We start from the raw sequence: 115,440 nt of genomic DNA on the forward strand, positions 1-115,440 counted from the left end.
TTAAAATATTTAACTTGATGAGCTTTGACATATGCATATGTATAACAATCACACCGATTTCCCCCCACATGAAAAGATGCATAATTTCACATATAATTAGAAATGCCAAATACTAACACAATTTTTCACGTTTCAGATAGGCAAAAATTCAGGAGCTTTTCCATACACACCATTAAGGAGAAATGAACAGGGCACTCTCAAACTTTTTACATGGCACTACAAAATGATGTAATCTATTAGGAGGGTATTAGCAAATTGCATGTGCATTTATTCTTTGTTCCAGCATTTTTACTTCTAGGAATTTACCCTGAAGGTATACCTCACCCAAAACAAAAGGTTATTCAACATGGCATTACTGATAATAGTAAAATATTAGGAACGATCAAAATGCCCATGCATAGGAACCTGGTTGAATAAACAAGATGCAGTATTATGCAGGTCTAAAATTGAACAAAGAGCTGGGACTCCCTCACTCACAAGGTGCACAGAAATGTGAGAGACCTGCACAGAATTGTCTCTCTCCCAACACCCAGATCTTGGTGTCTAAATACCACCCCTTACTTTTAAATAAATACACAAATAATTTTTAAAATGAATTTCTTTGATTAACAGTTGATTATAAATTTTGAGCAAGGAAAGTTCAAGGTGAATTTGAAATATTGTATTGTGTTGGAAAGCAAAAGAATCCTGAAAAATTGATGGAGATGTTCAAAGGAACACTGGAGTCAGAACAATACCAAATTGGTAACATAATCAGAAAAAAAAGAGAATTGAAGTATCTTTATAGTACAGTAATGTGACTGCATCTTCAGTGTGATATACTGTAAGGACAAAAAAAACTGCAAACAACTACTGAACTTATAATGACTTTAGCATAATAATTCTAATCCCAATTTATGTGAAATGCAGGAAAGAGCAATTGTGTGAATATATTGATATTCTTAGGAACTGGGGCTCTCTCTGTTGGAGAAGGGAGATGTAAATATGGATTAGGGGAAGGAGAGGAAGAACTTAATGGCATTGTTTTGAAATAGGAGTTGTTAGTATCAACTTGTGATTTTTTAAAAATATATTCCTAGTTTTCTCCATTGAAAAGGCATGGAAGCAATGACACATCAGTAGCAGTAAACACACCCATTCTCCAGTGTCAAGAACCATACAGAGTCTGAGATTTTATCCTACTTGAAACCTGACAAGCTAGCCTGCCAGTTTCATGAATGCCAGCAGAACACAAGAAACTCCTGGGTCAGCAACAAAGGACTTTATTATTCATGGAAATAGAGTTCCCAGAGTATCAGCATTTGCTCTTGTTCTCCAACCTCAATTCCCACAGAGCAACATGAAAAGAACCAAGTGACGTCTGCACACGCAATGGGTTCTGTTATAGGAAAGAAACCCTGAACTTAGCCAAATCTTGTAGAATGGGAAGGCTGTCTGACATTTGCCCCAGAGAGAGACATTATCTTGATTACACTGGACAGTAAACAAACCTGGCCTTTGTTCTGGAGAAAGACATTATCTCTATCTTCCAAGGCTGTTCACTTCACAAACACCCTGGAAAAAGGAGTCCAGAACAAAGAGTTGGGACTCCCTCCCTCACAAGGTGCACAGAAATGTGAGAGATCTGCACAGAATTGTCTCTCTCCCAACACCCAGATCTTGGTGTCTAAATACCACTCCTTACTTTTAAATAAATACATAAATAATTTTTAATGAATTTCTTTGATAAACAGTTGATTACAAATTTGGAGCAAGGAAAGTTCAAGGTGAATTTGAAATATTGTATTGTGTCGGAAAGCAAAAGAATCCTGAAAAATTGATGGAGATGTTCAAAGGACCACTGGAGTCAGAACAATTTAAGCATCAAAAAGAATAACTATGGAATGGATTTTAACACATTAAATAGAAAAAGAATCTGCAAGGCAACAGTGATCCTTTAAAAAGGTAGAGGGAGTTCATCCTTAAAAGAATGCCAGCTAATAATATAAAAGCAATGAGAGAATGAGAAAATAGGTGTGAATCTTCCATGGACACCAAAACTCTTGGTTAAAAAGTTATTGAGGAACACAGACTCCAAACATCACTCCAAAGATTGTTTATTGATTACAAATGGGAAAAGTTACTATTACAGTGGAGAAATCTAGCAGACACCACCTTAACCAAGTGCTTAAACTCATCATTACCAATGATGAGGCAAGTTGACATTATATGCAACCTGGAGGGATGCATTGAAAGCAATATCACCTACGTATTATTCATATTAAAACATGTTTAACCTGATACAGTCATAAGGAAACTATAAGATAAATCCACATCATGGGCCAGGCATGGTGGCTCACATCTGTAATCCCAGCACTGTGGAAAGCAAGGTAGATCGCTTGAGCCCAGCAGTACAAGGCCAGACTTGGCAACATGGCGAAACCCCATCTCTAATAAAAATGAAAAATAAATTAGCTGGGTGTGGTGGCACATGTCTATAGTCCCAGCTACTGGGGAGGCTGAGGTGAGAGGATTGCTTCAGCCTGGGAGGCAACGGTGCAGCAAGTCGAGATCGCGTCACTGCACTCCAACCTGGGTGACAGAGACCCAGTATATATATATATTTTTAAAAATCCAAATTGTGGCCTATTCTACAAAACAACTGGCCTAGACTTTTCATAGATGTCAATACCAAAACCAGAAAAAAAAAGGACTGGTAGTATGTTTAAAATGAAAGATTAAAGAGACATGACAACTTAATGCACAAATAATTATTGATTGGCTTCTAGTTTTTTTAAAAAAATAACTAAAATATTATTGAAAAATTTGGAAATCTGAAAATGTGGACCATTTATTATTAGATAACACTAATGTGTCAGTCATATTGTGATAATAATATTGTGGTTAAATAACAGAATGTCTTTTTTCTTTGGAAACAGATGCTAAAGTATTAGGGAAAAAACAACGTGACCTCCGCAACTTATTTTCAAAGAATTTGGAAAAACGGAGATTATGAATGTAAAAAATGCTCATTGATGAATTCTAGGTGAAGGGCATATAGATGTTCATTTCAACTTCTTTGAGGGTTGGCAATTTTTCAAAATAAAAAAGTTGAGAAAAAATTAATAAATCACATTCCCTGGTCATCTTTCCAACCTGTATTCCTGATCTCTTACAAACGTTCAGCCCACCCATTTTTAGGATCATTTAAATTACCTCTTTGGAAACATTTTCCTATTTTCTTATTATCTTATTATGGAGTCTATTAAAACTATGCATGGAATTTTGCTATCAGAGCACATGACTTTGACCTAGGGTAGATGATAACCTTTATTTTGTATCAACATTTTGTTTAAAATCTTGAATTTCTAGGCTGTCCACACTGAGATTACACCTTAACTGATTTTCAGGTCTTTCACCTGGTCCATAACTGATAACACATAGATAAATCTAATTTGGATTAATTTTTCATATATTTTCAATCACTGAAATTAATATGCCTTTTTTGTCTATTCATGTAGTTACCAGTTTATTCCATAGTCATTAAAATTCCCAAAATAGCTTAGCAACAAGCAATATCTTCAAGTATGTCACTGCCTATTCCGACTTTCCAGTATTTATAAGTTGTTAAACCCATCCAGTTCTACCTTTCCTTTTGGAGGCCTCTATTGATCACAATTCTATTCCCAGAGACTTTTAATTTTATGTCTCTAAGACTTTTTACACCTTTTAAATTGTCTACCCACTTCATCTTTTCCCATTGCAACATTGATGGAAAATTTTGTGAAAGGCTTTTTGAATGATAAAACAAATTATGTCTATTGTTTCTGTGCATCCTTATTCATATATGCCCCCAAAATTAATATATGAGCCAGACACGATAACTTTGAATAAATTGTGCTGTCTTTCCCCTACAGAAGGCATTTGCTTAAAGTTACCAAATTCCCTTTAGTCCATTAAAGGTCAGAACACTGATTTTTTGTGCAACCACTGCCTTATCTCCTCTTAGGTTTCCTCTCACTTCCTTAATTATCAGTTATGTGAACACACCATCCTTATTTTTACAACTTCATTGTGTCATTAATTATATCTGGACCACGACAGAATAAAAGACACTTAACAAAGGCACCGCGTCTTTGTAGCATTTCACTGTCTATTCCTACCTCCTACACAGGTTCTTACACATTCTTATGCTTACCTTTCATCCGTGTGATGCCATTAAAAGGAGAGTGAAGGGTGATACCATGCATTATGAGACAGCATTACTGTTAGCAGCTCACACAAACACACAGCATCCACTTGAATGTTCAAAACACACTCCCGTACTCTAAGACTGAGTTGTATCTTTCAAATGAAGAAGTCAGAGGTTTCACCGCTGGTGCTCTATGCCATTTAACGAATTTCCAGCTCCTGAAGAGGGAGGCCTATGCCAGGCCCCAGAGAGAATAGAGCAAGGAAAGAGCCCTTTCCACCTATTTTGTTGTAAGGGTTTGCATACAGAAAGCATTTGGATCCAAGCAAATAAAACTTTTTATTTTTTTGAGGCGCAGTCTCACCTTGTCACTCAGGCTGAAGTGCAATGGCGCGATCTCTGCTCACTGCAACCTCCACCTCCCAGGTTCAAGTGATTCTCCCGCCTCAGCCTCCCGAGTAGCTGGGATGACAGGTATATGCCACCATGCCTGGCTAGTTTTTGTATTTTTAGTAGAGACGGGGTTTCACCATGTTGACCAGGTTGGTCTCATTCCTGATCTCAAGTGATCCACCTGCCTCGGCCTCCCAAAGTGCTGGGATTACAGGCATGAGCCACCGCGCCCTGCCCCAAGCAAATAAAAGTTTATCTACATATCTGCCTATCATCCTATTTATCTGTCACTCCACACACATATTATTATTCAATGCTAAGGATGAAAACACCTGAATATGCATTCAGGGGTCCAGGAAATGGCAAGAGTTTATCAATTGGGTATCAGATGGTGGTGGTATAAATGCTCCTGCTATGTTCTAGAGTGACAGCAGTGGGACAGCCTGAGACAGGGTAGAGCTTGGTACATCAGAGCTGAAAACTAACTCTTGAGAAAGTGGCCAAGATCCCTAACCCTGGAGGATGCCAAAAATCTAACAAGATGCCTCATCTGGTTAGGAAGATAGAACAAGAACCAAGTGACATAGGACATTAAAAGCATTTTTAATGGATGATATAGTGATTTGCATTTAATAATATTCATTAAATATTTATTAAATAAATAATATGCATGAGGAAAAGTCAGAAATGCTAAATTGTTATAACCCTGCTGTTATGCCTCTCAATGTCTGGAAGAGTATACACATATAGAACATTACCAAAAAGAACAGTCTTATCAGAATCCTATCATGAGCACAGAGTTCAGCAGGTAAAAAACATTTCTTTCCCGTCTACATTACACAGGCTGGTGTGTACCCAGAAGCTCTGTCTTCCGTATTCCTTCTCAGCCCCTACCTCACCTCCCACATATTCCAGCCTCCCCCTGCCAGATGACCCACCATTCTGGTGTCTTTTGTGGGCAAGGTCCTTTGAAGTTGACTTTTTGTTCCATTTTCCAGTGCAATGATGGATTCTCAAATTCTTCAGAAGGCTGAACCTAACTAAAAAACAAAACTTTTTATAGATAATTGATAATAGCTGTAACCCATTTTTAAGCTAAAAGACTCCTCCTAAATAACGATGTGTAAATAGAAATAGAGAAGCCTGCTCTGCCAACTATAAAAACTGAAGAAAGTTACTCTTTCTAAAGGAGTAATGACTAGATTAAGATATTTCTATAATTTTAAAAATCTAGACCTCCTATGTGCAAAGCAGTTTCACTGTGCACTAGTTATTATTTCAGCCCACTGCATCCCGGGCTGCACCTGTACTACTTGTGGGAGTCCAGTGAGACAAAACACTCACACATGTTAAGAAGGTACATGCAGGTCGAGTGCAGTGGCTCCTGCCTGTAATCCCAGCACTTTGAGAGGCCGAGATGGGCAGATCACCTGAGGTCAGGAGTTTGAGATCAGCCTGGCCAACATGGCGAAATCCCATCTCTACTAAAAATATAAAAATTAGCTGGGTGTGGTAGCACATGCCTGTAATCCCAGCTACTCAGGAGGCTGAGGCAGGAGAATCACTTGAACCCAGGAGTGCAGGCTGCAGTGAACCGAGATCGCACCACTGCACTCCAGCCTGGGTGACAGAGTGAGACTCCATCTCAAAAAAAAAAAAAAAAAAAAGAAGTTACATGAAGCAGATTTATTACTCACAGATAGTCAGCAAAGGACAACAAAAGCCTAGGATTCACGATGAGCCAGTCCCCCAAGACTCAAGAAAGCTACCCAAGGCTGATGGAGTCTCATCTCCATGTGCCCCACTTAAAATGCAGCTGAAGGACCCCAGGAAGCAGCCCATTCTGGGTTTTATACCCTGGCAGCTACAGGACGCACTGGGCTAAAGTGTTGGAGGGCATTCTGTTTCTAGGGCTGACTGAGCCGTTGTGGCCAATTCCTCCTTATCTCAGGCTACTGCATTCCTAGCACATTCTACAATTATTCTTGAGAACTACATGTGAGAAAGGAGGGAGAACTGGGCCAGTCCAAGGCCACCTGGAGAACTTTCCTGACTACATATGTACTGTCCTGAGGGTAGAAGAACACAATTAAATCCAATGTGTCAAGGGTAGTCAAGTATTAATATATCATTCCATACTTTGACTCATGCTATATCTTCTTCCTAGGGCAGAGAGCTCATAAATGGTCACTACATTAAAGCTGCAAGAGTGAGCCAGTGTTGGAATGGACACCTGCAGCCACTGGAAATGCCAGAGAATAAAAAGAATTTCAGAAATTCTCTAAGGACTCACACTCCACTTCATTTTTCTGTTCAATACTAGATTCCACTAGTGCAACATCCTTGCCAGGGGTCCTGCAACCTCTACTGATGAACCCCTTTAGTGACATAGAGCCCCATCACACTGGTGTGTCTTCTTTTACATCGTGTTAGATGCTGTGGAGCACATTGATCTCCGCCCCTTTCATCCCCGCCTTTAGGAGGCAAGCATTCATTCTTCCACCCAGCTGGGAATGTTGACAGCTGTGATTCTCAGCTGAGTTCCTCACCAATAACTTCCTTCAGCTGAAGATAATTACCTTGCCCAAGGTTATGCCTCTTTTCTAGTTTAAATGACTGGTTAAGAGGTTACAAGGACCTTTCCCTCTTGCTTCAACTCAGAACAACTCTGAGGGACCATCTCATCTGAAGCACATGGGGTCAGCTGAGGTCTTTGTTAAGCCTGCGTTACCATTCAACAGCTCCCTCTGCCCAGTCCTTCCTTCACTCCCCTATAGTTATTGATCCTAAGTTTATTGTGATCAATAAACTTCCTATATGGAAATCTCTATCTCAGAGTCAGCTTCTCAAAAAGCCCAACTTGCATTATATAGTAAGTATAAATCTGCCCTCATATAAAGTCTACTTGTCCTAATTCTAACTTCAGAATATATACTGAATAAGACAATCTCTGTTCCACATGGTGGCCTTTAAGATGTTTGAAGGCAATTACTAGATATGTGACTTCTGGTGAGAGCTCCAACCTTTAGAGTTTGGGAGAAGAGGAACCAAAAAATGCAAAAGAACTATAGTCAGAAGAATATGGTGTCTTGTAAATTATGTCTGCATCAGAGCTGCCAAGCACTGCTAGAGATTATTTCCATCCACAGGGCCTACTGGGTGGAATTGTTCATAGTCCATTGGCCATCACCATTCCTGAAAATACCCTGTATCAGTTTTCCATTGCTACATTTAAAAAATTGCCACAAACTTAGCAGTCTTAAACACACTCATTTACTAGCTCAACATATTGTAGGCCAGAAGTCCAGGCAAGCTCAACATGGTTCTCTGTTTATGGTTTTACATGGCAAAACCAAAGATTCAGCAGGACTAACCTCTTATCTGAAGGATCTGTGGAAAAATCTTCTTCCAAGCTTATCCAAGCTGTTGGCAGAATTTAGTTCCTTGTAGTTGTAGGATTGAGGTACCCTTGCCAGCAGTCAGCCAGGGGCCACTCTCTGCTTCTAGAGGCTGTCCCTCCATCTGCAAATCAGCAACGCCCCACAGAGTTCTTCTCAAGAGCATCTCTCTAACTTCCTCTTTTGCCATCAGCTGGAGAAAGCTCTCTGCTCTTCGGGGCTCATGCAATTAGATCTTTCCCACCCAGATAATCTCCCCATCTTAACATCAACTGTGCCATATAATATCAGATCATTACAGGATTGATACCTCAGCCCATTCTCAGGTTCTGAGGATTAGGGTAGAATGTCTTTTGGGGGCCATTTTAGAAATCCTGCTGACCAGTGCCCTGAACATGCCAGACAAGTTCTTTACATTTATTACACTGGTCAGCCCTGTCTTCCTCTCACTACATCAGCGTGATCTTTTCCATGCTGTTTTCAAACCTCCATCCCCTACCTGCCCTCTCATATTTAGCCGATGATCTTGTCTCCCATTTTACACACCCAAAAATAGAATCCAGCTGTCTTAGTTTCCTAGGGTTGTCATACCAAATTAATACAAACTGGGTGGCACAAAATGACAGAAATTTATCTTTTCACAATTCTGGAGGCTAGAAGCCCTAAATCAAGGTGATGAAAGGGCCATGCTCTCTCTGAAGGTTCTTGGGAACAATGTGTCGCATGCCTGCTCCTTGCCTCTGGTGCTGGCAGCAATCATTGGCATTCCTTGGCTTATAGATGAATCACTCTGATCTCTGCCTCTGCTGTCTTATGTCACTGTCTTTCTGTGCCTTCCCATTGACTTTCCTCTGTGTGTGTGTGTATGTCTCTCTTCTCCTCTCTCATAAGGACACCAGTTATATTGGATTAGGACCCACCCTAATTCAGTGTGACCTCATCTTAACTTGATTACATCTGCAAAGATACTCCTCCAAATACAGTCACATCCAGGTACCAGGGGTTAGGATTGCCATGTATATTTTGAGGGGACATGAACCAACCCATAATGCCCCCTGACTAGAAGACTCCATCTTCAACCATTTAACTTACAAACCTTCACACCTGCCCTGATTTGTTGTCCACAGGATACCAGAGAGCAGTATCCCCTCTTCTCTGTAAGACAACTCATTTTTCTTCCTTTTATGCTCAGCCTCTTCCTCTCAGTTATTTAATAGATTATCCTCACAGTTATTTTAACCTTACTCAAGCCTCTGACATTATAATAAGGTAAGGGAGGGAAGAATAGAAGAAGGAAGGAAGAAATCTGCCTTAACACCATGTTAACCCATAACTAATTCTCTTCTGATGCAAACTTTGCAGAAGAGCTATTTCTGCTCTTTGCCTGCACTTCCTCCCCTCCAACTCACTCTCCCAGCTGTCTCAATACATCTCCCCACCACCACTACTCCATACAATCAGCACTCACTAATGAACTTCTTGTGCCTAACTTCAAAGGACATATTTCAGGCTTCATCACCCTTGACTTTCCAGCGGAAATATTAAGTTCCCTTTGCTTCCGTGATTTAAGTCCTTTCTTTCTCTGGCCACTTCTGTGTGTCCTTTCCAGGCATATATTCTTCTATCCTGCCATTAAATATTGCTGTCCTTCAAGACTCACTCCATTCTAAAGGCAATGACAACAACAACTAAGACTCATTCTTGGCTATCCATTCTTCATAGAGCAAACCAGGGTGAATTTTTTAAAATAGCTCACCATGTCATCATGTCAGTCCTCTACTTAAAACTCTTCAATGACTTTATTTTGTTGCACTGAGGATAAAGACCATAATCTTTAAGGCAGTGTGTATAATCTGGCCCCTGCTTGCCATGTATACCTAGAGACAGAAGTTTGAAAAAGAGAAAAAAAATTTAAAGATGTGCCAGAAATTTCTATTATTAAAAAATCCAAAAAAAAAAAAAACCAATAGATATTGGAAAGGATGTGGGGAAAAGGGAATACTTTTACACTATTGTTGAAAATGTACATTAGTAAAATCTCTGTGGAAAACAGTATGGAAATTTCTCACAGAACTAAAAATAGAATTATAATTCAATCCAGCAATTCCACTTGTAGATATCTATTTTAAAAAATGAAATCATTATATCAAAAAGATACTTGGACTCAAATCTTTATCACAGCACTATTCACAATAGCAAAATCATGGAATCAACCTAAGTGTTAATCAATGGATGATTAAATAAAGAAAATGTGGTATATATACACCATGGAATACTATGCAGCCATAAAAAATGAAATTATGTGTTTTGCAGAAATATGGGTAGAGCTGAAGGCCATTATCCTAAGTGAAGTAACTCAGAAACAGAAAATCAAATACCACAACTTCTCACTTATAAGTGGGAACTAAGGGATGGATACTGTATTAGTCTGTTCTCACACTGCTATAAAGACATACCTGAGGCTGGGTAACTTATAAAGAAAAGAGGTTTAATCACTTCACAGTTCTGCAGGCTGTGTAGGCTTCTTCTGAGGAGGAGGCTTCAGGAAACTTACAATCATGGTGGAGGGCAAAGGGGAATCAGGCAAGGTCTTCACATGGCTGGCAAGAGAGAGAGAGTGAAGGGGTAAGTGCTACACACGTTCAAACAACCAGATCTCATGAGAACTCACAATTATGAGGACAGCAAAAGGGAAATCCAACCTCATGATGCAATCACCTCCCATCAAGTCCCTCCCCCAACATTGGGGATTACAATTCAACATGAGATTTTGGTGGGAACACAGAGCCAAACCATATCAGGTACACATGGACATAGAGAGGAGAATAATAGACACCAGGGATTCCAAAAGCAGGAAGAGTGGGAGAGGAGTGAGGATTGAAAAATGACCTATTGGGTACAATGTTCCCTATTTGGTTCATAGGTTCACTAAAAGCCCAGATTTCACCACTACACAGTATATCCATGTAACAAAACTGCACACATACCCCTTAATGTATAAAAAAGAAAAAAATGATGTGTCAAGAATTCTTGGACAATGCTACTGAATGAGTTTTTTCCTAACCACCTTTCATGTAGCAATGCTCAAGTATTTCCAAGAGGGTGATGGACCACAGAAGAAAGTAAAAACAGGAGATTTATGACAGATTGGTGGGTTTGATGGATCCTAATCCACTCCCCTAGCAACAATGTGTTTGTTAAAATCTGGTACACAGAAGACAGAAATTTATATGGTACTTGAGTAGTGTACGATGGTAGCCACTTTAACACTGTTCATATTGCAATTCAATAATTTGCCTGCATCTTTTATGCTTGAATGGCTGCTAAGCCTGCTTGTTTTCCTTTCCTGATCTATTATAATTATTTTTTAAATATGTGCAAAAATACACACACAAAGCTTTTCCTTTTTGAGTTAGGGTTTCCAGACTCCAGAAATTTTGTAAGAGCCAACACATTTCCAATTTTTCATCCACTGCAATTTTGGCAAGCATACTTTCCCTATTTTCATTAAAGTCATTAATTAAATTATCAAATAGAACTAGGTCAAGTATAGAACCCTGTAGCGAGCCAGTGAAAACAGCTCTCTCAAACTTCAAGTCAATATTGAGTTGACCCAGGATTTCACCTTCAGAAGCAAGCATGATCCAGGATGCAGTCACTCAACATATATGGATGCTTGAGGTCAAATCATGTACTACCTAATAGATTCTAAAGCCTCTTGACATCATTTGACCTCAAAAAGCTTTAGAATCTATTAGAGGAGATCAGTTAATTCATGATGCATTAAAAATAGTACCAATATTCCATGAGCCTAAAACTAGGGTGGGTTTTTTCTTTTTTATAAAGGTATTTATTTCTCTAAGGCAAAAGTCTAAAAATCATTATGGAAACCATTATTGATAAAGGTCAGAAAGGATAAGGACACCTAAAATTAGTGAAAAGGTATGGCTCTGTCCTGATTTCTCTGGTAGCTGTCAATTTTTATTTAAAAATCTCTACTATGAAATGCAGAAAATTATGGTAATAATAATAATGAAGTGTGCCTCTTCTAGTCCAAGGCGAGACCTCCAGTTGTGCACTAATATACCATTTTCTCCTAACTCTGGGACTTGGCAGTACCAATGATCTCGTTTTTCTTTTGCATCATCAACCTCTCCCTCTGTAAAGGTTGTTCATCTCAAAATACATGTTGCAAATATTTTATCTTATTTTCCTTATAAGTTGCTATAAGGAAAGTATGATTGAAACAATCCAATTAATATACAAACATAAAAACATGGTGAGAATCTTTAAGTGGTAAAAGTTTCCATGTTAAATGAATTATTCTGTTATGAGATATAAGTTGTCATTGTCTAGAATAAATTTGAAAGTATAGAATATTTTCTTGCCCACAAGTAGCTATAGATAAATCCTACTTTAAGAAAACGTATGTAAATGAAGATTTATTTTGAACACGTAATTGAATAGCGGTGTATAACATCATAAACTTTTCACACAAAACATTTTTAATGTTTACTACTGACTTCTTTTTCGACTGTTATTTTACATTCAGTGGGTACATGTGCAAGTTTGTTACCTGGGTATATTACCTGATGCTGAGGGTTGGGATAAGAATGATCCCACCACCCAGGTACTGAGCATAGTACCCAACAGTTAGTTTTTCAACCCTTGCTCCCCTCCCTCCTTTCCCCATCTAGTAGTCCCCAGGGTCTATTGCTGCCATTTTTATGTCCATGAGTACAGCATGTTTAGCTCCCACTTGCAAGTGAGAACATGGACTTTTCACAAAATCTGAAGTCAGACGGAAAACTTATGTAGTAGTTTCAAACAAAAGATAAATTATTATAGTAAAAAAATAGCAAATATCTGATTTACAAAATAACTATTCTCTATATAAAAGATTTGTAATGGTCCTTTTTTAAAATGTAGGCTACCCTTGTACCCTTAAATGATAAAATATTTTGCAAAACCACTTATGTATATCTGAGAATGGTAATCTGAAATCGATAATAATTGGAAATTATTACCCACAAATTCAGTTGCCACCAACTATTCTTCAAATCAATCTGGATTTTGTTTTGTTTTTTGTTTTTAAGAGAGGGGGATCTTGCTATGTTGCCTAGGGTGGTTTTGAATTTCTAGGCTCAAGGTATCCTCCCACTTCAGCCTCCCAAGTAGGACTATAAATCATTCTTTTCACACATTTACATTCCCACAATGGATTGAATACATTCTGATTAAAAATATATATATTTATTGTAAAAAATGTAACATGGAAAACTACAAGAAAAAAACATTCATAATTTTACTTCCAGATATAATCATTTTTAAGATTTGGTGCGTGTCCATCCAATCAATTTCCCAATTTTTATATAGCAACAAAAAACTGAATATACAATTTTGTCTCCTGAATATTTACTAAAGTTTAAGTCATAAATATTTTTCTTATGCCATTAAGCATTTTATTTAAACTTCCTTTTAATAAATATATATTAGATCACTGTATGAATGAACTTTAATCTACGTAGATAGTTATATTAATTTGGGACATTTATACCTTTCATATTTTTGCTGTAATAATGTACTGCAATGAACATCACGACCCTCACTTTTTATCATTTTCTTGGGGTTAATTTCTGAATCAAAAGACATGAACATTTTCAGATTCTTGATGCAGTGGACTCAAGAACACAGGTACAGTGTAGACCAGGGGTAAGGCAACTTACTGAAAAGAGAGGAATTAAGTATAAGTCTATATGCTAAGAGATGGGACCTCCATCATTCACCCTCTTAACCCACTTGGCAGCCAGAAAGACATCCCTGATTGGAGAAATGGACCTAAGAGAAAAGATCTGCAGATAATGACATTTAGAGGTCCTACAGTAGTAGCCAAGTCCCAGCTAATTACCCTAAAGTTTAAAGTTAATCTATTACCATTTATCATTAATCTGTAATCTATAACCTATGGTAGCTCACATTTTAAACTATTACGCTCCAGTTTCTCCATTTATTCTCCTTCAGTGGTTCCCCTTACCATTCTGGCCGGTTCTGACTTAGGGACAGTCTACAGTAGGAAGTCACACACGCGTCACTTTTCCCACGATGGAAAAACCACCAAGCCAATTTTGTCTTCTCTTTGACCACAGGCCATAGAATAGTTCACTGAAATACCTAATGCCCTAGAGTAGAGACTGTCTCCTGGGGTCAAGTATATTTTAAAGCAAATAAATCCCCCCAAAAGAGAATAAAGCCACACTAGACAAGTCAGAGTCCACCTTTTATTCACTCTTGTACCTCCAAGGACTAGAACTCGGCCTGGCACATAGCAAGTGGTAATACACATTTGCACGGACGGATGAATGTATATGGCTTCTTTAGGCTGAATTAAAACTCCCACCAAGAACAGACAACTACCTTGCCTCTTCCCCACTCGTTTTCGGGTCTTCCACAGAGCAGCCAGAGCCTCAGAGGCCCTTGAGAGTTTCCTCCACTCCTCCCTTGTTTGCAGCGCTAGAAGCTGCAGGTGGTAGTTCCTACACTGGGGGCGGCGCCTGGACGCGGGTGTCCCTGGCCAAGGCGGCCTCGCTGTCCTGGAAGGGAGGGTGAAGAGCTGCATCCCGCACTAGGCGGCGAAAGAGGGCAGCGCCAGGCGGCGGGGTCCGGAGGCGCTCGACGGCTCGCGCCCAGCGCCGGAGACGGGCTGTGTGTTGGGCCAGTGGAAGACACCGGAGAAACCCAGACGTGGAAGACCGGGCAGCCTGGACTTCGCGAGCCCTGGTGGGGCTGGCGGCCCACAGAGCCCCCACCTGCCCCGGGCTCCCACAGCGAGAAGTGGCCGCGCCGCCCGCCAGTGCGCCGGGCTCCGAGACCGGCAGGGGAGCACGCGGGCGAAGGAGGGGCCGCCGTCGCTGACACCACCGCCTTCAGCCCTTGGCTTCCGCGCGTCGGAGGCTGGCACCTCCAGGTTCACCGCGGCGGCCAGAGCTGTGCGGGGGCCAGACGGTTCGGCGGGAGCCGGGGCTGGGACCTGGGTGACCTGTCGTCCGCCCCTGTAGCGAGTCTCCAGTGGGCATGTTTCAGGTGGGCAGGTCCAGCATCCCCAAACCTGCCCCCCGCAGCCTGGAGGACCTGGACTCAGTGCAGCGTGTCCTGTTACACAGGTCAGTGCAGGGCCCCGGGACGCGGGGCGAGACCGCCCTCTTGCCCCGGGAATGTTGGCGAGGGAGGGGCCGCTTTTCTTTCTGGGGTCTTTCTGGAAGCATCTGACTTGGGATTCGCCTTAGTGCGGCGCTGGCCACGAAGGGCCGTTGGGACCTGCACCCCACCCTTTCCAGAATCGGGTGCCAGAGATCCACCCTGTCCCGCTGCCGAGACTGGCCCCGCGCGGGTCCCGGTCACCCATCTCCTCCGGAAAACGCTACCTTAGGAAGAAGAGAAAGAAAGATTAAGCGAAGCTGTCCCTTAACACCTCCAGGCTTCTTCCAGCAAGCTAAGAGTTTTGTTTGAACTTTAGTTGTGACTGGAATGGAAAAGAGCTTCTTTTCTAACAAATCTAATTCTACCCCACCCCCCTCCCACACACGCGCGCGCATGCGCTTGCGCCCACACGCCAAAAACTGCACAAAGGAAATTTAAGAGTTTCTCTAGGAAGAATGAGAACCCTAACTTTCTGTAAGCTGCTAGTGCATTAATTTTCACTGCTGGTACTTTCGTCCAACCTTATCCTTTATGCAAAATAGACTAACAAATATTAAATCCTGTGGTTACAGTGATGGGTTTATAGAAGGGAAAGAAATAGTCCACATGAAGAGCAAATTGTCTTTCAATTTTAAGAGAGGATGGATGAAATACCAAGCAGTTAATGCTGCTTTAGTTCTAGGAAGGCCTGGCCTTCATAAGACGTTGTAGGGAAAAAGAACTCTTAGAAATGTATCTAAAGTGTCTCTTGAATACGTTTGTGGCGAGAAAGAGTAAGTGGCGCTTAGTAAATATCTGTCAGGGGGAGGTTTATGTGAGCCCTCTCATCTGTAAACGTTTCAAGTGGCCCTTTTAAGTCTTTGTACAAAACCATATGAGCTGTAGAAATCCTGTTCTATTGGAAGTGTGAGTAAAAAAGAAAGACAGTGTGCAAGGGAGAAATTGGGTGTCTGCGATTTCAGAGCTGTCTTCTGAAACCTGCAATTTTCTGCAGCTGGTTTCCCCCAACCCCCAAAGAGCCCCTGCCATATAAAATAAAATATTATTAAACGAGCGGTGAAAAGGATATTCTGCTAAATTCCCAAAGACAATTCCCCCTGCATTTGATAAAATTATAGTCCAGGAATAAATCCCAAGAAGCATTAACTAAAAACTCATTCACAGCATGACTTTGTTGTAAAGCCGGGAGAGGTGCTAATTTTAAAAGCTTAAGACCTTGCTGCAACAGAATTTCTTTATATTTCTCATGTTTTAAATGTCAAGTGCCAAAAAATTTCAAACTGATGAACACTTTAGGGTTTCAGATCCAAAGCACAAACCTGTCCGAATAAACCAGGCAAAAGAATATGTTTAAGCTATAGTCATCAAGACTGAGGTGATTATTTCGGAAGTAGTGGAATATTTCTAGAATAACCTGCTCAGTATTACAATGAAAAGCTACTTTATCTGAATTACAAATAACTTCTCCCATATGCTGGAGGAACCAATGGAATCTGGAACTATAAATGTGTTTGTCAGTATCATGGCTAACAGTGCTTTCTTTTTAACATTATACGAAAATCTTTTTGCTACTGCAATGCATTACTCTTATTAGTGGTTATTTATTATTTAATGTTTTCAAACAGGCACTTAAAAAACTTAGACATCTGTAGAGGTTTCTCTTTAATTTAATGCATCTGTATTTCACACAAGTTCACATCTAATCAAATGTCTTTTGCTTGTATATATACAGATTTGTTTAGGCATAATATTATAGAAATTAGGGAGATTTGATAACCCTTAAATCATTCTTGTACTTATCATAGTTCTCATGAACTATATCAATGCATGGCCTATTTAAAAAGTATTACTGTTACAAAACTTTTATGTTTTTCCTTTAAAACATCCATTGTAAATTATATACAAAATTTTGGCAATTGCATTCAAGAGACTAGTAGCCATGTTATTAAGAGAAAATAACAGACTGTTTTATTTTAACGTCTTACTTTAAAGGGTAAGTCTTGTGAGTGTGTCCTTTTTTAAATTACTTGTATATTTTCCATTGCAAATATGGTTTTTAAAATGTAAAGCATTAAATTGCTGTGCTTTTGAAAAAGATACTTCAGCCAAACCAAAATTAAAGCAAAGTTGCAAACTTTTCTCTGCATGAGGTGCTAACTTCAAAATGTCAATTGTAAAATAACAATAGCTCAGCAAAATAAATTTAACTATTCTGCTTTTTGAAAAAAGTTACACATAAGTTGTCTGAGTCAAGGAAAAGCATCAGTATTGTATTTCTCAGTTACTTAAGTTATTTTTGTGTCATCTTGATTATAAGAAATAACCAAACAATACTATTAATACTCAGTATTTTGCAATTTTTTTTAAAAAAACATATGCACAATACTATTGCAAATTAATCATTTCCTTGGAGTCCGAATTTTCTGTTGCACAGTAGTTGTGTGACTTGGCAAGACTTTTAACTTATTTGTATTTTCCCCTGTTCTTTCTGTAATATAAAGGGATAATACCCACCTCACAAGGTGTTGGTGTGAATTTCTGATGATATGGAAGTGCTTTATAAAACTAAAGTTCTGTCAAATATAAGGGATTATGGTAACAACTGTTCTATAATAAAAAACTAAAACAAAACACAAAATGATAGTTCCTAAAGATTCTGAGAAGATTCAGCCTGGTGACTTTGCCCAAGGCCTAATAGCTAATGAATGGTGCTGGTCCAGGCTAGAGTGCTGGTTTTTTGACCCCTAAGCCAATGGAGAGAGTGAACTAGAGGTGATTCTCAAAATTTTTGACAACCCAAATTTCATACTCTTACCAAAGGTGAAAATATGCAAATTCAAAATACCGCAACTATCCAGAATTCTCAGGGGCTATGCCCAATTAAGTAATATTCCTGTTAGTAAAAGAGTATGTAATATCTTTTTAAGATCTAAAAATAAAAACTAAAATGAATAATTAAAAAAACAGCTTTTGAAAATATAGTATAAAGTACACACTGCTCTGTTTCTTAAGGTATAAGGCATTAGATTTCAAGGGTTATCTCATTTGATTTTCAGCAACCCTATAGAGTAGGCAGAGATTCTTATTGCTGCCTTCAGATGAGGAAACTGACTTTGTCCACTTCCACTTGGTTATTGGTGCCAAAATCAGGATGAGAACTTGGATCCCCTGACTGGAGAATGCATGGCACTTACAGATTATCAAGTATTTTTAACAGTCAATGTCAAATTATTGTAGGATTCAACAATGCTGTGAATTTTTTTGTTTTAGGTGCTACTTAGGGCATTTGGCAGTCATTTATAAACTATGTTTTTTTGTTAATTCTCATGTCTGCCTTTTGTTTTCTACTTTCCTCTTCATCAGCAGATTGTCAGCCATCAACAATTTCCAGGGTTGTTGTATTCCTGTTTTAAGGGAGCCTTCTTTCCTTCTGATTGGCAGCTATTGATCTATAGTGGTAGAACAGCTTGCCAAATTTGTTATAATTTGTAAATGAAGATATAAAATGAAAAGAAATAGGAGTAAATGAATTGGGTTTTGGGCTTGAGCTTTGTGCCATCTATTTTAGTCTCACTTGTGCTTCTGGATTCTCATCTGTATTCCATTACTATTCAAATGTGGAATATATGGTCTTATTGCAGGTAAGTTGTATGCATTTTAACAAGTAATTCAACTTCTATAGAGGGAAATGAGAATTTTAGACCATAATGCAATTCTGTACATTTAGGATTGCTGAAATGTTATTTTGATATATCAACTCTGAAATTTGAAATCTTCTACATAATAAAGTCTCACTTTCTAAAATGCTATTTTGTTGGTCTACCAAGTTATTTATTCATATTTTAAAAATAATTATGGCTGTCATTATTACCACATAGTTCATAAAGTATTATTATTTCTGTGTTCACAATTAAGGCAATATTAATTTCTAACAAAACTCTTACATAATTTTTACCTTGTAGTTTAAATTTTTAATGAATATGACCTCATGTGGCCCTATTTTCATTTACTTCTCATTGCTAGCTTCTATTACTACTAGAGAAAGAGCTCCTGAACCTGCTAACGATACTAAATATTTAATTATGTCCTTATCTGGTGTATTTTATGTCAGAATTGTATTGTTTGCCTAATCAAGATGGTAATCTATGGAAATAAGGATGTCAAGTCTCATATGCATTAAATTAAACATATTTGGGCTTCAGAAGATGGCTGGTCATTTTGTAGTGGAAAAGAGAAAATGAAAATATACCCCAGTCTAAATCTCTTAAATCTTCTTGCAATTGCTAATTATGAAACATACAGAATATTCTTATAAAGGCCCTGAAAATGGCATCCTATTCCTTTCCTTTCTTCATCCTTTCGAAAATATCTAAGCTTATTAAATATTAGTAAGGTTAGTAGAAATATGATATGTAAATTTAGAAATATGACTAATTGATACTACAACCTGAAAATTAAAATAAGGATAAAAATGATTGCTATTATTTCTTCTTTGATGAAAGATAAAGCGAGGTGGTAAATTTTGTTGTTGCTCACTTTTATCCATTTAACTAACACATGGAAGTAAATTAGCCAAGGGAGTTAACGTAACTCAGGGATATAGCTAACGTCCTAGCAGGTATCCTTTCATGTGGCATTTTTTGCTCCAGTTCAACCTTGTGACAAGTGAAAGACTGAAGAGAAAAAAAAAAAAAAAGACCCAGTCAGGCTCTCCAGGAGATTGTCATTTGGTGGCAATGATAGATGTATTCCTATTTAATTTAGATATAAGACAGACTGATATTAGTTATAACCTAATTTTATGGGATAGATTATGAGGAAAGAGTAGAAAAAGGAATTCTTACTGAGGCAGGAGATGCGTCTAGGAGGGCTTTTGGGAAAAGGTGCTGTTTGAATTGGATCTTGAAGAAAGGTGTAGTATTTCAACAAATGAATTTTGGGTAAGTATCATTCCACAATAAGAGAACTGTGTGAGTAAATGAGATAAAATAGCTGTTTTATTGATGCTTTATGTGCTAGGTATTTTACATGCATTAACTCATTAGATTCCAAACAGTCCTGTGAAGTAAGTACCATTTTCTGAATTTACAGATAAGGAAAGTGAAGCTTGTGGAGGTCATTTGCTCAAGGTTACGTGGATGATGGATTCTAGAACAGGGAGAGAGGTCTGTCTGCCAGGCTTAAATTCAGGAGGTGGAAGTGGGTTCCGGCCTATTCAGGGAATGACTAGTGGGCCCGTATGCATGAAGCACAGAACTGAGGGAAAGTTAAGGGCAGTTTCCCAAGTTTGCTGAATCACTGGGGGCACTTGTTTAAAATAGAGATTTCCAGGCCCCTCTCCTGGAGATTCTGATCCTGTTGATGTGGAGCAGGGCCTCAAAATCTGTATAACAAGCTCCAGTTGATTCTTTTGAATAGACAAGTTGATCAGCTTGATTAACTTACGATGTAACATGGAATAAACCATTTAATTCTGAATTGGTGTTCAATTGTTTGTAGAATTGGAGAAAAAAATTTAAAAGAAGCTACACAGTTTGGACTTTGTTCTCTATTTAAGGAGGTGCCATGCAAGGTTTATGAGGCAGGGTATGAAACTATTAGATGCTTACAAAAAAAAATTGATGAAAAATTTGTAGGAAGAAAATGTGATATTTTCCTAAAATTTGTAAATGTCCTTTTTTAATTTCTTATTTTATTTTTTACTTCCAATAAGTTGCTTTTAAAACAAGGAAAGGTTAACTTATTAAAGAGGTAACTAAAGCACTTTTTATTTTGAAATGGAATCTTAAATCATTTCTAATGTTTAAGATTGTGGTGAAAGTAAGCATGTATATTTTACCATGAAACTCAAAATAATGAGTATAGTTACTCCAGCTTTTTAAAATAATATTGTTTCTCTGATTTTAAAAGTAATACATTTTTTCTTGGATCTCAATGCTAATGGAAATATTTGTTTCCCTTCCTTCCTGTCTCCACTTTCTTCAAACTTCTGACCCCATTACTTCCTCCATCACTTTCAGCTGGCAAGGTTGCAGCCTACTTACCAGACGATAAACACTGTCACATGGAGACTGCCTCAGCTTCCTGCCTGAAACTGGCAAGTCACCATCCACACCAGCGCCCTTCTTTGGCTCTTTCCTCTAGTTTTAGGGAAGAGGTGTCCAGGGAGGTCATATCCCTCCTTCTGTGCCTTGGATGCTATCCCCTCCTACCACCTCAAGGACCTCCTGTTACCAGAAAGGGGTCCCAATCCAGACCCCGAGAGAGTTCTTGGACCTTACCCAAGAAAGAATTCGGGGCAAGTTCATAGAGTAAATTGAACGCAAGTTTATTAAGAAAGTAAAGGAAAAAAGAAGGGCTACTCCACAGGCAAAGCAGTGGCATGGGCTGCTTGACTGAGTATACTTATAGTTATTTCTTGATTATATGCTAAACAAGGGGTGGATTATTCATGAGTTTTCTGGGAAAGGGGCGAGTAGTACCCAGAACTGAGGGGTCTTCCCTTTTTTAGAACATATTAGATAACTTCCTGACATTGCCATGGCGTTTGTAAACTGTCATGATGCTGATGGGAGTGTCTTTTAGCAACTAATGCTCATTATCCTCACTGCTCACTGTACTCTAATTATGATTCGCATATAGTGAGCAGTGAGGATGACCAGAGGTCACTTTTGTAGCCATCTTGGTTTTGGTAAGTTTTGGCTGGCTTCTTTACCGCAGCCTGTTTTATCAGCAAGGTCTTTGTGACCTGTATCTTGTGCCGACCTCCTATCTTGTCCTGTGACTAAGAATGCCTAACCTCCTGGGTAGCAGCCCAGTAGGTCTCAGCCTTATTTTACCCAGCCCCTATTCAAGATGGAGTCGCTCTGGTTCAAATGCCTCTGACACTCCTTTTGCCCATTACCCCTTTACAAACTCCTCCTCCTGTTCTTCAACTTTAGTAACATATAGACCTCTTTTAAGGAAAAACTATTGTGGATTTCCATGGATGACTTAAGTTTTTTAATTATAATTTTAAATAAATGAGGTATAAACTGTGCTTTATAGCTCCTATATAAGATGAAAACAATTTTATGAATTAATACAAATAAATTACAAAATGTAATCGCTGTTATAACACTATAAAAACACATTTAGAAATTAAAACCATAAAACCTAGGAAATTCAAATGTATATAGTTTAATGTACATTTGTACATGTAATATACAAATTCAAATGTACACAGTTTAATGTATATTTGTACATGTAATGTACAGTTAATGTAAATACAACTAAACTTCAGCTTAAAAGTATAAGCTGCATACTGCAGCTTGTTTGGCTGTGAGGAAGGTAAAATATACTATCCTGGCCATTTAAGTTTAATACACTTGAAAAACAGCAAGTGCCTTTGTGCTGCTTCTTAAAAGCAACAGATGAAGCTCCCATGTGAAAGACACCCTCCCTATACTAGAAAAATGTAACATTCTTATTCTCAAGGGCATAGAAGTGAAACCAAGAGAATTCTGTACAGACCTTGTTAAAATAACTTATCTTTTAAGCTTCCCAATTTAGTTTAGTTGCTTCTTCACAACTAACTATTCTTTGTCCAATCCAGTATATAAGTTAACTGACTCTAACTGCTTCTTTGGGTCTTCATTTCTTTATGAGGGCTCCCCTGCCATGTAAAACTTGGATTCTAGAGCAAGGAGAGAGGTCTGTCTGCCAGGCTCAAATTTGCGAGGTGGGAGTGGGTTCCAGCCTATTCAGGGAATGGCCAGTTGGCCTGTATATGTGAAGCACAGAACTGAGAGAAAATTTAGGGCAGTTCCCCAAGTTTGCTGAATCACAGGGGGCACTTGTTTGAAATAGAGATTTCCAGGCCCCACCCCTGGAGATTCTGATCCTGTTGATGTGGAGCAGGGCCTCAACATCTGTATAACAAGTTCCAGTTGCTTTTCTTTTGTTAATCTATTTTAGGTAAGTTTAATTCTCAGGCCCAGCTGGGACCCTAAGAAGATGGAGGTAGAGTTTTTCTGCCCCTGCAACAGCTACAATTCAGGTTCCTTTGAGTTCTCCGTGCATATACCCATACCGGCCATGTGATGACTCATCTCCCATTACTCTTTCTCTGTTGGAACCATGCCATAATAACAATATAAATTAATACTTCCTCTAAGAAATTTGTCATGGCCCCACGTATACTACTTTGGTTTTTTCTGGATATTCCATTAGAACCTTGTATTTATTGTAATACTTATCACTATGTTATAATTGCCCATTAGAGAATCCCCAGCACCCAGCCTTTTAGATCATAAAATAACATTATATCCTTTTTTTACACCCTGCAACATGAACATTTCCCCCATGCTTTACTCTTTGAACACATGCTAGTTAAAATCATAATCATCATATTTTATATATATTTAACTTTTCCCCCATTATTTGACATTTTAAGATTGCTTTCAGCTTTTCACTTTTACAAATTTTATAAACTTGCATCCTTTCTCAGAGTAGATATCTAATAGTTGAATTACTGGGTTTTGAGGGAGGAAATTTCATGTAATGGTTATTGACTTAGCTTCATTTCTTGGTTGACTTTGTTGACTGCTAGCCATGTAACCATTAGTAAGATGCATAACTTCTCTAAAGCTTAGTTTCCTTATTTAATATAGAGAAAATATTTACTTCATAGTATGTGAATGCTCAGCATTGTATATGAATAAAGTAAGCAGAGCCAAAGCTGACTCTCAATCAATGCTAGCTGTTATTTTTGTACTTAAAAAATACTTGATATAGGTATTCATAAATAACAGGTAGATTTTACCTGTTTACACTTCCAACTTTAGTAATGAGAACACTTAATTAGATTATAAAATTTTGAGTTAGAAAATGAACATGAAGTTGATTCCACAGGATTGCCACTCATTTGTGGCACTCTACAATATCCACTTGGGATAACCGTGAAAATGTTTGCAATTGCGAAACAATATGAAACCCATAAAACAATGGAGCGTATTTACATTAACACCTAGATCGCGTTGCTTAAAAGCGTCCATTACTTGCACGGATGAGGTCCTAAGGAAAGGTAAAATGCGGTTTCCTTCACCTCGAAGGAAATCCAGGCTGACCGACAGCTGTTAGGCATTATAAACACAGGACAAAGAGCAAACTGGATATCCAGCACTGGAGGAAAAAGGTGAGAAACCCAGTGGATCTCCGCCTGTTTTAACAAGTTATGCTACTCTAAGGAAGAGCGTTCCGGGGAGCGTAAGCGGTGAAGTTTTAGCTATTTCTAGCCTTCCAACCGAGAAGCCCTCCTCGAAGTTTCAGCCCATTGGCTGCTTTCTGTTCTCCTTGTTTCTTCTGGGAAGCTTCTCCGTCTCCCCGGCAACGCGACCTGCCACCAATGCAGCTAAGGATTGGTGGTCACATGGCCTCTGCCTCTCCCCAAGCAGAGGCAACATGGCGGCCTCAGCAAGCTGTAGCTGCGAGATTTGAATTACTCCACTCGTAGCTATTGCATTCCTGACGATGGCCTCTGTGGCTTCGTGCGATTCGCGTCCGAGCTCAGACAAGCTCCCTGGAGACCCCTCTTCACAAGAAGAAGATGAGGACTATGATTTTGAAGATCGGGTCAGCGACTCGGGTTCATATTCCTCAGCGAGTAGCGATTATGAGTAAGGTTTTCAAAGAGGGACAATTAAGCCCATCCCTTCAATCCAGAGAATATACACGTGGGCTGGGGGAACTGCAAGGGTGTTGGGGTGGTTGGAATCGAGTATTTGGGGTTCTATAATAAGTGGGATTTAATTGCACCACGTTCCATCGTATGGTGGTGTAAGCAGAAATGACAATGCCATTCTTTGCTACTGTAGGTTTTTTTTTTGTTTTGTTTTGTTTTTTTTAATGATTCTTAGATGAGGAGAATCTCCTCTTTTTGGTCATGGGCTCTGTCTAGGCCATAGGAGGATATATCTGTAACAGCGTTCAAAAAACTCTGTTCCGATCGCAGTGTCTTCTTGCTTCTTTGGTGTGACCTTTGTGGCTTAATCTCTTTAGTATTTGGAGTGGAGAGACACCCTACGCGTTTTATAAGGCAGTTGTTAAATTTATGTAGATTTTTTTCTGTTATGGAAATGAATAGCTATATAACAGAAGGAACGCCCACCCATAGTCTCACCATCAAGGACAACCTCTCAGCACTTCTGGATATTTCTGCTGTATTTTCCTATGCATCTCCATGATTTTCTTGTTTTCCATTTTACGTCATAATTTAATTTTTAAAAATACAGATACCTAAAGGTTTCACTTTCTTAATAATGCCATGAAAAGGTTATTTTGATTCACAGTATTCAGTGCTACTTCATTTTTAAGAAAAATCTACCCCTTACTGCTATGGATTAAGAACTTTAGAAAAGTCAACTAGCAGTAGCTTGAAGAGAATGACTAATCGTGAAAAAGTTTTGGTGCCAAAATGTCAACTAACCCAGTAATGGACAACCATACCTGGTCAGTTTTAGGATGACATTTTATGTGTATTTAGGAACAACAGTTACAAATCATTTATATGTATGTAGGAGCAACAGTTATTTGGCAATTGTTTTTACCTATCAGTATGTAAAAGATTTTTATCATTGCCTTTAAAAGTATGGTGGGGAAACCTGTTTAATACATTCTTGAAGACTTAAACAAATTTTAAAATATCGTATTTTTTTGTAATCTGCTGTAGGCATTAAAAAAATAATTTTAAAATTCATGATTATTACACAAGGCTGCTGGAAGGAAATATGAATTACATAGAACCTTATTTGGTCTTGGTATGTGAAGCCATAGACAGTGTAAGTCTCAAACTCTTGGCTTCTCCACATTTTAGAGTCACATACTTTTAGCCCAGAAAGAATCTATAATTCATGTATAGTTGCACAGCTGAGTGTTGTCAGTGTGAGAATTCAAGACGCCTGATACCTAATGGGCCACCATGACTTTGATGGGATTAAAATAGTGAACTTCGTTTCCTAGGAAATGACCAATCTGAGGACCTTGTGATAGGAGAACTTGTCACTTAAAAGAATAAAAGTATTTCATGATTCAAAATACACGTATATATGTTATATTTTAGCTTTTAAAAAATGATGATTAAGCTTTTCACATGTCACTAATCACGCCACATGTTGTAGTGTCTTTATCCTCCTAATAATAAAAGTATAGAAAATCCCTATCATAAGATGTTTTGCTTGTCTGTATTTCAAGTCCTACCAAGTTTCAAATTTTAAGTCTGTCCCTTCTTGATTTGTAGGACATGAGGGTTAATTTGCTGAACTTACCAGGAAGGCTTATGTTCGGTTCTTCCCTTATAGTAGATGTTTACTTCCCTAAGCTGCAGTCATCATTACAAACAGTGGCCTTCCCAACTTGTACAGAACCACTCTTTAATCAAAGGTACAGGAATGCCAACCTTAGTCTTTCTCATTAAAGCAAAGACATGAATTTCCTATTGTATTTCATGGACTACGTGAAGCTTACTAAGGAAGTTGTACTGCATATTGACTCACATAAAGTATCCTGAATTTTCAAGGTTTTAGTTACCTGCGTGTTCTTTTTAGAAGTTACTGTTTCATACATGCTTTGTACCTGAGCTGTATGTGATTGTCAATATAGAATTTAAAAGTTTATCATCTTTGAGATAAAATTACATTATGGTAAATTCTGGTAGAGTTCTTTTAATAGGTTTGTTTTAGGTTTGTTAAAGAATAAGAGTTTATATTGCTGCAGTATGTCTTAAGTTGACACATGGGCACGTACCCTAGGAGGCTTCAGAGATAATACTGGTGGGTTGGTTGGATTGAGGGAGCCATTAGCTAGTTTTAGCATTAAGATAACAGAAATCACACATTCACCTGCAACAATGCCAAGTTACCAGCTAATATGCCTAGTTCATGTTACAGAGAGTTTGTCAATGTTGTGACTTGGATTTTTAATTTTTCAAAGTGAATTTTTTGTTGTTGTTACATCAGTTTTAAAACTGGCTGTTGGAGAGAAACAGGAATCATTTTAAATGAGATATTAGCTGTTAAAGCTAAGGAACTTCCACCTAAAACACAAGGATTGGCTGGAGAAGGGAGGTATGTCCTTTAAATTTTTTTCTGGGACTTTAAAAATAGCTTCATTGAAGGATAATTAATATACAAAAAACTGCACATATTTTTAATGTACAATTTGATGTTTTAACATGTATATGTCTGTCAAGAAAATGAACATATCCATCTAGCCTAAGAGTCTCCCCATGTACCTACTTAAGTCCATTTATGCCTCTCCTAATAACCATTTATCTGCTTTTTGTCACTCTATAGGAGTTTGTAGTTTCTAAAGTTTCATAAAGATGGAATTGTACAGTATGAAAGTTCTTTTTTGTCTGCCTTCTTTTATTCAGCATAATTACTTTGAGATTCATCCATGTTGTTGCCCCCATTAATAGTTCATCTCTCGGCAAGGTATGGTGGCTCATACCTGTAATTCTGCTTTTGGGAGCCAACGCAGGAGCATTGCTTGACACCAGGAGTCAGAAACCAGCCTCGGAAACATAGTGAGACCCCCATCTCTAAAATAAAAAATAAAAAAATTAGCCAGGCATGATGGTACGTGCCTATAGTCCTGCAACTTGGGAGGCTGAGGTGGGAGGATCACTTAAGCTCAGGATTTCAAGGTTGCAGTGGGCTGTGATCACACCATTGCACCCCAGTCTGGGTGACAGCAAAATTTGTCTGAAGAAAAAAAAAGTTCTTTTTTTTTGTACAGTGAAGCCCTATCACCATTGTACACTAAAGACCTATTCTGAGCTGGACTCACACCTGTAATCCCAGCACTTTGGGAGGCCGAGGTGGGCGGATCACCTGAGGTCACTAGTTCGAGACCAGCCTGGCCAATATGGTGAAACCCCCATCTCTACTAAAGATACAAAACATTAGCCGGGCATGGTGGTGTCCACCTGTAATTCCAGCTACTCGGGAGGCTGAGCCAAGAGAATCACTTGAACGCGGAAGGCGGAGGTTGCAGTGAGCCGAGATCGTACCATTGCATTGCAGCCTGGGTGACAAAGTGAGACACCATCTCAAAAAAAAAAAAAAAAAAAATCTGTACAGCAAAGCCCTAACACAAAATATTTTGCTGGTCTGTGATTTTTGTTCTGCCAGAGTTACATCATATCCCCAACTCAATGATGTGTAGAAATGCTGGCTTTCCTCTCTTTCTTGAATTTTTAACATGGGAACATACTACTTGTGAAGAATCAAAATATTTCATTTAGACTCATGATGCCATACTATTAACATCCAATTTAGGATAGTATTTCCTACTTTTTCTTCTGCTCTGAACCCTGACTCCTTTTTACTTTTAATTTAATACAGATTAAAAAGGCACATGGTATATAACTAGGTTTATGATGAAAAATGCTATTACCCTGCTGTCATCTCTACTTCCAGCTCAGTGTGTGAAGAGAATTCATTGTCTTCCATTTCTCCTCTAAGGCTACCCATCTCATTTACTGACATCATTATCTCCTTACTCTTGTCTTCAGATCTGATGTCTCCAGTACTATTGACTTCCTTCTCTGGTTTTCTCTTCTCCATTCTCACAGGCACTGCCTTACTTAAAAGGTTGCCTCTTGCCTCTTGCCTGTTTCCCATGCACCAGTGGAGTTGCCTCCTAACTAATCTGCATGCCTCTGATTTCTCCTGTTTCTGGTCTTTCTTCCATACCACTGCCAGTTTGCTTTCTAAAACACAGTTCTAAATCATTTTTCTACTCTACTCAAAAGTTTGGTGGCCTTCCAAATAAATTCTAGGTTCCTTAGGATGATTTTTAAATTTTAGATCTGTCCCAAGTCTTTCCTGTCTCATTTCTATTGATCTCCCTGTTCATTATTGAAAATGATTATCCACTCATTCTCAAATTGACCACTTGCTTTCACACCCACACCTTTATGTACTTTGTTCTCTCTGTTTGAAATACTCTTTCTTCCTATCTCTACTTGTCAAAATCATTCAAGGTCCCACTTAAGTTCTACCTTCTCCTAGAATCTTTTCTGGTCTCTCTTAGACTGTCTCTCCATCCTGTACTCTAGTCCTATAGCAGTCTTTATTCCTGAGTGTTGGCACTTGCATTTCAGCCATTTGATTAGCTCTCTGTCCCATCTGACATCTTTAAAAGTACAGTAAAGTCCTATCAGAAAATGTTTTGTTGATGTATGACTTTTGTCCTGCCAGGGTTAGATTGTATCACTAATTTAGTGATGCATAGGAATGCCCTGTTTAGCTGAGGGGGCAGGTGGTAGGAAATGTGACCCGGGGAATGAAGTCACTATTAGATGTGTTCCTGATGTAGAAATGTATTACCTGCAGTGAATGAACAGTTATGCATTTATTGACTGATCCCTTTGCCTTCTTTGACATGCTTAACAGTTATTCTAATATTGCTTAGCAAGAAGAGCTTCAGCTCATCTGAGACTCCCTACCCCTAAGCTGCTATATCATCCAGCATACATTTTAATGATTGAAATTCATGGTGTTCCTTTAGTAAATGATCAGAAGACCATCAAGAGTGAAAATTAGATATTGTTGGTAGACAGAACACAGAAAAGAAAACACAGAAAAGCATAGGCAGGCAAGTGCTTACTGAATAAGTGCCGGATAGAATCCATATTAATTTGTCACAGTGTTTTTATTGTGTGTGGTTTTTCTCTGTTCCTAGAATTGTCCTGTTATACCTATTAGCACCACATAACTATATGTGTTGACCACTTCGGTAAAGTGCATTGTGCTTTGCCCACTAAGAAAAAAAGAAAAAAGTATACTATAACAGATTTGGAATAGTAACAAGTGTTTATTTTCCTTAACTAAGGAAATGTGCCAGTGGGGCTGGCTGTTTTATAACTCCTTTCTTGTGGTAGTTAAGGAAATTGCTGTACTATTGCAAATGATGAAAAATGCTGGCATTAATGCAAATAAAGACCTGAGAGATTCAAATAACTATTAGAGGGGTATTAAAAGATTTAGTGTTGACCTAGATATTTTTGAATACGTCAGGAATGAGACAATTATTAGCATTATCTGAAGTTCATTTTCTTTAATATATTTATGTTACAGCTTATGTAAGTGAACTTGCTTATTTGCAAATTAACAAGTCTTTCTTTGGGAAGAAGGGCTCTACTCCTGTTTACCACATCATTTAGGGCCTTGAATACCAATTAAAATGCCCTAAAACGTTGCTGGCAGGCTATAAACATACACTTATTCTGCTTAAAGCAAAGCAGAATAAACAAAATAAGACTCATTGAAAGAAAATTGAAAAACATTTACACAATAATTATGCAGCTTGTACTATAAGGTCTTAGAAAATTTTGAAGGCGTATTTATATTAGTGCTGAAATATGACCCATGTACTACAAAGATCTGAATTAAAACTGCTAGATTTAATTCCTTCCATTAATTTTCTTTTTATTTTTGAGTAAGTTTAGATTTACACAAGAGTTCCAAAGATAGTACAGACTTCCCATAAATCCTTCACCCAGTTTCCCCTGATGTTAACATCTTACACAACTATTATGCATTTGTCAAAACAACACATGAACATTGGTCATTTCTGTTAACTAAACTCCAAACTTTATTTGGCTTTCACCACTCTTCCATTAATGTTCTTTTTCTATTCCAGGATTCAATCCAGAATATTGTATTGTCTACTTAGTCTCCTCTGGTCTGTAACAATTTCTTAGTCCTTTCCTGTTTTTCATTACCTTGATCACTTGGTTATGTAAGGTAGTGTCTGCCAGGTCTCTTCCCTGGAAAGTTACTATCTTTCTCTTTCCATACTCTGTTCTCTGGAAGAGTATAGTCACTAAGTCTATACTCAAGGGGAGGAGGGATTAAACTTCATCTCCTGGAGTGGGGATTATCTATATGTATTGATTTCTTTAATTTAGGGAAGTTGTAATGAAAGGTTAGGTTTTTGTGGGTTTGTTGTTGTTGTTGTTGTTGTTGTTGTTGTTGTTGTTGTTAACACATCACCTTTCTTCTAATAGGGCTAGAAGAACTAGTTTGGGACAACAGTCATTAGAATTCTATTAAAATTTCTTAATATACTAATCATTTATCCTCTTTTTAAAAAATTGACACATAATAATTACACATATTTGTGGAGTACAATGTGATGTTTCAATAGACATATACATTGTATAGTGATTAAATCAGGGCATTTGGCATATTTATCACCTCATATGTTTATCATTTCTTTGTGATGAGAACATTCAAAAATCCTCTGTTCTAGTAATTTTGAAATATACACTATAATATTGTTAACTATAGTCTCCCTACTGTGTAACAGAACACCAGAATTTATTTCTCCTATCTAACTGTAACTTTGTACCCGTTGACCAATCTCTTGATGCTTACCTAACTTGGAACTATTCCTCTGGAGTAGGAATAAAGAACCTTCCAGGAATATTGACCTGTAGGGTCCTTAAAGACAGTGCCTCGCTTTGCTTCTTGTGTCACTATCACCTACCCTGAAACCTGGCAAACTGAGATCATTAGAGACACCTTCATTTAATGCCAGTTAGAAAAATACAGAAACACAAGAGTTATATCTAGTAAAAGCAAGAGGAAGGGAACTGATATTTATTTGGAACTTAACCATGTCAGGAACAACATTATTGTATTTTCTATTGACAAGAGTCCTGTGAGGTAGCTATAATCTATTTTCAAGAAGAAGAAAACTAAAGCAATCAATCAGTCGATCTTAAAAAGGTTAAAATCATAATAGAACAAAATTTGAACTCAGCTCTTCATGATTTCTCAGTTCATTTGCGTTTCAGTATAAGTTGCCCTTCTGTGTGGGGGTCTCTTATTTACACTTCCCTGTCTCTACCTCTTTATCTTCCTTTTAGTTTCTTCCTCTTTTTAAAAAGTGTCTTTCTCTTCTTAAAATGATGTATATTTAGAAATCTAGACATTAAGAGAGTGGATCCCACACATCGCTAGTGAAAATATAAATTGGTATAGTCTTTTGGGTAAAGATACATATATATATACACATACACACACACGTGTATATTGATGGTTCCTATAACTTTGTGGTGGAAAAACAAGAACTGAACACAAAGCTTATCAGTAGGTGAATGACCAAATGTCCTACATCCTTGATATTGAATATTATGCAGCCACTAGTGATTTCTGAGCTGTATTGTTAAGTGAGAAATTATATATGTACTTTATATAGGTACATATATAATGATTCCACTTTTTCAAAACAGTGACAGAATAACCCTATATGTGTTTTTATATGATTATAAAGCATGGATTTTTTAACAGTGTTCACGTGAGAGAGAGGTAGTAAGAGAAGTATTAAGATTGTGTTCCCATGTATTACAATGAGTCTGCACATGGGTACTCACAAAAGGATGCATGAAAGTATAGTCACCAACTAGAAATCTAGTCAACATGAATCCCTCTCTCTCTCTCTCCCCACCTAATCAGTCTCAAAGTTCTGGTGATTTTCAAGAGTTTCTCACATGTTTTTCCTACTTTCCATGTCTTCTACTATTGCTTTATTTGTCATTTTTGCTTCCGCTACTGAAACAGCCCCCTGACTAGCCCTCCTGCCTTGAGTCTTGTCCACCTCAAATCCACCAACGATTTACTTGCCAAAGTAGACCTATCCAGGGATATCTAACACGTAAACTCTCTACTTAAAACTCTGTGTTGATGCCTTCTTACCTGCACTACAAAAGCCAAACCCCTTAGGGTGATCTAAAAAGCCTGGCAAAACTAGGGCTTAACCACTTCTGTCATTCCCCACCTTCCGCATTTACTCTGGCAACTGCAGACTGCCAGTGGTTGTCCGTCTAGGCCATGGGGACTATCCTCAGGTCTTTGCTTATGCTGTTACTCCTGTTTGAAATCCTCTTCACATCTTTCCCTTCAGCTCCCCACCTCTCTCCCTCCCTCATTTATCCTTTCAAACTGGTTTCTGGGGTCTCCCTGATCTCCCCTCAACCTCCAGCTAGGCTAAGCTGGGTGACTCTCCCGTATGGCTAAGCTGGGTGACTTTCGTGTATGGCTAAGCTGGGTGACTCTCCTGTATGCCTCTATCTTGTACTTACCCTGTGTACTGTCATGAATTCTTTCTCACTTTCTCTTCTTTACTAAGCAAGGGCGGGAACTGACATTCTCGTCATTATAATTCTGGTACTTACCATAGTTCCTGGCGCTGTTTAGTTGCTCCACAATTGAATGCCAAGATGCTATCCCCTTGGCCACCACGTGCATGGATCTTTGAATCATAACCAAAAGTGATTTCACATTCAAACTTTAGAGATTGAAATGAATCGTCTTCATATTTAGTAAGTGGAAAAGATGTTTCTTTTATATATCTCTAATACAAATAACTTACCAGGTTAAAAGGGTGAGATAATAAGGCTGATATACTTTATTCATTGTTTAAATTGATATATATATATATTTTAAATTGATACATATGTTTTTAAGTAATTAATGTGCAATCATGGTATTTACACTGTAGCAATTAAAATTAAGGTAGCTTTGTTACTAAATGATTATGGTGGGGATATAGTTATTTAGACTCTCAAGAGTAGAACTGCATAGTTATTTAAATATTGATTCTGTGGGTACAGATAGGTATTGTTGAAATAAGTGATATTTGGTTGATAATCTGCAATAAGTGAGGCTTAGTGCCTATGATGATGCCACACACTGGGAACCAACAAGTCCCAAAGAAATGTTAGTTTTGATATTTTCAGCTTGTTAGGCATTTTTAAAAATGACTCATATGTAGCTGAAAATTCTGTATTAATGACCAGCCACAGACCAGGGCAGTGGTTAGTTTGAGTTGAGTAATAGAATAGTATATTTTGGGGGCTAATTTTCAAAGTGTTTAGAAAGAGACATTTGACTTTTAAGTTAAGAGAACTGGAGTTGCTAATAAACACTGCAGAAAACAGAAATGTCTTCTATCTGATTTAATGATTACAACACAAATTATACTCTTTCAGGCCGGGATATTACAGCTCATGTTTCTGAAAAGACTCTCTACATGTTAATTTTTCCACTATTACTAGTTTCACTTTAAAGAATAGCAGTTTGAAAGGTAAACTGTTCATAACATTGAACAGGGTAGAGTTTAGGTTTGTTACCATGAGTATTTTTGCTCCTTAATGCTATTTCAATCATTTTAATAGCAGTAATTTTGTTTTTTTTTTTCAGTGGCATACTTCCCAGTTAAAAATATTTTTTATAATCACTATGAATTATGTAATATGTGCTTTTTTTCTACTACAATTTTTCATAAAAAGGAGTTTTATGGAAATTATAGACAGTAAAGTGATCATTACTATATTAACTGTGATTATAAACGGGTTGTTTTCAGGACAGATTTTAGTTCATGGTGAAGTGAATGTTTCTTTTTTGAAAACTTATGTAAAAATCTGTTAAAGCTGGCTTTAGCTTTCATTTTAACCTGACAGCCATCCTAAATAATTTCTATGCAAATAATAGATTTTCATGTACAATTTCCAAATGGCATGCTTGTGTGGATATAATTGCATAATCAACTGCTAATGCAAATTATCATTCAGTGAAATTGTTTAAAGTGAGCAGTAACCACACAGTGGTTGATTTAATTTTTTTCAACTCATAGATTCTATAAGGGGACCATCTCTTTTTTCATTGGTTTTCCTTTCTATTGCTATGCCTTTTTGATTCCTTCTCCCCCAACTCCTATTCAAAGCTCTACAAAAAAAGCATCCTATATGAAATAATGTTGAGGCTCACAATAAATTAGAAATAGTAAGGATAATTTGAAATAATAAAGAAGTTTCACCCTTTCCCATCTTCCTGCTCCCCAGCCCCAACCCTCACCCCCATGCCAGGATGACATACCTTTTTTTTATATATTGGGCTGCTATTAAGATTATCTTTTCTCTCTTTCATAGTGATCTTGAGCCTGAATGGCTGGACAGTGTGCAGAAAAATGGAGAGCTGTTTTATTTGGAATTGAGTGAGGATGAAGAAGAAAGCCTCCTTCCTGAGACACCAACTGTGAACCATGTCAGGTTCAGTGAAAATGAGATTATCATTGAAGATGATTACAAAGAAAGAAAAAAGTATGAACCCAAACTCAAGCAGTTTACCAAAATTTTAAGAAGGAAAAGACTTTTACCCAAGCGCTGCAATAAAAAAAATAGCAATGACAATGGACCAGTATCCATTCTAAAGCATCAGTCCAATCAGAAGACAGGAGTCATTGTCCAACAGCGGTACAAAGATGTGAATGTTTATGTAAACCCCAAAAAGCTAACTGTTATCAAAGCCAAAGAGCAGCTCAAGCTTCTGGAAGTGCTGGTTGGAATTATTCATCAGACCAAGTGGAGCTGGAGAAGAACCGGAAAGCAGGGTGATGGAGAGAGGCTTGTGGTTCATGGCCTGCTGCCAGGTGGATCTGCTATGAAGAGCGGTCAGGTACTCATTGGTAAGTGTTGCTGGTACACATCCATCCCTGTTTACAGAGATCTTGATTAATGATGACACCTTGCGGGAAATGTGATAAAAACAATTATATACAGTCTCCACAGATAAAGAACTGATTAATGACATTTGGTACAGTAGAGAAATGGTTACACATGGTGCACTACAAGGCACAGTGTTCTTAAAATGACCAGTTCAGTGTGTTGAATATGTGTGTGCCTTGTTCAGGCCAAGAAATAGCTTACCTAATTTTCAAGTTTTGAATTATATAATTTTATTTCATCTTGGTTATATTTGCTGACAAGAAAAAAAAGTTGATCATAGAGTGATAATTTAGGTTTGAATGGCTATATCCAGTAACAGGATACAAAAATATATAATTTATGAATAAAAATACTTTTAAATTGTATGTTTGCCCTTGAGTACACTAAGTTCTTGGAGTGGTTTTCAACTGTTTCATTTGGCATATTTAGCAACAGTGGTGTTATATATAAATTTCCTTTTAAGGGCGTGTGTCATAAAATATATCTGTCATAAAATAGCCCACCAATTTTCAAGAAAAATAAACCCACAAATTATTCTGAATATATATTAAGATGAATATTTTGTGTTGCTGATAAATTTTAAGCTGTTAGATACAATGTTTGAGTTAGTAGCAATCTAATTACTTAAAGATAAATGAGTCAAATTTGAGGATATATTATTACTAAAATTTAAAAGTAATAACAGTTCTAAAAGCTGACAGTCTTTTAAGTTTATCTAGCATAAGAGGTTTAAATGAAGAACATTTACAGATACATTTACAAATATTTCCAACTTTAAATCTGAATTTCATTTGTTTGTTCACTGATTTGACAGTTTGTTTTTTTAGCATCTGCTAAGTGCCAGGAATACAAAGATTACTTTACTGATCCAATTATTTCTTGAAAGGAGCTATGTTTTAGTGGAAGAGATGGGTTACAGATAGGCAGGTAGCTCCTCACTGTCTGATAAGTGTCATCATAGAGGTTTACAAGGAGGATCATATGGAATCTTGTAAGAAGGGCATCTGTGGCAAAGTATGTGTTCCAGAATGATCTCAACAGGATCTGCACACTTTCTTAAAATGTAGTGTTGATACTCCTCCCACGGAGAGTTGTGCTCTGTGTCATTGAATCTGGGTGGGCTGGTGACTACAGCTTAATTGGTGCCATGTGACTTAAGAGGTTGGATCATAAAAGGTGATACAGCTTCTGCCTGGTTATTTTGGGGATACTTACCCTTAGAACCCAGTCACCATTGTGTGAAGAGGTCAAGACACCAGTGATCCAGCTGATAGCCCCAACTGAAGCCCTCGCCACCAGATGTGAGTGAGAATCCTTTAAGATGACTCCAGCCCCAACCACCATCTGGCTGTAACTGCATGAGGAATCCCAAGTGAGAAACACAGCTGACCCCAGTTAACCCCAGAACCAGGAGAGATGATAAATTATTGTTGTTGTTATTTTGTTATTTTTTATTTTATTTATTTATTTTTGAGACAGAGTTTTGCTGTTGTCACCCAGGCTAGAGTGCAATGGCGCCATCTTGGCTCACTTCAACCTCTACCTCCTGGATTCAAGCGATTCTCCTGCCTCAGCCTCCCGAGTAGTTGGGATTACTGGCACCCACCACCATGCCTGACTAATTTTTTTGTATTTTTCAGTAGAGATGGAGTTTCACCATGTTGGTCAGGCTGGTCTTGAACTCCTGACCTCAGGTGATCCACCCGCCTCAGCCTCACAAAGTGCTGGGATTACAGGCGTGAGCCACCGTGCCTGGCCAACTGTTGTTGTTTTAAGCCTCAGAATTATCTGGATAGGCCTGGCGTGGTGGCTAACACTTGTAATCCCAGCACTTTGGGAGGCCAAGGTGGGCAGATCACTTGAGGCCAGGAGTTTGAGACCAGCCTGGCCAACATGGCAAGACCCCGTGTCTACTAAAAAATACAAAACTTAGCTGCGCCTTGTGGTGCATGCCTGTGATCTCAGCTACTGGGGAGGCTGGGGCACGAGAATCACTTGAACCTGGGAGGCAGAGGTTGCAATGAGCCAAGATTGTACCACCGCACTCCAGCCTGGGGGAACACAGTGAGACTCTGTCTCAAAAAAAAAAAAAAAAAAAATTGTTTGGATGACTTATGATGCAACAATAGATGTCTGGAACAGGGGCTAATACATACTTACATTCTCTTGGGTCCTCTACTTTCCTTCTTGTGAAATGATAGGATAGAACTAAATATCTCTATGGTTTGTTCTTTTTGTTCTGTAAAAGGAGCCAGAATTCATTTAACATGCCCCCCTTTCAGTGGTGTTTCCTGTGAGTTGGTAGTTAGATCTTGAGGCCTATCAAACATATTTTATAGGTGGTCTGTGTGCTTCCATCAGGAACAACATATTATCTGCTGTTTTTCTTTTTGTGATATTAACAGTTATTGATGATCATTGCCTAAATCCATTAATTCATTAAGGGACTGCAAAATGGTGGTATTCCAATTCTGTCAGTCTTTCTCGATATTTCAGTTAGACTACTTTCATAAAAAGAAGCTCCCCCTCACCTCTGTTTGGTAACCTTGACATATGGTTTAGACAGGAAAGGCAGGATAAATGTCTGATTTTTCTTCATTTAACAGTTTTCACAAAAACAAGCTGGTACCATTATTCAAGGACTTCTAGAATGGTAGGTTGGGAGGGGCCTTAATTCTCTCTAGTTTGGTGCCCACATATTATAGACGAGGGGTTGAGATTGAAACTCAAAAAAAAATAACAAAATTTATTGTTAGTAAATGCATTGGCAGAAAACATTGAGTTTTGAATGTATAAAATGGCAGTATAGTAACTGCTTTTCAAAAACCAGATTCCCTTTCCCTGAAGTCAAATTTGGCTTAATTTAAAGGATCAATTTCAATTCACAATTTGATCTCATTTTTCTGTCCCATACATATGTGCCACTCCTTCTATCCATAAATCCCCACCTCTAACAAGCAAGGCTGATTTATTTTTTTCCTAACTGACCTCCAGATACGCCTTGTGTGTCCATCTTTGCTTTTTAGCATTTGTGATTCCTTTTTTGGTGCATCACAAAGATTGCTTTGTATTACTAGGCTAGTGCATTCATCTTCTATTGCTGCCGTGACAAATTACCACAAACTTAGTGGTTTAAAACAATACAGATTTATCATCTTGCAATAATGTAAGTCAGAAATCTAAAATGGGTCTTCTTGTATGAAAATCAAGGTGTCCACAGGGCTACATTCCTTTTGGAGGCTCCAGGGAAGAATCCCATTCCTTGGCCAGCTTTCAGAGGCTACCTGCATTCTTTGGCTTGTGGTCCTGTCCTCCATCATCAAAGCCAGCAGCATAGCATCTTCCAGTCTCTCTCATGCTGACCCTGACACTTTTGCCTTCCTCCTATAAAGACCTTTATCTTTACCTGACGATCATTCGGATAATCCAGGACAGTCTTCCAATCTTTTAAGTTAATTACAACTGCAAAGTCCTTCTTGCTGTGTAAGGTAGCATATTCAGAGATTTCAGGGATTGAAACATAGACATCTTTGGGGGGCAATTATGCTGCCTACCTCAGTGGGGGGTTTTTTGGTAAAATATGAGGTTTTTTTCTTTTTGCGATAGTAATAATAAACGTTCATTGTAGACAATTTAGAAAATACAATTAAGCAAAAAAGAAAAATTCCATATACCCAAAGACAACATTTTGATATATATCCTCCCTTTTCCTACATTTATATACAATAATCTTTTGTCAAAAATAATTTAAGTTGTATATTCATTTTATATATAGTATAAACACAGCAGTAAACAAACTTTTGCATATATATTTTCATAGCCCTTGGTGCCTTATGTAGTAGCCCTTTAGTACACATATGTTGTTTGATGTTAAGTATATACTGAGAAATTGATGGCTTTTCTCACATAATTTAACTTTACATTGAGGAACTGTGATAAACTGATCTCTTTTTAAAATATTTTATTTGGTTCTTAAATATATCTCTTAATAAAAATTTTCTCATATTTCTACCCAGGCCATTTCTTATTTAACAATGCAAACCAATCATATAATTCATTCCCTTTTAGCCTTTGAAATGGGACAGATCATATTAATGACTCCCGTGTACTTATGGAGAAAGACCTTTCCTTGGGTTTAGGATGTCCACTGCAAAGGTGCAATGTCCGGGAAGCCAGCCATCTCTGAGTCACTTCACAGAAGTGTTCAGAAACACTAGAGGAAAACAAATGTCTGGGAGAATGAGAAGTGGATATAATATTTATTTCATAGAATGGGAAAATTTTCTACTAAACATTTAAAAATATTGGGTATACTACACTTGCTTTCAGAATTTATTTTCATATATTTTTATGATGAACCATCTCCTCTTTTTAGAGGTTTGTTAGACTTGATAATTTTAGATAATACTCCCTATAACACTCAGCTACAGGAATGTATTCATTAGGATTTGGAGAAAAAAGTCATTTGGCACATCATCAAATGGAGTTTTAGTTTAAAGTAACAAATTTAAAATGTTTTTACTATTTCTGTGCCCTGAGGATAACAAACTATAGACAACAGAACTAATCATTAGGATAGTCCAAAAGTGGTTTCATTTTACATTGACACAGCTATACTGTGTCCATCATTCCTTTATTTTTTTTTAATCACTACAGCTATAAGTAATTTTATATAGTACTTTTTTAAAATCTCTTATATAGGAGAAATTAAACAGGCATCTTGTTGTTTTTTTTTTTTTCCAAGTGGACTTCAAGTTGAAAGTTTATTTTGGTCTGCAAGTTCTTACTTTTAAGAAAAGTTTGTCCAAAGTGCTGTAATAGTTAACCATCATAATGACTTGGTGCCCATGCTTGCAAAACTCCCATCTGAGTTGTATCTCTTGAGCATCTAAACCTAGTTCAAGCCTTCACAGTTGGCCTAAGAAACTACTGCTTACTCTGCACTTAACCCCATTCTCATTCAATAGAGTATCAAGGAGAGGAAGGAAAAAAAGGAGGAATAGCAGTACCTACAGTGGCAACATTTTCATCTGTTTGCCAACCCTACAGATGGCCAAGTGATGCCTAATAATGGGTTGCCTTAAAGGAAAGGAACTCTGAACTTAGGGAACACCAATCTTTTATAAAGAACAGTTATTAATAATAAGATATTGAGCACAGCATTGACCTTATTATACCATTCAGTAAACAAGCTTGACCTTTGCTCAGGATGGAAACATATCTCTGTTGTCCAAGGCTGTTCATTACACGAACGTCTTTGAAGAGACAGTCTAGAACAAAGACTCTCAATGCCTCGGCTTGTAAGATGTACAGAAACATGAGACTCATGAAGAATTATCTACCAACACGATTCTACATATACAGGTTGAGTACTCCTTCTTCAAAATACCTGGGACCAGAAGTGCTTCCAATTTTTTTTTTTAATATTGCATTATACTTACCTGTTGAGCATCCCAAATCTGACAATCCCAAATCCAAAATGCTCCAATGAGCATTTCCTTTGAGGGTCAGGTTGGTGCTCAAAAAGTTTTGGATTTTGGAGCATTTTGGATTTTCAGTTTTTGGATTTGGGATACTTAACCTGTATACATGTTTATTATCCATCTTCCCCAAGGAATATTAAGCTCCCTGAGAGTAGAGATTTTTGTCTTTGTTCAATTCTTTGTCTCTAGTACTTAGAATAGTGCCTGGCACACATTAAGTGCTCAGTAAATATTTGTTAAATGAACGGATGAATATGAATTATTTCATCAATTTCCTAATAATATATTTAGGAATGATGAGAAAAATAACTTTGGTATGTCTATATTTCTATTAATATAGCTCACTGGTATTTTGATAGTATCTTTAATTATGTTCTGAAAGTAAATTTCCATTTTAACACTGATATTTATTTTATTATCAGATTTGGAAAACATACACATTTCTTTTAAAGTACACGGAAAAGGAAATTTTTACCAAACATGCAGTGTATTTTGATATGGTTGGGGCCTTTGAAGAAAAGAACTGTGTGTAGACATAGATCAATAACAGAAGTGAATACCATAGCATATTGTGTTATGATATGCCACATGGATTTAATTAGAATTTCAGCTGGGTTTTTGTTTTGTTTTGTTTTGTTTTTACTGTGGGTCTAAGTGGTTAGATTCAATTTTGTCAAGTACAGTATTTGGTTCATGCTAACAAATTTTCCATTTGTTCTTTGGGTTTACACAATTCTCCCAATTGTATCAAGAATAAAAATAGTTATTTTTTTAATATTCATAGGTTGTATTATTTATGGTGCAATAATGGGCAGTATTATAGATTAAGAAGAGTAAAGTTAGGAGAGTAGCCCTGCCACCAATGAGCTGTATAAACCTGGACAAGTTCCTGCTTGTCTGCACCACATTTCTCACTGTACTTTGAGGATGTCAGAGTAGCTGTTTAATGTTCCAATTCTAGACCTCTATGGTTTTTAGATATTCATAAAACTATCTTTTATTGTTATTCTGGTTTCAGGTGATGTCCTTGTTGCTGTAAATGATGTTGATGTTACTACTGAAAACATCGAGAGAGTTCTGTCTTGCATTCCTGGACCTATGCAGGTATGGACATTCTTTTTCTATATTTTATGATGTTACATAAAATAAATATATCGTGCACTATTTTCCTTTTCAAGCTTCTGAAAAGTATCATGTATAATGGATGAGTTACACTGATACTTGCCTATTTAAGAAAATTTAGCTCTTGCTAATATTATTAGCTTTTGGAGATTATTCTAAAAAGAGAAAAATATCTACAAGTAAAATTCTACATAAAGCAGTAACAGCAACAGTAATGAAAACATACATAATTGCAAACTTGCCATTATAACTACCATATATGCTTGTGACAATCTAGTTCCTAGAAGAGCCATTTTAAATAGTCATGGAGTTTTCTGTTCTCTGACTTACTAAGATCACTGTTGCTATAATGTTTTTTTTTCCAACGTGATTTTATTTTAAAAACAAATCATACAAGTTTCTTGATTTTTTTTGTTATTTAATTAAGCTTTTCTCCTGGACTTTTGTTTGGCTACTTAACGAATTATTTTTCAATCCTTGTAGATAGAAATAAATTTATTTTATAAAAAGTAATTTTGATACCCTAAACATTGACATTGTGTATCGTAGATGATGTTTTTCCGTTATTAGGGGTATTTTACAAGTGCTATACCTTTTGGTAACAGAGTATAACATGAATACTCTGTTCTAGATAGCATCAGGAATTAGCGTTCTCTTTTTGGGGGGATAGGGAAGATGATATGCTTTATATGGGTTAGAGCAGGGGTCCCCAAACCCTGGGCCACAGACTGGTAGTGGTTCGTGGCCTGTTAGGAACTGGACTCCACAGCAGGAAGTGAGTAGTGGGCAAGCGAGCAAAGCTTCATCTGTATTTACAGCTGCTCCCCATCGCTCACATTAGTGTCTGAGCTCCACCTCCTGTTAGATCAGGGGTGGCATTAGATTCTCCTAGGAGCACGAACCCTATTGTGATCTGTGCATGAAAGGAAGGGATCTAGGTTGTATGCTCCTTATGAGAATCTAATGCCTGATGATTTGTCACTGTCTCCCATCACCCCAACTAGATGGGACCATCTAGTTGTAGGAAAACAGATTCAGGGTTCCCACTGATTCTACATTATGGTGAGTTGTATAATTATTTCATTATATTACAATTTATTATAATAATAATAGAAATAAAGTGCACAATAAATGTAATGTGCTTGAATCATCCCGAAACCGTCCCCCAACCCTGGTCTGTGGAAAAATCGTCTTGCATGAAACCAGGCCCTGGTGCCAAAAAGTTTGGAGACTGGTGGGACAGAGGACCCATCAGGCAGTGAGAGGATGAAGTCGTTTTTGGATTGGTCAGGTTGAAGAATAGAATCCCTGATAAATCAGAATCTCAGCTGCATCTGATTTGAGATTCTGAAATAATAAGGCACATGATGAAATTCCTTATTTTCTGGGAAACAAGATTTCCCTAATGCCCATTTATTTGTTTTAAACATACTTTGTATGCACATGTATGTGTGCGCATGCACACACACACACAGATGCTCTGTAAATTTAGCTATCTTTGGAAATGTAAAATGAAAGTGCTGGGATAACTATGGTAGCTGAGACCAGCAATGCCTAGGAATGGATAGCGAGATGTAGATGGAGATGGGGTGGTGTTTGAAATAGTAACAATCAGGGGGACATCAGCCAGCCATGGTGCTAGAGTAGGTTGTACTGTTACCCACTTTAGTCACTAGATGTGGGGAGGTCCAACAGAGGGTACTAGGGTACTTCAGGGTGCTCAGACAGCAGCTACTTATTGATTAGTAGCGAAGAATTGCAGTATTTTGACGAGTGAGTCAGCTTCCCCCCAAGTGGAGTGGAGTAGCTATGTATTATCCCTGAGTGAGGGATCCCCTTTTCTTGCCTATGTTGGTTGCAGGTGTGCTTCCAGTATTGCCAGAGTTCAGTCATGTCTATTCTTTCTTCAAAAATATGAAAAGTTATGTTTACAGCAGAATCACATTGTACTTATATTTAATTAACCTTTGCAAATTCAACTGTGCACACTTAGCAGAAGAAAAAGGGAGAGAAAGAAATTAGGATTTAAATATTTTGGACCAGTTCCATCCACAATTAATCCATCCTTGTTAAACATGCAAGAGGAGTCAAGTATACATTTATTGTATGCACGGTTTCTATTAGTATGAAATAATTATACAACTCACCATAACGTAGAATCAGTGGGAGCCCTGAGCTTGTTTTCCTGCAACTAGATGGTCCCATCTGGGGGTGACAGGAGACAGTGACAGATTATCATGCATTAGATTATCATAAGGAGTGCACGACCTAGATCCCCCACATGCACAGTACACAACAGGTTTTGTGTTCCTGGGAGAATCTAATGTCACCACTGATCTGACAGGAGGTAGAGCTCAGGCAATAATGTGAGTGATGGGGAGTGGCTATAAATATGAATGAAGCTTCGCTCACTGGCCACTCACCTCCTGCTATGCCACCTGGTTCCTAATGGTTCTGGTACCTATCCGTGGCCTAGGGGTTGAGGACCCCTGGTGTAAGAAGATGCCCTTATCCTTAGGAGATACCTGCTGAAGTACTTAGGGACAATGTATTAAAATACCTGCAAATAATTTGCAGGTTCAGCCAAGAAACTTAAAAAATACATATAGAGAAGAGAGGAGTATGGAAGGAAAGGAAAGGAAGACCAGAGAGAAGAGACAAAATGAAGCAAATGTGACAAAATGTGAGCAATAGTGCCATTAGGTGTGGGATTATGGGCAATCATTTTTCTCTTCTTACAACTTTTCTGTAGTTTTAAAATTTCTAAAATAAAATGTTGATTAAAAAAAGAGGTTTTCGAAATTTTAAATAACAAGAACAAAGGTGCAAATACCCATCTAATTGTTGACTTTTGTGACCCTGATCCGTTTCTGCAGCTCTGTGCTCTCATTCATTTAACAGGTACATAATCATGCTTGTAGTACGTTGTCTCTTCCCATCTTTATCCGGGAGCTTGGGTCCAAATTTTGCAGATGACCAAGACTGATTTCATTTAGTACTGGGCCATATCTGGCTTTTCTAGAGCTTTGGAGGAACCTAACTCCTTTTCTAGGAGAACAGCCTGAAGATTATTAGTCTTGGACTCTTCTCTCTCAGGTAGTTCTTAGGCCTAAAGGAGGGGGCAAAGGCTTCTTAAAGGAAATGATTCTTGAGTGGAATGTTTTAACTTTTATTATTTCCTTGTTACACAGAAATGATACATATACTGTGGAAAAATTAGAAAACAAACTAGTAAATTTTAAAAAATATTTGTAAATCTATTTTCAGAACCCAGAAGTAACCATTTATATCAACATTTTAAAGTGCAGGACTTACATGCAAATCAAATTTGCATTTTAGGAATATATCACTCTGGATGGGGGAGGCATATGCAAGACAGGAGGTCAGGAAACCAGGTGGTTGGGTTTGCAGTAGTCCAGAAGAGAGATGATAAAGGCCTGAGCCTTTATTGACCAGGGATGGAGGAGGAAGAGATTAGATTTAAGATAGAGAGGAAGGAAAGAGGACAATATTTTCTACAGGAGAGAGAGAAGTCCAAGAAGCCTTCCAAGTTTTGTCTTGAGTCACTCAGTGAGGTGGCCCAAGAAGAGAAGAGGATGGAGGAGAGATAATCTGCTGAGCCAGTCAGACTCGATTCCCTCAGAATTTTGACTAAGGAGTATTGAAATCATCTGCCAGCTGTTAGCCAACAGGGAAAGGACAACACATGCAGAGAGCAGTGTAGATGATGGGAGAGACGGTGCAGACTGAAACAGAGGTGACAGACTGGTCAGCTTCCACAGCTGCTGCAGATTCTGACAGCCTCCCCAGGTCCCATCTGTGAAGAGGATGGTAGCTAAAGGGGAATCAGAGGATTTCTTTGTTTGGTAGATGATTTCTTTGGAAGAGACGTTGCTTTTTAAATAGGATGGGCTAAAGACTGAAGTAGAAAGAAAAGACAAAGCGACAAGACTTTGGAAGTGATGAGTCATAGAGAGTGCGTCCTTGGGTCTGAGGAAAGGCTGGGCAAACCGCACAAAGAAGAGGGACATAGGACACGAAGGATCCTGAACCTTGTACCAGGTTAAAGTCTCACCGAGTAATAAGAGAAAACCCTTTATAAGAAGCTTCATGTAAACTAACTTACGTTAAGTATCATTTAATAAAAGTTTTTCCCTATAAAACATATAATATCCCTAATATTTATGTATATCAACCTATTTTTTAAAATAGCACTTAACTCTTAATTTGGTTATCTGTCTCACCCTTTACCATTTTATCAAGGCAACCAGATTTCCTGACATTTGTAGCTACTTAACATGTAAGCTTTTAAAAATGTCTTTTTAAAGTATAATTTTATTTGTATTATGGAGCCAACTTTACTTAAATCAGAAGAATAGTGGCTGAAATAGTTCCCTAAGGAATTTTAATGGATGGTTCGGTGGTGTGTGTTTTTGTTTGAGTTTTTGTTGTGGTGAGACAAAAAGGTCCTTGCACCACAGAAAATAAATGATGTTGTTTGCCAAGTATAACACTAGTTTTCAAGTATGTTGTTTTTCACCAAGCATAGCAAACCAATCTTAAATTTGAGGTTGTTGCTGCTGCCTGAAGAAAATTGGTGAATTTTTAAGTCTATTTTTGGTAGACTTAAAAATTTCCCTTTTTTATATTTGGTAGGTTGCACCCTATCTTTTGACCTCTCCACCCATAAGAATCTCAGCTGGGTAAGATGCCTTCCTTGTTCTGAGATGCGTTTCTTTCTCTGAAGACCCGCTTTCTTGTCACCACTTCTTATGCACAACTCTCATAGACACTCCAGCTTCATCTCTGTGACACCTGCTTCTCTAGGATGTGACTCATCTCATGCTCCCTCTGATTTGATTTCTCCCCTTCTGTATGGCTCACACATCTCCACTCAGAGCTCCTTCCTAAAGCCCAATGCCAGGGGACAATCTTCAGAGCTCCCATCTATCTGTCACAAAGTCTGTACTCAGGAATTCCCCAAAAAGTTCTCAGATTTCCAGGGAACACCACCAAAGGCTTCCATATACTTTCTTTTGGGTACTCCTAAATCCTCATTCTCAGATAAAGGAATTTGGGGTAGATACCCAGTAGTGGGGTTGCTGGATCTAATAATAGATCTGCTTTTAGTTCTTTTAGAAGTCTTCATACTGTTTTCCATAGAGGTTGTACTAATTTACATTTCCACCAGCCGGGCATAAGCGTTCCCTTTTCACCACGTCTGCTCCATCTATTGTTTTTTGACTTTTTAATAATGTCCATTCTGGTTGGAGTAAGGTGGTAGGTACCTCATTTTATTTTAACTTGCATTTCCCTGATGATTAGTCATGTTGAGCATTTTTTCATGTTTGTTGACCATTTGTATATCTTCTTTTGACAAATGTCTATTCAAGTCATTTGCCCACTTTTTAATGGGATTACTTTTTTCTTGCTGATTTGAGTTCTTTAGAGATTCTGAATATTAGTTTTTTTGTCAGATGCGTAGTTTGCAACTATTTTCTCCCATCCTGTAGGTTGTTTACTCTGTTGATTATTTCTTTTGCTGTGCAAAAGCTTTTTAGTTTAATTGGGTCCCATTTATTTATTTTCGTTTTTGTTACATTTGCTTTTGGAGTCTTAGTCATAAATTCTTTGCCTATGCCAGTATCCAAAGAGTACATTTTCTTCTGGAATTGTTATGGTTTCAGGCCTTAGATTTAAGTCTTTAATCCATCTTAAGTTAATTTTTGTGTACGGTGAGAGACAGAGTTTCATTCTTCTATGTGTGGCTATCCAATTTTGGTACTTCTTTGAAATGAACGAGTTATCTTTGACCAATTGGTATCTAGACAAATATTTCCTTTTCCAAGGATAGGTAATTTTAATACTTCATCCCTAAGTACTTTGGCATGTATCTCCTAAGAATAAGGGCATCCTCTTACACCAGGGGTCCCCAACCCCCAGGCCACAGACCAGTACCAGAACCGTTAGGTAATTGAGAAATGGAGGCTACCTTTCCATACCTGTGGAAAATGGCCACATTCTGCACTCTTACCAATCTTGACATCAGGCCATGAAATTAAAACTGTCTTGATAAAATTGATAATCTTCTTAGAGCCATGTTGGTCTAAGATCCAGCATGTTGACAGCGTTTACTTTCCTTGGCCTTTGTTTTAAAGAACCAGAAAGAATGTCTGAGAGAAGAATATTTGAAATACCACCTTATTTGAAAGGAGAGTTAACTTTGGTTGTGTGAAGTCACTCTTAATGCTGAATGTCTTCCTTCTATCTTCCCAGATAAGCCAGTGCTATCGGCATTCATATTGTGGTGTTATTCTTTTTGCACTATCAGATCATATTAATTTCTGGTTTTTGATGGCCTTTCTTATTTTTATAGTCAACAATTTAGACTGCAATGATTATGTTTAATTAAATGAATTTTATACAGAACATTATACAATCTTATTCAATAAATATTTGTGGTAATATGTATCAGACACTCTCCTAGGAGCCGAAAATACAAATATAAATAGAATATGCAGCCCCAGCCATCAGGAGCCCTCACTCTAGGATGATTTTTATATACTGTACATACCTGGGTATATGTACATGCACAGATCCTTCATTGTGAAAACTGCAGCTGATTTTCCCTTGTCGAAAAGTCAACACATTGTTTTAATTTTTAAAGGTGAAACTGACATTTGAAAATGCATATGCTGTGAAAAGGGAGACATCCCAACCAAGACAGAAAAAGACACAGTCCAACACAAGTGATTTAGTCAAGCTTCTCTGGGGAGAAGAGGTTGAAGATATCCAGCAGAGCGGCCTAAACACTCCTCATATCATTATGTATCTCACACTACAGCTCGACTCAGAAACCTCAAAGGAAGAGGTGAGTGTCCTCAAAAGTCCAAAGGAAATAAGTTTAGTCAAAAGTCCAAAGGAAAAAGTAAGGACCTTTTATCGTATTCCCAGTGAATAGTGAATATATTTGATTTAAGCAAGAGACAAAAATGAATTAACTGTTTTTCTTTAAAATTGTGTATCTAATACTCTATTATAAATATGAATATTTCATACCACAAATGTTTTTAAAATGAAAACAAATTATTCAGTTATTTCTGTAGGAAAAGAAAAAAGAGGAAGGTATCGTTGCAATATCTTTTAACTTAGAAGCTAAGGTCTTTTTAGCTTTTTTTGATATGTTTCATTGAAGTATTACTTATACATAATAAAATTCAACAATTTTAAGTGTACAATTTGATGAGTTTTGACAAATATATTACACTTTTGTAACCAGTATCACAATCATGATATGGGACATTTTTATCACCTCAAAAAATTTCCTCTGTGCTCTGTTACAATCAATCCCCTCCTGCTATTAATAGCTTTTAATGCAGGGGGATGTAGCATTAACTTTCTTCCATAGGTTGTAAATAGTTTTTATGTTTTACATATTATTTTTTAAATTCATTTTCAATGTTTATTGAATACCTACTTTTTGTCTAGCATAATATCAGATATTTGGTATTTTTATTTGCAGGTAAAGGACATAATCCTAGTAAAGATAAGTAAAATGTTTAAGTTCACATAGCTAGTAACTGACAATTTCTATTTAAGCTGAAGTGTTTCCAAATTCTATGCCCTTTCTTTGATACCAGGTTACCTTTCAACATCAATGTTTTGAGGCTGTTAATTGTTTTGTTCAAGTTTTATCTTTTATTGGTTTCTTGTCTGCTTTGCCTATTCATAATTAAGAAAGATATAGAAATCTCCCCCTCTGATGAGGATTTGTCCATTTTTCCCTCCAGTTCTAAATATTTATGCTTTATATATTTTGAGACAATTTTGTTAGGTGCATTAATGTTTAGAATTATTAAATCTTCCTGGAGAAAACTAAACTTTTTGACATCATGATATGATCCTCTCCACCCTAGTTTGTTTCTGTCTTAAAGTCCTTTTTTAACATTAACGTTTTAAAAATAATATTTAATATCATAGAGCTCTATTTTATAAGTATTTGAATTTTTTTTCTTTCTTTTTCTCAGTCCGTGTCTTTATGTATTTGACATATCTTTTACATGCAGCCTGTTTCCAATCTGGCAGTCTCTGTCTTCTAACAGACAAACTTAGTGAGTCCATTTATAGAGATTACTGATATATTTGAATTCATGTCTGCTATCTTCTTTAAAAATTTCTACTGGAACTGCTTTTTCTGTGATATTTTTCTTATCTATTTTTCGTTGCTTGTATCATTATTCTTGCTATATACTCTTTCTGTTTTTTAAATGATTACACTTAAAATTTAACATGATATTTGTCTTAACAGATACTAAAGTGAAACACTATCTTAACCCCTTTTCAAATAATTCAAAGCCCTTAATACACCTTAGCTTCAGTTACCCTTCCTTTACTCATGTGCTATTGTCATCAATATTTTAGTGCTATCTCTTTTCTCCATCATCTATAATTATACTACTACTACTTATTATTATTACATTTTATACACCAAAAAATTTATAAATTAAGTATATATTATACAATATATAAATGATATATGTAAATATAATTATATACTGCATATATTTATATGTTTGTTTTTAATATAAATATTATGTATTTCATACAGCTGTACCTAGTTTAAATTTACAATTGTGCCTCACTTTTTCTTTACTCATCATCCTCTTACATCGGAAACTGTCTTTATTGGATCATTATTTTCTTCCTAAAACATATTTTAAATATTTCTTTTTAGTGAAAGTGTGTTGGTGATCAATTCTTTTTGTTGTTATTTATCTGATGATGTCTTCTTTTACCTCTTCCTGAAAGGTAGCTTGATAATTCTAGATTGTATTCATCTGGGTAGGCTACTTGCTATAACAAACAATCCTAATGTCTCAGTGGCTTAACATGATGAAAGGTTAGATCTCATTTCATTTAACTGTTCCTGGTCATGTGGCTCAGTGACTCCAGCCTTTCTTCTAGTGTTCCTATTATTCCCAAGGGCTTAGGAGTCCTCTGTTAGATCCTTTGCATCTAGCTGGCCAATGAGAGAAGAGAGAAGGCAGGCAGTATCACATGGGACATTTTGGAGACCTGACTTGAAAGAAGTAACATCATTTCTGCTCGTGTTCCATCGGGTAGAATTAGTCACATGGTCTATCCATACGCAAGGAAGTAAGAAATGTAGCCTTCCTGTGTGGCCAGGAAGAAGATCAAGTGAATACATGGGATTGCTTGTGCCACCTAAGTAGATAGTTATTTTCTCTAATCTGTTTGAAGATAGTATCCCTTTGTCTTTTGACCTCTATTATTGCTGTTAAGAAGTCTACTGTCAGTCTATCATTCCTTTGTAAGGAATATGCCTTTTCTAGTGTTTGTTCAGCTTTTAGTATTCTGTGCCCAAACTGTTGTTTAATCTCTCCATTGTGTTTTCTGTTTAAACAATTATATATTTATTTTTAGAAGTTTCTGAATAGTGCTTAATCAACATTTCAAATCTGTCGTGATATCCCCGGTGGTCTCTTGTTGCTTGCTCATCTTTGTGACTCTATACTTGTAGACTCTATACTCTATTCTAGATCTACTAGATTCTACTAGCTCTGGTCCTAAGAGGATTCTCACTTGTAATGGTTTGCCTTCTTATGTCCTTGGGGATCTTTGACTAAACTTATTGCTTGATGTTATCTTTGGGAGTCTTGTCATTCTAATGAGGGGATGCTCTCCTCCAGAGATAATTTATTTCTTCTGCTTTTGCCACTGACCTAGGATATTTCAGCCTTACTTGAGGGTATGGGCTTAATACAGTGGTTCTAGGCTCAGCTCACCTACCTTGTTCCTAGCCCAGTACTCAGTGTCCTGATGGAAGCTGTCGTGGGAATCAGCCCTCAGGACAGCCCTGCTTCTGTCTTTCTGCCCACCACTCAACACTCCCAGCAGAGACCCTAACTTGCTCTGCAGTAATGGAGGAAGTTAGAAGGTTGTCCTTGGAAACCTCTCTGCTTCTTGCATGTCAGCAATTTGAAAAGTATGTTCTGGCCATGGATCTGGTTTTACAGCGCAAGGGTCTCTCAAAGCATCTAGTCAAACATAATGCTTTGAACAGAAGTGATATTTAAAATGTTTTTAACTAATCTGTATCTATTTCTTTTTGAAATCCTTCCAGTCTGTATTCTCAATGCTAAAGCTATTTTATCCAAAAGGATGCATTTCCTTGTGTTGCTTCATATATCAAAATTTAGTGAATAATCAAAATGGCAAAGAAGGAATTTACCTAGACACATTTTTTTAATTTTCTGTGTTCTGAAAAATACATACAGACCTAGAGTTAATAATTCTAATTTCTTGTGTGTAGTACTGATCCTTTATATTTTTAAAACAAATGAAATATTTAAGCATTTGTTATATAAAACATACAACAAATTTCCGGGACGATAACATCCTGAATCTTTCTAAGTCGTTTTGGAGTAAGATACTGCTAAGACCTTTTGTCATCCTTGCCTTTCTTTCCATGGGAAAGTGTGTAGATGTTTCTCAAAAGAACAGGTTTCTGTCTGTTGCCAGCCCTGTATCAACATTGTAATTAAGAGAGGCTTTTATTCTTATTGAACAGAGTGGAAGCTGCTGCAAATGCATGCTACTAATAAGTGCTTAAAAATACAGCTAATTAAATTGGTTAGGAACCATAGAGCTTGCCAGGTCTTTAATAGTGAGGCTTTTATGACTGGAATAGAGACCTTCTCAAAAGACCTTTTTTAACTGGTATGGCTTAATTTATAACAAAATGTCATAAGGTCATTTTGTTTTCTGTGAGTTACATATTTAATAAAAGCTTATCTTCTTCAAGTCACAAGATTTCAAAATGTAAAGACCATAAGCTTGGAGATTTCGAAAAACTATTCAAAGAGTATATGGGGGTTTTTTTTGTTTAAAGTAGTGTATGGTATTTTGGCTAAATGCAATAAAATTATTTATTGGCCAAGATTTAAATCTATTAAGTAGACAACAGAAGATCTTAACTGATATTTAACTTAATTTCTAGATATAAAATAATGTTTTGTAACTTTTTTACACTAGAATTACTGCAATACAATTTTAGTTGTTAGGCAGAGTGTATTTGGCCAGCATATTCTATAGCAATTTGCATATATTGAATGTGCTTACTAAGTATAAAAAGCAGATGTCTCCAATTTATTTATATTTGTCATAATGTAAAAGTTGGCAAGACATGGAGACCATATCATGTAATTATTTATTGTATAGCGAGACCACAGCAAGATATATAATACTCTTTAGAGAGCTGGAGAACCAGAGAAAATATATGATACTATTTAAGGAGTTTGGGTTTTCAATAGTGGCAATATTAATGTTTATGGATACAGTCATTAAACAGGGCAACTGGAAGCTACTCTGAATTCTTCATGGTTCCTCTCTTAACATTTTCATTTTGCCTGCTTTTAATTTTCCTTGTGAGAGAAATAAATGTTGCTTTAAGTAACAACAAAAAATGAGGTACAGAATGGTTCATCTCTTTGTATGAAAGTATTAGCACAGCGCTAATTTTTTGAAGTTTGTCATTTTATTTTGTAAAAACTATCTGTTTCCCGGGACATGCTCTTCTTGAAAACAGAAAAATATAAAGCATTTTTTGAATTTTCCTGTATGTCTAGTATTTTCCATGATTTAAAATAAAATATGCTCTTTTAAAGTTTGAATTCAGATTAGTTTGTGGTATACACAGTGTTTCTAATTTGACAAATAAGATTTTATAATATCGTGACACTTTTCTCTTATTATCTATATTATAATTTAGTTCTGTATTCTCACTTTGTAAGTTTAATTGCTGTCTTGGCTTGGATTTAATGATTTCACCAAAAATGTTGAATATTGTCTTTTAAAAAATAATGTAAAAGTAATTAAATTTAAAGACTCTTAATAGTTACTTGTGGTACCTGTGTAGCTATGTAACCACAGGGGACGAGAATAACTGTATAGTATTAACAAACTATAATAAAATATTAGTACTATAAATTATTATTAAAGAGATTAAAGTTTAAAACTTTTAAATGAATTGTAATGTAAATTAATCAGTATCCTACTTAGTATATTATTTGTTATTATGACTAATTTCGACAGTCTCTAACTTATTTTCAAGTGTAGTCTTTTACATGCTAGTTAATGTGTTAAAATTCCAAGCATAGTTCTCCCCTTGTGTCTGAACAAAACTCCCACTGAAGCTGAAAGGATTCATTTTTTGTTCTTTTCTTAATACAAAGTTTGAACTTGTCCTGACAAAGATAATGGTTGGAAAATTGGGTGGTTTGATCATTTGTTTCATTTAACAGCAGGAAATTCTTTATCATTATCCAATGTCTGAAGCATCTCAGAAACTTAAAAGTGTGAGAGGGATTTTTCTCACACTCTGTGACATGCTGGAAAACGTAACTGGGACACAAGTTACTAGGTAATAATTTTTATTAAGCTTTAATTCTGTTTTTTTCAAGTTCTTTTATTTCACCCTGACAAAATGCTAAAACAAGTATCTGGTATACAAATATACTTGTATCTACAATGTATGTATTATATACATTATAGTCTATAATGTATGTATATACACGTATATATCTATACATTATAGATAACGAGCTCTGCAGAATGTCTGCAGATTTTTGCTTCATCTAAGTTATTTCTACCAGTCATCTATTTGAAGTGTAGATTCTCAACACAGCTGTAGATCTGAGTGTTTTGGCACATTTTAAAAAACACTTGGGCCTATATTTATTATTTCTTCATGAAGATGTATCTTTTAAGCATGGCATTATTATGAATCTCAGCTTTTTCATGTTTCTATCTTGATTGTTAACTTCCTAGGCAATACCTTTGTGGCAAACAGAATTGGCAAGAATGACTGAACACCAAAATTGGTCATATAGTTAGGACATATTCTGTTCTTACAACAATGATAGAAAAATACAAAATGTTCTTTAGGAGGGCTATTCATAATCTGTGAATTTTCCTACCCTTCCACCCTTCAAAATCTCCAATGTCTGTTATTCCACATTCTATGTCCATGTGTACACATTATTTAGCTCCCATTTGTCCCTTTAATCTAACTTGATTTAGGTTAAAGGCTTAAAAGGAAGACTTGACACTATAAAAATGCTAGAGGAAAACCTAGGAAAAATGCTTCTGGACATTGGCCTAGGCAAATAATTCATGACTAAGACCTCAAAAGCAAATGCAGCAAAACCAAAAATAGACAAATAGGACAGATGCATTCATCATCAGTGTAGTTAATGATGGATGAGCAAGATTGATGTCAAATAATTTTATATTTAGAACTCTTAATATAGTCAATTATAGAGTCAAATACCCATTCCATTGATTTATTAAGCCCCGACATTGAAATGCCATAGTTAATTTATGGGAGGAAAAGGCTCAAAGCTTTTAGGTTTTGTGTTTTTTTTCATAAAATAAATCTAAGAATTATAAACAATTTTTCTTCCTTATTATTTCAACAATTTTAGACTTTACAAGGAAATTTTATCTCAAATTTCAACAGCCTCCGTAATACTGAGAAAATATCAAGTTGGATTTTCTAGGCTTTAACTTTTTTTCCCCCATATTCAGGTAGAAATGACATTTCTATGATTTTAAAAGAGGTAGAATCTACAAGGCAATAGACAGAAGAATTTTATGTTTTAACTAATTAAAAGTCATGTTTAACTATGTGACTTTAATATAGTGTATATACAAACTGTTAGTTTATTTTCAATACAGTAGTACTGGAGCCTCTATTTAGTTTATAAATTTGGGTTCATAAAAGCATATTGCAGGCCTCTTTTTATTTTTTAAAAATCTTTATTGAGATATAGTACATAAGTGATACAATTCACCCATTTGAAGTGCATGTGTAATCCTAAAATTGGTATGGAACCAAAAAAGAGCCTGAATAGCCAAAGCAGTCCTAAGCAAAAAGAACAAAACTTGGAGGCATCACATCACCTGACTTCAAATTATACTACAAGGCTTTCTATAGTAACCCAAAACAGCACGGTACTGATATAAAAATAGACATAGATCAATGGAACAGAACAGAGAACACAGAAATAAAGCCACATGCCTATAGACAATTGACCTTTGACAAAGTTGACAAAAATATACACTGGGGAAAGCACACCCTATTCAATAAATGGTGCTGGGAAAGTTGGATAGCCATATGCAGAAGAATGAAACTGAACCCATCTCTCTCACCATATACAAAAATGAACTCAAGTTAGATTAAAGACTTAAGTGTAATGCCTGACACTATAAAAATGCTAGAAGAAAACCTAGGAAACACTCTTCTGGACTTTGGCCTAGGCAAATAATTCATTAGTAAGACCTCAAAAGCAAATGCAACAAAACCAAAAAATAGATAAGTAGGTCTTAATTAAACTGAAAAGTTTCTACACAGCAAAAGAAATAGTCCAGAGTCAATAGATAGCCTGCGGAATGAGAGAAAATATTTGCAAATTGCACATCCACCAACTGACTAATATCCAGAATCTATATAAGGAACTCAGACAACTCAACAAGAAAACAACAAATAACCCCATTAAAAAGTGGGCAAAGGACATGAACAGACATTTTTTAAAAGAAGACATACAAATGGATAACGTGCATATGAAAAAATGCTCATCACTAATCATCAGAGAAATGCAAATTAAAAGCACAATGAGATAACATCTTACTCCAGTCAGAATGGCTATTATTAAAAGGTCAAAAAATAACAGATGCTGGTGAGGATGCAGAGAAAAGGGAATGCTTATACAGTGCTGGTGGAATTGTAAATGAGTACAACCTCTACAGAAAACAGTATGGAGATTTCTCAAAAAACTAAAAATAGAACTACAATTTGATCCAGTAACCCCATGACTGGGTATATAACCAAAGGAAAAGAAATCATTACATCAAAAAGGTACCTGCACTCATATATTTATGAGTGCTATTCACAATAGCAAAGATAATGGAATCAATCTAAGCATCCATCAACAGATGACTGGATAAAGAAAATGTGGTGTATGTATATACTATGGAATAAAAAAGAACAAATAAATAAATGGAGTAAATTAAATAAATAAATGGAATAAATAACAGAGAATGAAATCATGTCATTTGCAGCAACGTAGATAGAACTGGAGGCCATTATCTTAAGTGAAACAACTCAAACAGAAAGTCAAATATTACATATTCTCACTTATAAATGGGGGCTAAATAATGTATACACATGGACATAGAGTGTAAAATAACAGACACTGGAGCTTTTGAAGGGCGGGAGGGGAGTCAGAAATGAAAAACTACTTAATGGATACAATGTACACTCCTCAGGTGATGGTTACACTAAAAGCCCAGACTTCACCACCATGCAACATCCATCTATTAAAACTGTACTTGTACCCCCTAAATATATACAAATAATAAGTTTTAAAGTGTACAAGTAAATGCTTTTTGGTGTATTCACAGATATGCGCAACCCTCATCAAACTCAATTTTAAAACATTTTTCTCACCTCAGAAAGAAATCCTATACCCTTTAGCTCAGCCAGCCCAACCCCTGGGCAACTGCTAATCTACTTTCCATTCCTATAGATATCCCTGTTCTGGATATTACATATGAATGGAATCATATAATGTGTGGCTATTTGTGACTGGCTTCTTTCATTTAGCATAAGGAGGTGCATTCCTCCTTTTCAGTCTCATTAGAAAGAAAATTTAAGTTTCTCTGTGCGGTGTTGCTTTTTTTTTTTTTTTTTTTTGCCTTTATTTTTTCTACTGTAAAGAATAGATGTTATTTTACCTAATATTTAGATTTTGTTATTAACCATGAGATATGGGTTAATTGTGGAAAGCAGTAAATACAGCTAGAAAAACTTTTTTAAGAAGGTAATAAATATGAAAATTATTTTAGGGGTTCCTTAGCAATGTGTGTATCTTTTGTTGCATACACACTTTTTAAACTATAGTAATATTAGTATACTATAAGAGGCTAATATTTGTCTGAAAGTGTATGCATTTCTAAAAGTATTAAGACAAAAGCAATGTTCTGTGTGAAAAAATTTATTTTATAATTTATATTTTAAATTCCACACACTTAAGTTCTCTTTATTATCATAGTTCATTATTGTTTCTCTTTTTAGAACATAATTAAATTTTTAAAACTTCACTGAAGTATAATGAAGTAAACTGAACATATGTAAAATGTACAATTTGAGTAGTTTCCACATAGGTGTATACCCTGAAACTATCGACGCAGTGAATACATTCATCACCCCAAAAGTTTCCTTGAGAACACATTTAAATCTGACTTACATTTTGGTTACTTGTTTATATATTTGTGTCCCATACTGATTGTCATCTCAGCTGGGACTACATCTTCCTTTCTTTAGCAAATCATCTTCATAAATAGGCAGTCACAAAATATTTGTTAAATTAACCAACTGAGATGAAGCTTTCTTTTATTTTGTTTTTGAGACAGGGCCTCGCTTTGTCACCCATGCTGGAGTGCATGGTGCAATCATGGCTAACCGCAGCCTTGACCTCCCAGCCTCAAGTGATCTTCCCATCTCACTCCCCACCCCAAGTAGCTAGGGACTACAGGACCACTCCACTACACCCAGCTAATTTTTTTTTTTTTTTTTTAAGAGATGCGGTCTTACTTTGTTCCCCAGGCTGGTCTCAAACTCCTGGGCTCAAGTGATCTTCCCACTTTAGCTTCCCTTAAGTGCTGGGATTATAGGTATGATCCACTGCACCCAGTTTTGAAGCTTTCTTTTGGAAAAAAAAATTATATTTAGTCACTTAATGTTAGCAAGAGAATTTCAACTTTTTTTTTTTTTCTATAATAGGTCTACTTTTGTTTGGCCTAGAGTTTTCTTTTTTCTTTTTTTGAGATAGAGTCTCACTGTGTCACCTAGGCTGGAGTGCAGTGGCACAATCTTGGCTCACTGCAACCTCCGCCTCCTGGGTTCAAGCACTTCTCATACCTCAGCCTCCCTAGTAGCCGGGATCACAGGCATGCACCACCCCACCAGGCTATCTTTTGTAATTTTAGTAGAGACAGAGTTTTGCCAAGTTGGCCAGGCTGTTCTCGAACTCCTGACCTCAAGAGATCCATCTGCCTTGGTCTCCCAAAGTGCTGGGATCATAGGTGTGAGCCACCACACCCAGCCTGGCCTAGAGTTTTCTGTTTTTTGTTTTTTTTTTTTTAATATGTTGGAGTATATTTTTGCTGTCATATAATTCCTTGCGTTTTTTATGTGACAGGAATATGAAAAGAAATCACTTATTAAGTATGTAGTTCTTAAATCATACCATATGCAATCTTTTATGAATTATACTTATAATTTTATGACATTTAAAGGTATTCTAACCTTATTTTGAATTTATTGTTTCTTAGCTCATCCCTCCTTTTAAATGGAAAACAAATTCATGTGGCTTATTGGAAAGAATCTGACAAGTTGTTGCTAATTGGCCTGCCTGCTGAAGAGTAAGTTGAGGTTTTTGCTTACCTTAAAATCATTTCAAAATAATGTTAACTTTTGTTTTGTTAAAATTATTACATTTTTGTCAAAAGACAAACTCCTTGAACAGTTTTACAGTTTAAAGATCTATTGTACTAGTAAAATAGTTACCTGTGTTCGTTTGGTATGAATAATGCAGAAAGGTACCATGAAGCCTCAGCTGGGCCAGTTAGTAAGGGTGGGGCTGTCAATACACTTGCTTCTTTTGTGGTCAGTAGAGAGGTGGCTGAGAGATGAGCTCTGCCTCTGCTTAAATTTTTGACAACATTGTGATTTGGATTTTGCACATTTACAGTTTTTTACTGTTGGAGGTTTTGCAGAATTAAGGGTCAGCAGAAGGGTATTTTGCCCTGATGTTGAGCATCTTTGACAAAATAAGGTATATGTAACTCTAAAGTGACTTCTCTAATGGTACATCTTATATTATCATGGTCTCCCTCTTAACTTTTTTGTGAGTATTTTGAAGTATACATTATTTTAATAGTTGGAGGTAAAAGCAGGATTGACATTATAATAAACTGACCTTGTGCTCCAGGGACTGCATTAGGTACTTTATATTTATTAAACTCATTTAATCTTCAAAATCACTTCCAGACGTACTTAGTGATTATTGGCTCCATTTTCCATGTGAGGAAAGTAAAATCAAAAGAGGGTTCAGTAACTTGCCAAAGCTCGCATAATCAGCAAGAGGCAGGATTGGGAATTGAATGTGGGTCCGTCTGAATTCTTTCTACAACATTGATTCCCTAACGTCATAGGACATTGAAAACTAAGGGAGAAATAGACTACAAGTATAGAGAATGGCCCTAAAGAGATAGACTTAACTACTATTATAATAGTGTTGTGTTCCTGTTCAATGGTTTTTAAAACTTGTAATTTAGACTTTTGCCTACTTTAAAAAGTATTCAGACAACTTTTATTAAGTAATTAAACACACTTTAGTTTTCTCCTTTGGTCTGTAGAATCATAGCGTATGGTCTACAAAATAGGAATCAAATATCAAAATAAATACTATAATATGTGATGGATACAACTTCAGAGAATACCAGTTGAGATAAATTTTCTCTTGATGTTGCTTCAAGCTTCCCAAGAAAGAAAAAGATGTACCAGAAAGATGCATTATCTAGCCAATCTGAACATGAATATGACTATTTTTTATTATTAATGAATTTGTTAACCAGATTTCCTTCATTATATAGCAGTGTATTCATTTTTTATTGCTGTGTAACAAATCATTCCCAAAAACATAGGGGTAATTTAAACTTAAATAGTAAACATTTATTAACACAAAGGTGTTTTCGTGGTTCAGGAATCCAGGAGTAACCTAGCAGGTAATTCTGCCTCAAGGTCTTTTCTTGAGGTTACAGTCCAGTGTTGGCCAGGGATAGACTTATCTGAAGGCTTTAACTGGAGCTGGAGAATCTGCTTCCAAAGTGGCTTACACACATGGCCATTGTCAGGAGGCCTAGTTTCTTGCCACATGGACCTCTCCATGTAGCTGCTTGGGTATCCTCATAACATGTCAACTGGCTTCCTCCAAAGTGGCGAGCCAAAAGACAGAAAGAGGGGGATGCTACAAGACCTTTTATGGCTTAGTCTTAAAAGTGATATACTGCCATTTCCACAATATTTCTAATTTCCACCATTCTGTTTGTTAGAATTGAGTTACTAAGCTCAGCCCACACTCATGGGGAGAGGAATTAAGCCTCACTTCTTGAGGGGAAGAGTATCAAAGAATTTGTGGACCTATTTTACCATCACAAACAGAAATTCCAAAGATGGCTACAGTGAAAAATATCAAAATGATTATGTTTTGAAGGTAACTTTAATTTTGGACAGAAAGAAATATAATCCACCATAAATGTGGGGTTCAAATCTTTTTACATGGGGGGGATAATGGCGCTGTGACATATACTAGATGAGGGCACTCTTTAACCAGCCACACAAGAGAAAAATATGTGTTTTTCTGTCTAAAATACGATACTGAAACCTTCTCAGAGACTGTCCTTTGGGTTTGGATTATGAAGAACGAAGGAGTTGTTTAGAAAGTATGGCTCTACAGCCAGGCAGTGGCTCACACCTATAATCCTAGCACTTTGGGAGGCCAAGGCTGGCGGACTGCTTGAGCTCAGGAGTTCAAGACCAGCCTAGGTAACATGGTGAAACCCCGTCTCTTCAGAAAATACAAAAATTAGCCAGGCACGGTGGCATGCACCTGTAGTTCCAGCTACTTGGGAGGCTGAGGTGGGAGGATTGCTTGGGCCTTGGAGGCAGAGGTTGCAGTTAGCTGTGATGCTGCCACTGTACTCCAGCCTGGGTGACAGAGCAAGACAATGTCTCAAAAAAAAAAAAAAAAAGAGAGAGGCAGGAGTCAAGATGGCCGAATAGGAACAGCTCCAGTCTACAGCTCCCAGCGTGAGCGATGCAGAAGATGGGTGATTTCTGCATTTCCATCTGAGGTACCGGGTTCATCTCACTAGGGAGTGCCAGACAGTGGGCGCAGGTCAGTGGGTGCAGCGCACCATGCGCAAGCCGAAGCAGGGAGAGGCATTGCCTCACTCGGGAAGCGTAAGGGGTCAGGGAGTTCCCTTTCCTAGTCAAAGAAAGGGGTGACAGACGGCACCTGGAAAATCGGGTCACTCCCACCCCAATACTGTGCTTTTCCAACAGGCTTAAAAAAAGGCGCACCAGGAGATTATATCCCGCACCTGGCTCAGAGGGTCCTACGCCCACGGAATCTCGCTGATTGCTAGCACAGCAGTCTGAGATCAAACTGCAAGATGGCAGCAAGGCTGGGGGAGGGGAGCCCACCATTGCCCAGGCTTGCTTAGGTAAACAAAGCAGCCGGGAAGCTCGAACTGGGTGGAGCCCACCACAGCTCAAGGAGGCCTGCCTGCCTCTGTGGGCTCCACCTCTGGGGGCAGGGCACAGACGAAAAAAAAGACAGCAGTAACCTCTGCAGACTTAATGTCCCCATCTGACAGCTTTGAAGAGAGTAGTGGTTCTCCCAGCACGCAGCTGGAGATCTGAGAATGGGCAGACTGCCTCCTCAAGTGGGTCCCTGACCCCTGACCCCCGAGGAGCCTAACTGGGAGGCACCCCCCAGTAGGGGCAGACTGACACCTCACACAGCAGGGTACTTCTCTGAGACAAAATTCCAGAGGAACGATCAGACAGCAGCATTCACGGTTCACGAAAATCTGCTGTTCTGCAGCCACCGCTGCTGGTACCCAGGCAAATAGGGTCTGGAGTGGACCTCTAGCAAACTCCAACAGACCTGCAGCTGAGAGTCCTGTCTGTTAGAAGGAAAACTAACAAACAGAAAGGACATCCACACCAAAAACCCATCTGTACATCACCATCATCAAAGACCAAAAGTAGATAAAACCACAAAGATGGGGAAAAAACAGAGCAGAAAAACTGGAAACTCTAAAAAGCAGAGCGCCTCTCCTCCTCCAAAGGAACGCAGCTCCTCACCAGCAACGGAACACAGCTGGACGGAGAATGACTTTGACGAAATGAGAGAAGAAGGCTTCAGACGATCAAACTACTCCGAGCTACAGGAGGAAATTCAAACCAAAGGCAAAGAAGTTGAAAACTTTGAAAAAAATTTAGATGAATGTATAACTAGAATAACCAATACAGAGAAGTGCTTAAAGGAGCTGCTGGAGCTGAAAGCCAAGGCTCGAGAACTATGTGAAGAATGCAGAAGCCTCAGGAGCCGATGCGATCAACTGGAAGAAAGGGTATCAGTGATGGAAGAGGAAATGAATGAAATGAAGCGAGAAGGGAAGTTTAGAGAAAAAAGAATAAAAAGAAACGAACAAAGCCTCCAAGAAATATGGGACTATGTGAAAAGACCAAATCTACGTCTGATTGGTGTACCCGAAAGTGACAGGGAGAATGGAACCAAGTTGGAAAACACTCTGCAGGATATTATCCAGGAGAACTTCCCCAATCTAGCAAGACAGGCCAACATTCAGATTCAGGAAATACAGAGAACGCCACAAAGATACTCCTCGAGAAGAGCAACTCCAAGACACATAATTGTCAGATTCACCAAAGTTGAAATGAAGGAAAAAATGTTAAGGGCAGCCAGAGAGAAAGGTCGGGTTACCCACAAAGGGAAGCCCATCAGACTAACAGCGGATCTCTTGGCAGAAACTCTACAAGCCAGAAGAGACTGGGGGCCAATATTCAACATTCTTAAAGAAAAGAATTTTTTTTCAACCCAGAATTTCATATCCAGCCAAACTAAGCTTCATAAGTGAAGGAGAAATAAAATACTTCACAGACAAGCAAATGCTGAGAGATTTTGTCACCACCAGGCCTGCCCTAAAAGAGCTCCTGAAGGAAGCACTAAACATGGAAAGGAACAACCGGTACCAGCCGCTACAAAATCATGCCAAATTGTAAAGACCATCGAGGCTAGGAAGAAACTGCATCAACTAACGAGCAAAATAACCAGCTAACATCATAATGACAGGATCAAATTCACACATAGCAATATTAACTTTAAATGTAAATAGACTAAATGCTCCAGTTAAAAGACACAGACTGGCAAATTGGATAAAGAGTTAAGACTCATCAGTGTGCTGTATTCAGGAAACCCATCTCATGTGCAGAGACACACATAGGCTCAAAATAAAAGGATGGAGGAAGATCTACCAAGCAAATGGAAAACAAAAAAAGGCAGGGGTTGCAATCCTAGTCTCTGATAAAACAGACTTTAAACCAACAGAGATCAAAAGAGACAAAGAAGGCCATTACATAATGGTAAAGGGATCAATTCAACAAGAGGAGCTAACTATCCTAAATATATATGCACCCAATACAGGAGCACCCAGATTCATAAAGCAAGTCCTGAGTGACCTACAAAGAGACTTAGACTCCCACACATTAATAATGGGAGACTTTAACACCCCACTGTCAACATTAGACAGATCAATGAGACAGAAAGTCAACAAGGATACCCAGGAATTGAACTCAGCTCTGCACCAAGCGGACCTAATAGACATCTACAGAACTCTCCACCCCAAATCAACAGAATATACATTTTTTTCAGCACCACACCACACCTATTCCAAAATTGACCACATAGTTGGAAGTAAAGCTCTCCTCAGCAAATGTAAAAGAACAGAAATTATAACAAACTGTCTCTCAGACCACAGTGCAATCAAACTACAACTCAGGATTAAGAAACTCACTCAAAACTGCTCAACTACATGGAAACTGAACAACCTGCTCCTGAATGACTGCTGGGTACATAACGAAATGAAGGCAGAAATAAAGATGTTCTTTGAAACCAACGAGAACAAAGACACAACATACCAGAATCTCTGGGACACATTCAAAGCAGTGCGTAGAGGGAAATTTATGGCACTAAATGCCCACAAGAGAAAGCAGGAAAGATCCAAAATTGACACCCTAACATCACAATTAAAAGAACTAGAAAAGCAAGAACAAACACATTCAAAAGCTAGCAGAAGGCAAGAAATAACTAAAATCAGAGCAGAACTGAAGGAAATAGAGACACAAAAAACCCTTCAAAAAATTAATGAATCCAGGAGCTGGTTTTTTGAAAGGATCAACAAAATTGATAGACCGCTAGCAAGACTAATAAAGAAAAAAAGAGAGAAGAATCAAATAGATGCAATAAAAAATGATAAAGGGGATATCACCACCGATCCCACAGAAATACAAACTACCATCAGAGAATACTACAAACACCTCTACGCAAATGAACTAGAAAATCTAGAAGAAATGGATAAATTCCTCGACATATACACTCTCCCAAGACTAAACCAGGAAGAAGTTGAATCTCTGAATAGACCAATAACAGGATCTGAAATTGTGGCAATAATCAATAGTTTACCAACCAAAAAGAGTCCAGGACCAGATGGATTCACAGCCGAATTCTATCAGAGGTACAAGGGAGAACTGGTACCATTCCTTCTGAAACTATTCCAATCAATAGAAAAAGAGGGAATCCTCCCTAACTCATTTTATGAGGCCAGCATCATTCTGATACCAAAGCCAGGCAGAGACACAACCAAAAAAGAGAATTTTAGACCAATATCCTTGATGAACATTGATGCAAAAATCCTCAATAAAATACTGGCAAACTGAATCCAGCAGCACATCAAAAAGCTTATCCACCATGATCAAGTGGGCTTCATCCCTGGGATGCAAGGCTGGTTCAATATATGCAAATCAATAAATGTAATCCAGCATATAAACAGAGCCAAAGACAAAAACCACATGATTATCTCAATAGATGCAGAAAAAGCCTTTGACAAAATTCAACAACCCTTCATGCTAAAAACTCTCAATAAATTAGGTGTTGATGGGACGTATTTCAAAATAATAAGAGCTATCTATGACAAACCCACAGCCAATATCATACTGAATGGGCAAAAACTGGAAGCATTCCCTTTGGAAACTGGCACAAGACAGGGATGCCCTCTCTCACCACTCCTATTCAACATAGTGTTGGAAGTTCTGGCCAGGGCAATTAGGCAGGAGAAGGAAATAAAGGGTATTCAATTAGGAAAAGAGGAAGTCAAATTGTCCCTGTTTGCAGATGACATGATTGTATATCTAGAACACCCCATTGTCTCAGCCCAAAATCTCCTTAAGCTGATAAGCAACTTCAGCAAAGTCTCAGGATACAAAATCAATGTACAAAAGTCACAAGCATTCTTATACACCAATAACAGACCAACAGAGAGCCAAATCATGAGTGAACTCCCATTCACAATTGCTTCAAAGAGAATAAAATACCTAGGAATCCAACTTACAAGGGACGGGAAGGACCTCTTCAAGGAGAACTACAAACCACTGCTCAATGAAATAAAAGAGGATACAAACAAATGGAAGAACATTCCATGCTCATGGGTAGGAAAAATCAATATCATGAAAATGGCCATACTATAAATTACCTTGGGCACAAGGTAATTTATAGATTCAATGCCATCCCCATCAGGCTACCAATGCCTTTCTTCACAGAATTGGAAAAAACTACTTTAAAGTTCATATGGAACCAAAAAAGAGCCCGCATCGCCAAGGCAATCCTAAGCCAAAAGAACAAAGCTGGAGGCATCACCCTACCTGACTTCAAACTATACTACAAGGGTACAGTAACCAAAACAGCATGGTACTGGTACCAAAACAGAGATATAAATCAATGGAACAGAACAGAGCCCTCAGAAATAATGCCTCATATCTACAACTATCTGATCTTTGACAAACCTGAGAAAAACAAGCAATGGGGAAAGGATTCCCTATTTAATAATTGGTGCTGGGAAAACTGGCTAGCCATATGTAGAAAGCTGAAACTGGATCGCTTCCTTACACCTTATACAAAAATTAATTCAAGATGGATTAAAGACTTAAACGGTAGACCTAAAACCATAAAAACCCTAGAAGAAAACCTAGGCATTACCATCCAGGACATAGGCATGGGCAAGGACTTCATATCTAAAACACCAAAAGCAGTGGCAACAAAAGCCAAAATTGACAAATGGGATCTGATTAAACTAAAGAGCTTCTGCACAGCAAAAGAAACTACCATCAGAGTGAACAGGCAACCTACAAAATGGGAGAAAATTTTTGCAACCTACTCATCTGACAAAGGGCTAATATCCAGAATCTACAATGAACTCAAACAAATCTACAAGAAAAAAACAAACAACCCCATCAAAAAGTCGGCGAAGGACATGAACAGACACTTCTCAAAAGAAGACATTTATGCAGCCAAAAAACACATGAAAAAATGCTCACCATCACTGGCCATCAGAGAAATGCAAATCAAAACCACAATGAGATACCGTCTCACGCCAGTTAGAATGGCAATCATTAAAAAGTCAGGAAACAACAGGTGCTGGAGAGGATGTGAAGAAATAGAAACACTTTGACACTGTTGGTGGGACTGTAAACTAGTTCAACCCTTGTGGAAGTCAGTGTGGTGACTCCTCAGGGATCTAGGACTAGAAATACGATTTGACCCAGCCATCCCATTACTGGGTATATACCCAAAGGACTATAAATCATGCTGCTATAAAGACACATGCACACGTATGTTTATTGCGGCACTATTCACAATAGCAAAGACTTGCAACCAACCCAAATGTCCAACAATGATAGACTGGATTAAGAAAATGTGGCATATATACACCATGGAATACTATGCAGCCATAAGAAAGGATGAGTTCATGTCCTTTGTAGGGACATGGATGAAATTGGAAATCATCATTCTCAGAAAACTATCGCAAGAACAAAAAACCAAACACCGCATATTCTCACTCATAGGTGGGAATTGAACAATGAGAACACATGGACACAGGAAGGGGAACATCACACTCTGGGGACTTTTGTGGGGTGGGGGGAGGGGGGAGGGATAGCTTTAGGAGGTATACCTAATGCTAAATGACAAGTTAATGGGTGCAGCACACCAGCATAGCACATGTATACATATGTAACTAACCTGCACATTGTGCACATGTACCCTAAAACTTAAAGTATAATAATAATAAAATAAAAAATAAAAATAAATAAAAGAAAAGAAATAAATTATGGGTTTACAAGGATTGGAGAACATCCAGAATGAGATGATTTAGGATGTAGCAGCAGAGTAGAACATGTCTCTTTAAGACTTTTGTAGCAGCCCAAAAGGCAAAAGAGAAGAAAGAGAATACAGTGGTGAGATAAAGGTAGCATAGGCAGTTAGAGAGAGGAAAGGCAGACCTGGATAAGGAACTGAGCAAAGGCTGTTCAACCACACTCTGATGACACCAGCCAAATCAGCTAGGCAGAGACAGTTTCCAGGTGAGTTTGTATCCTGAAGCCAACAAAGGACTGTCACTGCTGAGCTCCGGACCAAGGTTGTGCCACATGAGGGATGCTCTAGCCAATTTCTCAATCTTTATTAATCAGGGTGGGGGAAGGGAGGCCATCTTCCCTAAATATTTATGTCATTCCTCTCCTAAAGAACTTGGCTTGATAAGTTAGAATTAATTTGAAGATCCCCTTTATTCTCTTTCCTGAGCTTCCAGTGAAAAGTAAGCTTGAGCCATCTCTTTACCCTTCTCTTAAATGCTCACACCAACCTTTTGTTCCAGATTATTTTCCCTCTTCTATCTCATTTCACATAACTAAAAGATAGGTAGTATTATTCTCATTTATTCAAACTTGGAAATAGAGTATGGAGAGATCATGCATAAGCACCTCTTCAGTGTCAACTTACACATCTTCGTATCACCAACATTTTGCACGTGCTTTGTAATTGAACTCACAGCCCTGGGATTTTCTCCTCATCCATCTCAGTGCCATAGACTGCGTGTTTCCCTCCTCGCCTCTATGCCTTTTATAAGCAGGGTGAGAAAAGTGCTGTCCCACAGAATTTAGGGTGGGGCACATGATCGAGGGACATGTGTTTTCAGATGGGAAGATCACATTCCCGTGATGGCTGCAGTGAATAGCGGAAACCTAACCAGGAGGACAGTGTGGGGTAGTGGGAGAATAACTTTGGGTCTAAGAAGATAAGTGCTCACCGGCAGGCTCTACTCCCTTTCTACCCTTGCAGAAATTACATAATTTCTTGGACTTCTGTTTACTCATTTGTATAATGGGAATAATAAGAGCTACCTTATAAAATTCTTACAAGGCTTCAATGAGAAAATATAAGTCCATTTCTTTATTTCCTTTCTCCTACTTTCTTCCCATTCTCCATTTCAATTAAGAGTGTGTTTTTGTCACAGGATTTGGAGGCCCAGTTGATATGTGGGTAATACTAAAAAGTGTCAAGAATTTAGCATTTCTTTTTATGGGCCCAGGTCTTGTAAAAACTAGTTTATTTGCATTGATTTCATTTAATCCTCAGAATCAATCTGAGAAGGGCTTGGTGACTCTTGGCCTCATTTTACAGATGAAGAAACTGAACTTGAGAGACAGTTACATGATTTACAAATAAATGGTGTTATAAAATCCCGTTAGATTCATGCTGGAACTAAATCTAGAATAAAGTGATCAATGGTCATCGAAAGCGACCATTTTATACAGCTTTACTCAGAGTTGACACACATACTTTTCACATTCCGTATGTGTAAAATTCAAGGATGATCTACTTCTTTTAGATAAATGTCATTTGATTATGTTGTAAATTAATACGTGTAATTTTGCTTTTTTAGAGTTCCTCTTCCTCGTCTAAGGAACATGATAGAAAATGTCATCCGAACCTTAAAATTTATGTATGGTTCTTTAGATAGGTAAGTACTTCTTCAAATTGAATCTCAAGTTTTAATTATGTGATTCTAAGTCATCTTTTGCATTTAAGACCATTTCTTGCTTGACAGGTTAGTTATTTGTCTCTTTTCTCCTCCTCCCCTCTTTCCTCCTCCTCTTCCTTCCTCTTCCTCCTCCTCCTCCTTCCTTCTCCTCCTGTTCCTTCCCCCTTTCTCTTTCCTTATTCCTCCACCTCCTTCTTTTTCTCCTTCCTCTTCTTATTTTCTCATCTTTTATAACTGGCTTTTATGTTGCAACAGTAGACAGTTTTTCATTTGATTCATTTCCTTTTTTTTTTTTTTTTTCCTTTTTGGTCTCATATATGACTTTAGTGAAATTTCTTAGTGAATTAGTGATATAACCACAACTGTGTTCTGATTTGATATATTTCTGTAGGGGCAAATGTAAGAGTATTTCTTCATAACAGATACAGAAAAGAGAAAGACTTAAAATACATTTTTGTGTTTTTCTTTGCTTATAAGACCATCAAATTCACTATCCTGAAATATGCTTCTTTCTCAAAAAAATTTCTTTAGTAAAAAATTTATGCACTATTATTTAAAAAGACATACAGTAGAGACGGTATTGACTGGTTTTGTTCGTGTCCTTCCATATATTTTCTATACAATAAAAATATATTCCCTTTTTAATAAAAGTATGCTATGCATATTTTTCTGCTTCTTGCTTTTTTAACCTTCTTGATTGGAAGGCAGAAATTTGAGGTAACATTTAACATTTGAGCACATGAAATTGGGTATGGGAAATCAATTTTTCTCTTAGTGACTTTTGTTCTTGTATTTCTGAGGGCTAAAATGGTATCTTTATGTTTAAAGCCTTAGGAGTATATCAGTACAAAAATCCAAAGGCAGTGTATACATTTTTCCAAACCATAGTGATATCAGCTCTCTGTTTATCTATAGTGGATCTTTGTTCTCATTGTTCTCACAGTATCATGAAGGAATTTTCTGTGATTGTGTCATCTGGGAAAATTATCTAGTTTGCAGTGTTCTCTAGAGGAACTGCTGAGGAGGCACATCCCTGTCAAACCTGATTGCTTACCAACATTTTCCAGATAAGTGAGCTACAAAGAGCTGGGCATCCATAAATAGTGCTTTTACCTTTTACTAATAAGGAAATTTTTAACCAATGAAGAGTAAGAATGTGGTTATGAACTGCCTCTTTAAGTTTACTCAACAGAAGAAAACTTTGCCATATTTTGCCCTAATTGAAGCTTTCTGTTTTCATACAACCAGAGATTATCAAAGATTAAATTTTTGCAATGATTTTCATACATGAAAATAGTCCATTGGAGTTGTCCTACAAATTCCATTAGACTGGGAACAGAGGGACTTAATTTCTCTTTCATCTTGAAATTTATCTTCCATTGATAGTGGAAGTATCTTTTTGATGGCAGCAAATTTAACTCTTTTCTACTTCAAGTGAGAATTTAAAGAGCAAACTACAATAATAAATGTGAAGATCCATTGAGTTCTTAAAACCAAGAAGCACAGTGAATCCAGGATGTTATTAATAGACATTTTGTAATAATTTTTCATAACAACTTTTTTTCTGATTATGAAAGATATTAAGGGCCAATTGTGAAAAATTACAAAAAGACCAAAAAGTGTAGAGACTTGATTATCTTCTTAAAGTTGTGAGCTGGTTAATTCTCTATGAGCCACAGAAAACTGACTATATACTAACAGTTTGACGTTGTGACCAAATTAAAGCTATAACAATTTCCTTCACCATTCCCAACTAATTCATCAGCAAGTCCTGATCAGTCTGTCTTCAAAATCTCCAATCTGTCCATTTCTCTTTATCTTTACTATTGCCCTGTCCAGCCACTGCTATCTCTCACACACTACAGTAGCCTCCTAACTGGTCTCCTTCCCTTCATTCTTGCCACTTGAACTAATTTTCATATAGCAGCGTGATCTTTCTACAATATTATCTGGCTCCTACCTACCCCTCTGACTTCAGATATCAAACCACACGTGCCTCCTTTGCACTGTATTGCAAACACCCTGGCAAAGCTTTTCCCCAGCCCAGGGCTTTTGTACTTTTTCTTCTTGCTGGATCTTTCTGACATTGGAATATCAGCTCAAATGCCCTTTCTCAGAGATTCTTCTCCAACCATTCAACCTAAAATAGCCAATCTGTCACACCACCCATTCACATTGTGCTATTTTCTGCATAGTCCTTTATATGAATTTGTGTTTTTTACTTTTTGTTCATTTGCTGTCTTTCTCCATTAGAACATAAGCTTCATGGGAGCTCATTGTCTTTTGTCTTGATATTTTTACTGCCATACCTCCAGCAATGAGAATAGTGTCTGGAATGTAGTAGTCACTCAAATATTTGTTGGATGAATCAGCAAATAATTATTTTGATATGCCGATAGCATATGTACCTGCTATTTTGTCATTCAGTGAGCTGTTCCAATAAATGCTTGCAGCCAATGCTGTGTTACTTTTATATGGCTAAAACCAAGTATTTCGGTTTTTTCTGTCATTTTGTTTTTTGAGTTCTTTAATGTTATACCTTCAGTAGTAAAGAGGGGAGGAAATAACTTATGCTTATTATGTACTTACTGTTTACCAGTAAATAATAAGCATAATAAGAACTTATGCTTGTTATGTTCTAGGCATTCTGCATGTGAGCTAGTTTGTATTAACCCTGTTTTTACAGAGTTGGAAACCAAAGTTAGAGAAAGGTTAGGTGATTTGCCTGTGATAGCTACCTAGAAACAGCTGTGATAAGCCAGATCTGTTCTATTACAAAGTTCAAAATCTCTTTATCATTCCACGTTGCCTGAAAGATTTCAGGAGTTGTAAATGGTTAAAAGACAGTCAGAGGTAAAAACAACCTACATTTTTTACAAAAAGGGTACTTCAGCCCTTTCTGTTATAAATATGTCACTTGTGTTAGCCCTGTGGTTCTTCCATAGAGCCATCTACTTGATACACTTGAGAGTAGGTTTTAGGGTAAAAAGTTTGGACAGGGTGAATTTCTTTACACAATCCATCAGTAACATTCTAGCAGCAATTCTATTGAAGGAAGAGAGGAGTGAGGAAGATAGCCTATGTAGTTGGGAAAGATCCAGTTCCCTTAGGAGCACACAAAAAATGACCACCATTTCCATATGTCGTTCTAACTTACAGCTCTTATTTCTCCAGTGCCTTTTGCCAGATTGAGAATGTTCCTCGTTTGGATCATTTTTTTAACTTGTTCTTTCAAAGAGCACTTCAGCCTGCGAAACTGCATTCCAGCGCCAGTCCCAGTGCTCAGCAGTACGATGCTTCCTGTGCAGTACTTTTAGACAACCTCCCTGGAGTCCGGTGGCTCACACTTCCACTGGAAATCAAGGTAATCTTAGGTATTATAAAGCAGAACCAGAACTAGGTGCCTTATTATAATCTTGTATCTTCTCTTTTTTTCGTAGACTTTTTGTTATTTTTGGAATTATGGTTAAAAATTAAAGAGGCAATTGGTTGACAAAGTAGGAGGTCCAGTGCAATAAACCCAGAAAGAGAAATTATTCTTTATAAGTAGAAATTAGCTCTCTGCTCTTACTTTTAAATTTAAGCTTTATCCAAGCTAGGACTGCTTTTCAGAAATCGTAATTAAATGGTGTGTCTTACTTTGGAATTTTGTGACTTTGATTTTATAATGTAAGGTTATCAAGTTAGAATTATGTTTCTGTACAAAAAAAAAAAAAAGTGGATGACATGGTTGACTAACAGTATTCTCAGTTAAAATACAAAGTCCACTAGTCTACCAAAATCTTTTTTTACATGAACATATGTGATTAGCTTTTGGCTTGTCCCATGGATCGCATATGAATAGTAAAACTGTATGACGGTTAAGAATTATCAATATGATTTTAGTTATATCTGTAAACCTAGAATAACTTTATTATTGAATGATTGACAAGATTATTTCAGACATTTTCATCAGTGTAGATCACCATATAATCTATTTAGTTACAGCATGTGTATTAGTATTAAATGAGGCATTATGCCATAGCCACTTCTCTGCTCATGAAGAAACCTAGGCTATGTTACAGTAGAAACCTAATTCAAGTTCCTACTCTTCATAAGACTCTACAATGTATGATCAAATAAATGCCTTTTTGACAGCTTAATAGTTATTTAAATTGATGTATCAATCACTTTGCTCAGTTTCCTCTTCTGTAAAATGGAGGAAATAATAGTCCCTACTTCATGGAAGATTTATGAGTTATTACATATGAAGTATTTAGAATTGTGCCTGGCACATTGTAGTTGTAGTTATGGGAGCATTATTATACAATTACTATTTGAAAGGAGATGAGGTGTTAGAGCATGTTCAAAAGATGCTTTGCCTTCTGGTATTTTTTTTGTCCTTAGCTCTATCAACTGCCTGGTCTTTTGATATTTCAGGACAATAATTACCCTTTCTTTCTTTCTTTCTTTCTCTTTCTTTCTCTTTCTTTCTTTCTTTCCTTCTTTCTTTGTCTTTTCTTTCTTTCTTTGTTTTTTTTTTTTTTTTTGAGACAGGGTCTTGCTTTGTCACCCCAGCTGGAGTGGGAGTGCAGTGGCGTAACCATAGCTCACTGCAGCCTCCACATCCCAGGCTCGGGTGATCTTCCCACCTCAGCCTCTGAAGTAGCTGGGACTACACATGCACACCACCATGCCTGGCTAATTTTTGTATTTTTAAGTAGAGACCAGGTTTCTCCATGTTTCCCAGGCTGATCTCGAACTCCTGAGCTCAAGCAATCTGCCCGCCTCAGTCTCCTAGAGTGCTGGATTACAGGCATGAGCCATGGCACCTGGCCTACCATTTTCTTAAATTGTATAAAAAACTAAGAAGTATGAGATATATAATTCTACCTAATGTTTTCATAAGAATATATAAGCATTGGCTGGGCATGGTGGCTCATGCCTGTAATCCTCGTGCTTTGGGAGACTGAGGTGGGAGGATCACTTGAGGCCAAGAGTTCAAGACCAGCCTGGACAACATAGGGAGACCCTATCTCCACAAAAACTTTAAACATTAGCAGAGCATGGTGGCACACACCTGTATTCCAGCTACTCAGTAGGCTGAGGTGGGAGGATTACTTGAGCCCAGGAGTTGGGCTCCCCACTCAATCATAGTTGCAATGAGCTATGATTGCACCACTGTACTACGGTGGGGCAACAGAGTGAGACCCTATCTCAGGAAAGGAAAGGAAAAGGAAAAAGAAGAGGGAAAAGGGAAGAGAAAAGGAAAAAGGAAAGGAAAGGAGAAAGAAAGGGGAAAGGAAAGGGGGAGGGAAGAGGCAAGGGAAGGGAAGGATATAAGTGTTCGATATAGATAGAAACATAGAAAGTAACTAGATAACTTTACCTTTAAAAGAGAAAGACCCTGGTTCCAAAGACTGTCTCATGCCCATTCTGGGGTCTTTTATCCTCAGTCACAGGGCCCATGCCCACTTCATGAGTCAGAAGGTACCATCTCGTGAGGCTTGCCATTCTACCTGGCCTTTACTTAGGTTCTTGCCCCTCTGTCAGAATTTCTTCATTAAAGAAACCTCTTCCCTCAAAATATATAGTCCCTTCTTTCTGTGATAGTAGAGGTACTTAATGTTTTAGGGGCAGTGTGTTTAGAATTTAGATACATTAAATATTATCTTCCCTCTAAGAAGTTTAAGATGTTCTAAAGTATTGTCTATTTAGGGCTTACAGATTCCCTGTGAAGGCTACCTCTTTTTCATTGAGATTTTTGTTAATTTAGCATATATTTCTTTAAAAGATTTATATGATTTTCTTTATTTCACCCTAAAAGAATATCAAATTAAGAAATCACTGTGTGAATTCTGGTATACATTTTTAATTGCCTTAAACCATAGCTGTTGCTTATCTTGCCAATGCTTTGGCTGCTTTTATCCTTGTTACGTCTAACACTGCTGTGTGGAGATCAGTGTTCATTGTGCCGGTTGCTCAAGTCTGTGCCGTGCTTTGCAGAATCCAGAAAAACCTCTAGATGTTCACAGTCAAGTTGAGCAGGTGAAATTAATACACAGGAAACAGTGAGGATCTGGCTTAGATGTTTTCTACATTTTGTAGTCCAGTTAGGAGATTAAGAACAATACTTTTGGGAAGAGAGCTAGATACCTTTTGCTAAAGTAGTCTAAAGCTCTATTTGATTAATATAAAATTTGAACAACAATAACATTTGAAGTTTTTTTTTTATTCTATTTTTTACTGCAGTTTTAGGTTCACAGTAAAATTGAGAGAAAGGTACAGATTTCCCACGTATGCCCTTCCCCCATACATCATACATGCATAGCCTCTCCATTATCAACATTCCCCACCACAGGGGTACAGTTGTTATAATTGATGAACCTACATTGACACATCATAATAACCCAAAGTCCATCATTTACATTAGGGTTCTTTCTTGGTGGTGTACATTCTATAGATTTAGACAGATTATAATGACATGGATCCATCCTTTTAGTATCATACAGAGTAGTTTCACAGCCCCAGAAATCCTCTGTGTTCTGCCTATCCCTCTCTTTCATCCCTCCCTTTCCATTAACCCCTGGAAACAAATGATCTTTTCACTGCCTCCATCATTTTGCATTTTCCAAAATGTTATATAGTTGTAATCATATGGTATGTAGTCTTTTCAGATTGGCTTCTTTCACTTAGTAATATACATTTTAAGTTCCTCTTTGTCTTTTTACAGCTTGATAGCTCATTTCTTTTTAATGCTGAATAGTATTTCATTGTTCAGGTGTACCATAGTTTATTTATCCATTCACTGAAAATCTTGGTTGCTCCCATGTTTGGGCGATTAATTCTTGGTCAAATAGCAAGAGAATGTTTAGTTTTGTAAGAAACTACCAAACTGTCTTCCAAAGTGGCTGTATTTTGTATTCCTACCAGCAGTGAATGAGAGTTCCTGTTGTTCCATATCCTTGTCAGGACTTAGTTTTGTCAGTATTTTGGATTTGGGACATTCTACTGTGTGTCTAGTTCTGTCTCATTGTTATTTTAATTTGCATTTCCCTGATGACCATATGATGTGGAATATCTTTTCATGTGCTTATTTGCCTTCTGAATATCTTGTTTGGTGAAGTGTTTGTTAAGGCCTTTGGCCCATTTTTTTTTTTAATTCGGTAGGTTTTTGGGGAACAGGTGGTGTTTGGTTACATGAATAAGTCCATTAGTGGCGATTTCTGCAATTTTGGTCCACCCATCACCCAAGGAGTGTACACTGTACCTAATGTGTAGTCTTTTATCTCTTGCCACCCCCTGCTCTTTCCCCCAAGTTCCCAAAGTCCAGTGTATCATTCTTATGCCTTTGCATCCTCATAGCTTAGCTCCCACATATGAGTGAGAACATATGATGTTTGGTTTTCCATTTCTGAGTTACTTCACTTAGAATAATAGTCTCCAATTCCATCCAGGTTGCTGCAAATGCCATTATTTTGTTCCTTTTTATGGCTGAGTATAGTGTTCCATGGTATATATATATGCCACATTTTCTTTATCCACTCGTTGATTAATGGGCATCTGGTTCCATATTTGTGTAATTGCGAATTGTGCTGCCATAAACGTGTGCAAATACCTTATTCGTATAATGACTTCTTTTCCTCTGAGTAGATACCTACTAGTGGGATTGCTGTATCAATCAGTAGATCTACTTTTAGTTAAGGAATCTCCACAATGTTTTCCATAGTGGTTGTACTAGTTTACATTCCCACCAACAGTATAAAAGTGTTCCCTTTTTGCCCCATCCACACCAACATCTATTTTTTTTTGTTATGGCCATTGTTGCAGGAGTGAGGTGGTATCACATTGTGGTTTTGATTTGCATTTCTCTGATCATTAGTGATGTTGATCATTTTTCCATATGCTGTTTAGCCGTTTGTATATCTTCTTTTCAGAATTGTCCGTTCATCTCCTTAGCCCACTTTTTGATGGGATTGTTTGTTTTTTTCTTGCTGATTTGTTTGAGTTCCTTGTAGATTCTGGATATTAGTCCTTTGTCAGATGTATAGATTGTGAAGATTTTCTCCCACTCTGTGGGGTGTTAACTCTGATGATTATTTATTTTGCTATGCAGAAACTTTAGTTTAATTAAGTCCCATCTATTTATCTTTGTTTTTGTTGCATTTGCTTTTGGGTTCTTGGTCATGAAGTCTTTGCCTAAGCCAATGTCTAGAAGGGTTTTTCCAATGTTCTAGAATCTTTATGGTTTCACATCTTAGATTTAAGTCTTTGATCCATCTTGAGTTGATTTTTGTATAAGGCTGAGAGATCAGGATCCAGTTTCATTCTTCCACATGTGGCTTGCCAACCACCCCAGCACCATTTGTTGAATAGGATGTCCTTTCCCCACTTTATGTTTTTGTTTACTTTGTCAAAGATCAGTTGGCTGTAAGTATTTGGCTTTATTTCTGGGTTCTCTATTTTGTTCCATTGTTCTATGTGCCTAATTTTTATACCATGCCATTTTGGTGACTGTGGCTTTATATTAGAGTTTGAAGGTGGGTAATGAGATGCCTCCAGATTTTTTTTGCTTAGTAATGCTTTGGCTATGAGGGCTCTTTTTTGGTTCCAAATATTAATTTTAGGATTGGATTTTCTAGTTATGTGAAGAATGATGGTGGTATTTTGATGGGAATTGCACTGAATTTGTAGATTGCTTTTGGCAGTATGGCCATTTTCACAATATTGATTCTACCCATCCATGGGCATGGGATGTGTTTCCATTTGTTTGTGTTGTCTATGATTTCTTTCATCAGTGTTTTGTAGTTTTCTTTGTAGAGGTCTTTCACCTCCTTGGTTCAGTATATTCCTAAGTATTTTTTTGCAGCTATTGTGAAAGGGGTTGAGTTCTTGATTTGATTCTCAGTTGGTAACTTTTGGTGTATAGCAGAGCTACTGATTTGTGTACATTACTTTTGTATCCTGAAACTTTGCTGAATTCATTTAGCAGATCTAGGTGCTTTTTGGATGAGTCTTTAGGGTTTTCTAGGTATATAGTCATATCATTAGCAAACAGTGACAGTTTGACTTCTTCTTTACTTATTTGGATGCCCTTTATTTTTTTATCTTGTCTGATTTCTCTGGCTAGGACTTTGAGTACTGTGTTGAATAGAAGTGGTGAAAGTGGGCATCCTTGTCTTGTTCCAGTTCTCAGGAGGAATGCTTTCAACTTTTCCCCATTCAGTATAATATTGGCTCTAGGTTTGTCATAGGTGGCTTTTATAACCTTAAGGTATGTCCCTTGTATGCTGATTTTGCTGAGGGTTTTAATCATATAAGGATGCCGGATTTTGTCAAATGCTTTTTCTGTGTCTATTGAGATGATCATGTGATTTTTGTTTTAAGTTCTGTTTATGTAGTGTATCATTTATTGACTTATGTATGTTAAACCATCCCTGCATTCCTGGTATGAAACCCACTTGATCATGGTGGATTATCTTTTTGATATGCTATTGGATTTGGTTCACTAGTATTTTGTTGAGGATTTTTGCCCCTATGTTCATCAGGGATATCAGTCTGTAGTTTTCTCTTTCTGTTATGTCCCTCCCTGGTTTGGGTGTTAGGGTGATACTGGCTTCATACAATGGTTTAGGAAGGATCCCTCTTTTTCTGTCTTTCAGAATAGTGTCAATAGGATTGGTACCAATTCTTTTTTGAATGTCTGATAGAATTTATCTGTGAGTCTGTCTGGTCCTGGACTTTTTTTGTTGGCAGTTTTTCCATAACCATTTCAATCTCGCTACTTGTTATTTGTCTGTTCAGAGATCCTATATCTTCCTTGTTTAATCTAGGATGGTTGTATATTTCCAGGAATTTATCCATCTCTTTTAGGTTTTCTAGTTTATGCACATAAAGGTGTCTATAGTAGCCTTCAGTAATCTTTTGTATTGCTGTGTTATCAGTTGTAATATCTCCCATTTCATTTCTAATTGAACTTATTTGGATCTTCTCTCTTTTCTTGGTTAATCTTTCTAATGGTCTATCAATTTTATATATCTTTTCAAAGAACCGGATTAGTTTAATGAAGTCTAGCTTATCAGTTTCATGGATTGTGGTTTTGGTGTTGTCTCTAAAAAGTTAGTGTCATACCCAGTGTCATCTAAATTTTCTCCCATGTTCTAGGAATTTTATAGTTTAGCATTTTACATTTAGATATATGATCCACTTAGAGTTAATTTTTGTGAAGGGTGTATGGTGTGTGTCTAGATTGATATTTTTTATATGGGTGCCCAGTTGTTCTAGCACCATTTGTTGAAAAGACCATCTTTGCTCTTTACGTTGTATTTGTTCCTTTGTCAAAGATCAGTTGACAGTATTTATGTGAGTATATTTGTGGACTCTCTGTTCCATTGACATATTTGTCTGTTCTTTCACCAATAATACAATGTCTTGATTACTGTAGGTTTATATTAAGTCTTAAAGTAGGATAGTATCAGTCCCCAGACTTTGTTCTCCTCATTCAACATTGTACTGGCTGTTCTTGGTCTTTTGCTTCTCCATATAAACTTTAGAATACCTTGTTGGAATTTTGATTGGGATTGCATTGAATATATAGATCAAGTTATGAAGAACTGACATCTTGACAATATTGAGTCTTCCTATCCATGAACATGGAATATCTCTCCATTTGTTTAGTTCTCCTTTGATTTCATTTATCAGAGTATGGTAGTTTTCCTCATACAGATATTGTATATACTTTGTTAAATTTATAACTAAGTATATTTTATTTTGGGGAGTGCTAAGGTACATGGTATTGTGTTTTTAATTTCAAATTCCACTTATTCATCACTGGTATATAGGAAAGCAATTGACTTCTATGCTTTGGTGCAGTGGCTTATGCCTGTAATCCCAGCACTTTGGGAGGCTGAGATGGGTGGATCACTTGAGGTCAGGAGTTCAAAACCAGCCTGGCCAACATTGTGAAACCCTACCTGTACCAAAAAATACAAAATTAAGCCAGGTGTGGTGGCACATGTCTATAGTCTCAGCTACTCAGGAGGCTGAGGTGGGAGAATCACTTGAATCTGGGAGGCGGAGGCTCCTTATATACTGATGCAGCATACAGGGTTAATATAGAAAATTGTAATATATAAGATTGTGTCAATTCTTTCAGATTTTCTGTGTAAACAATCATGTCATCTATGAACAAAGACAGTTTATTTCTTCCTTCCCAATCATGTGTTTCATGTTCTTGCCTTATTGCATTAGCTAGGCCTCCCACTGTGATGTTGAAAAGGAGTGGTGGTAGGGGACATCCTTGCCCCTTTCTGATCTTAGGAAATATCTCATTTCTCACCATTAAGTATGAAGTTAGCTGTAGGTTTTTTGTAGATATTCTTTATCAAGATAAAGAAGTTTCCCTCTATTCCTAGTATACTAAGAGTTTTTATCATGAAGGGGTATTGGATTTTATCAAATGCTTTTTCTGCATATATTGATAGAATCATGTGATTTTTTTAAAGCCCATTGATCTGATGGATTACATTAACTGGTTTTTGAATGTCAAACCTGCCTTGCATACCTGGGATAAATCTCCCTTGGTTGTGGTGTATATTTCTTTTTAGACATTGTTGGATTCCCTCTGCTAATATTTTATTGGAGGTTTTTGAATCTATGTTCATGAAAGATACTGGCCTGTCATTTTTTTTGTTTTTTTCTTATAATGTCTTTGTCTGGTTTTAGTATTAGGGTAATGCTGACCTCCTAGAATGAGTTAGGAAGTATTCCCTCTGTTTCTGTCTTCTGAAAGAAATTAGAGAGAATTGGTATAATTTCTTACTTAAATGTTTGGTAGAATTCACCAGTCTACCCATCTGGGCCTGGTGCATTCTGCTTTTGCAAGTTGATTAATTATTGATTCAATTTCTTTAATAAGTATAGACCAATTTATAGTATCTGTTTCTTCTTGTATCTTTCAAGGAATTTGTCCATTCCATCTAGGTTATCAAATTTATGAGCATGGGGTTGTTTACAGTATTCTTCTCCTATCCTTTTAATGTCCATGGACCCTGTACTAATGCCCCCCGCCCTTTCATTTCTGGTATTAGTAATTTGTGTCCTCTCTATTTTTATCTTAGTTAGGCTAGAGGCTTATACGTTTTATTGATTTTTTTCAAGGAAACAGCTTTTGGTTTCATCGATTTTTCTCTACGGCTTTCCTATTTTCAGTGTCGTTGATTTCTCCTCTAATTTTTATTATTTCTTTTCTTCTGCTTATTTTAGATTTAATTTGCTTTTTGTTCTAGTTTCTTAAAATAGAAACTTGGATTATTGATTTTAGATATTTCTTCTTTTTTAATATATGCATTTAATGCTATAAATTTCCCCCAAGCACCACTTTTGCTGCACCATATAAGTTTTGATAAGTTGTGATTTCATTTTTTTAGTTCAAAATATTTTTAAGACCTTCACTTTATACTGAAACATTCTGAGACATGAGAGTAAATTATTAAACCTCACTGTTTTAGACCAATAAAGCCCTATCCGTTTAAATTGCCGATTACTTCGTTTAAGGCAGTACAGCACAGCAGTTTAATAGTCAAGATTCTCTACTCAGTGTATTTTAAAATTTCAGCTTGAACAGTAGTTACGTGAACTTAATCAAGTTCTTTTTCCTTAATGGCTTCATTGAGATATTTCACATATCATAGAATTTTCCCATTTAAAATGTACAATCCAACATTTTTTAGTCTGTTCACAGAGCTGCCTAACCATCACCGCAATCAATTTTAGAACATTTCACCATCTAATAAAGAAATTCTGTGACCATTCATAGTTATTATTTACTTCTCTCTTTCCTCTCCCAATTTCTTCTTCTCCCTACCCCTCCAGCCCCAGGCAATCATTTGCATAGTTTTCATTTCTGTAAGCTTACCTGTTCTAAATATTTTTTTAAATTTGACTCCTCTTATCTGTGATTGTATATCCTTTGACCAACATTTCCTCATTTACCCTCTCCCCTAACTACCCAAACCTTTGGTAATCACCATTCTACTCTCTCCTTCTGTGATATCAGCTTTTTTAGGTTCCACATATGAGTGAGATCATGTGGTAGTTGTCTTTCTGTGCCTGGCTTATTTCATTTAACATAATGCCCTCTAGGTTCATCTGTGTTGTCATAAATAACAGGATTTTGTTCTTTTTATGGCTAAATAGTATTCCATTATGTATATATGGCACATTTTCTTTATCCATTCATCTGTTGATGAACACTTAGGTTGATTACATTTCTCTTGAGATTTCTCATTGTATTAAAAATAGTAGGATTTATTGAGTATGTATCTTCTAATGGAAAATACTAAGGAATTTAATGCCTTAAGAAATCTAGTTAAAGGCCAGGCATGGTGGTTTATGCCTGTAATCCCAGCACTTTGGGAGGCTGAGGCGGACAGATCACCTGAGGTCGGGAGTTCAAGACCAGCCTGACCAACATGGAGAAACCCTGTCTCTACTAAAAATACAAAATAAGCTGGGTGTGATGGTGCATGCCTGTAATCCCAGCTATTTGGGAAGCTGAGGCAGGAGAATCACTTGAACCTGGGAGGCGGAGGTTGCGGTGAGCCGAGTTCATGCCATTTCACTCCAGCCTAGGCAACCAGAGTGAAACTATGTCCACAAAAGAAATCTAGTTAAAAACGTGTGTGAGGCCGGCCTCAGTGGCTCGCACCTGTAATCCCAGCACTTTGGGAGGCCGAGGTGGGAGGATCACAAGGTCAGGAGTTCGAGACCATCCTGGCTAACACGGTGAAACCCCATCTCTACTAAAAATACAAAAAATTAGGCAGGCGTGGTGGCGGGCGCCTGTAGTCCCAGCTACTCGGGAGGCAGAGGCAGGAGAATGGCATGAACCTAGGAGGCAGAGCTTGCAATGAGCCAAGATTGTGCCACTGGCACTCCAGCCTAAGCAACAGAGGGACACTCTGTCTCAAAAAAAAAAAAAACTCGTGTGTGAGGTAACATGCCTGGCAATGTTAGGTGGAAATAGTTATTTTTGCTTGTTTATTTTTAAAAACAAACTAAATAGTTATTTTTAACTTGGAAAAAACTTATTTGTTCCAGGTTTAGTATATGATGAGGTCTTACTTTAGTTTTTCTTCCCAGGTATTTGAGAATTTCCTCATTTTGATATTCTTTTTTCAATCATATTTTCCTAGGGTACAGTGAAATAATTAAGAGAAAAGATATTTGTATGTTTTCGTTTAAGGAATATAAACAAACATATATATTAATCTTGTATATTAATTAGCCTGTAGAGTTTAGTAGCAGGAATAGCAACTCATTGAACAGTTTCTGAGATCAAATACCACAAATTGGTAATTTTTTGTCCTGTGTTTTTTCACAAGACAGACTAATAGCCACAAAAAAAGGGAACCTGAAGTATTTGCTAGATGCAGAAAAATGTAGGTCACAAATGAGTAATAACTCATACTGTGTGAAAAGCATTGAAAGGCATGACTAATATTTCAAAAGCTTTTGTCATCTCAGTAAGACACAGTTAGTGTGTGAAACAGACCTGCAGAGAGTGCCTTGGCCTTTAAAGAAAAAAAAAAAGATTCTCTGGGAGGCGGATTGCAGTGAGCTGAGATCGCGCCACTGCACTCCAGCCTGGGCGACAAAGCGAGATTCCGTCTCAAAAAAAAAAAAAAAAAAAGGGATTCTTATTCACAAATAGCATGTATGCCACAAAATTCAATTGCCGATAGTTTTCATTTATATATACATTTGTATTACAGATTAAACTTCAGTTTAAATTTATTCTGTTTTTAAATTTGGAATGCTTCAAAGAAGAACAAAGGTGATACATGAAAGAGTTCAGGCAATTTCCATAGAAACAAAACCCAAATCCTAAGTAAGAGATTTTTTTTCTAATAACTCTGTGGGGTAGTTGAACTGTGCCAGATTCCAGAGGAACACTTGCCTTCGTGTTTTAATCTAGGAATAAAGATTGACAACCCTTGAATGCAAAACATTGTGTCCAGGAGAAAGACAGGGAAGAATGTTGATATTTTTCAAGAATCCAACTATTGAGTAATATACAAGAAATGGAGAATCGAGAACAACTCAAAATAAGTTGGCTACTTTAAGACTGATTTTCATTTTCTTCTATGAAATCAAAAGGGTTAAATTAATTTCTAACTTAAAACTGGAAAGCAACTTTTGAAGCTCATAAATTTACTATGCATTGAATATATGTGAAGACAATTTTGCAGTTATTGAGATTTAGTTGAAATATGCTATGTTAAATGAGTAAGTTGTTTTATATTTGCAAAGCTTAAAAACAATATGTTAAATAAGTAAACTGTTTTACAGTGGCAAAGCTTAAAAACAATATGTTCCATTTTGAGACATTTCCTAAGTAACACAAAAGAGAAAGATACTCAATTTTTCAAGTAGTAATTAAGCACTTTTTATATGGCCATTACTAAAAAAGTAACTAATATGAGTCAAATGTTTATGTTACTCTTTTTTTTTTTTAACATAGATGGAATTAGACATGGCATTAAGTGACTTGGAGGCTGCAGATTTTGCAGAACTGGTAAGGGAAGGAGTGGATTTTATAAAAGGCTCAATGTTGAATTATTATTTTGTATACCAGTCATTATTCTAAATATTTACCAAGTGGATATATAATAATCTTGAAATACACATTAGGCCTCTGTTTTGACAGTGACAAAATCTATTTTGCTTGCCTTAGGATTTTCTACTGAGTTTAAACAGTTGTTACATAATGTATATTATGGGATTAAAAATGATTAATTACACTGGTGTCACTGAGAACTACGCTTTTGAGGAAAATAAATATAGATGTAATACTGATTAAGTTAAATAAGAACCCTGTAGAGCTGTACTTAAATTGGAAGTCTCAATATCGTTTTTAATCTTTTAATTATTGTATTTCCCATCTATGTCCAATGAAAAGGCCTAGCAATAGTGACCATCGCAGTAGCGGTAAGTACCACTAATACCCAGCCCATGGTGTATAAATAACATTTCTCACCAAAAGGAACCAGGACTCCTCAAGAATTGGCTCATTCAAAATTGGGGCTGAAAATGCACAAGATAAGTCTGAGAACATCTTGTCATATCAGAAATTCAGAAAGCTTTCCAAAAATTAATAGGGTTATAGTAGAGCTCAAACTGTCATGAGACAACTTGAAGAGGCTCCCTGTTGAACATCTATAAGGAAATACCTACAACAGATTGAAACACATCAGATATGTATAAGTTCATGAGTGCATAATGATACTAAAAAAAAAAAAAAGGAAACTTACTAGTCAACTTTGGAGAATATGAGGGCACTAACTTGTTTTTGTGAAAACTGTTAAATGAGGAAAAATCAGACATTTATCCTGCCTATCTTGTCTAAACCATATGTCAAGGTTACCAAACAGAGGTGAAGGAGAGCTTCTTTTTATGAAAGTAGTCTAACTGAAATGTCAAGAAAGACTGACAGAATTGGAATATCACCATTTTGCAGTCCCTCAATGAATTAATGGATCTAGGCAATGGTCATCAATAGCTATTAATATCACAAACAGAAAAACAGCAGATAATATGTTGTTCCTGATGGAAGCACACAGACCACCTATAAAATATGCTTGATGAAGCCTCAAGATTGAACTACCAACTTATAGGAAATACCACTGAAAAGGAGGCATGTTAAGTGACTCCATTTTTGGAAGAGGGGTTGCAGTCAGCAAAATCCAGACTGGCAAATACTGCAGGACACTTTCTTCTCCAAATAAATTAGAAAAGGTTGGCGTGAGGTGGGGGAGAAGGGAGAGAAGTTGAGAGAGATCTCAGTTACAAGAGACTGAATATTATCAACCAAGTGTATGTATGTCCTTTCTTAGATCCTAATTCAAACAAACTTTTAAAAACATCTATGAGACAACAAATCTCATAGATGAGGCTGAATCTATTCATGAGTCTCATACATTCAAGGAAAGTAAACACTAATGACTGGGTATTAGATGAAAATAATTCTTTATATTGTGATAATGGTATGATTATATGTATTTTAAGATTCCTTCTGTTTTATGCATACATTCTGAAGTGTTTACAGATGAAATGATATAATATCTGGGATTGGTTTTGAAATAATTCAGCAGGAGGAAGGGAAAATGATGATACAGATGAAACAAGATAAGCCGTGGACTGGTCATAGTTAAACCTGGGTGATGATGGCTATACAGGAACTAATTATACAATTCCCTTTTTGTATATGCTAAAATTCTCAGTAATAAAAGTTCTTTTACAAAGTAAATGGGAAGTAAGGAGGTAAAAGCCATGAGGTGTGGATTATTCTCAAGAAGATCGCCAGTGAAAGTGGGAGGAGAATGTTAGCTTGAAAGGGTAACTGAGTCTTAACAAACACCCTAAACAAATGGAAGGGTGTTTTGTCTGTAAAAATAATAGAAATTTCGGCATGGTAAACTCTTATGGCTCATAATTTTTTGAGTAATGGAAAATGTTTAGATGGATATTAACTATTAGGAGCAGTTCAGATCTAAAGTATTAAAATATCTGGTTTTTGGAACTTATATCCAAAATGTTTAATTTAAAAATCTAATTCCTGCCTTTATAGAACACTATTTTAATGAGCAGTGGAGTTAACAATATTTTCTATGGTTAAAAAATAATCTATTGTGATTCCTTAGATACAGTAAAAAAAAAAAAGAAAGAAAACCATAATTCATAAAAGAAAAAATGGATAAATTGAGAATATAAAATGGTACAACTACTTTGGAAGACAGTTTGGCAATTTCTTAATAACCTAAACATATACCTACCATATAATTCAACCAGTCTGTTCCTATCTTTTTAAACCAAGAGAACTGAAAGCATATGTAATACAAAGACCTGTATACAAAGCAACTTTATTTGTAATAGCCAAAAAGTAGAAACAACTCAAATAACTTAACTGTCCATCAGCATGTGTGAATACTAAAACAAATTCTGGTATATCCAGGAATGGACTACTACTCAGAAAAAAAGTTGGTGTAGGGAGGTGTTGAGGGAACTGTTGTACATCTCGATTTTGGTGGCACTTATGTAGCTATATGCATTTGTCAAAACTCACAGAACACTTCACATTGAATTTTGCCTTTAAAAAAATATGAAAATAAGGATCTGTTCTACACTTTTTGGTGAAATTAGATTAAAGATTTAATCTTATGTCCTAATGCTGTATTTTCCTTAGTTTCAAAAAAATATTATTAAGGTATAATTTATGTTCAGTAAATTCTTCTGTCCCCTTTGTAGTCAACCCCTCTCCATACCCCCAACCTCTGGCAATCACTGATGTGTGTTCTGTCCCCATGATTTTGCCTTTTCCAGGATGTCATATAAAGTGAATCATCCTGCTCAGCCTGGCCCTAATGCTGCTCTGGTTGCTCAGCATACCTCCTTTTACCTTCTCATACCTGGGCATCCCTGCCCTGTTCAGCCCCACAGTTCCCAACTATTTGGTTCCTGCTCCATGGTCAGGCCTCTGACAACCCCTTTGAATAAACCAGACACTCCACATGTGTCTTGAGAATTTAAATAAATAAATAATCATACAGTAGGTAATTTTTGTGTCTGGCTTTAACTTAGCATAAATGAATTTAAGATTCATTCTTGCTATTGTACAGGCAGTTCAGTCCTTAATATTGCTGAATAGTAGTATTCCATCATATACATGTATCACAATTTGTTTATCCATTCCCCAATTGAGGAATGGCTGGGTTATTTCCAGTTTTTAGTTTTCTTTAGGTTTCATTGGGTTTTTTAAAAAGAAAAAAAACTTATAAAAGTAATAGCTGTGTACGGGGTGAAGCTCCAGGCATGGTTATTAAAAGCAAATACCTTCGCTTATCCCTTTCTCTCACTTCCATCCCCAGGTGTAACTGCTCTTATGGATTGGAATGTATCCTTCCAGACCTTTTTCCATATACATACATTCCCACACACAAACCAACACACATGTATATAGTTGGTGGGGATGCTATTTTTAACAAAAATCAGATGATAACGTATATTTTGTTCTGCAGCTTGCCTTCTTTGCTGAGCAGTGTATCCTAAAACCTTTTATGCCTGCTTATATAGATCAATCATATTTTTTAACATATGTATGATATTCTGTGGTATATCTAGTTTTGCTGGCCATTCCTCCATTGTTGAATTTCATGTTATCCTAATTTTTCCATATTACAAATAATCCAACTGTTAACTTTTTATATAAAAATCGTGATTCCACTGCTTGAGTATTCCTGTAGATTTCTAGAAGTAGAATTACTCAGAGGGTATATATACTTAATTTTTTTTACATACCACTCAGTTGCTTGCAAATAGGTTGCATCAATTAGTGCTTTCAAAAATAGCTTATGGTAATATTGGATACTGTAGATGATGTAGAGTAAAAGTTTTTTGTCCTAAAAGAATGTGTTGTAAGAAATCCCTCATAGAGTGACAGATTTTATGTTCTTAATGTCTCTAATCAAACGTCTTAAAAGAATGAAAAATAAGGTTGTTCTCAGTGAAGTAAACATATGCATATTGTATCTCATCCTAATACTCTGGTATATTGATTTCTAAAGATGGCACTATGAAAAGTTTAGTTACTAAAGAATATAATTTTCATTTTAACTATTATAGCTTAATTGGAATTTTTATCACAAAAAATAAAAATATAAAATCCACTATGAATTTTTCCCCCAGTCCGAGGATTACTATGACATGAGGCGGCTGTATACAATTTTGGGGTCTTCTCTATTTTACAAGGTAAGTTGAAGCTTGAAGTCTAAACGTCCAGCTGCTGTATAAACAGAACTAAATTTTCAAAACTTTTACAAACATGAAAAATACATTTATCTCTTTTCTTTCAAATGTAGGTACCATAAGATTAAGATCTTTCTTATTTTAGAGACAGGGTCTTGCTCTGCCACCTAGGCTGGAGTACGGGGTACAATCATAGCTCACTGCAACCTCCAATTTCTGGGCTTAAGCAATTCCCAAGCTCAAACAATCCTCCTGCCTTGGCCTCCCAAAGTACTGGGATTACAGGCGTGAGCCACCATGCCTGACCAGATTAAGACCTTAAAACAAGATTTGCATCTACATACTTGTAAATATAATAAATATTTATGGTTTCATTGCATTCTAAAGCATGTATAAAGTATTTACAAATGCGCACAGGAGAAGCAATACTCAAAGAACCAAGTTTGTAAGAGAGAAGACTAATATTTTTCTGGATTTCCTTTTGAAAGAGTGTATTTTTTATCCTGTGTTGAAAAGTCAGCTGGGCATGGTGGCTCACACCTGTAATCCCATCACTTTGGGGGGCCAAGGCAGGCAGAACACCAGAGGTCAGGAGTTCGAGATCAGCCTGTCTAACATGGTGAAACCCCATCTCTACTAAAAATACAAAAAAAAATTATCTGGGTATGGTGGTGTGTGCCTGTAATCCCAGCTACTCAGGAGGCTGAGGCAGGAGAATGGTGTGAACCCGGGAAGCAGAAGCTGCAGTGAGCTGAGTTCGTGCCACTGCACTCCAGCCTGGGTGACAGAGACTCTGTCTCAAAAAAAAAAAAATAGTAACCTACATCTTTTAAATAAATCTTATATAACATTTAGTTCATGTCCATGTAAAGCAAAGCATCAAATGAATTTAAGTCCTTTTATTTTTAAAAAAGGATTTTTAAACACAATATAAAACACATCTAACAAGCAATAGGGAAGGGTGCACAGTGAAAAGTCTCTGTCATGACCCCTGCTTCTTGACTTTCCATTCTCAGAATTCAGTTCTTTTCTAGTTTTTTCAAATACTGAAGCTATGCTGTGCAGAAGGGATCTTGCTCTGTGCTGAAGTCTACCTGTCGGTACACCTTAAGTTATCATTTAAGCTCTACTTTGACCTCAAGAAAAGAAACATTTACTTTTACTATATCTTCATTTACCCCATTTGAAACTAGAATATTCTAAACCAACGGAAGAAGTGTCTATGAAACTCTTAGAAATATTATGGGACTATTGCTTTATATCACTGGTAGACTTTTGCTCTTTGTGGTTAAATTCAAGGGTTATTTGATATGCAGTCATTTGCCCAAGGATGATCTTATTGATATTGCCGTATACTGTCGCCACTATTGCCTGCTGCCTTTAGCAGCAAAACAAAGAATTGGTCAGTTGATAATATGGAGAGAAGTGTTTCCTCAGCATCACCTCCGACCTTTGGCAGACTCAAGCACTGAAGTCTTTCCGGAACCTGAAGGAAGATATTTTTTGCTAGTTGTTGGCTTGGTAAGTTTACCTCAGCTTCTTTCTTAGGATTTTTCTTCTTTTCTTTTATTTTTTTCTTTTAGGCAGGGGTTGAGGGATGCAGCGGTAGGTAGGTATCTATTGACTGTCTAAATAAATACACAAACATGCTCATGTAAAATTATTCGTATGTCTAATATCAGTATTCAAGGAAATGTTACATGCCCCCTTATTCCTTTTCTTTTGCATCCATTTAATACTCATGGACAAATATTAATAAAATCTAAGAAAATATTTTAGCAGGTTTTTAAAGTCTTTTGTTCCCCTTTCTATAGTGGTTTTATCCATTGGCTTGTTTTGGGAGATAGAGGGAGACATGAAAATAATATAGAATCAGAAACAGAATAAATATGCAATTGTAGATGAAAGGACTTCCAGTAACTGAGGCTGTTGACAGCTATCTTAGGGAATTCTGTGTCTCAAAAGAAGTGGTTTGATGGTATATCAAGATAAGGCAATGTAAGATTGTTTTCAACTGGGATCAAGAAGCATTAATAATAACCAAAAAGGAAAGATGACAGAGGAATTTTTAATAATCATCACATGATTATGCCATATGCCTCTATGTCTTCGATATTTATAAGTTTATACATGCACATTTTATGTAAATATTTTCATGGTAGCTAAACCTACATTTGTAATTTTTTTCCCTATAGAAACATTATATGCTATGTGTACTATTAGAAGCTGGAGGTTGCGCATCCAAAGCTATTGGGAGTCCTGGACCAGACTGTGTATATGTGGATCAAGTCAAAACAACTCTTCACCAGCTGGATGGAGTAGATTCTCGCATAGATGAACGGCTAGCATCTTCTCCAGTCCCCTGTTTGTCTTGTGCTGACTGGTTCCTTACTGGATCACGTGAAAAAACAGATAGCTTGACCACTTCGCCTATTCTCAGTAGGCTACAAGGTACTTCCAAAGTAGCAACTTCTCCAACATGCAGAAGAACGCTTTTTGGTGACTATTCCTTAAAGACATGCAAGCCTAGTCCTTCCTGTAGTAGTGGAGTATCTGACAATGGTTGTGAAGGTGGAGAAGATGATGGCTTTAGCCCCCATACTACACCGGATGCAGTACGGAAGCAAAGAGAATCTCAGGGCTCTGATGGTTTAGAAGAAAGTGGGACCTTGCTTAAGGTGTGTGCTTATTCAAGTGTGTACGTTCTGGGAGCTAAGTTGTCTCTCCAGTCCTTGTTTTATAATTGCAAGACATTTTTTTTAGTGGCATACCATTCTTCATTTGACATGGTGGTTATTTCAGTCACTGCTGGCAAACCAATGATTTTGAACCAAAAAGAAAAAGAAATATCAGGCCAGGTGTGGCAGATTGCTAGAGGCCAGGAGTTCAAGACCAGCCTGGCCAATGTGGCAAAACCCAGTCTAATAAAATTACAAAAAAATTACCAGGCATGTTGGTGCACACCTGTGATCCCAGATGCATCGGGAGGCTGAGGCACAAGAATTGCTTAAACCCAGGAGGCAGAGGTTGTAATGAGCCGAGATTGTGCCACTGCATGATTTGTCACTCCAGCCTGGGTGACAGAGTGAGACTCTGTCTCAAAAAAAAAAAAAAAAAAAAAGAGAGAAATATCAAGTAATAAGATAAGAGCCCCTTGACATTCATATCTGTTTAACAGTATTTAGAAATAGGAAAGCTTTCATCTCAATTTCCGTGTTCATCTCTTCCCTATTTGCAATGACAACAGAGAGCATCCAAGCTGTGGGGCCTGTTGGGGGCTGATCTGACTAAATAGCCAATGAAATATTCAGCAAAGAGAATCAGAACCCTAAATGTGTGTGTGTGTGTGTGTGTGTGTGTGTGTGTGTGTGTGTGTCTGTGTGTATTATCCTATTTTTATAGATTTTAAAATCTGAACCTTTGTAACACTTAAAGATTTAAAAGTTGACTCTAAAGAGGATGTTCATTTTTCAGATCATTTTTCCTAATTTTTTCCCATGAAAATACCATAAAATATCCAAATGATTATCAAAACATTCACCCTGGGAGGCTTTGTACTTACTCTAGTGATGCTGTTGTCTTTCAAAACATTTTTGAAACTTGTCATTTGGGTGGATGGAGGTGACACCAGATGAGGAGTCTGAGAAGGAGCACAAATAAAATATGAAATGCTAGTAGCATGGCATAAATAACCAGGTGCAATCTCCTCATACCAAACAGTAGAATACTTTTGGACCCCTAAGTGGGGTGTATTTGGAAGTACTTACATCAGTACCATACCTATTATCACAGTCGATGGAATTGGTAGGAAATAGTCTAAAAAGATTTGGACAGATTAAAGAATTACCAAGCCATGAATAGCTCCTAAGAGAAATTGAGTTAACCTTTAAGATTCAGCCATTCAACAAATGTTGATTGAATACCTACTAAGTGCCAAGGGCCATACTACACAAAGGAGATACAGAGATGAATAAGACACAGCCCCTGACTTTGAGGAGTGCAGAGTCTAGGGAGGGGAGACAAGTATGCATACATACAAATTTGGTAATGGCTCTGGTAGGAGGTTTTCAGGGAACACCATCATGCCCTCCCAGGACATGACCCTGGGATCCCTGTCAGCCATGGATAAGCCAAGAGGTACAAGTTAGCATCAAAAATATTTAAAGGAAGCATTGCAAATGGTAAGTAGTTCCCTCAGAAGGATGTTTAATTTTTAAATTGTTTCTGCTATATGATTCCATTCTTAGATATAAACTGATCTACTTAACTATATTTTTCAGGTCACTAAAAAGAAGTCTTCTCTTCCAAATCCATTTCATTTGGGAAACTTGAAAAAGGACCTTCCAGAAAAAGAATTAGAAATATATAACACAGTGAAGTAAGAAACTTTCTTATTCTTGTTCACTTAAACTCAGGAAGTTTTACAGTGAGAAAGTACAATTTTATAACATGTATTTTACTCAACAAATGTAATTCTGATATATCTTACATATTAAAGGTAATATCTGTGGTATTTATTTAATATTTCATTACACATTTAGGAAAATGACCATATTAGTATTATGAAAGAGAAAAACACACAAAGTAATATTTCAAAATGTGAAAGTCTCCCTTTATCTCTCCACAGGTAACCTCCCTTTTGTATATTTAATATAATTTTTAAATTAGAGTTTACTATTTTTTAGAGTGTTTGGTGGATGCAGTGGTGTGCTGTCCAGTTACACCTTAGCTCAGGGTATTCCTTCCCAACACTTGAGAATGGTGGCTGCTAATGCCTCACAGGTCCCCTAGCCTTGTCACTCCCCTAGCCGTGTCCTACACGGAAACTTGTTGACTCAGCTAAGGTTACATTCCTCCCTGGGAGGAGCCCATTTCTAATGACTAATAAATAAGTGAGTACAAAGGCTTGGCCCCTTGCCTAAATTGAAGACAACTCTGAAAGGCCAGCCAAGCTTCAGAGTACACAGTGGTATCGGCATTAGTATTTAATGCCTCCAAATATGAATGTTTAATTTTTTGATAGTTAAACATGATTTTAAGACAAATAAATTGGAACCAAACCTTTTATGGAACCCAAAAGTACCTTCACAAAACTCTAGTCTTCCATTTAACAAAAACTATTGCTCTGAAATTTTATTAACTCCATATCAGAATTTTAAAAATATGTATGTTGTGTTGGCATTGTCTCTAGTAAAAGGAGACTCTTTTTTCAAGTTCAATGGTTTAAACATAAATTCACATGTGGTGTAAATCATAGGCTCTCCTATTTTAAAAGGTGCCAAAGATGTGTGTTTATTCTCATTATTGACATGCAAAGATGTTTTTATATGATGTAGTTCATTTTAAAAGCATGATATAGGCCGGGCGCGGTGGCTCACGCCTGTAATCCTAGCACTTTGGGAGGCCGAGACGGGCGGATCACGAGGTCAGGAGATCGAGACCATCTTGGCTAACACGGTGAAACCCCGTTTCTACTAAAAATACAAAAAATTAGCCAGGCGTGTTGGCGGGCGCCTGTAGTCCCAGCTACTTGGGAGGCTGAGGCAGGAGAATGGCGTGAACCCGGGAGGCGGAGCTTGCAGTGAGCCGAGATCGCGCCACTGCACTCCAACCTGGGAAGACAGAGCAAGACTCTGTCTCAAAAAAAAAAAAAAAAAAAAAAAGCATGATATAAAACAGGATGTAATATATTATCCTAACCTTTTATGCACCTATCTTTGTAAAATACAATATATATAATATATTGAAAATAATATATAAAACATCTCATTCAGTAACTAAGTCCTACCCATTCTGCATTCCAGTAGTTCTTGAGGAACATCAGTTTGACTATCATGGTAAAATACTTTAATGCTACTAACTTAAATGTATTTAATTTGTTGGAAGGTATTTTTATATGTGGTCTACCCTAGACTGATATCTTGTTTATGGCTTATAGCTATCTGGGCCAGACACGAGCTGAATTATTTAATACCAACCATGGAAAAAGAGACAGTTAGCCAATTTGGGTTGTTTAGCAAAGGAATGATTAAGTTACTTGCAAATGAATTGAGGTTTACTTATCCTTGCATAACATGTAGTATTTGCCTCCATTAAGGGAATTAATAACCCTAGCTTGTACTTCAGTTACGGATGAAGAGGGAATTAAATGTTTAGCCCAGTTTCCCTTCCCTAATTATACTACTAATATTATATTGTAGATAAAAGCTTATAAGAAGTCTACTAAATTCAAAATGAACCAATATTTTAAAATTTACTAAAATTTCTTTTTTCTTCTCTTTGATTTTTTTTCTTTTTAAGACTGACATCTGGTCCTGAGAACACACTTTTCCACTATGTTGCCTTAGAAACAGTGCAAGGAATCTTTATTACTCCTACCCTTGAAGAGGTGGCACAGCTAAGTGGCTCTATCCACCCTCAGCTAATAAAGAATTTCCATCAGTGTTGTCTTTCCATTCGTGCAGTTTTCCAACAGACATTGGTGGAAGAGGTAGGGCACTGCTATAAATACAGTTTTCTGCCAGTTTAATTTCCAGATCTCTAAGCATTCTGTTATCTAATCAATATGCCCAGCATTGTTTTCATTTCATTAAGTTTTTTTAAATAGTCACTCAATCTAACGTGGGTGCCAAAACAATTATAGTCACAGTACTTCAAGGTTTTATTTTATACTGAATTTGATGTCTTGGGTTACTTTTCAGGATATGGTAGACCTGTGTTTTCTACAGCAAAGCAAAATACAGTCGTTTGTAATGTAAATTAACCTTCCATATTTGATATCTGTGACTCAACCATTACTTGAGTAATAATATCTACCAATTGGTTCCTAAAATAACTGATAATTCTTTGAGTATTTAGCCAATAGTGTAAGGTATTTTGGAATATAATGGATTAAGGCAGGGGTCCCCAACCCCCCTGGGCCACATACCAGTAGCTCTCTGTGGCCTATTAGGAACCAGGCTGCACAGCAGGAGGTGAGTGGCGGGCCAGGGAGCCTTACTGCCTGAGCTCTGCTTCCTATCAAATCAGCAGCACATACGAGTGCAAACCCTATTATTGTGAACTGTGCATGTGAGGGATCTAGGCTGTGCACTTCTTATGAGAATCTAATGCCTGATGATCTGAGGTAGAACAGTTTCATCTTGAAACCATCCCTCCCCCAGAAATTGGTCTCCAATGCCAGAAAGGTTGGGGACCGCTGGGTTAAGGTACAGCTATAGACAGAAGACTAATGCAAATTTTTTGGCATTTGGTTGGTTGATTGCTTGCTTGCTTTTCTATCCAGGATGAAGTTTCATTGAATGTTGTTATCTGTTGAATAAATAATAATGCTGTATACAATTACAATATCAGATTATTTAAATGGCAGGAAAAGATAGGTGTTGATTTCTTGAAAAGGATAAAACGTACAGAGGTTTACTTGTGACGTTATACAGCCAAAAAACCTCTCTGAAAATGGTTGTAATGTATATAGCAATACATGTGTTAGGGATGCCAAATTTGTGAAGAACTTGGGTTTAAAAGTGGAAGAACATTGGACAAGGAATAAGGAATCCTGGACTGAGCCTCACCTCCTATTTCCTTAGCTATGAAGCAAGTGGGCTGAATTACATCATCTCTCCAGGTTCATTCAGCAGTAAAATTCTATGTCTTATAGGATTTTTTTTTGAGTCCTCAGAAATTGTTATTCTGTAAAAATACTGTGTTTGACCCTATATTCCTGTATGCTTTGGGTTCTTATGCTCCTATTTCCCTTTTTAACATTAACTGATAAATGTTATAAAGGAATATTTCATTTACTTGATAATATTTAGTAATATAAATTAGTTTTCCCCATCTTATTTAAACATTGAGGTACCTACTCTGCACCAGACACTATTCTAGGAACGTGGGATACAACAGTGGACAAAACAAAGTCCCTTCCTTCATGAAGCCTATTTTCTAATTAGAAATTAGTATGCTGAGAAGAATTAGTATGCTGAGAAGAATTAGAAAATAGTATGCTGAGAAGAATCAGTGTCAAGCAAAATAATAAAACATGGTAAGGATTAGAGGTGGGAGTGACTATTTTGAAAGGTCTCTCTGATCATGTCAAGTGATACTTGAACAGAGACCTGAATGAAGTGAGGGAGCAAGCCATGTGGCTCTCTGGGGACAGAGCTTCCAACAAGGGGAACAGCAAATGCAAAGCTGCAGAGCATTACCGCCTGAGGTCTGCCTCCTGTCAGGTCAGCTGCGGCATTAGGTTCTCATAGGAGTGCAAACCCTACTGTGAACTGTCCATGCAAGGGATCTAGGTTGCCCACTTCTTATGAGACTCTAATGCCTGATGATCTGAGGTGGAACAGTTTCATCCTGAAACCATCCCCTAGGGGCTGGGAGAGTACTGGAGCAGACTGAGTGAGAAGAAAGTGGAAGAAGAGATCACAAAGGTAGCAGGGCCAGCTTATGCATGGCCGGATAGACTATGATAAGGACTTTGGGCTTTGTTCTGAAAGAGATGATACATTCTTGAACAGTTCTGCCCAAATAAGGGACATGATCCGTAATTTTTTTAAAGGATCACTCAGGCTACTGTGGGTAGAACAGGAAACAGAATAACAAGGGTGGAGGCAGGGACCAGTTAGGAGGCTTTCAAAATTCTCAAAGCAAGAAATGATTATGGCTTCTGGACTCTGGATATATTTTGGAGGGCAAACCAAAAAGATCTGTTGATGGATTAGATAAAAGCTAGGAAGGAAAGAAAAGGATCAAGGATCACTCCACTGTTTGGCCTGAAACTTATAAGAAGTCTTTATAGTCCAAATGAGTCATTGTTTTGCTAATGCTTTAATCAGTATGAAATTTAGAGATTATGGGTCAAAGGAAGACAAAATACTGTTTTAAATATATATTTTTTCAATTTATTACAGAATTATCTGTTCATTTAGAACACATTTATTAAGCACCTACTATGAACCAGGCACTGCTGGTTTTAAAACACACAAAGAAGATTGCATATTGTCTCTTCCCTGGGGAAAAAAGCTTATAATTTTCTGTCTTCCACTGTGGAAGACAGATCTATAAACTGCTAATATAATATAATATACATACTAATAATATAGGCCTGTGAACAAAGTGTTCCCTAGAAAAGTCAAGGGACACTTTATCCATGAAGTCTCCTTTAGGATATGGTATTTAAGTATTGAGGAAGAGTAGAAATTTTCCTGCAGATAAGAAGAATGTCATTGCAGGCACTGAAGTATTTGGATCAGCCAATTCAGATTACTCTGTGAAAACATTTTAAAGTAACACTGGTAATACCAGTTAATACTAACAATACCTATTAATTTACAGAAAAAGAAAGGACTAAATAGTGGAGACCATTCAGATTCTGCAAAGTCGGTGTCTTCTCTTAACCCTGTTAAAGAACATGGTGTGTTGTTTGAATGTTCACCTGGAAACTGGACTGATCAGAAAAAAGCACCACCAGTTATGGCTTACTGGGTAGTAGGGTAAGTGAGAAAAAAAAGTATTTGAAAGTAAAGTGTTAGAAAAGTGAAAGAAAAGTGGTAAAGGAGATTAACATTTTAAAATGTAAGCATGGAATTTTTTATCTAGCTATACTATTTTAATATATTTTATTTTATTTGCTAAGTATCTCCTTTAAATCCCTCCCAAGTATTTTTCTATTGAAAATTATCTTATAAAATTAAATTTCAGTAATACATTGAAAGAATAATTCCAGTTTTTCTCTTCTTCCCTTTTTCCCCTGCTTCCTTCATTTTCCCCCTCTCTCGTTTCTTTCCCTCTTACCATCCTCTCCCTTTTCTTCCCTTCTCCTCTCTCTGGCCCCTGCCACAAGACCATGCCCAGTCAGGACCCTGCCCACCTTTGTTTCCATCTCCTGTCTCCTTCCTCTTCCATCCACTGTGCACCAGCTGCACGAGCACCAATCAAATCTTGTTTCTGTTGTTCCTTCTGCATGGGATATTCTATCCCTTGACCTTTGCACTTCTGGATCCTTGATATTCAGACCAGTGCTAACAGGTCATCTTGTCAGAGACGATCCATTATCTCTTTCCCTCATCAAAGTGGCTACTCAGTTATTCTCTATATGACTCTTTTATTGTTTATTTTCTTGTCCTTCTCCACCCCCCACCCTCATTACAATATCAGCTTCATGAGGTCAGGAATTGTATCTGTCTTGTCCACCACTGGCACCTGCAACAGTACCTGGCACATAATATAGTCACTTGATAAATATGTGATGGCTGAGTAGGTGAGACTGTGCCTGGCAAAATGTGAAACTGGTGGTGGGTTGGGTGGGCAGTGGGCGGTATGGCAAACACAGAGACATAGTCATTGCCTCTAAGGGCCTTATATCTAGCAGAAGAATTATGAAATATGCTGAAATATCTATATATTTATATATCTATATTTATAGATATAGAGAGAAATCTTATATATATGTGTGTGTATACATATATGTAAAATGAATCTGATGATACAACCAAATACTATAGGAATTCTGAGGAGGGGGCAAAATCTAATGAACAAAGATGCGAACAGTGGAAATTATACAGCACAGCAGTGAACAGACTGGTTTGCCAGGATGGTAGAGGAATGGCATATACAAAGATTAAGTGAAAGATCAAGTTGGGAACCTAAGTTAGGACCACTGCAGAAGGTTATCTGAGTTGGAGTAGAGGTTGGTGGAGGAAAGGGCACAGAATTAGTTGGGAGTAGGGGTAGTGGACACATACCATGTAGTATTAAGCTGTATGACAGACACTTTACAGACATTATCCAAAGCAGAAATTCCCATGTGCTAGTCCATGGGATTTAGAATCACCTAAGTCACTTGTTAAAATCTGAGATGCCTGGGCCCCAGACCTACTAAATCAAAATCTGTGAGAGTGGGAATCTGTATTTTTAGTAAGCTCCTTTGTGATTATCCTTTGAACCAGGCTTGGGAACATCAGTGTAAGCTTAATTCCATGTAGTGTAATCAGAGTTGTACTGCTGGAAGATTAAACTGGGAGCGCCAATGGAATTATGTGCACATGAGAGATACTAGAAATGAGAAGACCAGTTAGGCACACATGTAGCTGTTCAGTCGAGTGTTAACTACGTTCATGACAATTGGAATAGAAAGAATCAAAAGATGTTGAATTTTGATAATGCAGATTTATGCAGAAGAGAAATTTAAGAAAATCAGGCAGAACTATCTCCAGTTTAAATAGATCAATTTGTATACATTAGTATTGATTAAATGGATTTCAATTTTAACTCTTTAAGAAAACCAAACAAAATTTCAATGTTAATTCCAATTCAGTTCTATTTGCCAAAAAAAGCTACCATATATTTAATGTTTTAATAAAAATTAAACATTAGAAAGTAAAGAGCAATAAAATATTTAATAACTATTGTGCCTATAATGCTAGTGCTATTGCCTTTATTATAATAACTAGATTTGCTATTTAAAAACTGAGTGGTATCATAATACATATTGATAAAATAGGATTATTACACTCTAGAGCAATAAAAACTAATTGACCTAAGGCATATATTATTTATTTAGAAATAAATCTAGCTGCTTTCTCCCTAGTATAGATTTAGATTCATGGATTTTAAATTTACTACTGATGCTTTCAGAAACAAAAATTAAATTAATTGGATGGTTAGAGTTTTTGTTGTTTGTTGTTGTTTTAATTTCTGAAATGAGTGTGTTCTTTTCTTCTGCAGGAGACTTTTTCTTCATCCAAAACCTCAAGAACTTTATGTCTGTTTTCATGACTCAGTCACAGAAATTGCCATTGAAATAGCTTTTAAATTGTTCTTTGGGTTAACCTTGTAGCCGTGCTTTCTTGATGCGTAGAAACATGTGCATGGAGGATCAAACACTGTCAGAATTGCTGAAATCAATACACAAAGAGATAAAGTTTAGCTTCTTTTTACTATTCAATATTGAACATAATATTGTTAAATATTGAGATGAAATGCTGTTGGATTTGATACATTAAATCTTAATGTAATATTGTAAGACTTTTGAGAATATACTTGATTAAAATGTGAAAGAAGGGATTGTTAACTTATTGCTATTTTGGTATATAATGTTAATTTATTGACTAGTTTGAAATAATGTGAAGTGTTTTTTATATCAGATTAATATAGGAAATGTTTATTCTTGAAAAATACTCAATTTGTTGTTTATTTTTCTCAAAATTCATACTGATATCTGATGAAATGATTATGAAATTGGGAGCAGGTGACCAGGTGCTGTAACTAAGTAGTGCTATGACCATGAGCAAGTTTTTGTACCTCTCTAAGCTCAGAGTTTTCATGTAAAATGAGATGATTGCATTGAGGTTTCAAAAATACCTCTTAAGTAAAATGTGCTTTTATTTTATTTTAGTTTTAGTTTTAGTTCTGGGGTACATGTGCAGGATGTGCAGGTTCGTTACATAGGTAAACATGTGCCATGGCGGCTTGCTCCACCTATCAACCCATCACCTAGGTATTAAGCCTAGCATGCATTAGCTATTTTTCCTAATACTCTCCCTACCCCCACAACAGGCCCTGGTGTGCATTGTTCCCCTCCCTTTGTCCATGTGTTCTCATGGTCAGCTCCCACTTATAAGTGAGAACCTACAGTGTTTGGTTTTCTGTTCCTGCATTAGTTTGCTGAGGATAATGGCTTCCAGCTTCATCCATGTCCCTGCAGAGGACATGATCTCATACCTTTTTGTGGCTGCATAGTATTCCATGGTGTATATGTACCACATTTTCTTTATCCAGTCTATTGCTGATGGGCATTTGGGTTGATTCCATGTCTTTGCTATTGTAAATAGTGCTTCAATGAACATATGTGTGCATATATATTTATAATTGAATGATTTATATTACTTTGGGTATAAACCCAGTAATGGGATTGCTGGGTCAAATGGCATTTCTGGTGCTAGATCTTTGAAGAATCACCACACTGTCTTCCACAATGGTTGAACTAATTCACATTCCCACCAACAGTGTAAAAGCGTTCCTATTTCCTCACAGCCTCGCCAGCATCTGTTATTTCTTGACTTTTTAATAATAGCCACTCTGACTGGTGTGAGATGATATCTCATTGTGGTTTTGATTTGCATTTCTCTAACAATCAGTGATATTGAGCTTTTTTTTCATATGTTTGTTGGCTGCATGAATGTCTTCTTTTGAGAAGTGTCTGTTCATGTCCTTTGCCCAGTTTTTAATGCGGTTCTATTTTTTCTTGTAACTTGGTTTGAGTTCCTTGTAGATCCTGGATATCAGATCATTGTTGGATGAATAGATTGCCAAAATTTTCTCCCACTCTGTAGGTTGCCTGTTCACTCTGATGATAGTTTCTTTTGCTGTGCAGAAGGTCTTTAATTTAACTAGATCCCATTTGTCAAGTTTTGCTTTTGTTGCAGTTGCTTTTGTGATTTCATCATGAAATCTTTGCCCATGCTCATGTCTTAAATGGTATTGCCTAGATTTTCTTCTAGGGATTTTATAGTTTTGGGCTTTACATTTAAGCCTTTATTCTATCTTAATTTTTTGTATAAGGTATGAGGAATGGGTCCAGTTTCTATTTTCTGCATATGGATAGCCAGTTCTCCCAGCACCATTTATTAAATAAGGAATCCTTTCCCCATTGCTTGTTTTTCTCAGGTTTGTTGAAGATCAGATGGTTGTAGATGTGCCATCTTATTTCTGAGTTCTCTATTCTATTCCATTGGTCTATGTGTCAGTTTTTGTACCAGTACCATGATGTTTTGGTTATTGTACCCTTACAGTACAGTTTGAAGTTTGGTAGTGTGATGCCTCCAGCTTTGATCTTTTGGCTTAGGATTGCCTTGGCTATACAGGCTCTTTTTTTGGTTCCATATAAATTTTAAAATAGTTTTTTCTAATTCTGTGAAGAATATCAATGGTAGTTTAATGGGAATAACATTGACTCTAAAAATTACTTTGGGCAGTATGGCTATTTTCATGATATTGATTCTTACTGTCTGTGAGCATGGAATATTTTTCCATTTGTTTGTGTCCTCTCTGGTTTCCTTGAGCAGTGGTTTGTAGTTCTCTTTGAAGAGGTCCTTCACTTCCCTTGTTAGCTGTATTCCTAGGTATTTTATTCTCTTTGAAGCAATTGTGAGTAGGAGTTCATTCATGATTTGGATCTCTGCTTGCCTGTTGTTGGTGTATAGGAATGCTGGTGACTTCTGCACAATGATTTTGTATCTTGAGACTTTGCTGAAGTTGCTTATCAGCTTAAGAAGCTTTTGGGCTGAAACAATGGGGTTTTCTAGATATAGGATAATGTCCTCTGCAAACAAAGACATTTTGACTTCCTCTCTTCCTCTTTGAATACCCTTTATTTCTTTCTCTTGCCTGATTGCCCTGGCCAGGACTTCCAATACTATGTTGAATAGTGGTGAGAGAGGTCATCCTTGTCTTGTGCTGGTTTTCAAGGGGAGTGCTTCCAGCTTTTGCCCATTCGGTATGATATTGGCTGTGAGTCTGTCATAAATGGCTCTTATTATTTTGAAGTATGTTCCTTCAATACCTAGTTTATTGAGAGTTTTTAACATGAAAGGATGTTGAATTTTATTGAAGGCGTTTTCTGCATCTATTGAGATAATCATGTGGTCTTTGTCTTTAGTTCTGTTTGTGTGATGAATTAAGTTTATTGATTTGCATATGTTGAACCAGCCTCACATCCCGGGAATGAAGCCAACTTGATCGTGGTGGATAAGCTTTTTGATGTGCTGCTGGATTCAGTTTGCCAGTGTTTTATTGAGAATTTTTACATTGATGTTCATCAGGGATATTGGTCTGAAGTTTTCTTTTTTTGTTGTATCTCTGCCAGGTTTTGATATCAGGATGATGCTGGCCTTATAGAATGAGTTAGGGAGGAGTCTCTCCTTTTCATTTGTTTGGAATAGTTTCAGAAGAAGTGGTATCAGCTTCTTTTTGTATTTCTGGCAGAATTCAGCTGTAGATCCATCTGGTCCTGGGCTTTTTTTGGTTGGTAGCCTATTAATTACTGCCTCAATTTCAGAACTTGTTATTGGTCTATTCAGTGATTCAGCCTCTTCCTGGTTCAGTCGTGGGAGGGTGTATGTGTCCAGGAATTTATCCATTTCTTCTAGATTTTCGAGTTTATTTGCACAGAGCTGTTATAGTATTGTCTGATGGTTGTTTATATTTCCATGGGATCAGTGGTAATATCCCCTTTATCATTTTTTATTGTGTCTATTTGATTCTTCTCTCTTTTCTTCTTTATTAGTCTAGCTAATAGTCTATTTTGTTAATATTTTCTAAAAAAAAAAAAAGCAGCCCCTGGATTCATTTATTTTTTGAAGGGTTTTTCATGTCTCTAGCTCCTTCATTTCCACTCTGATTTTGGTTACTTTTTGTCTTCTGCTGGCTTTTGGGTTTGTTTGCTCTTGGTTCACTAGTTCTTTTAGTTGTGATACTAGGGTGTCGATTTGAGATCTTTCTAGCTTTTTGATGTGGGCATTTAGTGCTATAAATTTCCCTCTTAACACTGCTTTAGCTATGCCCCAGAGATTCTGGTACATTGTCTCTTTGTTTTCATTGGTTTCAAAGAACTTCTTGATTTCTCTCTTAATTTCATTATTTACCCAGGAGTCATTCAGGAGCAGGTTGTTCAATTTCCACGTAGTTTTGTGGTTTTGAGTGACTTTCTTACTCTTGAGTTCCAATTTGATTGCGCTGTGATCTGAGAGACTGTTTGTTATTACTTCAGTTCTTTAGCATTTGCTGAGGAGTGCTTTACTTCTAATTGTGTGATCAATTTTAGAGTAAGTACCATGTGGCACTGAGAAGAATATATATTCTGTTGTTTGGGGGTGGAAAGATCTCTAGATATTTATCAGGTCCCACTTGATCCAGAGCTGAGGTCAAGTCCTGAATAACTTTGTTAATTTTCTGTCTCGATGATCTAATATTGACAGTGGGGTGTTAAAGTCTCCCACTATTATTGTGTGGAAATCTAAGTCTCTTTGTGGGTCTCTAAGAACTTGTTTTATGAATCTGAGTGCTCCTATATTAGGTGCATATATATTTAGGATAGTTAGCTCTTCTTGTTGAATTGACCCCTTTACCAGTATGTAATGCCTTTGTCTTTTTTTTTAATCTTTATTCGTTTAAAGTCTTTGTCAGAAACTAGGATTGCACCCTCTCCTTTTTCTGTTTTCCTTTTGCTTGGTAGATTTTCCTTCATCCTTTTATTTTGAGTCTATGTGTGTCCTTGCATGTGAGATGGGTCTCTTGAATACAGCACACTGATGGATTTTGACTCTATCCAGCTTGCCACTCTGCGTCTTTTATTTGGGGCATTTAGTGCATTTACATTTAAGGTTAATATTGTTATGTGTGAATTTTATCCTGACATCATGATGCTAGTTGATTATTTTGCAGACTTGTTTATGTTTTTGCTTCATAGTGTTACTGATCTGTGTATTTCAATGTGTTTTTTGTAGCGGCTGGTAACAGTTTTTCCTTTCCATATTGAGTGCTTTCTTCAGGAGCACTTGCAAGGCAGGCCTGGTGGTGACGAATTCCCTTAGCATTTGCTTGTCTGAAAAAGATTTTATTTCTCCTTCACTTATGAAGCTTAGTTCAGCCAGATATGAAATTCTAGGTTGGAAATTCTTTCCTTTAGAATGTTGAAAATTGGCCCCCAACCTCTTCCAGCTTATAAGGTTTCTGCTGAGAGGTCTGCTGTTAGTCTGATGGGCTTCCCTTTATAAGTGACCTGGCCTATCTCTCTGACTGCCCTTAACATTTTTTCCTTCATTTCAGTCTTGGAGAATCTAATGATTATGTGTCTTGGGGTTGATCTCATGGAGTATTGTATTGGGGTTCTCTGGATTTCCTGAATTTGAATGTTGGCCTGTCTTGCTAGGTTGGGGAAGTTTTCCTGGATGATATCCAGAAGTGTGTTTTCCAACTTGGTTCTATTCTTCTGTCTCTTTCAGGTATATCTGCCAGTCGTAGGTTCAGTCTTTTAACATAATCCCATAGTTCTCAGAGGTTTTGTTCATTCCTTTTCATTCTTTTTTCTCTAATCTTGTCTGCCTGCCTTATTTCAGCAAGATAGTCTTCAAACTCTGATATCCTTTCTTCCACTTAGTCTATTTGGCTATGGATACTTGTGTTTCCATTATAAAGTTCTCATGTTTTTCAGCTCCATCAGATCATTTACGTTCCTCTCCAAACTGGTTATTCTGCTTAACAGCTCCTATAATGTTTTATTATGGTTCTTAGCTTCTTTGCAGTGAGTTAGAACATATTCCCTTAGCTTGGTGAAGTTCGTTATTTCCCATCTTGGATGGATGATTGACATTCATCCATCTCAGCCTCAGCCCAGTTCTGTGCCCTTGCTAGAGACATGTTGCAATCTTTTGGAGGAGAAGAGGCACTCTGGCTTTCTGAGTTTTCCGTATCCTTGCATTCTTTCTCATCTTCATGGGTTTATCTACCTTTGATCTTTGAGGCTGCTGACTTTTGGATGAGGTTTTTGTGGTGTCTTTTTTGTTGATGTTGTTGCATTCTGTTTTTCTTTAGCAGTCAGGCCCCTCTTCTGCAGAGCTGCTGCAGTTTGCCTGGGGTCCACTCTAGTCCCTATTCGCCTGGGTCTCTCGTCTTCCAGGAGATATCACCAGTGGAGGCTGCAGACCAGCAAAGATGGCAGCCTGCTCCTTCCTCTGGGAGCTCTGTCCCAGAGGGGCACTGGCCTGATGCTAGCCGGAATGCTCCTGTATGAAGTGTCTGGAGACTCCTGTTGGGAGGTCTCAGTCAGAAGGAGCGGGGTCAGAGAACCACTTAAATAAGCAGTCTGTCTGCCCCTTGACAGGGTGGGTGTGCTACACTGGGGGGAATCCCCCTCATCTGGACTGCCTTGACTCTCCAGAGCCAGCAGGCAGAGAAGACTAAGATCACTGATCCATGATACTTCAGCCATCCTTCCTCCTAGGGGCTCCTCTCGGGGTTATCAGCGTTTTGTCCATAAACCCCTGGCTGGGGATGCTGAGATTCCCACAGGGAGGCCCTGTCCAGTGAAGAGGAATGAATCTGGGTTCCACCCCATCTCGCTGGCGCTAGCAGCAAGGGAAAGTGGCCAATTGAAGCCGCAGTGATGGCGGCCTCCCCTCCCTTCTCCCCCCTCTCCTTCCCCACTTCCAGAACTCAGTCGTCTTAGGCAGTTTCTAGCTGGTGGGGGAGGATTCCAAGCCAGTGGGTTTTAGCTTATAGAGTTCTGTGAGAGCAAGGCTGCTTGGCTCCCTGGCTTCAGCCCCCTCCCCATGAGAGTGGACAGATCTCCTGCCTCACGGGAGTTCCCAGAGCCGGAGTATGCAAATACTCCAGTGTCTCAGTGCCTGCTCAAAGCGGCTGCCCACCCAAGCAGAGATTTGTGCTTGGGACCCAAAGCTCTGGTAGCATTGGCTCAGGAGGGAACCTCCTGATCTACAAGTTGCAAGGATCTGTGGGAAAAGCCTGGTTTTCAGGGAGGGGAAGCAAAATCCTTCACCATCTCCCTTGGCTGGAGGAGGGAGTTCACTTTGCTGCGTGCAGTTCCTGGATGGGATCTTGCTCCACCCTGTTTGCTTGCTCTCCGTGGGTCATGCCAGCCACCTAGCAGTCCCAATAAGAGAACTTCGGTACCTCAACTGAAGATGCAGAGTTTACTCACAGTTTTCTTCCTTCTTGGTGGGAGCTGCAGAGCAGAGCTGCCTCTCTTTGACCATCTGGGCTCTCTGTTCTACTTTTTTTTTTTTTTTTTTTTTTTTTTGCCTCTTGCATGTTGGTCACCTCCTAAATTAGTAATGTCCAAGTACTTATTCCTTATCAGATACTTTTCATTAATTTAACTATCCTAGTACATACCTCACTGTGGGGAAAGGGGGAAAGATGAAAATTAAACTTACTTTTTATTTATTTCTCTTTAAGTTTCAGGTAAGCTCGATTTTGACTAGGATATATATATATGTGTGTGTGTATATATGTATTTTTTAAACTATTTGTCAACTTTATTTTTTTTTGTTTGTTTTTGTTAAAATACATTCAGCGGCTGGGCTTAGTGGCTCACGCCTGTAATCTCAACACTTTGGGAGGCTGAGGCAGGTGGATCACTTGAGTCCAGGAGTTCAAGACCAGCCTGAGCAACATAGCAAAAACTCCATCTCTACAAAAAACACCAAAATTAGCCGGGTGTGGTAGCACTCTCTTTTAACAGTCCCAGATACCTGGGAGGCTGAGGTGGGAAGATCACCTGAGCTCAGTCGGTTGAGGCTGCAGTGAGCTATGATCATGCCACTGCACTCTAGCCTGGGCAACACAGTGAGACCCTGTCTCAAAAAAAAAAAAAAAATCACATTCAAGTATATTTCACATGCATTTTATATAATTCATGAATTTCAGGAAAGCTGCATGTAAATCTTTTTTTAAAGCTAAATCATGTTAAAGACACTGAAAAAGTTAACTAAAATTCTATGGTGACTTCTTTTATAAAATACTAATTTTTGGCCGGGCACGGTGGTGGCTCACGCCTGTAATCCCAGCACTTTGGGAGGCCGAGGCAGGTGGATCATGAGGTCAGGAATTCGAGACCAGCCTGACCAACATGGTGAAACCCCATCTCTACTAAAAATACAAAAATTAGCTGGGCGTGGTGGTGTGCACCTGTAATCCTAGCTACCTAGGAGGCTGAGGCAGGAGAATCGCTTGAACCCAGGAAGCAGAGGTTGCAGTGAGCCAAGATCACACCACTGCACTTCTGCCTGTGGAACAGAATGAGACTCCGTCTCAAAAAAAAAAAAAAATACTAACTTTTATCTTAGAAATATAGATCATTATGCATTGGGTTTTTTCAAAGGGGGAACACTTTAGTGAACAATAGTTTACTTGACCTTTAGTTGGAAAAGAAAACTAATGGTGGAGAATTTTCTTTGGCTGGGAGAATTTGGTAGATTGAGAGAAAGGAAGAACATCAATACTGCATTTTTACTTGACATTTACCCTGTAGATCCTCCTAGAGGTTCGATGCCCCCAAGACATTCCAACACTGAGCTGTTTCTTCTCCAGGTCTTAAGCTTTGAATACAAGCTATACCAGCACATCTAAAATCGGTCTCTACATTTTTCCATCTTAAATATGAGCTGTCCAGCTTAGTCAAAACTAACTGCAAAACACTGGGTGTACCATTTGAGTCATTTGGTCTTAAAAGAAACACTATTATCACTGTGTCACGGTTTGAGAGATTTTCACTTAAGCATTTAAGTTGCAAACCACTACATATTTGTCCCATTAGTGACTAGTGGGCCTTAATTTTGGCATTCAAATTAGGGTAAAAAACCTTGGTTCTTGAAATGCTACAGAAAATAGCTTGAGGCCAGGCACAGTTGCTCACACCTGTAACTCCAGCACTTTGGAAGGCTGAGGCAGGCAGATCACTTGAGGTCAGGCGTTTGAGACCAGGCTGGTCAACATGGTGAAACCCTGTCTCTTCTAAAAATACTAAAAAAAAAAAAAAAAAAAAAAAAAAAATTAGCCGGGCATGGTGGCAGGTGCCTGAAGTCCCAGCTACTTGGGAGGCTGAGGCAGGAGAATCACTTGAACCCAGGAAGCAGAGGCTGCAGTGAGCCTAGCTCGTGCCACTGCCACTCCAGCCTGGGCAACAGAACAAGGCTCTGTTTAAAAAACAAAAAAGCTTGAAATACTCTCCCCTTAAGATCACAATATTGTCATATGCTACCATTTGACTCACAACTGCTGTCTTAGGACTGCTTATTTACATATATATGTATTAAGACACTTTGGTTAAAACAATTTATTAAATGTCTTAAATTTCTGGATATGTCCCTGAAAATACCATGAACTACTTCTAATACTGATAATTATGAATAAACGTAGCTGTTGATCACCTCAGGTTTTCATACAAACTGAACTAAGGTAGGGTTTTATCATAGGGGACTTTTTGTTTCATTTAATGAAATTTTGATGTGTTGAACTGCTTTCCTGGTGTCAGAGAAACATGAGACCATCGCTCAATAATGGAAATAAAAAGGCAGAGCAGACTACTGATCTTAATAAAAGGAAAATTATTTGCTGTATCGTAGATGTGCACTGTAATTTCCATGTTAAAGAGGCACTGTATTTTTAAGAAATAAAATCACACATCTTATTTTTTCATTTCTAAATGGATATTGAACTAAGCTCTGTAGGCAAACTTAGCTGCCTATTTTTCCAAATATGTTCAGAATCACATCTGAAACATCAAACTGATTATCAGACAATAAAGTGCCTGTTACTTTATTAAATAAAGGGGGACAGGATGACAGTGCAGATATCCTAGAAATATGCTTTAGAAGACATAGAAACGTTGTTAAATTGGATTTTATTAGTATCATGCAAATGTTCCCTTCCACCAACAACTATTAATGTGAAAAACTATATATAGCTAGCATTTTTTAAAATATTAAATACTGTCTCATTATCATATGTTTAGCCCCCCCAAAATTACATTTTAGACTCTTACTTTCTCTCCCTCTCCCCTTTCTTTAGCTCTTGTTTGTGTCTTGCCAGAGAAGTGTACCTAGTAACGGAATGTTTCTTATTTGTGCCAAGGGACTATTGATGATGCTGTATAATGGCAAGATAGCATTTTGTAATACCTGCTTTTTTATATTTCTAATACAAATGGGCAAAGCTGTGAAACCAATTTACTAGGTTTTTCTGCTTTGAACATAATTGTACGTGTTAATTCTCTCTAAACAGTGCCTGGCACATATTACATGCTATAAAAGTGTTAGCTACTACTGCTACCATTTATTATTATCATTATTAAATATCCATTGGTTGAAAACCAAGTAGTCAGCTAAATCATACCTGCTACTGTACAAAATGTTGGGGAAAAGCTGAGAAAAATCATTTATCAATAAACAGTTTTCAGAACAAGAATTTATACTTTGGATATTTTTAAATTATTAAATGTTATTGAAACTTTATGCACCAAAACTGTATGAAATAATTTAATTTTGCAGTTGTGTTTGTATATTCTATGTAATTAAAGCTACTTTTATACTATATTGATAGTTTTAAATAAAACTGGTTTGGAGGTTTGTTTGCAGTTGTATTGCCTTTTCATGCATTCATCCAACATGTGTTTATTGCATTTCTACCCTGTGCCAAGCGCTGATGTGGAGGCAGAGGCTATAGCAATGAATAAAACAGCTAAAAATTCCTGCCCTCATGGAGTTTATGTTCCAATGGGAGAGGCATACCACAGACAAGATAAATAAGTAAAATATGTAAATGCTAAGAGAAAAATTGTAAAGCAAGAGAAGGGGATGTAAGATGTGGCAGACAGGGTGACCAAGGAAAGGGATGCTGAGCTGACTGCAGACCTGAAGTGAGGAAACTAATCATGCTGATTTCTCCGGAGAGCAAAGTGAACAGAGCAAAGATCCAGAAACTCTGTACTTTTAATGTTAACATAAATCACTAGAATTTTTTTCCTTCCCTAATCAGTAAGTAAAATCAATGCAGTAAATTACTCAGTTTCAGCTCCGACCTATTGAAGAGCTGATTTAGTGCTTTTAATAAGGTTAAAAAGCTACTGGGCGCGGTGACTCACTACTGTAATCCCAGCACTTTGAAAGGCTGAGGCGGAAGAACTGCTTGAGTCCATGAGTTCAAGACAAGCTTGGGCTTGTCTTGATATGGAGACCCCATCTCCACAAAAAATTTTTTAAATTAGCTGGATATGGTGGTCTTTGCCTGTAGTCCTAGCTACTTGGGAGGCTGAGGTGGGAGAATTACGTGAGCCCAGGAGTTCAAGGCTTCAGTGTGCCATGATCTTGCCACTGCACTCCAGTCTGGGTGCAGAGTGAGACCCTGTCTCAACAAAAAGTTTTTTAAAAGGTTAACAAAGCTACATTTTTAAGTTGACACTTTCACTTTTGTCTGTCTTCTATCAATGAATGCATGTCAGAAATAAGCTTGATATCATAAAGGAATATGATGTAAACATTGTCAGCTATCAAGTCAAATGTTAGAGGAGGGTAGAAAGAGAAAGTTGCCCTGGGGAGCAGCAGAACACTTCCTTTCTGTCCTCAGAGATGGTTCCCTTACCTTTCTTGGATCTTAAAAAGACACTCTTACCTGTAGTGATTCCAGTAATTTCCCCCTTAAATTTCTCCGTATGTGCCTGCTAATGCTTCAAATTCCCTTGAAGGAGAATGAAACCTTTCATTTTTCAGATGTTTGCTAATAAAAAGCCAATTGTTTATTGAATTTACAATGAATTTGACAAAGGATTTTGAAGTCAATGCAATGGAAAGATTTTCAATTTTGTTTAAGCCTAAGAATTAATTAATTAATGCTTTAGACACATTAATCTGGCTGCTGCATGTGAAAGAGAGAAACAGAGATTCGAGTTGGAAACCCCAGTTAAGAGTTGAATAAGCCGGTCGGGCGTGGTGGCTCATGCCTGTAATGCCAGCACTTTGGGAGGCCGAGGCGGGTGGATCACTTGAGGTCAGGAGTTTGAGACCAGCCTGGCCAACATGGTGAAACCGTGTCTCCACTAAAAATACAAAACTTAGCTGGGTGTTGTGGTGGATGCCTGTAATCCCAGCCATTTGGGAGGCGGAGGCAGGAGAATTGCTTGAAACCCGGGTTTCAGTGAGCCAATATTGCACCACTGCATTCCAGCCTGGGCAACAGAGCGAGACTCTGTCTCAAAAAAAAACGTTGAATAAGCCACCATGGAAAGGAAGTAGCACCAAACATATGATATCAGTAGGACTTGCCAACTGATTTTATGTGAGGTAATCAAAATATTGACAACATTCCTGGTCTGGAATCCTTCTGACCTAAATGGTTTTTTACTAGTGACAAGTACTAGTAGAAGGGTTATAACACACTTAAGACAAAGGAAAAATTAGAACCTAACATTCAAAAAAAGCTAAAAACTCATCTCACATTTTATAGATGTGTTGTAAGGCTCTGCAGGTCCTACAGAGTAAGAGGTGATAAGATGGGATCTCCATTTATTTCAAACCACCAAACGAGCTGTAAAAAGGGATATATTAAATGCTACTATAGAAGGATCTCCACGATATATTAAGTGAAAAAAGTGAGGTGGAAGAAAAAGACAAATGTTATGTACAGGCTAGACGTACCTCTACTGAGTATTTTTGCCGAAAGAAGTCAAACCTGAATCTGCCAACCTCCTCTAAATGAGTTCTCAAAGTGCAGTTTAGAAAACCCCTCTGTGTCACGGAGACAGGAACACCATGAGGTCAAAGGTATTTTCTTAAATGATACTATTATTTGCCTTTTTCACTTTCATTCTGTCCTGAATAAACAGTGGAGTTTTCCAGTGGCTACATGTGTGATATCACAACAGACTGAATGCAAAAGCAGTAATGTGAATCTAGCTGTCTTTTATTAAATCAGACATTAGAGATTCAAAAATATAAAACAATACTATTTTTCTACTACATTTTTTATTTAAAAGTCATACTTATGCTATCCTGTAATGGATTTTTATTTTAAATGAATTAAATATTTTTAAATCGTGTTTTAATTTCTGAGTGGTAAATGCCAATATACATAATAAAAACGGAAGCTTCATTGTGTCTTCAATAATTTTTTTTAAGAGACAGGGTCCTGCTCTGTTGCCCAGGCTGGAGCACAGTGGTGAGATCATAACTCACTGCAGCCTACAACTCCAGGGCTCAAGCATTTCTCCTGTCTTAGCCTCCTAAGTAGCTATACTTAGGACTACAGGCTTGTGCAGCCACGCCCAGCTATTTTTTTTTTTTTGTAAAGGAGGGGTCTTACTATGTTGCCCAGGCTGGACTTGGCCCAAAGTTTTGGGATTACTGGTACCTGGCCTTCAATAATTTTTCAGAGTGAAAAAGAGGGGTCCTGCAATCGAAAAGTTTGTGAACTACTCTTCTAGATAGGTCATTGGCCCTCAACCCTAGAATTAGAATTACTTCAAACATTAGAATTACCTGGAGAATTTAAATACTGATGCCAGGCCTCACTTCTAGACGTTCTGATTTAATGTGCAGGGCCTAATCCCAAGCATCAATTTGAAAAACAAAACAAAACACCCCTCATCCCCTTGAATGTGCAGTCTGGATTGAGAACCACTGCTCTGGATATTATCAATTTAAATACAATATGAAAAAGAGGAACATGTATTATGCTATGGGGGCACAATCATCAAAACGACACAGAAAGTGACTAGACAAAGGATCCCTGCTTAATTAAAGGAACAGATTAAAGCAATTTCCAAGGGAATTTGAAGCATTAACAGGCACATAGGGTGAAATTTAAGGGGAACATCACTTGAATCACACAACAGGTAAGACTCTTTTTTAAGATGCCAAGAAAGGTCAAAGGAACCATCTCTGGTCAAAAAAAACGTAACGGATTAAAGCGACTAAGAAAGTGAAGGGGGTAACACTAGGAACT

General features: G+C 37.3%; 1 protein-coding gene across 10 annotated transcripts; it reads left to right on the forward strand.

The window, feature by feature from the left end:
• The first annotated feature begins 14,695 nt into the window (after positions 1 to 14,695).
• Positions 14,696 to 112,078, forward strand: INTU (inturned planar cell polarity protein). Of its 10 annotated transcripts, none has more exons than XM_024356292.3 (16): positions 14,696 to 15,122; positions 35,138 to 35,673; positions 42,215 to 42,300; positions 48,986 to 49,189; positions 54,642 to 54,760; positions 59,734 to 59,823; positions 70,045 to 70,122; positions 73,318 to 73,507; positions 85,646 to 85,699; positions 89,866 to 89,928; positions 91,225 to 91,446; positions 92,121 to 92,603; positions 94,206 to 94,303; positions 96,226 to 96,415; positions 99,262 to 99,419; positions 101,653 to 102,102. In XM_024356292.3, exons 1-16 carry the CDS (start codon positions 15,034 to 15,036, stop codon positions 101,762 to 101,764), a joined length of 2,772 nt encoding a protein of 923 aa, XP_024212060.1. In that variant the 5' UTR covers positions 14,696 to 15,033; the 3' UTR covers positions 101,765 to 102,102. The 10 variants fall into 10 exon arrangements, with proteins under 10 accessions (XP_024212060.1, XP_024212059.1, XP_024212061.1 ...); XM_024356293.3 differs by lacking the exon at positions 14,696 to 15,122 and adding an exon at positions 24,528 to 24,815 and having other exon boundaries at positions 73,381 to 73,507; XM_024356289.3 differs by lacking the exon at positions 14,696 to 15,122 and adding an exon at positions 24,533 to 24,815 and having other exon boundaries at positions 101,653 to 112,078.
• Positions 112,079 to 115,440: the final 3,362 nt, after the last annotated feature.

The sequence above is a fragment of the Pan troglodytes genome, chromosome 3 (assembly GCF_028858775.2).
Source record: "Pan troglodytes isolate AG18354 chromosome 3, NHGRI_mPanTro3-v2.0_pri, whole genome shotgun sequence".
NCBI classification, from domain to species: Eukaryota; Metazoa; Chordata; class Mammalia; order Primates; family Hominidae; genus Pan; species Pan troglodytes.

What these genes read in the sequence shown, in the direction of transcription:
- INTU (XM_024356289.3), top strand. Translation starts at nt 24,670, where the DNA reads ATGGCCTCTGTGGCTTCGTGCGATTCGCGTCCGAGCTCAGACAAGCTC. An exon ending in CAGAAACCTCAAAGGAAGAG is followed by an intron (nt 49,190 to 54,641) that starts GTGAGTGTCCTC and finishes TTCATTTAACAG; the next exon opens with CAGGAAATTCTTTATCATTA. An exon ending in AACAGACATTGGTGGAAGAG is followed by an intron (nt 96,416 to 99,261) that starts GTAGGGCACTGC and finishes ATTAATTTACAG; the next exon opens with AAAAAGAAAGGACTAAATAG.